Source organism: Emys orbicularis, chromosome 4 (assembly GCF_028017835.1).
Source record: "Emys orbicularis isolate rEmyOrb1 chromosome 4, rEmyOrb1.hap1, whole genome shotgun sequence".
Classification (NCBI taxonomy): Eukaryota; Metazoa; Chordata; order Testudines; family Emydidae; genus Emys; species Emys orbicularis.
This window is the reverse complement of record NC_088686.1, coordinates 62,255,359-62,363,183: the sequence shown is the minus strand read 5'-3', so window position 1 is coordinate 62,363,183 and position 107,825 is coordinate 62,255,359. Positions and strand designations below refer to the sequence as shown.

General features: G+C 45.3%; 5 protein-coding genes across 5 annotated transcripts; 2 read left to right on the top strand and 3 right to left on the bottom strand.

Moving 5' to 3' along the window:
* Window positions 1–20,650: 20,650 nt before the first annotated feature.
* On the top strand, window positions 20,651–30,116 carry PPP1R14D (protein phosphatase 1 regulatory inhibitor subunit 14D). The gene is made up of 4 exons (XM_065404427.1): window positions 20,651–20,839; window positions 24,852–24,947; window positions 27,526–27,558; window positions 30,054–30,116. Exons 1-4 carry the CDS (start codon window positions 20,651–20,653, stop codon window positions 30,114–30,116), a joined length of 381 nt encoding a protein of 126 aa, XP_065260499.1.
* A 5,098-nt stretch (window positions 30,117–35,214) lies between these two features.
* On the bottom strand, window positions 35,215–52,549 carry ZFYVE19 (zinc finger FYVE-type containing 19). The gene is made up of 11 exons (XM_065403686.1): window positions 52,379–52,549; window positions 51,413–51,534; window positions 49,627–49,680; window positions 48,941–49,101; window positions 47,508–47,653; window positions 44,940–45,054; window positions 42,069–42,278; window positions 41,348–41,427; window positions 40,603–40,713; window positions 37,970–38,133; window positions 35,215–36,175 (listed from the first exon to the last, which is right to left on the bottom strand). Exons 1-11 carry the CDS (start codon window positions 52,430–52,432, stop codon window positions 36,103–36,105), a joined length of 1,290 nt encoding a protein of 429 aa, XP_065259758.1. The 5' UTR covers window positions 52,433–52,549; the 3' UTR covers window positions 35,215–36,102.
* A 1,129-nt stretch (window positions 52,550–53,678) lies between these two features.
* On the top strand, window positions 53,679–78,997 carry DNAJC17 (DnaJ heat shock protein family (Hsp40) member C17). Its single transcript, XM_065402972.1, has 11 exons — window positions 53,679–53,798; window positions 58,203–58,272; window positions 59,759–59,817; window positions 61,722–61,809; window positions 62,195–62,277; window positions 63,552–63,648; window positions 67,209–67,258; window positions 67,832–67,909; window positions 68,656–68,736; window positions 69,323–69,451; window positions 78,797–78,997. The coding sequence occupies exons 1-11, from the start codon at window positions 53,721–53,723 to the stop codon at window positions 78,917–78,919; spliced, it is 936 nt and encodes a 311-aa protein (XP_065259044.1). The 5' UTR covers window positions 53,679–53,720; the 3' UTR covers window positions 78,920–78,997.
* Window positions 74,936–75,445, bottom strand: C4H15orf62 (chromosome 4 C15orf62 homolog). The gene has a single exon (XM_065402974.1). It carries the CDS (start codon window positions 75,443–75,445, stop codon window positions 74,936–74,938), a length of 510 nt encoding a protein of 169 aa, XP_065259046.1.
* A 330-nt stretch (window positions 78,998–79,327) lies between the features above and the next one.
* GCHFR (GTP cyclohydrolase I feedback regulator) lies at window positions 79,328–99,238 on the bottom strand. Its single transcript, XM_065402975.1, has 3 exons — window positions 99,118–99,238; window positions 86,783–86,877; window positions 79,328–80,248 (listed from the first exon to the last, which is right to left on the bottom strand). The coding sequence occupies exons 1-3, from the start codon at window positions 99,151–99,153 to the stop codon at window positions 80,125–80,127; spliced, it is 255 nt and encodes an 84-aa protein (XP_065259047.1). The 5' UTR covers window positions 99,154–99,238; the 3' UTR covers window positions 79,328–80,124.
* Window positions 99,239–107,825: the final 8,587 nt, after the last annotated feature.

Sequence of the window (107,825 nt, the reverse complement as noted above, 5' to 3'; positions counted from 1 at the left end):
ATGTTGTACAGCAGTGGTTCTCAACCTTTCCAGACTACTGTGCCCCTTTCAAGAGTCTGATTTGTCTTGTGTACCCCCAAGTTTCACCTCAATTAAAAACTACTTGCTTACAAAATCAGACATAAAAATACAAGTGTCACAGCACATTACTAAAAAATTGCTTACTCCCTCAATTTTACCATATAACTATAAAATAAATCAATTGAAATATAAATATTGTACTTACATTTCAGTTTATAGTATATAGACAAGTCATTGTCGGTATAAAATTTTATTTTGTACTGACTTTGCTAGTGCTTTTTATGTAGCCTGTTGTAAAACTAGGCAAATATCTAGATGAGTTGAGGTATCCCCTGGAAGACCTCTGTATATTCCCAGGGGTAAGTGTACTCCTGGTTGAGAACCACTGTTGTACAGTGTCAGCAATTAGCCATTAGAATATTATTAATAATAATTATTATTATTTTGGTCAGTTCCTATTTTATAAGCAAAATATTGACCAGTTTCTCTCTGTTCCTCCCACCAGGTGTATTTCAATGGAGTTAAAAGGTGTGCATCAGTTCTTTTCCCCAAATGTCTCTAATAGCTTTCAGGTGTTGTCAGGTATGTATTCACTGCTATCCTTTAAAATACAGTATAGCTCAATCTCAGATACATCTGTAGTGTCTGTTTCCTCTTTGTGCTGGAACCGTAGGGGTGTGAGAACTGCATACTGCAGCTTGACAGATATTATTTGATATATTTCCTGTACTTCTGCTTGTGTTTGTGGATCCAGGCTTAATTCTTCCTCTTCCTACAGGCTGGTAACTGGAGTCTCTGTACAGTGTATTACAGGCTGGGCACCATTGCGTCCTGTAGAACATGCCTAAAACCCCTCACCTGCTGTTAGTCCTCTGACCTTATCCCTGTGTTGTTCATAAGAGCATAAGTATGGCCATACTGGGTCAGACCAATGGGCCATCGAGCTCAGTATCCTATCTTCTGACAGTGGCTAAATCCAGATGGTTCAGAGGGAATGAACAGAACAGGGCAGCTATCAAGTGATCCATCCCCTGTCATCTAGTCCCTGCTTCTGGCAGCTGGAGGTTTAGGGACACCCAGAGCTTGGGGTTGCGTCCCTGACCATCTTGGCTAACAGCCACTGATGGACCTATCCTCCATGAACTTATCTAGTTCTTTTTTGAACCCAGTTATACTTTTGGCCTTCACAACATTCCCTGGCAACGAGTTACACAGGTTGACTGTGTGTTGTGTGAAGAAGTACTTCCTTCTATTTGTTTTAATCCTGTTGCCTATTAATTTCATTGGGTGACCCCTAGTTCTTGTGTTATGTGAAGGGTAAATAACACTTCCCTATTCACTTTTTCCTCACCATTCATGGTTTTATAGACATCTATCATATTCCCCCTTAGTCATCTCTTTTCTAAGCTAAACAGTCCCAGTCTTTTTAATCTCCCCTCAAGCTGTTCCATACCCCTAATTATTTTTCCACAAACTATACTTTTTCCAATTCTAATACATCTTTTTTTGAGATGGAGTGACCAAAACTGTACACAGTATACAAAGTATGTGGGTGTACCATGGATTTATATAATGTCATGATGTTATTTTCTGTCTTATTGTCTATCCTTTTCCTAATCGTTCCTAATATTCTGTTAGCTTTTTTGGCTGCTGCCTTAAATTGAGCAGATGTTTTCAGGGAACTATCCCCGTGATGACTCCAAGATCTTTCTTAACTGATAACAGCTAATTTAGACCCCATCATTTAGTATCTATAGTTGGGATTATGTTTTCCAATACGCATTACTTTGCCTCTATCAATATTGAATTTCATCTGCCATTTTGTTGCCCACTCATCCACTATAGTGAGATCCCTTTGTAACTCTCTGCAGTCAGCTTTGGACTTAACTATCTTGAGTAATTTTGTATCATATGCAAATTTTGCCACCTCATTGTTCACCCCCTTTTCTAGATCATTTATGAATATATTGAACAGCACAGGCCCCAGTACAGCTCCTTGGGGAACCCTGCTATATGCCTCTCCATTGTGAAAACTGACCATTTATTCCTACCCTTTGTTTCTTATCAGTTACTGATCCATGAGAGGACCTTCCCTCTTATCCCATGACTGCTTAGTTTGCTTAAGAGCTGTTGGTGTGGGACCTTGTCAAAGGACACTGTATCCACTGGAGCACCCTTGTCCACATGTTGACTCCTTCCAAGAATTCTAATAGATTGGTGAGGCATGATTTCCCTTTATTAAAGCCATGTTGTCTCTTCCCCAACATATCATGTTCATCTATGTGTCTGATAATTCTATTCTTTACTATAGTTTCAACCAATTTGCCTGGTACTGAAGTTAGGCTTACTGGCCTGTAATGGCCAGGATCGCCTCCAGAGCCTTTATTAAATATCAGCGTTCTCTTTATGAAAACACAGAGCACTTGTAATTAACACATGTTATATTTATGGAAATATTATATAACTCTAAACACAGCCTAGTGCTGACTGCCCCTCCTTCCAAAATGGAGGATGATCTTTGGCCTCTGCTGCTGTACCCACAACCTTACACACTGCAGTTACTCCACACAATCCCTGGGATCTTTTTGTGCTTCAGCTCCCAATGATTGTCACTGTGGAGAGGGCAGATACTGTACCTGTGATCTGCTATTACCAACTTGTGCCATCTTACTGTGAGTCTTGTGCGACTTGTGTTTGTTTGTTTTTCTTATCAGGCTTCCGGTTCCTGGAAGCAAGTGATCATTTGAGAATCTCAGCTTTCATTTATAAAAGAGAGAGGAGAGTAAGTTTATAGTCCTTATGATTGCAGATAAAAGCTTGAATATGTGAACTGAGTGAGCCCTAAAGGCTCAAAACCAGAAGGCAAATAATAACCCAATTTAAAAAAAACTCATGATTTGTAAGCCAAGCTCATGATTTGGAATGCTCACAGTTGACGATAGTGCTGAATTGTGTCTACAAAAGAAAAGTCCTTTAACCGAACTCCTTTGCCATGCACGGCGGAGATCTGAGCAGCAAGTACAGTCTGTAGCCAAGAATGAATCCACGCTGGGTCAGCAGAAGAGGGAGGGAGGGAGAGAGAGAAAATTGAAATGTACACATCTCCAGACCTGAGAGAAATAATTATGTTTCCACCCCTAGGTAGAAAGAATCTTCCCTAGAAACAGCATGAATCTCTTCTATTGAAAGTTCAGATCCTGTTCTGATGTAACTCTCTCTTTTTGATCTCGGAATATTTTTCTTTGGCACTGGATTGAAGAATTTAAAGGAGTTGAAGAGAGCTGATCTTATAATTCAGGAATTATAACTTGGGATCTTTCAAATAAAACCAATGATGCACTAAGAGTGAAAAGTGCTTCTTTGCTGAATATTTTCCAGGCTTTCAAGAATTCTTCCAAATTTCAGTGAGAGTTAAAGCTTTTAGCAGTTAGTCTACAAATGGGGATAACCTCTTCCTTTTTCTGCCCCACCCAGCTCAGCTACCATACAATAAGGAAAGAATTTGTATTTCATTATTATTTGAATAATAATGAGCAACAACCTGATCTACTAGGTAGGTTTTAAGACAATAGCTCTCCCAGGCAGGCAGCAGCAGAATCCATTCTGGATGAGTACAGTTTGGGATTTACCTTTGGCTGTCCCAGGATAACAAACTCCACCCAGTATCACATAGGCTGCAGGCAGAGGATTCCCTTAGTCTGTTGATTCCTTAGAAATAACATAGCTCTGACAAAACCAACATTTGGACCTGAAAACCAGCCAGTGGGTTCCAGGTACTTAAAGGCAAGGCAAGGCCAGTCCAGACAAAGTTACTGTCACAGTTCAGGGCAACTGCACCTGTATTTCCCCTCAGCAGTCCAGCAAGGGCACCGGCTCTCAGGCTGCTGGCTCCCCTGACCCTCACCTCTCTTAGGATATGTCTACACTACGGGATTATTCCGATTTTACAGAAACCAGTTTTTGGCAACCGATTATATAAAGTCGAATGTATGCGGCCACACTAAGCACATTAATTCGGCAGTGTGCGTCCATGTACCGGGGCTAGTGTCGATTTCCGGAGCGTTGCACTGTGGGTAGCTATCCCATAGCTATCCCATAGTTCCTGCAGTCTCCTCTGCCCATTGGAATTCTGGGTTGAGATCCCAATGCCTGATGGGGCCAAAAACATTGTCGCGGGTGGTTCTGAGTCCATCCTCCCCCTCCCTCCGGGAAAGCAATGGCAGACAACCGTTTCGCGCCTTTTTCCTGGGTGAACAGTGCAGACGCCATACCGCGGCAAGCATGGAGCCCGCTCAGCTCAAGACAGCAGTCATGAACATTGTAAACACCTCGCGCGTTATCGTGCAGTTTATGTTGAAACAGAATCTGCAAAACCAGGCGACGAGGAGTAGGCTACGGCAGCACGGCGACGAGAGTGATGAGGACATGGACATGGAATTCTATCAAACCACGGGCCCCGGCGCTTTGGAGATCATGCTGTTAATGGGGCAGGTTCATGCCGTGGAACGCCGATTCTGGGCCCGGGAAACAAGCACAGACTGGTGGGACCGCATAGTGTTGCAGGTGTGGCACGATTCCCAGTGGCTGCGAAACTTTCGCTTGCGTAAGGGCACTTTCATGGAACTTTGTGACTTGCTTTCCCCTGCCCTGAAGCGCCAGAATACCAAGATGAGAGCAGCCCTCACAGTTCACAAGCGAGTGGCGATAGCCCTGTGGAAGCTTGCAACGCCAGACTGCTACTGGTCAGTCGGGAATCAATTTGGAGTGGGCAATTCTACTGTGGGGGCTGCTGTGATGCAAGTAGCCAAAGCAATCACTGAGCTGCTGCTACCAAAGGTAGTGACTCTGGGAAACGTGCAGGTCATAGTGGATGGCTTTGCTGCAATGGGATTCCCTAACTGTGGTGGGGCGATAGACGGAACCCATATCCCAATCTTGGCACCGGAGCACCAGGGCAGCCAGTACATAAACCGCAAGGGGTACTTTTCAATGGTGCTGCAAGCACTGGTGGATCACAAGGGACGTTTCATCAACATCAACGTGGGATGGCCAGGAAGGGTTCATGACGCTCGCGTCTTCAGGAACACTACTCTGTTTAAACGGCTGCAGCAAGGGACTTACTTCCCAGACCAGAAAATAACCGTTGGGGATGTTGAAATGCCTATAGTTATCCTTGGGGACCCAGCCTACCGCTTAATGCCATGGCTCATGAAGCCATACACAGGCAGCCTGGACAGTAGTCAGGACCTGTTCAACTACAGGCTGAGCAAGTGCAGAATGGTGGTAGAATGTGATTTGGACGTTTAAAAGGTCGCTGGCGCACTTTACTGACTTGCTCAGACCTCAGCCAAACCAATATTCCCATTGTTATTGCTGCTTGCTGTGTGCTCCACAATCTCTGTGAGAGTAAGGGGGAGACCTTTATGGCGGGGTGGGAGTCTGAGGCAAATCACCTGGCCCCTGATTACGCACAGCCAGACACCAGGGCAATTAGAAGAGCACACCAGGAAGCGCTGCGCATCAGAGAAGCTTTGAAAACCAGTTTCATGACTGGCCAGGCTACCATGTGAACGTTCTGTTTGTTTCTCCTTGATGAAAACCCACCCCCTTGATTGACTCGTTCTCTGTAAGCAACCCACCCTCCCCCTTTGATCCCAGCTTGCTTTCAAAGGAAATAAAGTCACTATCATTTAAAAATCATGCATTCTTTATTAATTAATTATAAAAAGAGGGAGAGAACTGACAAGGTAGCCCGGGTGGGGTTTGGGAGGAGGATAGGAGGGAAGGAAAAGGCCACTAAAAAAGTTCAAAGTAATGACAGCCTTTTGGTTGGGCTATCCACTGGGGTGGAGTGGGAGGGTGCACGGAGCCTCCCGCCCCCCCCCCCCCCGCGTTCTTACATGTCTGGGTGAGGAGGCTATGGAACATGGTGAGGGGGGAGGGAGGTTATACAGTGGCTGCAGCGACACTCTCTGCTCCTGCTGCCGTTCCTGAAGCTCCACCAGACGCCGGAGCATGTCCGTTTGATCCCGCAGCAGCCCCAGCATTGCAGCCTGCCACCTCTCATCTTGAGCGTCCCTCATGGCCTCACGTTCTCTGGCATCTTTCCTGTACTTTGATACCGTGTCCTTCCACTCATTCAGATGAGCTCTTTCATTGCGGGTGGATTCCATGATTTCCGAGAACATTTCATCTCGCGTCCTCTTTTTTCGACGCCTTATCTGAGATAGCCTTCGGGACGGAGGAGGGAGGCTTGAAAAATTTGCAGCTGCGGAAGGGAGGGAAAAAAGGGAGAGAAGTATTTTAAAAGATACATTTTACAGAACAATGCTTATACTCTTTCACGGTGAACAACACTATTCACATTACATAGCACATGTGATTTCGGTACAAGGTCGCATTTTGCATCTTAATATTGAGTGCCTGCGGCTTTGGTGTTAGAGAGCACAGACGCAGGTCCGGGCAACAGAATTCAGCTTGCATGCGGCCATGGTAAGCCATTGTCTTTCGGCTTCTTCAGCTTTCCTACAAGCAGCGCCCTCCTTTCCCACATACCAAGCAAAGCCCGTTGAGTGCTGCGGTTTTCCTGTTAACGTGCAGCAGCAGAAACCAAACTAACCCCCCCCCCCCATTCAATTCTCTGGGATGATCGCTTTATCCCTCCCCCCACCACGTGGCTGGTATCAGGGAAGATTCCCCCCCCCCCCCCCCCCCCCCGCTTGGCTAACTGCAGGGAAGGATTTCTTTTCAGCCACAGGCAAACAGCCCAGTAGGAACGGCCACCTCTGTCCCCTTAATTAAATTCCCGTATTTCAACCAGGTTACCATGAACGATATCACTCTCCTGAGGATAACACAGTGAGATAAAGAACGGATGTTGCTTGAATGCCAGCAAACACCGGGACCATACGCTGCCAGGCTTTGTCATGCAATGATACCAGATTACTTGCTACTAGCATGGCGTGGTCAAGTGTCCTACCATGGAGGACGGAATAAGGCTGCACTGCCAAGAAACCTTGTGGAAAGGCTTTTGGAATACCTCCAGGAGAGCTTCATGGAGATGTCCCTGGAGGATTTCCGCTCCATCCCCAGACACGTTAACAGACTTTTCCAGTAGCTGTACTGGCCGCGACTGCATCCCAAGTCCTCAGGGCAAATTAATCATTAAAAAACGCTTGCTTTTAAACCATGTTTTATATTTACAAAGGTACACTCACCGGAGGTCCCTTCCATGGCCTCATTGTCTGGGGGTTGGGAGGGTGCTTCAGTCAGTCTGAGAAAAAGATCCTGGCTGTTGGGGAGAATGGAGTGCTGTGTGCTCTCCGCAAGCTTGTCGTCATCCTCCTCCTCCTCCTCTTCCCCATCCGCAGAATCCTCAGGCATGGCTGAGATTACCCCCGCCTCGGAATCCACGGTCAGAGGTGGGGTAGTGGTGGCGGCCCCCCCCTACAATTGCATGCAGCTCAGCGTAGAAGCGGCATGTCTGCGGCTCTGACCCGGAGCGACCGTTTGCCTCCTTTGTTTTTTGATAGGCTTGTCTGAGCTCCTTAACTTTCACGTGGCACTGTAGTGAGTCCCTATTGTGGCCTCTCTCCATCATGCCCTTGGAGATTTTTTCAAATGTTTTGGCATTTCGTCTTTTGGAACGTAGTTCTGCTAGCACTGAATCCTCTCCCCATATAGCGATCAGATCCAGTACCTCCCGTATGGTCCATGCTGGTGCTCTTTTTCGATTCTCGGACTGCATAGTTACCTGTGCTCATGAGCTCTGCATGGTCACCTGTGCTCTGCACACTGGGCAAACAGGAAATGTAATTCAAAAGTTCGCGGGGCTTTTCCTGTCTACCTGCCCAGTGCATCCGAGTTCACCATTGTGACCTCTCTGGACAGCAATCTGCACTGTGGGATAGCTCCCGGAGGCCAATACCGTCGAATTGCGGCCACACTAACCCTAATCCAAAATGGCAATACCGATTTCAGCACTACTCCCCTCGTCGGGGAGGAGTACAGATATCGATATTAAGAGCCCTTTATATCGAAGTAAAGGGCTTCGTTGTGTGGACGGGTGCAGGGTTAATTCGGTTTAATGCTGCTAAATTCGAGATAAACTCCTAGTGTAGACCAGGCCTTAGGTGGAGACACAAGTCTCTCTCCCTTCTAAGATCAGTTATCTCCAGGTTGAACAGTTCCCTCCCTTCACTGTGTTATTCCCAGCAGAGACAGATTGCCCAAGCACTCCTGCTTGCTTTCTCTTCAGAGACAATTAACAGAGTCAAAAACAACAAGGAGTCTGGTGGCACCTTAAAGACTAACAGATTTATTTGGGCATAAGCTTTCGTGGGTAAAAACCTCACTTCTTCGGATGCATCCGAAGAAGTGAGGTTTTTACCCACGAAAGCTTATGCCCAAATAAATCTGTTAGTCTTTAAGGTGCCCCAGACTCCTTGTTGTTTTTGTAGATACAGACTAACATGGCTACCCCCTGATAATTAACAGAGTGACTCCCCAGAGTAGCAAGTTACCACACAGGTCTTTTAAAGCAGCCTATTTTATTCTTAAAGGTAAAAAGCACTTTGGAGCAAGCAGATGAAAAACAAAAACCAACACGCAGGCTAATAAGCTTACCAGAGATAACCCAACCCTAACATGGGCTTCTCTGGCAGGAGCAGTCCTTCAATAAACCATCCAAGGGGTTTCCTTGTGATTTCAAGTACCTCACAGCTTCAGCTCAGAACAAGCACACAGTCTTGTGGAGACTCAACAAGCCCAGTCCTTCCAACCCTTTCTTCAGAGCTGCAGCCCTCTGTGTGGACCAGGATCCTGTCTGTTTGCTGGATCCGGAAGAAGACCCTGAGCCTGATTTAAACCAGGCTATTTATCCAAAAATCCTTTCTTGTCTGTTGGTCCCCGGAGCATCCAGTTTGAATAAATATAGGCGTACCTCTCCAGAGGGGTAGCTTCAAAGGGCTAAGTAGAGGAATTACATTAGCATCCCCCCCTCCCCATTAGAGAACGTACATACAATGCCACAATAACAAATACACAATTGGATTTTAAATACAATGGACCCCAAAGATATTAACCCTAATAGAGTACGGTTTAATTTAATTCAATAAAGTTTATCTTAATTCTATAAGATGTGTCCAGGATATTGCAAGATAGTGTCAGTCTGACACAGCTACCAAACTCACAGCTGCAAGAGTCCTCAACCATGCTGCTTTCTGCTCATGTTTCCATACCACATGGTGAAAGCTCAGTGGTAACAATAGTCCCTGGAGATTAGGATGTCTCCTCTTTTTCACAGCACTGGCTGAGACACAGCTTGTCCCCTCTTCCTGTTTAACTAAATCCACTATTCCCTGACCTCGCACCACAAACACATGAAGCATTTCTGGACATATGGTTATCTTCTTCCTTCTTAGCCCAGTGAGACTCAATCTTCTGCAGTTTGCCTGGAACGGAAGTTTATGACCCACTGTGACATTTGGCATCTCTCTCCTTGGAAAACTGTTGGCTATATTTGGGCTCCCCATGTGGCAAGCTAAAATAAAGTTGATACAAAGCTGTATGTGGACTCTCTAAACAGTCAAGACTGTTTGCATAGCTGGCTGGTGAATTGTGGGTTTTAATATATCAGGCTTATCAGACTGCCCATTGTGCTTACTTATCTAAAGCAAACTGATTTGTGTATTCCCACACTCTCTCCTTGTTTGCTCCACAGAGCGAGACAAAATTGTGCCCATAGGCACACACATAGGTCATATCCTGGCCTTCTATCGAGCTGTGGGATGAAGGCACTGCATCTTTCACCCAACTCTGCATCCACTCATCAAGGATAGTGTAGTCTAATGGCTGTTAGGGATGGGGCCTAAGAGATCCAACTCTACCACTGACTTGCTCTGTGAGTTTGGATAACTGGCTTAACCCCTTGCTGCCTCAGTTTTCCCATCTGTGAAATGAGAATATGAGTTGTCTACAGTACCAGGATGGTCATAAGGCTTAGTTAACCAATGCATGCAAAGTGCTATGAGATCATCAGATGAACGGTAGTATATAAATGCAACATATAAGGCATCTGCACTGGTTTTGGAGGAAGATCTGGCTGTAGCTTTGGAATTATAGGCCCTGATCTTGCAGATAGGTCTGCACAGGAGGATGCTTGCTTCTGGGAACTTCTGGTGCTCAGCCTTTTGAAAAACAGGCCACATCCTGCAAGTGATCCTATCTAATTTTGCAATGACAATGCTCTATATGGTGTGGAGGGGAGTTAGTTCCTGACCCCTACAGACTAGTGATCATCTTATGCCCTGAAGGCTGACGTTTGATTGTTCTCAATGTAAGACACATAATGACAAATGTTATTAATGGTGATAACTTTATACCGCCCTTTTGAAAGCCATCAGGCACAGTGCTTGATGAGATGTAATTGATTATCTTATCTCAGCTTGCATAACGAGAGATGTTATAAGTGATCGTAGCATTACTGAAGTGTCAGAATGTTTTAGCTCAGCTGGGCTATATTTTCCAAATGTGTCTGACTATTTCTCACATGGAATGATAACAATTTTAGTGCTCCCTCACATGCTAGCTCTGCTAGACTTTCCTTACTTCCTACCCCATGTACAAATTATCCCATCATTTTAAAAAAATGTATATATCAGTTTAAATTTATAAAGTGCTTTGGGATCCTTTGAGATGAAAGGTGTTATATAATCGTTAAATCCTCATTTAATATCGAACCTAATTTATTTGGTTTACTGAGAGACAGTGTGGTCTAAAGGAGGAGGCATGGGTGTGGGAGTCAGATGATATGGGTTTTAGTCCCAGCTCTGGCACTTCATATAGTGTATTGCATTAGGCAAGTTACTTAATTTCTCTGTGCCTCAGTTTCCCACTCTGTATAATGAGAACAACAACACCTAACTGAGTACTAGTATTCTCTTTCCATCACTCATTGAGTGGATCCATATGAATTCAAAGGTCCTGATTTTTCTCTCACTTGTACCAGTTTTACGCTGGTGTATCTCAATTGTCTTTAACTGAGTGACACATGATTTATACTGCTGTGAGATGAGAATAAGGCTTATAGTTTTATATCTTGATAGTTTCCGGAGGAGCCCAAGTCTATGAATCAAGAGCCACCATTGACTCCCAGACTTATAAACTTTAAGGCCAGAAGGGATAATCATGATCATCTAGTCTAACTTCCTGGGCATCACAGGCCACAGAATCTCGCCCACCCACTCTGGCAACAGGCCCATAACCTTTGGCTGAGTTACTGAAGTCCTCAAATCTTGATTTAAAGACTCCAAGTTACAGAGAATCCACCATTTACACTAGTTCAAACCAGCAAGTGACTCATGCCTCATGCTGCAGAGGAAGATGAAAAAACCTCAGGGTCTCTGCTAATCTGAGCTGGGAGGAAATTCCTTCCCAACCCCAAATATGACAATCAGTTAGACCATGAGCATGTGGGCAAGACCTGCCTGGGAAAGAATTCTCTGTAGTAATTCACATCCTCTCCATATAGTGTCCCATATCTGGCTGGTGGAGATATTTGCCAATAGCAGATGTGACTGGGCCACCTGCCATTGTAAGCAAACTCCTCTTATCATCCCTTCCATAAACTCATCAAGTTCAGTCTTGAAGCCAGTTAGCATTTTTGTCCCCACTGGTCCCCTTGGAACACTGTTTCAGAATTTCACTCCTTGGATGGTTAGAAATCCTCATCTAATTTCAAGCCTAAACTTGTTGATGGCCAGTTTATATCCATGTGTTCTTGTGCCAACATTGTTCGTTAATTTAAATAACTCCTTTCCCTCCCTGGTCTTTATCCTTCTGATGAATTTGTAGAGATCGATCATATCTCCTGTCAACCTTTGTCCACAATGGGATGAGGAGTATCAGTATTCCAGTGCTAACTGCATTCAGCAGCTTACACGGATGTATGGTAGTTTAATATTTATCTAACAAAATAGCTCTTAAAGATATATTGCCTGTAACAAACAGAACCCAGGTGTTGCTGGCCAATCTGGCTGACTCACTTATCTTGTTATTGTGGTTGTTATAGGAACAGTAGTACCTTGATCAGCAGGTTGATGCAGTTTCCAGAAGGAAGTGACCTAGTGGCCCTGTTGCAAAGAATGAGACAGAAAGAAGGTTTGGCATGCTTCTTCTCTTTAAACTGTCCTATAACACAGCCAAGTGGCACCTTCCCCCTTCATCTGCTTTGACTGCTTCCTGTCACCTACTTGTCACGCCACCACCCACTGTGGCTGAATCCATCCAGCCTTGTTTTATCCCAACACTGCTTGTGTTTAAGTGATAGCTGGGTTGGGGAGATTGATTTGCTTCCCGTCCCCCCCCCCCCCATCCCCATCCAGATTAGTTCTGCTGAGATGGTCAGTGTTGAAAGGTAAGGGGAGGGACCTGGAGATACCTGAAGACACAAAGAGGTGGCAAAGGAAGGAGACAGGGCGGGATCTTAACTGATAGTGTCTAAAGCTGTATTGTGAAATGGGGCAAGGGAAAGGATGACAGGGTGCTGAGTCCTCAGCAAAGCATGTGGCTGAGGGGCATTCCCTCAGCATGAAGTGTCCTTAGACTGTTTTTTCACTGCCCACAAGAGGTGTGTGGTTATAGCGAGTTAGCCTTCTTAGCATAAAATCCTAGTGGAGACAAGGCACTTTGATTTGTACCTCAGGGTAGCTAGATGAGGTTACCCCAGATATATGTGTATGGGAGGGGTATAGTGTTGACCTCAACTAGCTAAACTGAGGTAAAGCCACCTGTGCGTTGTCTCTGCTAGGATCTTACAGTGAGATCACTAACGATGTAAAAAACACACCAGAGGTGCCAACATCCTGAGTTCCTGGGGAGTGCTCGACTCCTGCTCCATCCCAGGCCTCGCCCCCACTCTACCCCTTCCCCCAAGTGCCCGTCCCCGCCCCGTTCCGCCTCTTCCCATCCCATTTCGCCCGCTCCCCCGTCTCTTCCTGCCCCTGCCCCTGCCCCTGCTCCTGCCCCTCCCCTCCAGCGCCTCCTGCATGCTGCTGAGCAGCTGACCACGGTGGGCGGGAGGTGCTGGGAGGGAGAGGGAGGAGCTGATCGGCAGGGCCTGCCAGCGGGCAGGAGGGCGGGGGGAGGGGGAGGAGCTGATCAGTGGGGCTGCCAGTGGGTGCTGAGCACACACTATTTTTTTTTCTGTGGGTGCTCCAGCCCCAGAGCACCCACGGAGTCAGTGCCTATGCAACACACTGTTTTTGACAGTGAGGACAGCCTTTGATTTGATTTGCCTTTAGCAGCCCTCCTGCATTATTCCTTATAGTAGCTCCTGCTAAGAGAGACTGGGACTAGAATGGCTGAGTGCTCTCATATTGCCAGCTTTCCTTTGCCATTCCTCATATTGCCGCCTGCTAGGAGAGGCTAGGATGAGAGTAGCTGAGAGTTCCCACATCACCCATGCTCCTACATCATTCCCTACATACTGAGCTCCCCACAGGCAGAACTCCCATGCCGTTCCCTACAGCAGTGGTTCTCAACCTTTTTGGGCTCAGGACCCATTTATAAATGTTTATGACCTGTCACAACCCAGTAAATAATCTGGGGGTGGAGGCCCTGGCTGGTTTCCATTGTATCCTGCCCCCGCAGGGGAGTGGAGTCCTGCCCACCACTCACCCCACAGTGGTAGCTCCTGCAGCTTCTGTGCTGCGGGGCTGGCTGGGCTTGGCTCTCCACTCCGGGCATTGCAACCTCCGGGGTTGCAGCGCCACTCAGGTTTGCCCCCCCTCCCTCCCTGACTGAACAAAATTTGTGTGAGTGGAGTTGTGACCTGGCTCATGGGATTGCAGTGCCACTCACTCAGATTTGGCCTACCTGGACTCCTGTCATCATGACGGCTGGGCCAAAGCTGAGTGGTGCTGGGACCCCAGAGGTTGCAGTGCCTGGAATAGGGAGGTGAGCCCAGCTAGTCCTGTGGGACAGGAGCCATTGAAGCTGCCATGGGACCCTTTGAAACATTGTGGCAATCCAGTTTTGGGTCCCGACCCACAGCTTGAGAAACCGTGCCCTAGAATGACTCCTTCCTACTCGGACAAAAGTAGCTCTGGGCATTCCACAGCCTGCACTCCTTCATCTTTCCCTCCAGGGAACCTTGTTGGGAAAGGCTGGGAGTATATAAAAGCCTTCCCGCATGCATTATTCTGTGCCATTCCTCATAGTGACTCCTATTGAGGACTGGTCTGCACACAGGGTTTTGTAAATGACATCTTCTCATAATTCTAGGGGAATCAGCTAGATCAATACTGGTACCAAGGTGCTTATATAACCACATCCACCCTGACTGAAAACAAACAAAATCTGCAAAAACACTAGAGTTTTCAGTTGCCTAAGTAGTCCCTGGAATCACGGTTAAAGTTGTGCCCCCTCCCCAAAACGGAAATGGCGCCCCTGTGAGCAGGCACAGAATTTGTCCCCCCCACTCCAAGCATGGCCCTGTTGGCCTGACTGGAACCACCCCCCAAACCTAGAAGTCAAACTACACCTATGATTTGCCACTGCTTCAATTGTTCCCAGCCACACCAGCCAAGACGCTGTTAAATTTTAAAAGGAAAAATGTAAGACTCTTTTCCAAATGAAATGAGCAGGTAAGAATTTAGACCCAGGTCCTTAAAGGTATCCAGGGTCCTAACTTCCATTGAAATCAATAGGAATTAGGAGCCTAATACCTTTGAGGATCTGGTCTTGAGTGCTAAAAATTTTTGGTTGCTATGCTTCTCCCTCTCCCTGCCCTACCCCCTTCATGCTCTTTACGGGAATAGGAGAAGTAACAGGAATATTTTATAATCTGGCATCAAATTCATGTAATCAGCCTCTCTGGGAGATGGGGGTGGAGGGAAAGGAATCATCTGCAGGGTAACACTTGTGCCTCCTTATAAAAATATTATTGCAACAGACAGTCCTGGTACCGTGTAGTTACCAGTAGATGGAGGCTGGCTCCTCTCTTCTGCCAGTAATTACTAGAGTCTGTTTATTTTATGAGCTGTATTTTGAAGAGGACATCCAGGGCACTCAGAGCTGGGGGTAGGCGTTCTTTTGCACAGAGCAGTATAAATTTGAATAGATAAATACAAGGAGGTGGAAAGTTCCCCCTTCCCTCTCTCTACTGGGGTTGGAGGAGTTTATCTCCCCCGAACTCCCCTTCCTGCCTTTTCACTGCCTGATGAATTCAGGACTTACCAGATGGGAGAATCTGAAGTGGGAGCAACAGGAGAAGCTCGTGCTTGACTGGGGAATTTATAGGGTTCCCAGCTCTTCCCACCAGTAGGTGCATCAGCACTGGCACCTCCTGAGAGGTGACTTGTACAAGCTGGGAATCCCCTGGCTGCTCCCTTTCTTCTACAGAATCATCTGGACCCCTGCTGGGAAAGAGCAGACCATGTCACCACCTCTCCCCTCCCCAGAGTCCAGGGGAAATGGAACATCTCGCTCCTCCTGACACTCTATAGGGGGGTGGGGGTGGGACAGGAAGGGCAGCTGGGAGTACTATGATGTTCCCCCAAAACAGTTCCACATTCTTGGCATGCACACGTGCTCACAGACATATGCACTCTCACCCCTTTGACTGTGGGCTTTCACACTCTTTTGCCCATGCCACATCCTACCCCACAAGATGATAGGGTGCCACAGACATGACCATCTCAATGAGTAAACTCCTATCTTGCTCTACATGAATCTCCATGTCTCTGGCCGTGATGGTTTCTAAAGTGCATGGAGGTGTGGGGTGTGCGTCCATCTCTCTCACAAAAAGTCATTCCTCTCCCTTCTGGGATTTGAGGAGAAGAGACTGACCTGTTCTCTAGAAAGATGAGCTGGGGCCTTTTTGAATTATTCAGTGTGTATATAACAGTTGTTATGCTGACAGAAAGATACTGTAGCTTAGATCACAGATGCAGGCTGTAGCTTCTGAGTTTCAAGAAAAGAATGATGTAACTGTATCCTCCTCCTCACAAAACTGACTGCTTCAGGGCCTGGATGTCACAACATCTTGGCGCTGTGACACAAATGTTGCACTTGGAGGTCCTTTTGGAATGTGAGGCCTGGCTCTGAGTTGACTGAACTTTCTACGCACATGCCTAATATCCCAATATGAAATTATATGTTAATTTTAATAATTAGCGCTTTTTGTCTGCAGAGACAAATACTAACTCCTCACAACACTTTAATGAGGGAGGTCAGTAGTATTGTTCCTATTTTACAAATGGGGAAATGAGGCACAGTGGTTAAATCTAACATTTTCAAACTTAAATGCCTTAAGTTGGGCACCTAAATCCACATTTAGGCATCTAAATAAAAGCATTTGCTAAGCATATACACGTTCCAGAGGAGTCAATTAACACTACGGTTGCTCAACACCTCTGAAAAAATCAGACCAGGTGACTAACTTTTCAGCAACCAATCATGAAAATTTTGCCCCAAACAACTTTCCCAAAGCCATGAAGGGAGTAAGCTGGGATGAAATTCATGATCTTCTGGCTTCCAGTTTTGTTCTCAGACCATTCGATCACCAAGCTCTCCCTCACATCAGCACGTTAAATAGACCACTGAATGTTCTTCTGTCTCTCGAGTTCTCAGCTTCCTATGTCATGAGAATAATACAGTACGGGAGGTGAGGTGACAAACTTTACAAGTGGAAGTATGTCTATGGATATATTGTTATCATCTTCTGAAAAAGGGGCTAATGATAAAAGAGGCATAGTCCATTGCACTGTAGTAAACTTCCAGTAATAATATATCACAGTTGGGCTTGCAATCCTTTTACCTGGAAGGGGGATTAAAGGTCTGTGATATTTACAGCACTGTTCAATTTTACAAGGCCACGTCAGCTGCACAGACACACACAAAACGGAGTAACTTTGATTACAGGTACCAATCCACTGTGACGCTTGTGTCCCTTTCAGACACTGTAACATGTCCTTTTATTCATGTATGGCCCAGGAGCATTCTAATGTCCTTCCTCACCCGCCCAGAAATCTCAGCCTCTTCAATAGGGGCAGATTAAAGTCTTGTCAACTGGACGACCTGACTGGGGCCCTATGTTACAAAGAGGGATCCAACAGTTGCTGTTTGGTAGTCTATGCAGATGAAGTCAGGTGGGTCTTTGCCCTGATCCTAATGGACTGTGTCAACAGAAAAATCCACTACAGAAATTGGCACCAACTGGCACTCTCGGTTCAGGAACCAAGCACTGGATAGACCATTGGAACTAGAACTAGTTCTTCAGCCATGGAAGTGGTCTTTCTAGTCTTTCTGCAGGAAATTCCCCCATTTCAAAATTGATTTTCATTCCACATTGGAACGAAATGTCAGCATTGGAAATGGGGAAGTTCCATAAAATGTTAATTTAGAAGCCTCAAAACATTTCATGTGGCTAATGTCACATTGTTTCAACATTATCAAAATGAAACTATTTGACATTATCAACATGAAACGTTTTGATCCTTCCAAGTGGAAATTTCTCATTCCAACATTATGTGCAACTGACAACATGTGCCTGTAAAATGGAACAGGGCTGCAAATAGCTCAGATCTTTAACCCCCTTCCTGTAAAAGAAGGATTCCAAGCCAAACTTGAATATACTATAACTGGATGTTTACTACACTCTAGTGGACTATCCCCCTTTTATCATTTGCTCTGAACTGGGGTATACTGGTCTTTTAAGGCCAGAGGGGGAAATCTGGGAGCCACGGTTACCATGTTCCAGGAGTTCTGGAGCAGAGGATGGCCTAGGAAATGGCAGACGCAGATACTGGGAGAGAGGAAATGATCTTGGTGTAATAGTGTTGCAGGGTGGGGTGCGGAGAAAGAAATCTAGGTTAGTGTCTCTTTAAGGGACAAGGAGCCTTGTAGTAGAGGGTGGGACAAGGCTCCTCCTCCCTCTCAACCAACCAGGACAAGTTCCGGGAAGGAGGGTAGCATATAATTTGCCTCTTCCCAGGGGGAGACATTAGCAGGGGAAGGACTGCTTGCCTGCTGACCTCTCCTGGCCCAAGGAGAAAGGCCTGAGGTAATTTGACCATGCCTCCAAGTGGTGAGATGCACCTGGGAGGACTTTGTTAGGAAGGTGTTGTTTGGAGTTTTGTTTGTTTGAAAGACTTTTGCTGCCAGTCCAGCTGAAGCTGGGCAAGAGTAATTTAAAGGGCCCAGCTAAGAGAAGACACCTAGGGGTGCAGCCTGCTACAAGCTCCTTTTCATAAGGTGATGATACTATCTCCCTAGACATACGTCTGCTTGTACACTATATCACCTCCAGCATTGTCCTGTTTGAGTGGCATAGGAGGCTCAGCAAACAAGAGAGAGAAGAACATTTCCTGGGTTATTTAACATGGATTGGTGAGCTAATAGTCTGAGAATAAGAGTGAAAACCAGAAGCTACTGAGTTTCATCCCAGCCGACTTTCTCCGTGGCTTTTGAGCAATTTCTTGGGCCAAAATTTTCATAGGTGGTTGCCTAGTGGTAGGCACCTAAATAAAGGGCCTTAATTTTCAGAGATGCTAAGCAACCACATCTCCAGCTGACTTTTGTACCAGTGGTGGGTGCTCAGCACCTCAGCAAATCAGGCCGTTTATTTAGGCATCCAAGTTTTAAAATGCTAGACTTAACCATAGTGCCTCAGTTTCTCCACTTGCATGCTAGGAGTAACACTACTGACCTCCCTCACAAAGGTGTTGTAAGGAGGAGTTAATACTTCTTTTTAAAGAGAAGTGCTAAGTGAATGTATAATTCCAAACTGGGCTATTAGGCATGAGTAAAGAGTCCGTTCAGGTCAGATCCAGGTCCCACTTTCCAAAGGGACCCCAGGGCACAACATTAGTGTCATGGAACCAAGAGGTTGTCACATTGATGCTGGTCCTAAAGCAGCCAGGTTTGAAAAACTGCTTATTACGTGAGCACTGCCTGTCCCGTGCACTCAGTGAGGCAGGGGTTCTTGATAACAATAGCATGTGATCATGTAGTTAAAAACTGTGTCCTACTACATATGCACCAGGGGACTGAATTAAGGTGGCACGGTCAACCTTAATTCTGGCCCCTCCCAACTTCTGAGTGCTTGACTTTGCAACCTTATTAATGTTTGGGGGGTTTTCTCCACCAACTATTTATTATTTAGGAAGTCTTAACATGTTTACATAATGTTCTTTTAATGTAGTTTTTGTATATGTATACACAATTCATTTTATATAATAGAATGAAATTAATTGAAGTGAAAAAGTTGAAACAAAATGTTTTTACTTTATCAAAACATTTCAACATTATAAAAACAAAAACAACAAAGTCAAAACAATTCACTTGGGCTTTCTCCCATCAAAATGTTTATCATAATCAACATGTTCCCTTGAAGTGTTTTGTTTCAGCTACATTTTCTGATTGAAAATTTTTTGAGGAAACTTTCCCCATCAACTCTATTCAGACCCTTTTAGAATATTGGGTGCACCTACAGTTAAACCTGTGGAAAGAGAGTAGAGTACAGATCCATGCAAATGTACAAATGAGTTTTTTCTGGCTCATCACGGCAATTTAAACCACATTGTACAGCTAACGTTTACCCTAAAGAAGTTTTTCCAATATTGCTTTTCCAAAGGGGCAACAGCTGCTGGACAACAGTTGAGATTAGTCCCAAGCAGGTCCTGTTAGTTTGGGAAGTGACAGGAACTGAGTTTGAGCCCCAGGGATACTATAACTTTTTTTAAAAAATATCATAAAATGTTGATGGCAAATGATTTTTAAGGGTCTCGTGGGAACCCCTGGCTTAAATGCCTTCAAATTTGGACTAGTAACTCTAGCCTAGACCTCTATGAGGCCCCGTAATTTTCAAGACAATCTGAATAAACATATGGACTTTAGAGCACTTAGAAAAATGGGCTAGACAGTAAAGTAGTCTCAGCCTTACAGTGGTGTTACATCGTGCTATAATCCAGGACTTCTGTCTCCAGCAGAAGCTAATTCATCACTGCTGAATTCACTTTTAAAAAAGAAAAACATAAGATAGTCTTTCAGCATTAGCTATCCATATAGGAACTGGGGTAGGCTAAAGAGATCAATGCACTTTAAACACTATAGGAGTCAATGTATTATGTAGGGACAAGTCCTGTGGAACTGTACATGAACGATGGGCTCATGTACATACATATGTAGAGAAACTGTCATTTAAAACCTGCTTCTCCCACCCTCCCACCTGCTGGAACGGGCTTGTATTAAATATTAACAAACTTTGTCCATCAGTTCCCTGGGCCTCTTTTAACAACAGATTTATTACAACAGCTTTTCTCCCTCCCCAATTGCTTTTGTCAGCATTGCCAATTCTGAAACCTAAGATTCTTTTTCCTGTAACTCTGTCTGCACTGCCTTATTGCTTCTCTTGCTGTGCAGTTGCTCTCTACCTTTCTCACTCTCTCACTGGGACCACTGATGCTACCTATCTGCCTTTGGCCATTGTAGGCAGCTTGTACTGCTACTCACAATTGCCCAATGAAAATATATTAAAGGGGAGGGAGAAGAGAGTGAAACAAAAATACAAAGCTAGAGAGAGCCCCTGCAGTAGGAGTGGAAGACAGAAGAGCAGGTGGAAGGGGTGATGAGCATGGCCAGTAAGTCCAGAGATTTGCCTCGAGTTACCTTCCAGGCTCCAGAGAAGCCTGGGGAGGAATCATCCCACAAGAAACTGGGCAAGCTAACAGTTAAGTACAACCGCAGAGACCTTCAACGCTGGCTAGACCTGGAGGAATGGATTGATGCCCAGTTGCAGGAGCTGTACCAATACCAGGTAAATAATCGGGGTGGATCAAACTTTCCTTCATTCGGTGTAGGGGAGCCTAGACCCTGTGGGCTATGAAATGTTATCTTTAATTTATTGGGGACAAGTCGGGCAACAACCCAGGTTGTGACGATTGGGGACTCTGTTCTCTATCAAACTTCTTCTTATCGCCTCTCTCTAAGTGACGCTGCTGTGTTAGCACTCAAACTATGGGTAATGGCATGTCTGTCAAGGGAAATAATGGGCACTACAGACAGAGAGGAAAGAAAGGGGAAGTGGGGATTCAGGCATTGTTGGTAAAGATTTTGTTTCCACCCCCCAGGCCTCCAAAGTTCTCTCCCCAACATTTTCCATAGCAGCAATGTTACTTGGTGGGAGTGTATGTGAGCACATACCTATATAGATGGCAGTGTTTATCCTGAACTGTCTTGGAGCCATGGTACTTAATTCTGGCTGCGTCATTTGGGGTTTAAACCAGGGATTTTTCATTGCCTTTGTACAAAAGTTTCCGGTACAGATTGAACACTGAAACATTAACCTGATGTCACTGAGTCTATTCATATTTTGTACTTACGTGGCACGTTTGTTGGTAAATCTCAAAGTACTTTGACAAAATGGGTGAATATGTTTTAGTTTCCATAAATGGGGATAACACTAGAGAAGTTACAGGATTTGCCCTGATCCAAAGCCCATTGAAATGACTGGATCAGGCCCCAAGTCACTAGCAGACACAGGAACAGAACCCAGCTCTCATAAGTCCCCTATCCAGTAGACCACTGTTGCCTTCAACAGAAAGTGTGGATGGGTTTAACAATTTGTACAAAATAAGACACACATCTTCACCCCCACACATCTTGATTTAGTTGGGGATTGGTCCTGCTTTGAGCAGGGGGTTGGACTAGATGACCTCCTGAGGTCCCTTCCAACCCTGATATTCTATGATTCTAAAGAATTTGGTTAACTCTTGGATTTGACAGTATTCCATTTTTGAGCATCATTGCAATTTCAGATAGGATTGGAAATGGACATGCCAAAATATCCCTCTGGTAATTTCTAGGATCACTTGCTTTTCTATGTGCACTGGAATGTATTAGGTAAACTATTCACTATTTGAAATGAGAAGACAGCTCCCCTTGTATTCACACCATTCACAAAAGACAACTGAAAGAAAAGAGTATATATAGGCACTCTGTTTTGCAGTACGTGTGGCACCTCTAAGAAGGAATGTCTGGTTTCCTGCATTATTATTTCTGTCTTTTTATTAAGAAAGGTTTTAATCTTCTTGAAGTTAGTAAAATGACTATTAGACTAGTAAAACTATCACTAGCTAGGCTAGATGATCATAATTGTCCCTTCAGCCCTTAACTTCTATGAATTTCCATTTGAAATTCAGTCATTTATTTTTGTTTATAAAATATTAATGGGAGCTCATCCCATGCTCTGGGTCCCTTATAATACATTAAAATGCACAACAGCACATTCAGTGTAAGTACATTCAAATACACTGCCTAAACCCACCCATCAGTAAAATCCGAGTCACAGTATCCTGAATGGAGTCATTAATGTGATGTTTATGAAAGGTACCAGATCGATGGCCCTGGTGAACAAAGTCTGTTTATCCATGGAATAGGTACAGCAGCAGTGCCAGCTTCCCTGCCAATGTTTCTGTCCTGGCTTTAGGGGACGGGACCATCTCTAGAGGTGATAGGTTAGTTCAGTATCCAGACCCTTTCTGTCCTGCGCCTCTCTGCTGAGATTGCCAACAAGAATGGTGATTCTTTTTGATAATTTTTGTGATATGGGAACTGGACCAGGACCAATAGACATCAAATGGTAACCATTTTTGGTCATGACTCTCTACCAACCAGAGCTGGATCTAACCCAGCAACCTAGAGATAAAAGGCTCTGTAATCCATTAGCCATCTAATTCCCCAGTACTGAACTTCCTAGCAAGTCTATCCCTAGAACTTACTCTTTTCTGTTTCCATTTGCCAGAGATGTGCTGATTGGTTCCTTCTTGATCATGTGGCTTGAAGAGATATTGAAGCTGGACACTTTTTGGCTTCATCATATCATCTAAAATAATAATGAAACACCCCTATGTATGTGATTTTACTTTCTTTGGCTTTAGTCAAGTCTTTGTTCAATGCCTCTTTGGCATTCAAGACCAGCAGTTCCAGGCTCGTGTGACAATCCCATCATGAGAAACATGTACAGCATGTCTATGCACGTGCCCCGTAGGAACAGCAATGTAGAACAGGGAGTGGCATCAAGATGTCACTGTGCTCATGTAACAAGATCAATGACATTTGATATCATTGGGCTCCTGAGAGCCAACGCCTACGGTGGAGAAAGATGAAAGGAACCCACTTCCAGCCTAGAATATATAGACCCTTTCTGTACCTGGTATTTGTGGAACTGGCAAAAGTGGAGTTATGGATGGGACTGACAGAGTATTTTTATCAGGGAGTTTGAGGTAATGGGGCACTACTGTAAGGAAGCTCACACCCTGGAGGATTAAGTGGAGGTGACAGGAGACAACTCTAAGAAAGACAGAACAATTGTTGCTTCTTTAAAGAGTAAGGTTTTTTTGCTACTCAGAGGAGCTAGTAACATTTAAAGCACCTGTTTCAAAAAAATTCACAAGTGGCCTACTGGCAGTTCTTGGTGGTACCATGTGCGAGACCAAGGTGTAATTCCCTCTCAACTCTCACTATGCCGGGCCCACAAATGAGCATTTTTAAAGGAGCCATAAAGGCAATACTAAAGTCCCTTTTTCACCTATGATCTCTTGAGAGTTTGCATTATGTAATCAGAGTCTGAAATCATTAACATTGCTGCTGGGTCACCACGTCCAAAGGTACAGATTCAGAGACTTGTTTTCCTTTCATTACTGCAAAGTCTTAGCAGGAAGAAGGCATTTCTGGAAGGTGTTGCCAACTGACTGGGGCCTGTGCTACTGGCTCCTCTCCTGCACAGGAAATTCCCCAGAATTCAGACATGCATTTCAGGATCCATAATCTCAGGCTAAGCAACCAAACTTCCATCCCTAGTTCTAACAAATCTTGATACCTGGTCCAAACACACTTGGAAGTACCACATTACAGTATGTGCAAGTTTAGAGATTGTTGGCACCGGTACAGCAGTTTCTTGTAAATGTTTTATGAAGGATTAAAAAAACAACAACCTACCAGACAAATCCTAGAATCACTCAGGTCTGAAGGAGTCTCTAGTGGGCCATCCCATTCCGCTCCCAGCATCAAGGCAGTACTATCTTTGTTAGCCCTGATAGTCTAGTCTTCAATAGCTCATTCCACAACCTCGTTGGCAGCTTGTTCCATTGCTCTGAATGTCCTTAGTATTATTCAGTTTCCTAATATATCTTAGATGTCTAAGCATCAGGGTTGAAACAACCAGGCTCCCTAGAATCACAGGTTCAGATTTTAACAGGATCAAGTCAAACAGTCATATTTCTGCTATGGGCAAATGGAGTGCTGCAGACTTTGTGCTTAGAGCTTTCAAAGGAGAACTTAGAGTGCCATGTTGATGTGGCCCTTTGGGACCCAACTCCCCTGACCTTTTGGGGGGGCCTGATTGTTACTCATTCCATTTTGTAAAAGATGGTTTACCCCAACTGGGGTTCATCATATTTCAGCTGCATTAGGTCCTTCCATAGGGTCTTCTCATGATAGCATCATGCTCCTTGGGTAGGTATTCGGTGTTGTGGTGGGACTGTTTGACACCTCTGGGAGCTAAATCTGGAGGAGCTGAGAGATGTTGCTTGTGTCAAGGCACAGTCTGTGTGTTGGGATGTGGTGCTGCTAGAGATGAGCCTGAATCAGAACCCTTGTTCTAAATACCCTCACATTTCAGGAAGATTCATATCTTAATCTAGTCTTTGCCGCGTGGGCCTCTCTAACTAGAAATGAATCCTTCCCCCACCCCAGTTCTCCACACAAAGTCCTCTTGAATGCTTATCAGTTGACAGGACAGGTTTATTTACTATGTATTTCTGGTCTAGCTGCAGGAGGAAGCAGACGCAGCAACCCCTGAACCAGAAATTGACATTGAAGATCTTCTAGAGGTCTCCAACGAGGAACAGAAATCAAAACTACAGGTCAGACAGACTGTCCGTTCTTATTTATATTAAATATGGGAGCTAAGACCCTGTCTTCACTCGAAAATTGACCTATTACTGAACAGGTCAACAGTAGGTTGCTCTGGATTGGTGTAAATGCTTATGTGGATAATACAAAACCATCAACTCCATTCCAGAAGCCAGGATTAAGGGCTGCTTTATACTCCGCTTTTGCACTGATTTAATCAAACTGGTAGAGAAAATGATTTAGTTCAATCCTAATGTGGTTGCCGTAATACTGATATAAATCACTTATACCCATATAGCCACATCCGCACTAAGGGGTTGCACTGATTGAACTAACTTGGTTTTTTTTTTCTACCAAGTTAGTTAAATTGGTGCACAAACTGGGTGTGCTAAGACTCAAGTTTGACTGCACAGAAACTTATCAGTTCATTCCACCAGGTGTCAATCTGTAATAGTTTGGAAAACAATTTTGTTCCTGTAAGGTAGAGAACTCATCACCATAGCACCCCCTTGTGTCAGGGTGCAATGCTGCAAGGGTCATTATCTCCTGTGCCATCTGCCACTAGTCAGGTTTTCCACAGCTCAGGCCTCTGGCCCAGTCACATGAAGTTCAGTCCCCTTCCGGGTTAAAAAACAACAACAACCAAATAGTCTTACAACAACAGAGCCTTCAGCCACCTCTTGAGCTATTCCTCAGCCTGTCCATTGGGCTGAGTCTTTGGCCCCACCTGGGCTCAATATTCCTTCTGTTTGGCTTGTATACCCCTTCCTCAGGGGCTGCTAGGGGAAGAGAGGCCCCCTCTGTTCTGGGTTCTGGTCCAAGGACCCTGTATTAAGAAGCTAGGTCTACTCCATCAGACATGCTGCAATTTCCCTGGGCGGCTTCCTATCTCCAAGCCATATGTGCTGCTTCTCCACAACTTGTATTTAACCCAGCCTCCCTTTGGTTCCCAGGCCTCTCACTTCTCCCTAGATCCTCCCAACTCCTCCTTTGCTGATTCATTAGCTTTTCTGCCCCTCTTGGGCTCCGCTAAAGTGTTTTTACTGACCCTACCACTAGGCCTCCCCTACAGGAGTCTGACCTGCTCCTGCAGAGTTCTTCCTCTGTTCCTTCTGGTTTTAACAGGTTTCCCTCACTGCTGCCCTTCCTCAGGGACGCTGGCAATTTCCCCAAGGCTCTTCCTGCTCCTTTTAGGCCTTTGCTCAGGGTTTCCCCCCAAAGTAACCTGTGCTTCCTCCTCCCTGACTTCTTGCCTGTTTAAGTCATCTCTCAGGGCTCCTAACCTTGAGAGCCAAAGAATGACCCCTCCTCCTACCTACAGGGTAGTCCTGCCTTTTCTGCAGTCTCTCCCCTCAACTGAGTTCTTTGACTCTGTTGGCTTTTCCTAACCCTTTCACAGTTGGGATCACTAACTAGCCTCAAACTGCCTTATAACCATCAGGTGTGGGATAGCTGGTCGGTCACAAGCAAGGCTGAGCCTGGCTTATCTTAAAGGGCCAGCCAGCCTGTGAGTCCCATTCACACCCATTCAGGGGATCAATTGCTGACAACCATTGTCAGCAACAAGTCCCTATCCCATTGTACACAGGGCCAAAGTGTCCTATTTTTACAGCTTATACACTTCTCCCATTTAATATGTGAACTGAAAAATTCCTTATTCACACTAACTGTCCCCAGTGATTTATTAGGGATGAGTGAGCTACTTCAGAAGTAACTCAAACTTTCACCCAAAGTTTGAACTAAACCTATTCTGAATTAGAAAAATGTTGGTTACCTTTTAATGCAGTGGTTCTCATTCTCTCAGAAGGCTCTGTACTTCTGTGTTCCTGGCAGCAGCCAATGCAGAAAGGCCAAAAAAAACCCAAACGGAATAGCTGTTCTTGAGGTATTTCTTGCCCAGACAGAAGCCTGAAGTAGCTTAAATCACATAAGATTATGAGGCCTGTTCTTATGGGGTTTTGCAGCCCAGTTTTGCAGATACTCGAGGCTGGGTTAAGCCTCCAAATGCTTACGAGTTGATCCAAAATAACTCCTGAGAGTTTTGCAGTAATACTTAGCTCCTATAGGGTTTGATACAAAGCCCATGGAAGTTAATGGAAAGAGTCACGCTGACTTCAGTGGGCTTTGGATCAGGGCCACACAGTGTTCTTCAGATGTAGGTCTCAGAATGGAAGTATCATTACTAAAAACCATACTGGCAGCAGACTCTCTACACATCAGACAACGTACACACTGTGAAAGCTTCTGGAGCCCTCTGGGGTGACGCGATTGAAATACAGAACTGCTAACACGATCCAGTACTGTGGAACAGGAACAAAGTACAGAGCTCTACGTTGTACGTAACAGTGTTTTGGTGACTGCGGGTCCTGGGATCTCCTGCGGCATTCAGTACAGAACAGCGGTGATGAGTATGGATTGGAGTCCCTGAATGGTGTGGCATGATGCAGGTGATGGTGCTCTCAGGCTCTGGAACATCATTGGATCATGTATCACGCTAGATATGGCAGCCTTAAATACTCTTCTTGTAGCTTAAAAAGGAAAAACAAATAGACAAACTCCTAAGGAACTAACATGAGTTTTGCCTTGCAGGAAATTCTTCATGAGTGTTCCAGACCTACAGAGGTGAGTGAAGCACCGTCAATGAGTATTCAGTCTCAATCTCATACTGTGCTGTTGCAATGTGGCTTGGCTCCATCTGGTTAAATAGCCGGTATGCATTGCAGATAGTTGAAGCTTGAGTTACCAAGCTTGTTTACTCTCAGGAGGTTTTTTTTTATACTTTATTCCACACCGCTGTAAAAACTAATATAAATATATAGGAGTGAATGTAGAGCAGTGACCAATGAGGTTAATTTCAGATGTGTGTTTCCTACTCAATCTATTTGCTAGTTATGGGTCAAAGGAAATATCAGAAGCAATAATGATCTCTGAAAGAATAGACCAAGAAGGCAATGTGGTACTGTTAGTACATAATTGTAACTTGCCTCTGTAGTGTATCTCCAGTGTACCTTGTCCAGTCCTTGTAAATGGCTGCATGAAGTTTAATGTACAGAAAATAGGGCTGGCGAATGATTCACATGGAAATTAAACTTAAGCAAACTAGTCTGCAGAAACCTGCTAACTCAGGTTGGCAGGCAGCCCCACCATCAAGGCTGTCTGTGGGACTCTGAGAGTCCATCTCCAAATCACAGGAAAGAGCACAAGGCTAATTGTGCCCACATGGATAACCAGCAGGAGTTTGTGTAGTTCACCGGCTTAATGAATGTAATCACATTGCTGTTTAGTGGCTGACCCTAGCAAGTAGGACAACCACCTAACAAGTAACTGAATTAGTGTTTTCTTAGCCCAAGAGTCTGTGTTAAAGATCTTGTTCAATCCTCTCTGCTGACCCCGGTGTCTGTAATCTGTGCAGCCATGTGTCCATTACACTCACATTTCAGGAGTCCATATACCTAGCAAGCAGATAGAGAAAAGCACCAGATACATGGGAAGGGGGCTGACTACGTTCTAGCTTCAGATGCCTGTCACTTTAAGCACTACTGGCATTCACAAAACCATCTTTCAGCTGCTGCCTAACTTTGTAGGCACCTACATTTCTGCTCGTGGGGATGCCCAAAGCTACCCAACCCAAGCTGCTCATTGCCTAATTCGTGCCTAACCCCTGAAGGCTTTGCAAACTAGACCTTCCCCTCCCTATTTTGCCTGTGGGGCCTGATCCTGTAGGCATGCTCAGAGCACAGGTATGTCCCACAAAAGACAGCAAGGAGGAAGATATGGTGCTAGTGCCACCTCCCAATAGCCCAGTGGTTAGTACACTCATCCCTAATCTAGGAGGCCAGGGTTCAAATCCACCTCTGCAGGATTCAGCGCAGCAATTTGGACCCAAGTTGCTTACCTTCCAGGAGCGTTCCCTGTGTGTTAGATGGGCATGAGAATGGCTCTATTGGTTGGTTAGGCATCTCAGGGTGCTGGCCTCTGTGAATCCCTTTTTTTAGGCACCTCATTCTCCTCAGACAATGCCTGGGGAGCCTGGGCACCTAACTCAGGGTTGTGAATTCCACTAGGCAGCAGGTCACCTGAAAGGCTGAGCAACGCCTAAGACCCCCCTGGTGAATCTAACCTTACGATATAGTTCTGCAAATTCACTGGGAACATGCAGCGGTAGATTAAGCTCAGCTCTGTGAAGTCAGGCCTCCAATACACCGGCCTGATTTAAGCAGGAGACTTATCATTCCACTGTGTGCACAGTGGTTTCTGCAGAATGCAAAGACCTTAGAGTGACCTGTTAGATAGGGGAGGGGTTTAGGTTACCTGATCTATTTTGGTCATGTTGGTTGTTATGAAGAGGGTGGAATTTGTGCTACTTACAGTGGCAGCCATGCAGAATGACCAGATGCCTCAGTTTTGAGGGATAGTCCTTGACAGTTTGGGTGAAACCTGGGTTTTCTCTCAGTTTCACTAGAACTGGTCAGGTAACTGCCCTTCCACCTGGTCAGCCCATCCTCACCCCCTGCTAATGTTTGTCCTCAAACACACACATGTGTTATCCCCCTCCCCCCCACTTCCTCACTGAAGCAAGCCAGCTATTATGGGTCACAATGTGGGATGCCCTGTAATCCACTACATAGTAGTATGGACATTTCAGCGAGGAAGCAGCAAGCATATTATGGCCTAGATATTGAGAGCAGCAGGACGTGGATGGGAGGTTACAGTGGAAGTAGGGGATTCCGTGCAAAAACAATAGAGGCAGCTGTACCCTGAAGTCATCTAATGGTGGGAACAAACAGGCTCCATGGAGAGGAAGGGGTGGGCTGCCTGGGAAAGAGAGACAAAGCGTGTGTGACTTCCCTGAAGAGAGTTGGAAGAGGGGGGAGGCTGGGGGATGAGAAAAAGGATTGGGCATCTTCTCCACTCTACCTGCCCCCTCCCTCACTGACAAAAATCTCGCCCTCCCCTCTCCAAACAAAACAGGACCTGTTCTGCATTCCAACATTCTGGTCACTGGACCTCTGCTAAATATGAAGGGCAATAAGGGGGAATGCAGCAGGCATGTGACTCAGAGCTGTGGCTGAGCACAATAAGCATTAAAGCCTTCTTCTGACTGACTCTCATTCCAGGACTTCATTACGGAACTGCTCAGTCGACTGCAAGGTCTCAGGAAAATCCCTCAAAGGAAATGATCCTATCCATCATGAGAGACACCCCCCCTTCCATCCTGTATCGCTCACGTGGAAGCGGGCGTCTCCCCAGGACAGAGAATCAGATTCACATGGGAAGATCATTTTACAGTTTTTCTAGGACTTGGTGTTCTGAGAAGCATCTTAGATACTTTTAGCATCACATCCCAGCTTCATGTTCACAGGGAGGGGCTTGTGTGTATCTTGCTGATATTTAAAGAGCTGTTACGTTAAGGGAGAGGGCAGATCCCCTTTTCTTTTTCATTCATTTTCTTTTTGAAGGAAACTCTCCTTTGGCTGAGGCTTGGACACAACTCCCTTTGGAGCCATTCAGGGCTGCTCCTGCTGCCCAGTGACAGAAGGGAGAAAGAAGGCATTGGCTGTTATCCACCCTTCACCAGGGACAGGGAGTTGCTAGTCCACTGCTCCCAGCCCCTGCCTGTGAACAGACCTCCTGGCTCTAGGCCAGCACATGGACAAAGGGTCACTTCTTATATTTTTCTAGTCACTGTTTTTATTAATCATCCCTCCCTGGTGGAAAGCTGGGCAGAAAATACACTCCCTGGAGCTTTTCCTTCCATCCTACTGTATGTCCCACAGGTTGATTAATATTTGTGGGGCATGGGACTTTTTAATGCGCTAGCAGCACCTCAAACAAATACAAGGACCTGCAAGGGATTTTTAAGGGACTGCCCAGCTGCCTGTGTAAGGGCATTTTGAAAGACGCTCAATTTGTATATTAAAATGCATAGAAATCCAGACCTGCTTGTGATGTGAGGGTTTTTGTTCTGCTTTCAAAGAGGAAATGCAGAGAGGGAAGAAAAATCTAATTAAAAGCCCATCAATCCAGGGCTGACTAAGTGCTCTTTTCGTGGGGGGTATTCAGGAAGAGAGAGGCTCAGCAACCCAAAGGGCATATAGGAGCTGGAGCCTTGTGCCTCTGTACCACCTCTTCTAGGTGTAGCAGGAGTGGGACTCATAAACCACATCCAGAGAGACAGTAACTTGGCAAGAGTGGGATGGAAATAAGATGGTAAATGAAGGAGGATCACTTAGACAACTCCCATAGGGTAGAAGAGACTCTTGGTCTCCCCCCCCCCCACCGCACATACACTCTCCTAAACAGAGGTGAAGCTAAGTCTCTGTGGGAGAGAAAGTCCCATGTCCCATTATGCTAGTGATCAGACTACTGGGTTTGTCCTTGTGTGCTGATTTTTTCTTTAATGGAGATATCCTATCTCCTAGAACTGGAAGGGACCTTGAAAGGTCATTGAGTCCAGCCCCCTGCCTTCACTAGCAGGACCAAGTACTGATTTTTGTCCCAGGTACCTAAGTGGCCCCCTCAAGGTGTGAACTCACAACCCTGGGTTTAGCAGGCCAATGCTCAAACCACTGAGCTATCCCTCATACAGTGTTGCAAAAAGAGGGACCAGTACAAAGGAGACCTGCAGCGTTAAGGCCAGCGCTTCTGACAGCTAACAACAGAAACAGCTAACAATAGAAACCAACTGACACACTTGGGCTGGACCAGAAATCTCTACACGTTTTAAGTCTTAAATGACATCAGTCCCTAGTCCTGGTTAATGACAGGGTGTGGACTGGTACATCTGTCCCCCACCCTAGAGTTCAGAGCACACCACCAGGAGGGCCAGAGAAAATGGCTGTTTCCTGGCTGAGAGAAGCATGGGTCCCTGGGTTGGTTGGCTGGTTCTTGCATTCACACCCTTTTTGAAGCTGATGTGCCATATAGCCAGTCTTGGGAGACTTATCCCACCAAGTTCATCCCTAGCCCTATAGGTACTTCAAGCCTCATCTGCAGTGTGATGAAAGCATGGCTGTGCCACATTCGCTATGTACCAGCTGTATGCCAATCAGTATGCCCATGTGGGAGTGTTGGGTCATGGGTATGTCCTTCCTGTGCCAGTGTTGGGACCTTGGCACATGCTTGGCAGGCCATCATCTGGCCTTGGCACATTGAATAATCTTGAAAACTTCCCTTCAAAGTTCAACTCTCGAAATTAAATAAGTTAAAATGCTGAAAAGATCAGAGGTGATGCTGGGCCAGAGCCTTAGCTGGTGTAAATTGGCATAGCTGCCTTGACGCCAATAGATCTACACTGATTTACACCTGCTGAGGTTCTGACCTTTATCATTTCACTGCCACTCAGAGAGCAGGGCAGAGGCTAGCCCAGCCAAAGAGTTCATTAATCCACTGAGAGCTGATAAAAATGTTGGAAGTTTTCCTGACAAAGCCAATTATGATCTTTCTTGCCCAACACCTGTTTTACAAGCTAGTCTGGTCTCTGCCAGGCCAGGAGCTTAGTCAAATGTAGCAAAGGATCAAACTGAGGTGAAGGTGGAAGATCCAGTTTTGACAAGGGATAGGCAATGAGCTGGGTGGACTGAACTAGAGTTACGACAATCCTCAGAGGTTCACGTAGCTGCCATGGGAACAGAGATGTGCACTTGTGCAAGCCTTCGCTTGTATTCTACTGGCCCAATGGGTTCTGCTTGTTGAACCATATTTGACTAGGGAGAGCACGAAGGAGCTGAAATGCCTCTCCCCTTGCACCATCCTGGATGTTATCCTTATGGCTGGACGCACCACGCACCACCCACCCCCTGCCTTTACTCTGGGTGCCATGAAGGGACTTGGGCCATGCGCTGGGTCAGGGATTGTTAAAAACAGGTTCTGGAAGGTATTTTTAAAAATAACCCGTGTGTCCTGTTTACTTTGCCTTCATGTGCTCTCCTCAGCAGCCACAGTCCAAGTGGGGAGAAGCAGTCAAGCCCTCCGTGCTGGTGTACCAGCCCCAAACAGGGTAATTCTTGAGACCTAAACTCTAAATGAAACCCCACACAACACAGCAACAATTCAGGGCAAGCCCTAGCATGAATATGGGTTTTGAAAAACCTCAGGGACTTGGGTAAGTAATGTTAAAATTTTGTCTCAAAATATATTTGCCTAACAGCCAGGAACTGCTCCAAAAATCCATTCTGATTTCCCAGATCAATACAAGAGAGAGGGGAAATTAAGAGGATCTGTCAAGTTCAAAAATCATATTAAAAAGAAAAAAAAACATACAAAATTGCAAGTCTTTTTTTCAATGGAAAGAATTCTTAAAATCTAAATATAGTATGTTGTTGTTTATTGTTTGGATTTATTTTGGCCTGGACCATGAAAATAGACTAGCCAATTTTGCTGTTGTTTACAATCAGTTTCTAGTTACTTTTATTATCCTGGTTCTCAGGCACTAGCACAAGCCTGCCAGGGGTGAGTTGCAAGCATTGCATGGGAATGTTTGTTTAAAAACACACCCTCTTTTGATTATAATAAAACACAGCTGGAAACATTCTATTGATCTAGGTTTTACAATTGAGTATCTTGGCCCATGTGCATGAAACAAAGATTTCCCCCTAAATCATACTCCTAATAACACCTCTGAGCTCCCCTCTCAAATATTCAGGTTTTAAACTCTTCTGATGTCATAATCACTCTCAATTCTCCAGCCAAAAAAGGCAAGATCTGATATTTCAAAATGCAGAAAAATCAACGTTCTGGGGGGAGAAAACCCTTTCAGGCCCTTTCTATCCCTCATAAAGAAGCGAAAAAGGGCACAAGCCCAATTTTGTTTCTTTTGCAGATACAGTTCTCTCCCCTTCATTTGCACAGCTGTAACTCAGGATTTCATAGGTTTTGCTGAGTATTTTCAAAGCACTGGACAAGGCTATAACCACACCAGTCCATTGAAGATGATGGGAAGCTGTTCAGGGCTTTAGCCATACGACTCTTTAAAAGCATGCTTCTTAAATAAGAGTCACATTATTTGTCTTTTCCAAAGAGAAAACCAAAAGGTTAGTCTGTCTACCCTGCTACAAACAGCCCTCTTTCCCCACACTATAGAAGTTGATAAGCTAGTGATGGAGTCTAATGCATTTCAAGGGGAGGGTCACAGAAAAGGCCCATTATCACATGCAGAGGGTTCAGCATCCACAAAAGTTCATTTTCTGGGGAGAGGGGAGGGTCAGTCTGTGTGACCGAAGCAAGTAAAGAGAAGCTCCCACATGTGCCTAGGTATTAAACGTCAGTTCCAGGACATTCCTTTCTGGGTTCAATGAGATGAGCCCACAGAAACCAGTTTGGAACCCTGGGCAAGCCAGCAGGCTGGCTCAAGCTGTAACCTACCAATTGTTTTCCTCATGAGATGCACTTGTTAGGGCTCACAGGGCCACCCTGGCTGACTATATAAATAGCTACAAGTTCAACTGTGGCTGAGGAAACCAGGAAGTTCAATAGGATGGTGCTGAGATTCACCTAGGCGTAATTAACCCACAGGTCAGGGTGAGGTGTTTAAGAGAAGTAGCTATAAAACAAAGAATTGAATGCACATAGTCTGAATGTCTGGAGGGGAGTCAGGATTAAGACCTACTGCTGGAGCAGTTTGGACAAATACTACACAGAGACGCCTCTTAAAAATCAATCAGACAGCAGACATTTGAACAGCAGTTACTCCCCTCTCCCCCTGAAAATACTGAGCCACAAAGGGAACAAGGCAGATCCTTTCTGTAAGTGTGGGTGGTTAGCTATCTGAGTAATCATTCCAGTCCAATAATTATGAAATGGCTCCCACTCCTACACAGTAAAACCCAGAAATGAATCTTGGTTTTCATCTTTTAGACTAACCTCCTCAGACCAGGAACTGTTTATCATCATCTTGCGAGTGCTGGGCTTTTTGTCAGCATTACATCATAATAATCCAATACCTTTCCTACTCAGCTATCCCAAAGCGCTGTACGAAAGAGTTAGGCACTGCCACTGTTAATATAAACAGAACCTCAGCCACTTATGGCTTACTCAGAACTGTATTAGAGAGAGTGAATTTTGCCAGGTCAGTGGATAACCCCAATGACTTTGGTCTTAGGGATCTGTGACGTGCACCAGGACAGGCACCAGAGATGGGCAAGAATAGAGCTGCGTTTAATGTATTCATTCATAGGAACAGAAATATGTGGGGGCAGTGGAGAGAGCAGGGGGTGGTATCTTTAGTCTACCAGTGATTCTAATAATTGTATCAGGCCAAATTCTGCTCTCAGACAAATGTGTACAACTCTCATTGACTTCCACAGAATTCTCACATACCTATTCGACAACAGAATTCAGCTCATTATTAGCATTTTACATTTACAAAGCATCTTTCATCCTGACAGACTCCAGAATGCTTTTCAGCTACAGGAATGACATCATCCACTAATAAAATGCAGCCACTACTGGGGTAGAACACAGCTGCTGTTTAGCAAGCCCCCAACAACGCTATACTACAGTTTTAGGTCACCTCACGTCCTCTCACATCCAGCCAGAGTATGTCAAAAAACAGTAAGGCCTTTCATTTCATTTTTTGATCCATCTGGCATTAGAACTGAGGTCACAGGGCATGACTGCAGGATGACACGCTGTAAAACAATTTCAGAGCTTTCCCTACTCACATTCCTTTATTACACTTCGGAGATTCTTATCACATATCTGATCAAGCCATGAAGAATTTTATCTTTTCTTAATTTAACTTGCCTTGTCATCTTTTTTGAACAAAATGTGTAAATTATTAGCAAAAGCAGGAAATTATTCATCATGCAGCCTCACAATGGCTTAAATTCATGCTCTTTCCCTAGCTTTACCATCATCCAAATGCCCCCTGTTTTAAACTCATGCTATTTACATTTATAGCAACTCATCCATTTTCTAATGTTCCACTGGCTTAAACTATCATGTATGCAGAGCGTGCACTTCATTCCCAGCCATGTTTCCCTGGCTATGTTTGGGGAGGAGAGTCACATTTTCGCCAAGCTTCTCTGGAATTACAGAGGTTCCTCAAATTGTTCAAAAGATCCTCTGTTTTGGTAGCAAGCACATGCCCTCGTGGACTCTTCCCATCTTGACAACTCCCTCTGTATCTCTGTTTTCCATCTTCTTCCCTTTTCACAGCTCATGAACTCATTTCTGCTTACAAGGAGGACGATAGCTAGATGTGCGGTGCTCCTTCCGGTCAAACTCATCATGGCCTTCCCTGAAAGGCAAACAAGAATTGAAGATGGCATTTAGTGATGGTAGGTTGTGCAGACCAGCCTACCCAGCAGTAGCAGCTGCACAGAGCCTCATCCAGCTAATGCAAGCAAGAGACAACCCCCACTGATACATTTGACTAACCGAGGAGTTCTCCCTTGGGCCACCATTGGCTTTATCAAGACTGACAGCTGAGATTTTTTTTTTAACGTCGCCCTGGAAAGTTCTTTATGAAGAGGAAGACTGCCTGCTAATTCAGAAAACTTCATTCTGTCCTCTGACTTCTGGAGAGAGAAATGACAAAGGGTCTCTCTGAAATATTCATGTTCATGTAATTAGTGATACATTCTCAGGACAGTGGGTAAGAGGCATGTAATAAGAGTTGTGATTATAATCTGTTGCATATGGCACTGCAAATGAATTGCAGAGGGCAAAATCCCTGCTCAATTAATTTCTGCTCAATTTCAGGCAGGGAGGGTTATTTATTGACTGAAAACACAAACCCTGATCTTGATCGTACAGCTGACTTAATTTAATACCCTGCCACTCTGCTGCTTTTCTCATCTCTGCCTCTTACCGCTCCGTTATCTGGCTGATGTGTTTCTCCTTAAACTTATTTAGCATTACCAGTTAGGCATGTCCTTATTATTTTAATATATTCACTCGCACCACCCCCCCCCCATTGGATTGGTTTCTGCAGAACCATCAACAGGCCATGAAATGACAGAATGAACATCAGAGATCATCTCAATCTACCATCTGGTTTCTGTTTCACAGAACAGTCTTGCACTGAAGGGAAATAGCTTCTTAAACCAGAGATTTATAACATGCTGCCAGAATGCAAAAGCTTTAGGTGTTTAAAAGTTAAAATTGCAACTATTGCATTGCTCGACTGAGAGTTAGAAGCTTTTGGTACATAAAATGTAAAGGCTCTCCAATTTCAAGTGCTTCAGGAATCACCAGATTAAAAAAAAAAAAATTTCACATGGTTTAAGGCCACGGTTCTATCCTTGTAGATCCCACACTTTCCTCCTAGCTGATCTCTCTGCCAGTGAGTCTGTTCTGACCCATCCTTCAAGGTCATTAACAAACCACAGTAATTGCCAAACCTGAACAATGGTCTTGCACATCTTGTCTTCAGCAGTGGCTAGTGTAACTTGCTTCAGAAAAAGGCATAACATCCTCACCATGCAATACTATAATACGAAAGGAACATTTTTTCCTGATCCCAGTTTATGCCCTGAAGCATGATGATAGTGCTTGTACTTCCATGCTAGCTAGTGTTAACTCATGGTGCTATAAAACTATTTCCTGAAAGGGCGAGGTAACAATCTGACTCTTGAGCATCTCAAATTTCTCCTTCTCTTAGGGGTTCTTCCGTTTAGAAGAAGAAACACCCACTAAACCATGCAACATAAAAGATTGTTACAAGGAGGAAGGAGAAAAATTGTTCTCCTTAATCTCTGAGGATACGACAAGAAGCAATGGGCTTAAATTGCAGCAAGGGCAGTTTAGGTTGGACATGAGGTAAAATTAACTGTCAGGGTGGTTAAGCACTGGAAAAAATTGCCTAGGGAGGTCGTGGAATCTCAGTCATTGGAGTTTTAAGAACAGGTTAGACAAACACCTGTCAGAAATGGTCTAGATAATACTTAATCCTGCCATGAGTGCAGGGGACTGGACTAGATGACCTCTTGAGGTCCCTTCTAGTCCTACTCTTCTGTTATTCTAACTTGGCATGGAGAACTAGGTTTCATCTTGATGGGTATCTCTAGCCAAAAGGCGTTATCAGTGTTACCGGAAGCATCGCTGGCAGTAGAGATCATCATCGCAGTCATGGCAGCGCAATGTGGCATTTTCGTTGCAGATACAGCACCATGGTAACTCCTCCTCATCACTGTCTTCTGCCTTAGCAATTGGGATGGGTTTCTTAGCACTAGCTGTGGCAGTTGGAGCTTGGCTCTAATACAGGAATAAATCAGATAAATAAAAATCAGGGGTCAGATTGGGATAATTTAGGATAATTAGACTGAACTATGCTGGGTGAGGATCGTCTCACCTGGGACAGCAACTGGGGAGGGTTTTTACAGTGTGATTCTGTCCAGAACAGAGACATACAGCACTTACATTCTAATATATGCCAGGGCCGCCCAGAGGATTCAGGGGGCCTGGGGCAATGCAATTTCGGGGGCCCCTTCCATAAAAAAAAGTTGCAATTCTATAGAATACTATATTCTCATGGGGGCCCCTGTGGGGCCCGGGGCAAATTGCCTCACTTGCCCCCCCCCCGGGTGGCCCTGATATATGCTGGTCACAATTACACATATACTACTTCAGTGTCTTTACATCAAGGGTGTCCAACCTTTGCAGACACCACACTCTGCACAGCAAGCTTGCCTGGAGTCCAAGCACTTGTTTGCACATGCATTTACCTAATTCTCTAACTAAAAAATAATTGCTCCCACCCAGATTGCATGTGCTTTTATCTTCCTGATAGGCAGATAGCTTCTCCTGCTTGTTTGATGTCACCAACATCCACCTACAATTATTATCTGTGTTGTGGCAAATGGCAATGCTTAGAGGCCCCAATCAGGATCTCACTGGGCAAGGCACTGTACAGGCAAGAAGAGACAATCCCTGCTGCAAAGAGCTTACACTCTAAACAGCCCAGACAGACAAGGGGTGGGGGAAAGGAAGTATTTCTCTCTCTCTCCACTTTGTAGATGGGGAATCGAGACAGAGAGAGGCTCTGTGACTTACCCAGGGTCACACAGGAATTCTGTGGTAGCGCTCGGAATGGAACTCAAAATCTCCCAAGTGCGATGCCTTAACTACAAGACCATCAGTCTCCTTAGATTTATACTGCCCTTGCGGCGATAACAGTGTTGTTGTAACCATGTTGTTCCCAGGATATGAGAGAGACAAGGTGGATGAGGTAATATCTTTTATTGGACCAACTTCTGTTCATGAGAAACACCTGAAGAAGAGCTCTGCGGAGCTTGAAAGCTTCTCTCTTTCACCAACGGAAGTTGGTTCGATAAAAGATATTACCTCACTTGCCTTGTCTCTTTTATGGTGATAAAAGAGTCACAGGTAGAAGCTTAGCACTCCAAAAGCCACATACCTATTTGGAGAAACTGTCAGAACATTCTTCAAAGATTGCAAAAACTGTTTCCCAGCAAAACAATAAATAGAGCTGGGTGAATAACTTATTTTTCCATTCGGTGGCAGTTCTGAATTTATATTTTTAAATTGTATCAGGTTGATCCAAAGCGAAGTTCTTTTGAACATTTTAGCAAAACCAAAAAGTTGAAAACAATCTTGTTTCAGGTTGAATTAAATGTTTCATTTTACCTGAAACAAAAACTTTGGTTTAGATTTAGAGGTTTAATGTTTTTATTTTTCTTAATAAAATTGAAGGAAATTTCTAATGAAAAAATTGTTTTGAATAAAAAAAAAAAATCAAACCGTTTCATTTTGAAAGTGTCAGAAAACTAAACTTTTCAATTTTCTGAGAGTTTTTCTTTTTTCCCCCCAACCAAAACCATTTGGCACATGCGACAAATCTGCAAAATCTTTTGGTCAAAAAAATTTGGCCCAGCTCTAATGATAAGTTTGTTTTTAATAATAATATAATTACATTCACACTAATGATCGTGAAAGGTCAGGGTAAGAAAGCTTTAACACTGACACATTGATAACATCTGTAATTAAAGATGTTTTCTCACTGAGGACAGACACTTCAATTACATGGAGATCACAGATTCATTTAATTCTTCTGACACATAACAGAGAGCGAGTGCATGCTGCTATGTTACGGGCTGGAATAGCCATCAATATATGGCATCCTTTTACTAATTCCCTGCACTGACATTATAAAAGAACACAGGCACTTGATTACTACTGCTCTTTACAGACCTGATCCTACACCTATTGGAGCCAGTGGAAAAGCTCCCATTGACCTCAGCAGTGCAGGATCAGGCTCTCTAGTAGTAGACTGTAGCTTATGTTCTGTATAATTACACTGATGGGTTAGGAATCCCTTCTTTTGTATCTTCCTCGCTGACTATATACTGACCAGGTCCTCTGATTGCAGAGGATGCCATCCAGTCCTGCAGATGGCTGGTTTTCAAGGAGCCATGCTCCAGATAGAGAGCCCTGTTAAAGCTGGCCAGCAGGGGGGAGACGCAAAGTACAGTCAGTGTCGGCTGGCCTTGGAAAAGCCAGTTGAGACATTCACCTCCTCAGCCTGCCAACTTAGGGAAAGCAGGTTGGTAGCTCTTTGCCGTGCTCTGGTTTTGGCAACTTACAGTACAGTAAATACCATTGTAAGGCAGCCTCAGAGCAGGACTGAGATTTGAGTTACACGGAGCTGTGTTGTATCAGGAACTGGAACAGGTCATTTCAAGAGGGCTTGACTGGCTCACAGACCTTTAGCTTTGCTTTCTTGGCTGTGTTCTGCTGTGAGGTTGCTGGGTGGGTGGCCTGATCAGCAGGGATGTTGAAGCCACTTGCTTCATCCAGAGCTGCTTCCTCAGTGAGCTGGGAACAAAAGAAAGCATGAAGTCTTTTGTTTCAAACTCCTACGTGAGCCTCTCTCCTGGAGCAAAACTTCTTTCCCCTCCCTTAATCACCAAATTCTCTAGAGAAGCCCAAATGTTATAGCTGAGAGGTCTGCAGGGAGGGAGAACTGCCTTTATAAAGCGAGCTGCACTACATCATCTCCTGCCTAGGGGCAGGGACATCAGATGAGTAGCAATCAAGAGAGAGAGAGAGAGAGAGAGAGAATGAATGTGTGCATGAAAGGGAAAAAACACAAGAGACTGGCAAGGGCCTGCATACTCCATGGCTATCAGGACCTATGTTCTGTGGCAAACTCCAGAGATACATGGGGCTCTCGAGACAGGGAAGTCGCATATCCACACAGGAAGGAACCAAGAAAGGGCAAGTCAGATGCACACAACGACAGAACATAGTCTGCAACCTTAGCCAGCTGGGCTACAGAACTGCTCTGCTAATCACTTTGAGGTGGAGTTAGCTTTAGATGTGAAAGATCTGAGAGAGCAAGACCCTGGCCCAGGGACAGACGACAGGGTCATTGCACACTGAATAAGTAACAAAAATGCTAAGATTATTTAAGAGGAAAGCGAGCGGAGTCCCAACAGCTGTTCCTGACCTGTTTTAGGACTCGCTGAATGGCTTCTTCCTCCGTCAGCTCCTCATCACTGTCAGGGAGCTTATAGTCTTCCAGAGTAACTGCAAGAGGAGTGGAAGGTTATGAGGCTACAGTGAGCTACACTTGAATAGCACCTGTTGCCATTTCACATCTCAAGGGACGCTGTCTGTGCTCGGCATGGGGAGTTGAATTTGATCTTGCATCACAACCCTCGACCCAGTACTGGTTTTTGCAAAGCAGATGGTACACTGAAGGGAACACACACCGGCATCTCCTTTTGGGATGGGTCTGTTTGGAAGGGAGATAACATTTTTTTTGTCAAATTTTTAAAAGTTGGGGTTGAAGGAAGGAAAATAATGCATTTAAAGGGGCATAATTAAACAAATCTTGGCACACTGGAATTAGCTGTTGGGTTGGGTATGGGGCAAAGGGAGTTCATCCACACAGCTTCACCCCTAGTGGGCCTCAACCCCTAGTTTTCATAATCCTGGACTACTCCATACAGCTTAACAACTGGACCCCAAATCCTGTCATCAAGGGACCGTCCATTTCTAGTAGAGATGTGATTCCCTCCAGCTGTAATTTCTTCCCATTGCTAAATGGAGGTTAATCTTCATGTAAAAGCTTCAGCTTCTCCCAGCATGACAAAGAGACGCTAACACCAAGCTAACACCGCCCTGTTCTTCTTCAGCACAACCTAGTGTTTCTTCCTATTACTCACCTTTCTCGGGGTCCTGGCCTCTGAGTGCTGCCAGTTTCTTTGCAACTTCTAGGATTTTCTCCTCCCTAGTGTTCTCCTCCCTCAGCTCAGCAGCAGCCTCTGCCAGAAGTTTATTCTTCTCCTCTTCCAGCTGTTTTGGGTCCAGATCAGCAGTGCTGATGCCACCCTCACTTCTCCGATTGAGATCATTCAGGGTCTGGGTATTAACAGCTGGAACACAGCCAGACAGAGCATGTAGGTGTTACAATGGCAACCCTCTCCAGACATAGCCCATGCCATTAAAAGAATGGACTAAGAGTAACAGAACTCTCGACTCAGACTGTGGAGATGTCTGCTGTTCTGCTGCACAGCTCTCTCTTTTCCATAGCTAAAAGTACTGATGAGTTTCAAGGTAAATGAGTCACACAGTAGCAGGACCCTTGTATGTAGGCATAGTAACTGAGTCACAGTGCAGTTTTTATTGGGGTCCCATGGAAGAGACACCCTTTTCAGAAGAACACACTCCAGCAATCAAGAGAGTTTTAAGCAAACCACAGGGGATGTTGGGCATGGCTCTGGCCAGACTAGTGTCCCAAGATCTTACTACTACCATGTGAACCATCTAATAGAACACGGAAGGACTGGAAATTCTAAAAATTGTTCCTCCCCAGACTGGGCTACCATAAAAAAATAGAGAAAAATAATCCAACAATATTACCACTGAAAGGGGAAACGTAACCATACGGGGTGAGACAATGGCAAATCAACATAGGTCTCGGCTGCTGCTCTTGGTCAACATTGTGTGTTGGTAAGGGGGAGGTAGGGATAAGGCAGGATACTTGGCACACTTTTAATCCTGGTGGTTTGGGAGATACCTGCTTCCTTCTCATTATAACACACATAAGAATGGCCCTACTGGGTCAGACCAAAGGTCCATCTAGCCCAGTATCCTGTCTTCCGACAGTGGCCAGTACCAGGTGCCCCAGAGGGAATGAACAGAACAGGTAATCATCAAGTGATCCATCCCCTGTCGCTCATTCCCAGCTTCTGGCAAAGAGAGGCTAGGGAAACCATTCCTGCCCATCCTGGCTAATAGCCATTGATGGACCTATCCTCCATGAATTTATCTAGTTCTTTTTTGAACCCTGTTATGGTCTTGGCCTTCACAACATCCTCTGGCAAGGAGTTCCATAGGTTGACTGGATGTTGTGTGAAGAAATACTTCCTTTTATTTGTTTTAAACCTGCTGCTTATTCATTTCACTTGGTGATCTCTAGTTCTTGTGTTATGAGAAGTAGTAAGCAACACTTCCTTATCTACTTTCTCTACACTAGTCATGATTTTATAGACCTCAATCAGATCTCCCCTTAGCCATCTCTTTTCCAAGCTGAAAAGCCCCAGTCTGATTAATCTCTCCTCATACGTAAGCCATTCCATACCCCTACTCATTTTTGTTCCCTTTTCTGAACCTTTTCCAATTCCAATATATCTTCATTGAGATGGGGCAACCACATCTGCACACAGTATTCAAGATGCGGGCATACCATGGATTTATATAGAGGCAACATGATATTTTCTGTCCTATTATCTATCCCTTTTTTAATTATTCCCAGCACTCTGTTTGCTTTTTTGACTGCCGCTGCGCATTGAGTGGATGTTTTCAGAGAACTATCCACAATGACTCCAAGATCTCTTTCTTGAGTGGTAACAGCTAATTTAGACCCCATCATTTTATATGTATAGTTGGGATTATGCTTTCCAATGTGCATTACTTTGCTTTTATCAACATTAAATTTAATCTGCCACTTTGTTGCCCAGTCACCCAGTTTTGAAAGATCCTTTTGTAGCTCTTCCCAGTCTGCCTGGGTCTTAACTATCTTTAGTAATTTTGTATCATCTGCAAATTTTGCCACCTCACTGTTTACCCCTTTTTCCAGATCATTTATGAATATGTTGAATAGGACTGGTCCCAGAACAGACCCCTGCAGGACACCACTATTTACCTCTCTCCATTCTGAAAACTGACCATTTATACCTACCCTTTGTTTCCTATCTTTTAACCAGTTACCAATCCATGAGAGCACCTTCCCTCTTATCCCGTGGCAGCTTACTTTGCATAAGAGCCTTTGGTGAGGGACCTTCTCAAAGGCTTTCTGAAAATCTAAGTACACTATATCCACTGGATCCCCTTGGTCTACATGCTTCTTGAGCCCCCTCAAATAATTCTAGTAGATTGGTGAGGCATGATTTCCCTTTACTAAAACCATGTTGACTCTTCCTCAACAAATTATGTTCATCTAGATGTCTGACAATATTGTTCTTTATTATAGTTTCAATCAGTTTGCCCGGTACTGAAGTCAGGCTTACAGGCCTGTAATTGCCGGGATCACCTCTGGAGCCCTTTTTAAAAATTGGTGTCACATTAGCTATTCTCCAGTCATCTGATACAGAAGCTGATTTAAATGATAGGTTACAGACTACAGTTACTAGTTCTGCAATTTCACATTTGAATTCCTTCAGAACTCTTGGGTGAATACCATCTGGTCCTGGTGACTTATTGCTGTTTAATTTATCAATTTGTTCCAAAACCTCCTCTGATGATACCTCAATCTGGGACAGTTCCTCAGATCTGTCACCTAAAAAGAATGGCTCAGGTTTGGGAATCTCCCTAACATCCTCAGCCATGAAGACCGATGCAAAGAATTCATTTAGTTTCTCTGCAATGGCCTTATCGTCCTTGAGTGCTCCTTTAGCACCTTGATCGTCCAGTGGCCCCACTGGTTGTTTAGCAGGCTTCCTGCTTCTGATGTACTTAAAAAAAAATTTGCTATTACATCGTGGTGTATGTAGTGTCCTTAAGAAAAACTGTTTGAGGCCAATGATAACAAATACCTTGAGGCTGGGCTCCTGGACTATAACTCTCATCAATGGCAACTTCCTCAGCCAGCTGGGTCAACAGGTCATCAGACTGCTGGACTTGGGTTCTGGTATCAGGGGGCTGGTGCGCCTGGAAAAACAGAGAGGGTGCATGGGAGAAAGCTGTAGGAGAGTGTTAAACAGGTGATGGAAGGAGACAAATTGAAAAATCTGAAAAATTGTGTAACCAATTATGAGACTATCCTAATTGGGACCAACATTTCCAAAAGTGTCCACTAATGCTAGGTGCCTACATTTTTGGGTGCCCAACTTGAGGTGCTTTGGGCCTGATTTTCAGAGATGTTGAGCATGCACAGCTTCTACTGAAGTCAACCGGCTAATCCAAGCACAGAACTGGGAGCCAGGAACTGATACGATCTAATCCAAGCTCTGATACTGATTCTTACTGTGACACTGGGCCCGACATTTAGGCACCAGAATAAGTGGTCCAGTTTTCACAACTGTTTGGCAACCATGCAGCAGCTCCCATATAAGTCAGTGGAAATTGTTTTGAAAAAGGAGAGTGTGTGGCTAGGACCTAAACTGAGATTTAGAAAGATGGGTTCAATTCCCCTGCTCCACCACAGACTTCCTGTGTGACCATGAGCAAGTCACTTATGCCTGGTCTACCCTAAAAAATTAGCTCAGCATAACTATATCGCTCAAGGGTGTGAAAAAAACCACACCCCTGGGAGGGACAGTGAAGCCAATCTAAGTCCCAGTATAGACAGCACTAGGCTGACAGAAGAATTCTTCCATCAACCTAGCTGCCACTTCTCAAGAGCCGGATTACCTATGTCAAAAGGAGAACCCCTCTTGTCAGTGTAGGTAGTGTCTACATTGAAGAGTTGCAGCGGCAAAGCTGTACTGCCTTTGTGTTTTACATGTAGACAAGCCTTTAATATCTCTGAGCCTTTGTTTCCCCTGTAAAATGGGGATAATCACACTTTCCTTCCTCCCAGGGGTGCTGTGAGGATAAATACATTAAAGAAACTGCAGTGATAGAGGACATATAAGTGCCTAAGATAAATAGATAGCTTTGAAAATCAGGCCACTTACAGCTAGATATGGATTTAGGAGCCTAAATTTAGTACCAATTTTTAGAAAATCTTGGCCGTAAAATGTAAATACACTATAGATATAGTGAAACAGTCCAGTACATTTTATATGGATCATTAAGGGGAACCTGTCCAGTTAAAAATGTTTGTTTTTAAAAATGCCCACATTTATGTTTTAAAGAACACTTGACATTGTTAATAATCTATTTTGCATTTCTCTCAGTATGCAATGAACGTTGCAATGAATGCTAACCAGTTTCACTTTAATTCCTGCTCAGTTTCACTTTCAAGTGTATGTGTCCTATCACTAGGCTACAACATTTGAGCTGTCAATATTGTAGAGGAGCGTTTATTTTTATTTTTTTTAAGTTATGGAAACTTTTGCAAATGTCCTACTTCAGCTTTAGAATTTTTTTTTTTTTTAAACATACAAACAACCACCACCTAAATTTGGGGTTAAACGTGAACCAGCTGTGTCCCAATGTAAATATTGTTTTAAACATTTGGCGCTCTGTTCACTGTTTGGGATGTTGTGCCACACTCTTGGAAGGCATTTCTGACATCTCTCTACAGAAGAAGCCATGTTTTATCTTCATTGATGAGTTCATAAAAGTTTGTTTTCTTTTGACAAGTGAACTTCTAGCATAGTCTCGTATTTACCACAGTTCAAGAGGAAATATTTTCCTGTCTCACTCCAAATTAGTTATTATTAATCTGTTTTTTTAAGTTGCCATTCATTTGATCGCTTAATTATTTAATAAGAATCCCTTGAGCTGATATGTCATCTTTCAAGCAAGAATCTAAAAGCACTAGTGAACATCACATCAACCTTCAGAAGTAGGCAAGTATTATCACTTTTTTTCATAGATGGAAAAACTACAGCAGAGAGAGGTTAATAGCTCGATATTCAGAGGTGGGGAGCACTCCCAGATCCCACTGACTTCAATGGGAGTTGTGTGTTCTCAGCACTTCTGAAAAATCAGGCCACAGATTTCTTCTCAAAGTTACAAAGCAAGTTGATGGCAGAGCTGGGACTAGAATCCTGGACTCTTGACTCCCAGCGCCAGGTTCTAACCTCCAGACAATGCTCCCCCTCAAGCCAGGTCCACCCACATAAAACAGCTAACAGCCTAACTGTTAAAGACTCACCTGAATCTCAGGGAGGGAGGCTCCTTTCTCAACAGCTTCTAGCACTAAACAAACAATCATTTGTGAGGCAGGGCCACAAATGGCCCACCATCTCTGAGTCCTCATCAAGCTGAAGAACACGTGCCCTTAGTTCAATTCTGGGGCGTGACAATGCACTCTTAGACCACAAGCTGGCAGCTAATGAGTATATTTCTGGAGCAGCCAGATGGACATGAATCGATGAAGCAGGAGGAAGGGCCTGATATGCCTCTGAAATCTCTTGGGACACTACAACTACTGGGAGAGCTCAGATAGAGAAACTGGCAAGAACTGACACAAGGGGACCAGGGGATCTTACCGGTCTGGGAGTTTTGGATGGAAGGGCTCTTCCCTGCAGGGCAGCCAGACGGTCTTCCATTTCCTGTGTGGATGCAATGGGTTTGCTGGGGTCATCCTTCAGTGCTGCAAGCCTAGATTCTATCTCAGCTTGAGACGGGATGGACTCTGCAATTCAGACCAACTCTGTTTGTTTACAGCAAGCAAATGGCTTTTATAGTTTTAGTGTCTTGGAATATATTTTTCTTTCGAGAATGGGGCCCTGGACAGCTAAGCAAAGCCTCCCTCACTTCACTGATCACAGCCAGGAATAATTAGCCAGAGCCATGCTCAACATTCCCTGTGGTTTGCATAAAACTCTCTTGATTGCTGGAATGTGTTCTTCCAAAAGGGTGTCTCTTCCAATAAAAACTGCACTGCGACTCAGTTACTATGTCCACATACAAGGGTCCTGCTACTGTGTGACTCATGTACCTTGAAATGATTAGGGCATTGGTCTAATGCAGGGGTTCTCAAACTGGGGGTCGTGAGGTTATTACATGGGGAGGGTCGTGAGCTGTCAGCCTCCACTCCAAACCCCACTTTGCCTCCTGCATTTATAATGGTGTTAAATATATTTAAAAGTGTTTTTAATTTATAAGGGGGGTCACATTCAGAGGCTTGCTATGTGAAAGGGGTCACCAGTAAAAAAGTTTGAGAACCACTGGTCTAATGCTATCATCCACCACTTAATTCTAGCCACTGCCTCCTCCCCTGTACATCTCCCAACCATGAAGTTTGCAGCACCAACCTAACTAGAGGAATGAAAGCGAAATGCATGTTCCACCTCCCACTTTGGAGCCAGACAGTCCATTGCTGCCGTTTCCCACTCAAGCATCCTAGAACTGTCTGCCGAAGTCAGCTTTCCTTTGTTTGTTCCTGGAAGCAGGAATGGGCAAAGTGTAGTCCCATGGAGCCCTGCATTGCTCTTGGCAGGACCCAGTACTTCAGTCAAAGCGTTTCCATGTGTGACCTCTGCACACCAGTTTGGCCACACAGTAACAGCACCGTGCGCAGTCCCCTGCTTCACTTTGTTCCTATCATTACCATGTTATCCTGCACAGGGACATGCCCAGGACAGATGTAAACAAGCAGCTTATTTCACTGTGTCAAGAGATGCAAGATAAGGACTGCACCAGGCAAACCAGTGAGAAAGCAGAGGTCCAGGCAGCAAAATGTGTGCGCTGGAGAGCAGCAGCCCAGAGAATGGGGCCCAGGTATCCACTGCTCTGATAGCATGGGCAGGACCTGGCTCCCACGGGCAGCTTTCTCCCACCAGCTTCCATGACTGGAGGCTAGTCTATAATGCACCGACTGTTGCGACTATGCAGTCCACCCTTGATATTTGTACAGCTCATAAGCACAACGGAACCTCTGCTCAGATGCAGGAAGCGTCCACCGTACTATGAAACTCACTGGGCTTCGTTTCCTCCTTGAGCCTCTCCAGCCTCTCTGCAATAGCTCGATCCTCCTTTGACAGCCCCTGATATTTGGAGCCTGCCCGGCCTTGGGGTTTCACTGGGCCTTTCTGCGGACCCGTCGGCTGGTTCTGCTTGGCCTCAAGAGCTGCTACACGCCTGTGACAAGGGAAAAAACAAGCATAACTTGGAGCAGGCGCTTAGAACAAGAATTATGAAGGCATCTTCCGCAAGCTCCTCTACAAACATGCTATTTAGGGAAAGATGATATAGGACAGAATATGGAAAACTCCTTTATTCCTGCTCCTGACTTTGCTAGGATGGATTCGGGACTGGGGAAGCAGAGATCCCCCCAAGGACTAAGGAAAACCATTCCTCTCACAGCAGTACCAATATAAAATGGTCAAAAAGTAGACTGGATAACTAGTAATGAAACATGGAACCTTTCAGTTCTAGATCACAGGTTTGAATTCAGTCATGGTCTATAGCAGCCAAAAGTCATTACCATGAGGTGGCTGTTTGGTGACCTAACTGAAAGAGCTGCTGTTCTCAGTCCAGTTCCAAGCAGAGAAGTGTCCATGTCACAAGCCCACCTTCTTGTTGGCAGTCTCAACAGAGAGGCCAAGAACCAAAAGAATATCCACCTAAAGATTCAAATGGGCTGGACTAACTAGCAAAACTTACTTTTTGTAGTTCTCTGGTGGAGACCATTTAGCTGTACTAGTATGAGACACTCCTCTGGAAAGCAAAAACATAAACATCTCAACTGTAAAACACAGACCTGAGACAGATGTCCAGATAATGCTACAACTGCACATCCTCTCTCTTTCAAACCTAGAGAAATTACGATGCACATTACTATGGCACTCATCACTGTAGTACCTGGGCAAAATGTACTTGGTTTAAAATGTGTCGTCAGTATTCCACAATAAGAGGAACACAGACACCACTCTCTGCAGCAGCTTGCAGTTAGAAAGAGGCAACGAATGGAAAGAGACTTGGGGACAAAGGCTCTGGGTTCTCCTGGCTTACAATCAGTGGGAAGCCTTGGGAAAGAGATGTGCCTTACATCGCTTTCAAAATACAAAATTATATAACGTAAATGTTTTAAAATGTATTATACAATGTTTATACATTATAGTATATTACAGAAATGGTTATAGAATACAAAATATTATAATTATATATGACAACATATTGAGTTACAGATCTATGATACCTGATTATATACTAATCTTAACTCTGCATGTCCTGATTTGTGTGCTTAACTATGCAACCTGCACCTATGCATCTGAGGCTTTCAAAGCTGGAAGACTGTGAATATTTTTTCTGTTACAACCAAATCAATCCCACAAACCTTAAATCTTCAGATTATACATGGCATCTAGGCCTCTGAAACAGTGAAGGTGGATTATTTTTGTTTGTTTTTTGATTTAGTGGCATCACTTCCAATCACCAAGCTACTCAGCTACTATACCAGGGGTGGGCAAACTATGGCCGCGGGTGGCATCCAGCCCACCAGCCATTTTAATCGGGCCCTTGAGCTCCCTCTGTGGAGTGGGGTCTGGGGCTTACCCCGCTCCGGTGCTCCAGCCAGGGAGCAGGGTCAGGGCTGCTCCACGCGGCTCCTGGAAGCAGCAGCATGTCCCCCTTCCAGCTCCTTCGCTGAGGCACGACCAAGGGGCTCCGCTCCGCACACTGCCCCCACCCCAAGCACTGCCCCTGCAGCTCCCATTGGCTGGGAACCGTGGCCAATGGGAGCTGCAGGGGTGGCACCTGCGGACAGGGCAGCGCGCAGCAGAGCTTCCTGGCCGCGCCTCCTTGTAGGAGGCGGAGGGGGGACATGCCACTGCTTCCAGGAGCCACTTGAGGTAAGTGCCGCCCGAAGCCTGCACCCCTGAGCCACCCCCCTGTGCCCCAACCTCCTGCCCCAGCCTTGATCCCCCTCCTGTCCTCCAAACCCCTCGGTCCCAGCCCGGAGCACACTCCTACACCCCAAACCCCTCATCCCCAGCCCCACCCCAGAGCCTGCATCCCTAGCCAGAGCCCTCACCGCCACCCTGTGCCTCAGCCCGGAGCCCCCTCCTGCACCCTGAATGCCTCATTTCTGGCCCCCCTCTGGAGCCCGCATGCCCAGCCAGAGCTCTCACCCCCTCCCGCACCCCAACCTCAATTTCAGGAGCATTCATGGCCCGCCATACAATTTCCAGATGTGGCCCTCGGGCCAAAAAGTTTGCCCACCCCTGTACTATACAGTTGCATGGATACTTGGAACTGAAACCCACATGGTAAACAGCTCAGTAAAGGACTGGTTTGGCATGTCAATTTATGGACGGTATACGAGTGGCTGTGTAAAGTGGAGTTATAAAAAGGGAAGTGGATCAAAATCTGCATCGTGACACCAGAGGCTGAAACAAAAAAACAACAGAGTATATAAACACACAGACTGTGCCCAAGTCTCCCACCTTACCTGGTTAGCGCCCCATGACACTGCTTGCACACCTTCTGCTGAGTATTCCCGTAACGGGGAACAATGGCGCTGAACCCAAGGCAGCCTGAGCAGAATGCCCGCCCACAGTTCTTGCACCCACACTGAGAAGAAACAAGGAAGTGCAAGGGTTTCACTGGCTGGCTGCAACAACGCTGTAAAATATACACTGAATCTCTCTGGATATGCACCAGGCAGAAGCAACTTCCACATCAAAAGTACTTCAGAGCTATGATATGTGCTTGTTTGTAAGTTTAAAAAGAGAATTAAATATTTGTATGAATAAGAATAGTAGTTGCAGCTACACTAGCTAGAATAAACAGCATAAAAGTATCAGCCTTTAGGACACAAGCTGATCACCTGCTGGAGTCAGGAATACCATCTCCTCCCATAGTATAGTAAGGGGGGGCAAAGCCCAAGGGCTTCAGCCCTGGACAGGGGGCCTGTAGCCTGAGCCCCACCACCCAGGGCTGAAGCCAAAGCCCAACCCCCGTCGCCCGGGACGATGAGGCTCAGGCTTTGGCTTTGGCTCCGGGCGGTGGGGCTCGGGCTTTGGCTTTGGCCCCAGCAAGTCTAATGCAAGCCCTGGCGATCCCATTAAAATGGGGTCACAACCCACAGTTTCAGAACCGCTGTGTTATAGCAATTCCTACATGTTTTAAACACAGAGAGGTTAATGTGTCTGTTAATTATATATAATTAAGGAAAACAATGACACTGACACACACAAAAACATGTGCTTAGAGCCAAGGAAGCGCAGCAGGTTTGAACTGTGAACGTAAAGCAGAGAGTGGGAGGTGGGGTTACTATTTCTGATATAAGGAGCCTCAAACTGTTGGAGTTTCAGATGGCATTGATCAAACACTGCCATGAGGAAACTCACTCAGCTGCCTGCCTAACTGACTTTTTAGGGCCAGATCTTGTATCCAGTGTTCAAGAGAGACTTGCCTCTTTTCTGAAGAGAGTAAATTTGGATGCACAGCCATAACACCTTCTATCCATAGTGCTAATGGAGAACGCACACTCACTCTCTCACAGATATACAAAAAGAAATAGTTTATCTCCTGAAGCTGTCTATTTGTCCAGATAGAGCTGTCCTGGAATATTCTTCTCCTTCAGAGGCAGGAGCGTGTTGGGGGAGATGATGAATTACGGCATTTCAGAGTTTACTTGCTGCACGTCTGGTTGTAGAAATGATGGTCTCAGATTCTTTCAGCAGAGAGAGGAGAAGAAAGGATCTGATCCTTATTTAACTTTTACAGACAACCTTTTAATGAAAGCATTATTGTTAACAATAAATAACATTATAATTTATTGTTCTCTTACATGACTATGTTCTGACAGCTTAAAGCTAGGATAAGACACACCAAGTGTTCCCCCTCTCCTCCAAATCACCACCAGTCTCACTTGCCTTGTTCTGCAAAGCCTATCAGCAATAACAACATCTACTGTCTTTGTATTGTACAAATTTGCGTACTTAGGATGGCACCTCTCCAAAGCCGAGATTTAATTCCTGCTTTAACATATTTTGCCATAAAACTATTATGTATTTGGCAGCACAGACTGCTCCGCACCGTACAAACGCACAAAATGACAAAAATCCCAGAAGCTCCCAATTCAAATCAGGTGCCACGGAAAGCTACAATACTACACACATACTGTACCAACAGTAATCACTGCGAGAGTCTGGACTCAGAGGCTAGTCAGTGCGAGACCCCACACAACCCAGTGCACGGCTCCCAAACCACAAGGCTTTGCACCTATAGAGCCACCTTTGCCCCAGCACCTGCCGAGACCCTCGCATCACCGACTCTAGCGGAAGGGGTTAATACTCCCGCTGGAGCTTACGGCTCGGAAACTTTGCTGCCCACATCCCACCAGCATCCGAGATAGCCAAGAACACGGCAATGGCAGCGCAGGGCCCGATGGAAGTTGTAGTCCTTACACCCCATCCGATCCCCTGCCGCAGAGCGATATGGTTTAATAAAAAAAAACTACACTTCCCATGACAATGCGCACACCCCTGCTGCGCAGAGCCTGCCGGGAGCGGTGATTTGCCGGTTGGCCAGAGAGAGACCTTCCGGGTGGGCTGTGGGCCGCGCGAGGCATTGTGGTAGTTGTAGTTCCGCTTCCCCGAAGGGCTCTAAGAACCATAGGTCAGTCGGAGGCTGGAGAGACTACATGTCCCAGCAGCCAGTGGTGCGGGGCCGAGGGGGCGGGGATAACCAGGCCCAGCGGCGCAGGGGGAACCGGGCGGCCAGAGGCCCCGGGCTGTGGGGGTGTAGCGGAGATGGCGGTCGATAAGGAGCTGTTGCAGCTGGACCTCTACGCCCTGCTGGGGGTCGGGGAGAAGGCTTCGGACAAGGAGGTCAGGGCCTGACCGGGGGGGGTCATAGGGCGCCGGGCTCCCCCGCCCAGCTGGCGGACGCTCCCTGCAGCGCGTGGCGGCCCCGGGGTCTGACACCACGGTGATGGCGGCTGTGTGCTGCCAGCCCTGGGCGCTCTCCCTGCCCCCAGTATGTGAAAGCATGTGTGGGGGACAGCGGTAGAAAAGTGGCAACCTCTGCAGCGACTCGTGTTCATTGCCACCATAAACACTGACCAGAGATGTTAGTCACATGTTGTGTGTGGGAAGCTAAACCCTAGAGCACCTTAACGGGTTAAATAACATGGGTAGGAAACAAATTTTTCTCTGCCTCTGCTGATGTTGAAGAGGTCACAGTATGGGACTGGGGAAGGTGTTTTGAGATGAGATCTTGAGGCAGAGAGGTACCGTGGTGTGCCATATGGCAACAGCTACTGATGAGAAAGCTCTTGTGCAGATGGTGACAAGGTGATCGGAAGGGCAAAGAGAAGGCAGATGTGATGCATGTAACTTGTTTCAAAAACCTTATTAAAACATCTAGCTTGTCATAATTCTCTTTACGATGTCCACTAAAATCTCATGGATGTTTGTAAGCTTCTGTTCACAATACCTGCTGTTACTCATCATGGGCCACTGGCTTTCCATGTGTCTGTTCCAATCACAGCTGTATCTGGATAGCACTCATTCAGCAAAGCCACATCACTTGGTTCTAATGTCATGACATTCATCCCAGTGCTCCAAGATAGATGCCATTTTCTCCCTCTCACAAGATGTCAGTGGGCTGACTTAGTTACTGGATCACATCCTTAACATTTGTTTCAACCGTCTATGACTAAAATGTTCTAAAACAAAGATTAAGAATAGAGAAAGAAATAGGATTAAAACAAAAGAAACCTACTGTATCTAGTCAGACTCACAAGAGTTAAACTCAGTAGATACATTTGGGCCCAATTTGGCATTCCACATAAGCTGCTCAGTTCAGAGAAGGGACAAGGACTGCTTTCTGGTACCTTTGCATTCTGGGGCTGTCTGGGGGCCTGCCCGGCACCTGGCGTAGATTAGAGCTGCCTTAAATCCTTGCTGATGATTGTGTAACTTCTTTATTTCCCAGTTTAGCCCAGTATTCCTTCTTGTGTCCTCACTGCTCAATGAAAATAACAGGAACCTGTCATACAACATTTCTTTACCTATTTGTAGGCAGTTGCTATGCCTTTCTTTGCTCCTTTCTCTAGAGTGAACATTATTCTGTTATATTCCAGATTTTTTATAATCTTCATTATTCACCTGTGAACTCTTCATTTGCCTCTCTTGAAACATGGTGCCACATGATGATTGCATTTCCCCCGATGAAGCCTAGTTAGTACCGTGGTTTATTATTTATGTAGAAAGGGGCCCAAATTTGCTAGGTACTTTACAGATAGACTAAAACAGATCACTGCCCTGAAGAACTTGCAGTCTAAATGGACAACACACACACAGGGAATGGGGGAAGGAAACCTTGAATTTTTTGGGGGGTGGGGTGGAGTGAGGAAAGGGTGAGAGAAAAGAATATACAGACTAGGCCTGGTGTAGAGCTCTAATTTGGAACACTATGTAATGCATTGATTCCTTGAGTTTTAAAGTTACATTTTTAAGAATTGTTTATGGGGTAGTTAGCAGATTGTTAATTATGTGGAGTAATCTTGCTTGTTTTGCATGGGATACTACTATTAATACCTAGTATGGCAATTGTTTATTATACTGTTGCATTGTGATTCTTAGTCATGTTGCTGGTATTTGATAGGACGACAATATTTGCTAGTTCACTGATCACCATCTCTGCTATAGTCACTGTACTATATTTTCTGGCTTCTTATCTTAAATATGTGGGGTGAAATCCTGGCCCCATTGAAGTTAATGGCAGAATTCCTATTGACTTCAGTGGAGCTGGGATACATCCATTATATTTATTTGCAGTGCTTTAAATGGATACTGTCAACTTGAAATTTAGTCTGTTTAAAAAAAGAGTTAAAAGTAGTTTCTGGTACTAAATCTGCATGGTTTAAACCTCTGTTTAAACCTTAAACCTCTGTGGTTTTGCAGTTACATTTCCCCCTTTTTTTCCCCCCGCCCTGTTTTTTCCCCTTTATTGTTTTACAGACCCACACAAACAATGGGGGAAACTGACAGTTTATAGAAGAGGAACAATGAAATTGACTAAATACCAAGTGTTGTCAATTGAACAAAATTAAACTTAACAAGAAATAACTTTTTTCCTCTAATTTTCAGTTACACTAACATCAGTAGGTAAAGTTTTAGATAAAGTATGATGTTTAGTTGAAAGGGTCCTTTTAATTAGATAGAAGCAAAATTTAGCACCAAGATAAGGAGGCAGAGCTCCATTTTCTTCAGTGGAGTTGCACCCAACTTCTCCAGGGCTGACTATGGTCATGAATTTCAATTTTATTGAAAGGAAGGATATGAACACCTTTGAAATAGTTTTGAATTATATTTATTTAACTTAATGGTGAGGTCCTGTTTTTATATCATGTGATTTCCTTGTGCAGTCAGTAGATTATTTATGAGGAATGTGTAAAGGAAACTTAATGGATATCATTGATGCTTTCATATTTATTAAGTGGGGGAGGTAAAATCTTTAAGAAGGAAATCTATTAAGATGTTCCTAGAAATAATATTCTGCAAAGGTTTGTGGAATACTCTGCTTTATTTTTTTCATATATGCTTATCTTATCTAACCTATATCATTAACAGCTCAGGATTTCCACAGGGAATTCATTCCCAATCTATTATTTGAAACTGATAATGTATTTGTGATTTCTCCCAAATTCACTGTAATTCTCAGTTCCCTGCAATGGGGAAACAGAGATCTTAAGGATTTGTGTGAAGGGCAGATGTTAATACCCTGAAAACTTCCATCATATTCTTTTGATGGAAGCTGTTTTCTGAGACTCTGGGCTTGCCATTGGATCCATGCAGGTAGCATTATTGGATCATCTGTGCTATCATGCAGGCACAAGAGACAACCTGCATGGATCAAGGCTTATATTTACCAGTTTGGCATAAACTAACCATTTGACTTGCCAGTTTGTATTACCAGTTGAAAATGTGATAGTATTGAAGGTGCAGCACAGAAATGTGGCAAATCTGCAGGTGACACGAGCCACCTGGAGAGCAATGTCTTTATGTAAAGTATTTGAAGCATCCCAGAGAACTGGGCAATCTTTGTACAGTGGAGCCAGCCAGGCATCACCATAAACTGTGACTGAGGGGGGAATTATTTTTCCCTGGGTCAGTTGTTCGGAAGCCCTAACTGATGTCATCACATTGGAGAGTTCCTCTGACAGTTATCTATGTTGTGGATGATGTGTGCCTTGAGAAGACTTCACTTTATTTTTAGTGGAGTCTCATTTACGGAGGTGCATGATTTAGGTTTGTTATGTTTTAGCTCTGGTTGCCTTTACTGTTACTTATATACGTCCACCAGGTGGTGTCTGAATACCACAGGTTCCCTCCAGCCAATTTATAAAGTGATTCCTTGGCAGTTGGATGGAAGTCACTCTTCTTGATTTTATACTTGCATATGGAGATTTCCTGTGATAGAGAGAACTCAGATGTTAAAATCCTATTCAGTGGCTTGTAAAATTTTTGTTGACTTCTCTTTGAAGGGTAAGAAATACTGTATGTACATGATCTCTGTAGCAGCATATCCATAGCTGGAAAAAAAACCAAACCCTAAAACTAACATGGATCTCTGAGACTGTTACTAAAATTATATGGTCTTTGGTCAAAATTTCCTCTCCCTGCCAATACCACTTGTGCAGTGTGCTGTACAACCTCCATTCCAAGTAATTACATCTGCAGAGAACACCCCTTCTACTTCTGACTTGCTGAAGATTGTGCCTCCTTATATTAAAGTTGGCCTTGGCTGTAGTGATCTACTCATTTGTGACTTTAAGAGTTTATTACTGCAACATGCTGTATCTAGGAGTGAAACCTCTGGCTTTAAAAAAAAGTCAAATTGAGTGAATGTGGTTGCTGATCTACTTGGCTGGAATGTTTTCTTGTTGCAGTGCAATTTGATTATAAGGCGCGACCACTGTAGAAAAGTTGGGAGTTGAGCTTTAAACAGCCTCCTGCAGTTACAGCAGGATAGTTTAATTTATCTAGCCAGCTGCCAGTGGTGCCATCAGTGTCCTAGTCTTTCTTTATTTGCTAGGTTGCCTGTGGCACTTCCAGTCTTGCCAGTGTGTACTGGTGCCTAACTTTAAGTCATTTTTTACAAACACTCTCCTTAAATATTCAGTCGTACATTTTTTGTGTTTCCTATGTGATGTTTTTGTCCTGAAGGCCTCTCATTGTGTCTGGAGAGCTGCACTCGTTGGTGAATCTCTGTTCTGATTCTTACAGGTTAAGAAAGCATACAGGCAGAAGGCCCTGACTTGCCATCCGGATAAGAACCCAGACAATCCCAGAGCAGGTAAGATCAGTCTGTGTAGAAACAAGCACGTTTTCCCTGTCAGTTCCAGCTTCATGGACACCTGGGAGTGGCTATGTTTGTCTACTGTTGCACAGCTCTGTTTTTGCAAGTCATTATGGAAGTGCCTGTGTTACGCAGTGTGTGCACATATCTCTGTCTGAGGTCTTGTCTACACAGTGAGCTAATGAGCACTTACAGGGGGTGTGATTTCTAAAGTGCATTAACACATGCATTAATTGGTCCATGTAGACCCTGCTGGTGTGCATGAAAGGTTCCCTAGCGTGTGTTAAGGTGGTAGTAAAAGACACTTTAGTATGCACCTGCAGGCACGTTCATGCTCTTTAGAAATCACATCTCCGTAAGCACACATTACTCCACCGTGTAGACAAGCCCTGAGACACATTCATCACTACTAGGTAACTGAGTTATAAGGCTAAATGCACAGATACTGGATTATGGGGCAGATTCACCTAGGCACAAATGGCAGTTGGGTGCTTAACTCCTATTTCTGCCTTTGAAAATCTTCCCCTTAATGGTAACTCTCAGAGTGAATCCTCCACCTTTGGCCATTATATCCCACTGGCTGCCAGATCACACTTCTAATCTACAGTTCTAAGAGTCTCTAGCCTTTAATATAAAACTTGTATATCATTATTTATTTATATATTGGTAGTGCCCATTGTGAGAAAATAATATCTCTGCTATAAGCAAGTCTCCATACACTGTGAAGTGAAATGGACCTAAATTATGGACAAGGTCCTTCAATTCTGCAGCTGGTTAATGTACATGTTAATGAATTAAATATGAAAATGAATAATACCATCGATATGGTGGAGCCACTGATGTTCATTTTGATATTAAGTTCAGTTTATTGTATGGTGTCCTCATGTTTGTCAGTTTGATATGCCATAGATTTGTATACTGATCACATATAAATGCACTGTAGCAGCTTTCAGAGGGAAGCTGGTCCTTATGGCACTTCAGGAGGCATGGAAGACAGTTGGGGATTGTGGGATAAGCATCTGAGGTGAATCCTAAAATGATTAGCAGTGAAACAGTTAACGTTATTGACATTTCAATTGTCATCTGAAGGTTTCAGAATTAATAGCCCACTGAGATGAAAGGGAGAGTTCATGCTTAGCCTGAAAAAACAGTCCTGTTATCTGCAGGCTCAGGAACGCTTTACTGCATTGGTTACATTTGATTCACATTTTCAAGATTTCCTTCAGAACCCGAAGGTCCAGAAACCATTTTTTTTTTTCTATTTAAATGAAAGCTTAGATAATATAGCATAGTTTTGTGAGTGACTTCCAGAGCCGTGGGCTATAGGCTGGCTTACAAATACTGTAGAAATGTTATTCTTCTCTCTAGAATTCTATAGGTATCTTCCATAAGGGAATTACTTCCTCTGATATGTATCCAGAGACTCTGTGAGCAGCTTGCTTGGTTTTTTGTGTTTTACCCCTCTTTCCTTTCTAATCCCCAGAGGAACTCTTCCACCAGCTGTCGCAGGCCTTAGCAGTGCTAACAGATGCAGCGGCAAGGGTAAGGATGACCATCCCTTGGACATGGTGGCAGTGTGTGTTACCTGTATCTGCCAATACACTTATATAAGTGGAGAAGGAAGTATGCTAAAGTAGTGAAAGCTGCCTTCCTTTCTTTCCCATTCCCCACCCTCCACTCCCATTGAGCCTGGGGGCATCAGTATGGTTACATTTTATGGATCTTTTCTGTAAGAGATTTACATGTTCTAATGTGTATCTCTAGGCTTTGTGAACTCAGATGGAGATAGGCACTGTATAAGAACCTAGAAAGACATTCTCGGTCCCACCTGATACACTGTGGGAATGGCTGAGTTAGAGACCTTGGCTGAGACTGTGTTTACCAGCATATTGAATTGGGACATGTTCCAAGTTAAAAAAAAAAAAAAAAAAGTTAGGGCCTGGTTTGGAGAGAGACTGAGTACTGCAACTCCTCTTGAGCACCAACAATACGCTCTGAAATCAGATCAGGCCTGTAAAAAATAAATAAGCATGTGGACCCCTTAATTTTATGTGATGTCATGTTTAAAAAAACAGCAAGTATCTTGCTCAATTTATAAAGACAAGAATGTCTGACAGAAGTAAGATCAGGTTGCTTTTATTCTGAGTAATATTTACTAATACAAAGTAAAACTTTCAATACATGTGAGATCTCTTGTTCAAAGTTTGTGCCACAGGTAGCATATCTGAAATGGGTGGGGGAGATAAACTTATAAACAGGGACCCCAATTAATGCAACTGATGTCTGTTCTTTTATTAAAACAACTCCACAGGCTACCAACTGAAGCCCTGTAAATAATCCAGAAATGTAAAGTGAGAATTAAAACAAAAAGTTGACCACAAGCCAATAACTGTGTCTAGTTAAGATAACCAGAAAAGGCTTATCAAAATACCAGAAGATAAGGTTTTAAAACAATAAATAAATCTCTATGAACGACTGGCCAAAATTTTAATTTATTCTCCCTTGAATGGTGGTATTCTTGATTCCAAGAACTTATCTTCCATTTTTAAAGTGTGTGTGTGGAAGTAAGAGCAAGAGGAATTCCACGTAGAAAACCCAAATATTCATGAAGTAAAACACCATCAGCTTTTCCGCCAGTATTTAAAATAAAGATAATACTGTACTTACCTACATACCTAACTCTATGCACTGTGAATGGTCCCACTACTCTCAATGCGTCAAGTTAAGCATGTACATAAATCTGTGCAGGATCAGGGCCTTGCCTATCACACAGCAGTGTTGTGAAGATCAATGGGCCAGATACTCAACTAGTGTAAAGCAGCAATAGCTCCATTGGCCTCAGTGAACCTGTGCTAGTTTACACCAGCTGAGGATCTGGCCCTAAAGCGCTATAGAAATGCTGAATTACTATTATTTATTACAATGAGTATAGAATTCTGCCTCGAATAGGAAGACAATGTCTGATCAGTTAAAGTCAAGCTACACGTTCTGCATCTAAAGAGTTTCCTAGAAAATATTTTTTTATTTTAAACTTCACTTTAAGGCAAACCTGATCTCTCTCACCAACAGATTATTATTCTGCACCATTCAGAAAATGACCTTCCTCACCAGTAGTATCAGTGGCCACTCATGGCTGGCCCATGAATCCAAAACACACTTCCTACCACTGAAGATGGGTCAAACTTTGTCTCAAAAACCCTTTGCAGTAGCTCCTGGACTGCATGCCTCCAGACCCTTCCGGGCTGCATCTTGAGGCTCTTGTGTTGTCATAATTTCAAAATGGTTTGTAACCATCTTGTGTTTTTATGAATGCCACCAGCAATGGCTAGAAAACTCTTCACCTCCAATTTCAATATGTATCGATAACTAATCTCTGCTCTGTTCATAAACCCCGTATTTTCCCTCTTTATTTTGTATTGGTTCATATTGTGTTGTTTCTTTCATAGGCGGCATATGACAAAGTGAGAAAAGCCAAGAAGCAGGCAGCAGAAAGGACTCAAAAACTTGATGAGAGAAGAAAGAAAGTAAAGCTTGGTATGGCAATCAAGTTCATTCCCTTTTGCCCTGAGGGAAACATTTGAGGTGCTGTGGTGCTTATTTCTTCCACCTGTATAATTCTCTGAGTTAAACTTCTGTCCATCCATAATGGCTGAACTTTCTTACATCATTCTTTATGAAACAGTGGTTGTGTGAACCCCACCATGCTGTTAGCAGAGGCTGATCCTGCTGAGGAAAGCATTACAGCTGGCTCAGCGCTCCACCCAAATATAAGGGAGGCAGGAGAGGCCATCAGGCAGAGAACTGAGGGAAGGAACCATAGGAGCAGCCAGGTCTGGGGAAGAGATCTCTAGTTTCTGGTGTCATGCAGCCTGGCTTTGTAGACAGTAATGGCAATAAGTGGGGTTTTGGGTTTTTGCAGACCTTGAAGCCCGAGAACGAGAAGCCCAAGCTCATGTGAGCGAAGAGGAAGAGATCCGAATAACTAGGACACTAGAACAAGAGGTAATAAAGATTTGCATGTCATGTTATTTTCAGGCAGGAAAGTGGTTGAAAACCTTTTAACATGTAGCCATGGTGGTGAGCTGAGACCCAACAAATTCCTGTGAACCATAGCAGTTCATCAGCCTTTTGGAATAAATGGTTCCTGTGGAATAATCCCAGCCTCATGGTTCAGTCACTACCAAATTCATGATCCATTTTGGTCAATTTCACAGCCAGAGGATTTTAAAATTGGTCAGTTTCATGATTTCAGATGTTTATATCTGAAATTTCATGAGGTTGTAACCCTGGGGGGTCCTGACCCAAAAGGGAATCGTGGGGGAAGCTGGGCTCTGAAGGCAGCAGCCACAGAGCTTCCTGCAGCCGGAGGAGGCTCTTGGAGGTGAGTCTGATCTCCCTTTGCTGCTGGGATCGCCCCAGCCAGGAGCTCCTAGCTGCTAGTCCTGGCCAGCTAGCGGGGAACAAGACTTGTTCTTCCCCTGCACGGCCCCTCTAGAGGGGAGATCAGACCCACCTCCGAGTACCTCCCCTGGCTGCAGGAAACTCTGCGGTTGGGCAGCAGTCCCGGAGCTTCCTGCAGCTGGAGGAGGTTCCCAAAGGTGGTGGGTCCAATCTCTCCAGTGCTGCTGGGAGCGTCCCAGCCAGGGGCTCTTAGCTGCTAGTCCCAGCCAATGCCCAGGGCTCCAGCCAATTTGCCCCCCACCCCTGGAAAAATGGGCACCCTGAGCCTTGGCAGAAGCTGCAGGGGTGGAAGCTCTGGCAGGAGCCACAGGGGGTGGATGCCATGATCCATGGCAGGACTCGCGGGGGGCAGGCTCCCCAGCCCAGCTCCAGGGCTGCTGTACCACCCTCACTTCTGCGCTGCCTCTGGAGGTGGGTCTGATCTCGCCACTGAGAGCAGCCATACAGGGGAAGGACAAGTCCTGTCCCTCCAGCCTAGCCAGGACTAGGAGCTCCGGGCTGGGGACTCCCAACAGCACAGGAGAGATTGGATTTCACAGGAAGGGCTTATTTCATGATCTGTGCCACGTTTTTCGTGGCCGTGAAATTTGTAGAGCCCTACTCGTGGTGTTTTTTTGGGGGGGGAGGGGGGAGGAGGTGGCAGAGAGTTCTTTTTAAACTTTCCTCCTTTCTTTCTGTCCCTTTCCATCTTCTACTTAATGGTGAGAGGGTTAAATGGATGCAAATATGATGGGATTGCTGTTGATTACATACCAATTAGCAGACTTTCTTGGTAACATAATTCTGGTATTTGTTCTCTCCTGCCTCCATTGTAGATAATACGCCTGCGGGAAGAGGGCTCCCGGCAGCTAGAAGAGCAGCAGAAACTCATGCAGGACCAGATCCGACTTGAGAGAGAGCAACGAGTCCAAGGTAAGGGCAGATGAGATTGGAGCCTTCATCGAAACTACAAGTTTACAGAGTCCCAAATCTTTCATGAGCTAACTTACGTGGGTACCACACTGAATAGGGAGATGGCCAGTGTGACAGGTTCCTCCCCGGGGTGCCACCTGGAACTGGGGTACCACTGAGTCCTCTGACCCACCAGCCAGGGTTTCCTCTCGCACTGTGCTGTTGCAAAGTCCTCCAAGCTTGCACTTTCACCACCATTCACACAGGTAGGGACACACCCAGCTGCAGTCACATGCAGGCTATCTAACCACCAGCCTCCCAGCCTAGGACCTAATTTCCTCTAAGCTGCACGGCCGCCCAGCAGGCTATCATCTTCCCTCTGCCTTGGAGTCCCTGGCCAGCTGCTCCTGGGAGCCTCCTGCTTGCTGTGCAGAGCCGAGGGGAGTAGGGAGGGCGCTGATGTCAGGGTGTCCCTCTCTCCCCACCCCATACCCCATCTTCACAGACCAAGTGGGGGGACACGACAGGGCTCAGGATGGAGGGAGCTTGCTGGCAGTTGTTGCTGTGTCTGAACAAGCAGGCTTCAGACTGCTGAGTGCCGACCTACTTAAAAGGGCAGCGTACTTAAAGGGGCCAGTGCATGTCTCCGTCTCTCACTCTCACACAGACACACAGTCTCTCTGTCTCTGTCTCTCTCTCTGTCTGTCTGTCTCTCTCTCTCTCTCTCTCTCTCTCAGAGGCGCACGCATGCACACACACAAACTCTCTCTCTCTCTCTCCCCTGACACACACACACACACACACTCTCTCTCTCTCTGACACACTCACCTCCCAACACATACTTTTGTTGTTGTTACTTGACACTTCTTTTGAAGTGTGTTGTTTTAGTTTTTTGACTGGTCTACGCATTTCATAATTTTTATTTCTCTCTTATGGTTAAATTTAATTCTTTGAGTCGTGAGTTCTAAAATGCTTAACCTCTCCTGGCTGGAGTAATCCCTATGGTAACTTTTTAAAAATACATATTATATCTAGGTTTTTTGTTTCTACTGGTGGTGCACATCCGCACATTACCTCACTATGGTGCATATAACAAAATTCATTCCGCACATGGATGGAAAAAATTAGAGGGAACACTGCCTAGGACCCCAGAGCAGTACCATCCTGCCCTAATCAAATCTGGCCATTATATGGGTTTAACACCCGGTCCGCCTCTCCCTCAATGTGAAGAGGACCATGCACACTTGTGGTAACCAAGCTGAGATTTTCCCCAGACACCTTAGTCAAATGCACACTGGTTTGGATTAAAACATAAAATAAGTTTAACTACAAAAGGATAGATTTTAAGTGATTGTAAGTGATATCAAACAGATCACCTAGTAAATAAACAAAACCACAAACTGAGTTTAACATGCTAGATAGGTAGGATATGAATTAGCAATTTCTCACCCTGAATGATCAACAGGCTGGCAGATTCTTAAGGCACAAGGTGCCTTGGCTTTGCAGCTTGGGTTTCCCAGCTTTTCATACACAGGCTAGAAATCCCTCTAGCCTGGGACCATCGCTTCCCCCCGTTCAATCTTTATTCCTCAGGTGTTTCCAGGGGTGGTGTTGTAGGGAGAGTGAGGTCCCCCCATAATGTCATTTTCCCCCTTTTATATCTTCTTCCCACTTGCTGGAAAGCTCTTGTGCTGTGACCTGGGTTAAACAGTTCCCATTGTGTAGTGCTATCTCTGAGATGTTTCTATTGTACACAGTTCCTGAGGTAATCCTTGCGCTTCTGTGCATTGCCTCAATAAACCATTAACATTGTTTGAGCTTTTTACTGTTGTACCTGAAAGGCTGCTTGTGGGTGCTTTCAACCTCACAACATGTTTCAGTAACACATGCATAGCCTAACTTCACATACGACGGTAGCACATACAATCCAACGAGCTATTACTGTCTAGCAGATCAAGACTTTTAGAATGATACCTCACAAGGCATATTTTGTACAAAACATATCCTAATACATGACAGTGGTGAATATTGGGGTGCCAGGGTGCCACAGTCAGTATGGCTGTACTCCGTCATCTTGGCCTCTTCCTACACACCCATGTCCGTGGCTTGCTGCTGGAGGCAGGCAGTGCTTATATTCCTGCTGAAATCCTTCCCACAGGAAGGAGGGTGGTGAATCAGTGCACTGGATGATGGAAACAAGATCATTCAAACCTTTCCTGCACTCATCCCACTCCTTCCCTTTTCTGGGAATATGGATAATCTCCTTCTGAAGCTTAGAGCCTGGACATCCCCAAAGGGACTCTCCACAGTAGAGCTAGAAGGATATGAATGACTGTCACAGTCAGATGTATTCAGTTTATGCTTGCTGGCCCCACATGATTTAAATGCTGATAGAGAGCAATTCTGGCTTTCCCGAGGGTCACTAATTCTGCATTTCCTCCCCCATGCCCCACTGAAAGTGATTTGGTATCTATCACTTACGAAGGCTCAACATGTGGAAGTTCTGTCTCTGCATAGTCTGGAGCTCTGTGACACACAACTCCTAAACTCCTTTCCCTCTTCCTGTGTTGCTATCTGAGAAAAGAAAGTTAACATATTTAGGGTTGTCAGCCCCTAAATTCTCACGGCACCTCAGGTCCTATAGCCAGTTCCCCTCAGACACTTGTAACTGAGCTTTGTCCCAGACTCTTTCACTTGCACTCCCAACCTTCCACCCCACACACATCTCTGCATGCAGATTCTTCCCTTGGTTCTTTAATACTCTGTTACCTACCTGGACTCAAAATATATTCCCATTCTTGAGATAATACTGCTCTGCTTCTGGAAAAAAGTTAAAGCATTCCTTGTTTAAAATTGCTCTGTCCCTTGCTTCGTATCTCTTCCACTCTGGCAGAGGCAACAGTGGCTAAATCAATATCTCTTCTTAACTTCTTAAGAAAGGGGAATCTTGTGGATAAAGAATAGAACTGTAAGTCAGGAGATCTGATGTCTCATCTGGGGTCTGCCACTGACTTCAAGTGTGACCATAGGCAAGTCATTTAATCTCCTTGTACTTTGCTATTCCCATTTTACAGATGATGAATTGAGGATGTTGAGGATTAATTTAAGGAATGCTTGTGGAGCTCTATGAGATCCGTGGATAGAAGATGCAATGGAAGGGCAAAGTATAATAATCCCTTGACAGCACAGACTGGCATACAGGATTAATTTTGCAGTCTACACTAGCCTTATTTTGTTTTCCTTGACATTTCTCACTGTTGTTACTACCAGTGCAGCTCTGCTGCTAGGAGCAAGAGTGGACAGGTTTCTCACGCCACCTTCAGTTTTACTATGTTGTTGTCTCACTTTGATCAGGGCAAGCCTAGACAACAGGGTAGCAAAAACACTGGCAGCCACCGGCATCTTGTCTATGCTAAGGTACTGAACCATAGTCAGCAACAGTGGGAAACTTTAGTGGGGAAGAAATCCAGAAGGCAGAATTGCCATTGCCTTGTACGTATGCACTAACAAACTGTGTGGTGTTACTGTTTATCCTTGCTTTTTCCCCTTGGGCTTTCACTTTCTCTTCTTTCTCCTCCTAGGCAAACAAGATGGGAATGGAGTAGAAGGCAAAGGAACTCCCAAACTCAAAGTAAGACATCCCTAAAAATCAGACTCTATGAGAAGACTGGCTTCTTTTCAGCACTGGTAACTGGTTGGCACTCACTTCCAGAAGGCGCATCTCTCCTTGCACCCAGTCTCAGAGCACGTCCAGTCTAGGAGAAAGCTGAAACTCCTCTGTCCATCACGCTCAATGCTTATTGAAGCTCTCCACCCCCGCCTTAAAATACCCCTTCCCCTCTTTTTTCTCCCCTGTAGTCTGATCTGAAAACCAGTTGCCCTAATCTTGGAATTCAGATGTGTGTGCCTAAAACACTGGGAACATCTGGTTATTACCTTGATACATTCATTCATTTATTTACTTTCAGGTGCTTTACAATGTTTTTTTCATTCCACTGAGGACTGTTTATCCCTGTGCCTCTGTATAACTTGTTCTCGTTAGTCTGTCTGCCCATGGTGCTATTAAAATCACTGTCTTGGCAGTGTTGCAGATGTAACTGTAAATGTCAGACTTGTGTTATTTTGTAGCTGGCAAGAGCCATCTTCAGCACAGCTATGTGAGTTGAAGTGGACAAAACTAACTTGCAGCTTTTTTTTTTTCTAGCTAAGATGGAAATGCAAGAAGGATGATGAAACAAAAGGGGGATACTCAAAAGAAGTTCTCCTGCAAATCCTGCAGAAGGTCCTGTTCTGAGATGCTCTTTCCTACCACTTGATATCCCCCAACCTTGATGCTGTAAGAAAGGGCGGAGAATTGTGGTGGAGCTACATATAAACCAAAGTGGCTCTTATTCTTCATTGTATAGCTTTCTCACTCCCTCATGCCAATTTTAAAGGTGGCCATCATGGATTCATCAACCATGAACTGTCCCATTCCCTACAATGACTCTTGTTGGAAGTAGAGTAGCTGTGAACTCTTCCCTCAGAATAGAAGCTCGTTTAATAACCCCTATAAAGATTAGGCAGGCTGTGTGCATTATGGTGGACTTTCCCCTTCACTTAAAGCGTTAAATACCACCTGCTGTTGGGATGGTATGCTGGACTAGATGGACCTGTGATCTGATTTATTAAGGCATATATTTTCCCCTGAGTCTTCATGGGAGAGGCAGTTTTGTAAGTAGCTGTTAGTTCTCAGGCAGACAGTGTTCCTATAGTGACTCCTGCTGGGAGCAGTGACAGTAACTATTAGCTACTGCAGAGCTGACACTCCTATATCATTCCTTGGAGGGACTTTTGATGAGAGAGGAGCAGCTGTGATCTCATCCTGCCCCCTTTCCCCTCACAGCTAGAGCTCCTCCATCATTCTGTGCTGGCACTGGATCAGCTGTCGCTTTCTCCCATGGCCAACATTTCCATGTTTCACTGGGATATATTTTGCTTCTTGTCTGGTTCTATATTTGACTTGTCTCTTCTCATTGATTCTGACAGTATGGTGAAGTGCTGAACTTGGTGATCTCAAGTAAGAAGACTGGGAGTGCAGTTGTGGAGTTTGCTACAGTTAAAGCTGCTGTAAGTTTAGCAGAAGACCTCAGGGTTTACTTTGTTGGGAAGTCTGGAGGTGGACGAGGGAATGTTGACTGATGTTGCAGAGGAAGACTGCAACCGACTGGTAATGAATGATACTGGTGATAGTGAGGATGGTGACACTTGTGTATTTACTTGTAATCAAGGCAGTGAAGAGAAATGTAACCAGAGACTGGTCTGTATGGGAACAGAATTCTAGGGCCAGATCCTCAGCTAGCGTAAATTGCCATAGCTCCATTAACTTTAACTGAGCTCTGACACGTTAACGCAAGTTGAGGATCTTGCTCCAACTCTTTTACTCCTTATACCAAACCAAGTTATTCATGCTCCTTATAGCAAATGCACTGAGAGGGGTAAGTCCTTTCTTTGTTTGATACCAGTGTGGGCTTCATAAAACGGTATTCTTCACCTGCAATGGCTGGAAGTGAATCCTGAAGTTTTGTGCCCTATTTGGCCTGGATTTTGGATTAAGAGTGGGAAATCTTACATGCCAGTTTAAAGAGTGAGCTGGAGGGGGGGGGGGGGGGGATTTGAAATGAAGATGATGATGGGAGAATGTTCTCATTGATAGGAGATGGCAGTGAAGAATGAAGTTGGTTTGATAAATAATCCTCTAAAGATCTCCTGGTTAGAAGGCCAGCCACAGAACAATCCCAGCACGAAGTTCCCTGATAGCACTAGCCAGCCTAGAGCTGCTCAGGTAAGGAGAACACAGGCCCTTTGTTATTAAAAAATCACTTGTATAGCAACCCAAACTGATACTATGCCTAATACACATGGTAAGATATGTTCCTTCCCAGGAGAGTTTACTGAGAGGCTCCTCGCTAGACGCCTGCCTTCCTGTTCAGCTTTTGATATTTTACACTGATCCAGTGGCCTTTTCAGAAGCAGCTCTACCATCCGGAAAAGCAAAATGAGACACAGGCTACTTGGATCATTTAAACCTCCTCTCAGTCTTTCTCCTTCAACTGAGAAACAGAGAAATTCTCTGCTCAGCTCTAAGGCTCTGTAAACTCCTCCCATGGATTTATTCTAATTGATATTAATATACATTTTCCCTGATGCTGGAGATCCTTTGGTGGATTGCTGGTGACAGGGTGTGAACTGGAATTCCTTCAAAGCTCACTTAAGGGGAAGTTGGGTCAGTCAGGGGAAATGCTTGGGTTGTGTGCTGGTGAAACTATGAGCAGGAGCAGATGTATATTAAGGATGAGGAAGGGAAAGGAGAGCAGCACCTCCATGTCTGATACTGATAAACAGGGTTCAAAGTAGGGGTGATGCCTTTCCCTACTACTCCTTTGGAAGTAGCCTCTTCCCCCCGCCCCCCATATTGTTAATGCAAATCAGTTGCTTAGCAGGCACATTGGAGAACTGTCATAATACAGCAAAATGTCTGATATAAAATGAGACACACAGAAGATCATCGTTAAATCTTAGCTACATCCTGGTTTCTTCACCAAATAATCCCCCAGGCTTGTTGTCACACTCTGATAGCAATATTCCAAACTTGATACAATAGGAAGACTTGACTCTGTCACCGATTTGTTGTGTGACCTCGATGAGTCGCTTAACCTCTCTGAGTTATATTTCTGCCTCTGAAAAATAGGGATTATATCCACCTTTGTGAAGCACTCTCAGATCTTAAGATGAACAGTGCTATATGAGGGCGAAGTACTCTGCTCTTTCAATTCACAGCATAGTCCTTAAACTTCCCGGACCCACCTCCTCACTCAAAGGTCAAAGCCAAACCTTGAAGAGCAGTCATTGCCAAAAGAATGATCCTGCCTCACGCTCTGCGTGTGCTCTCGATCCTGTTTCAGTGGGTGTTTAGAAACTAGGTGCTGTGCATATGGAATAGCTGGATATTTTTAGCTGCTTCAAAGGCTGTGTGATGTTCCTACTTTTATTTTCCTGACTCTTCACTCAGTGGCATGTTGCAAGAGGAGTTGCCTGGCCACCATCCCAGGTTTTGGGGCTGGGTGTTTCCATTCAGTGCATACACCTGTGAAGAGTGGCTCTCCAATCTGACTGCAGGCTCAAATGATTATGGTTGCAAACGCTCTCACCCTAGAAGCAGCAGGGAGCAGAGCTAATTGGATCTACACGTGCAGTATAGAGCTGACTTGAGTTCCACAGACACTGCAGAGTCTTTAGGGTGGTCAGGGGATGGACAAATCCGAATTCAGCCTAGTGAACTTCAGTGTCCCTTTTTAAGGGCAGAAGAGGAGCCCATTCAGACCTAGAGCCCTGTATTTTTCGCAAATGTGAATTAACATGAAATAAACAAACAAAACCCCCCATAAAATGAAAACCTTACCACGCAGCGGTGGCTCCTGTCCCACAGGGCCAGGCCCATCTCCCCACTCCAGGCATTGCAACACGGTGCATGGAGTTGCAGTGCTGCTCTGGTTTGGCCCAGCCACCCCTCCATCATGATGGGGGTGGCCAGATCAAATATGAGTGAGTGGCATTATAACCTGGGCCAAACCTGAGCGGCACTGCAATGCCATGCACCAGGTTGCAACACCCAGGACAGGGAGGTGGGCCCAGCCGCATGGGACAGGAACTGCTGCTGCATAGAGTGCATAAGGTGGGTTATGCAACTCCCCCCACCCCTGGGGCATGACCCGACCTCCCCCCAGATCTTCTGATCACCTCAGGGCCTCCAGAGCCACCCCCTGGGGGCAGGACCTGACACCCCCACCCTTGGGCCTCCAAACCCACCCCCCCAGGGTCAGGACCCAACCTCTCCCCAGGGTCTCTCACCCCTGGGCCTCCAAAGCTGCCCCCCAGGAGTAGGACCCAATCTCTCCCCAGGGCCTCTGACTCCCTAGGCTAGGAACTGACCCACCCACCTCCAGGGCCTCCCACAACACAATGAAATAAAATGAAATTCCCCCAAAATAAAGCAAAATGATAAAAAAACTAAAAAGCATTTCCCTGGGCTCTGTTCATACCTAAGGGGTCACTAATGCAATTGGAACTTGGTGATGGATTTGTGCAGTTTGCGTGTGAGAGCCCTGGCTTGTGTCTGGGTTTGTCTTGGCTCGTTTCCATGGTAAAAGATTGTTAGCTTCTGCCTGCTATGAGTCATTAGTGTGGCTGAGCAGAGAGGGAGGGCAGGCCAAAGCAGTCAATGGTATTCCTGCTGGACGGAGGTGGGAGAGTCATTGCTATTGAACAGAGGCCCTCTGATCTGGTGGGGCTGCCAGTCACGTGTTAGAATGGTGAGGATTTATGACCTACAACTGAAAGGAACATCATCAGCTGGAAAGTTACACTCTGCCTGACAGTAGTAATTACCACTGCTGTTACAAGTAACATCTACCATTCCGATGATAGTAACCTCCCAATCCTCCTGTTCCCCAGGCTCAGAATTGTGGGATCCTCTTTTATTCTTTTCTTTCCTTCTCCCCTCTTACCCAGGATTTCCCCAAATCCTGCTGCTACTTTCCATACATGTCCAAAATTCATCCCTGCTGCCAAAATATGAATCCCTGCTCTCGTAACTTTTTGTCTTGGCTGCATTCCTCTGTGCCATCAACTCTCCTCTCCTCTCCAGTCCATCCAAAATGCGCTGCTAAGAGACTTTCCCTTTCCACTATTCTGACCACCTCTGCCTCATGCATTAGTATCCTCTCTAGCTTCCCTTCTATATTAAGTTCAAGGTTCTTACTTTTAAGCTATCCTTCAGCTCAGCCCTCATCCCATCCCTTTGGTCTGCACTCATTTCTCTTCTGCTCCCTTTGGATACCTCATGCTTTTTTTCATGCCATCCCACATGCCTAGATTAGCCTCCCACTTCATGTAAATTGAGCTCCCTCCCTGCTCTACTTCTGCAAATTGCTACAGAGCCACAATGTTCTGACTACAATGCACTAACTATTGTACCTGCTTTTTTTCCTGTAGACTATAATTAGAGCCCTACCAAATTCACAGTCCATTTTGGTCAATTTCACAGTCATAGGATTTTTAAAAATTGTAAATTTCATGATTTCAGCTATTTAAATTTCATGATGGTGTAAATGTTGGGGTCCTGACCCAAAAAAGAGTTGTGGAGGGGTCACAAGGGTTGTGTGTCTGGGGGTGGGGTTGTGGTACTGGTACCTTTACTTCTGCGCTGCTGCTGGCAGCAGCGCTGCCTTCAGAGCTGGGCAGCTGGAGAGCGGCGGCTGCTGGCTGGGAGCCCAGCTGTGAAGGCAGAGCCACCGCCAGCAGCAGCACAGAGTAAGGATGGCATGGTATGGTATTGCCACCCTTACTTCTGCGCTGCTGCCTGCAGAGCTGTGCCCTCGGTCAGAAGCCACCACTCTCTGGCTGCTCAGCTCTGAAGGCAGCAGCGCAGAAGTAAGGGTGGCATGGTTTGGTATTGCCACCCTTACTTCTGTGCTGCTGCTGGCAGGGTGCTGCCTTCAGTGCTGGGTGCCTGGCTAACAGCCACCAGTCTCCGGCCACCCAGCTCCGAAAGCAGCACAGAAGTAAGGGTGGCAATACTGCAACCCCCTTAAAATAACCTTGTGACACCCCCCCACACACACACACACCTCTCTTTTGGGTCAGGACCCCCAATTTGAGAAACACTGGTCTCCCCCATGAAATCTGTATAATATAGGGTAAAAGCACATAAAGACCAAATTTCACAGGGGCAGACCAGATTTCACAGTCCGTGACGTGTTTTTCATGGCTGTGAATTTCGTAGGGCCCTAATTATAGCCTCCTAGGGGCAGCGAGCTTTTGTCTGACATACTGCAGCTGTTGTACAGTGTTGAGTACACCAGCACCATGCAAATTATTCACAACACTCTCTTATCAGTACTAGTAAGGTCTTCTCTGGGAGCTTCTTACCAGCACTGCCCCTTTAGTGTTAGCCAGGGATCCAGCAATGTTGTCCTACAGTTGCTGAAAGCAGCTCTCTCTCTGGCACTGTCCTGGGCATTTTCTAAGCTTCTTTAAGATTGCAGTAAGACTTAATATTGCTTTCTTTGTCTGATGTGAAGCTAGTGGGATAGGAGCCATCTGCACCTTCTTTGACATGGTTCACCCAAATGCTAAATGCACCAGATGCCTCTGGTTAGCAACCCCTAGAGAAAAAATGACACCATTTTCTAACCCAGAACTAGTAATTGCTAAGAATTGCTGCCACAGTACTAGTGCAGAATCACTTTAGTAAAGCCAGCGACTGACCCCAAGTGTTCTTAGCCTTAACGTTAGTGGTGGTAGTGCCCGGTGTCTTAGATGATCAGTATCTGCTTGTGGAAGCATGTCCCAGCGGCTGCAGTTCTAGCCTTTCCCACTAGGAGGAGCAGAAGGGATTGGAGCCAAGCAGTAACCTCACTGCCCACAACACCGTTGTTGTAAAAAGATGAGGGACCAAGGAGGACAGGACCCCAGTGAATGTTTACCTTACAAATCAAGGGAGCTGTGATCTTGGCATCTTTATTGTTGTGGCTTGGTACAAGTGAAATGAGGCAAGGACAGACTTGTAATGACAGATACATTTATTCTCACCTATATTTATTTACAGCAGATTATTCAGAGCATGCTCTAAGAAGCAATATCTACAGAAGCTGTTCCACTTGCTAATAGGCTGGAGAATTCGCTGTTGCTATATTGTGAGCCTTTTCGGCTGCTTACCTTTTTCCAGTTAGAAGGTAGATGGGACTGCCCATCTAACAGAGTTAGGGGGAAAGAAACCCACTGGAAAAGGAACATCCTGAATCATCATATCCATTGTCTCTGCTCCACCTGGCTTGGAGATATTGGAGCTGCCATCTCATCCAAACTGTCCAGTTACCCAGGAATCCTGTTTCTGTGCCCCCCTTTTTCCACATGCCTTTTATAGTCACAGCGGTGTTCCAAAAGTAACAGGTCTCTGTTACCAAACGTGGCCTTTTTTTTTTCATCAGGATGAGGTACAGTGTCAGCAGTGGAGAGGAATTCCCTGTCCAGTGTAGAGAATGGAAATGCATCAAACTAGATTCCAGCATGTGGCTCTCTCACATACTGGTGTACTGACAGCTCAATAGGAAGGGAGCCTGGACAAGAACAGCTTATGGTGGGCAAGGCAGGACGATGAGACAGGCACTCCAGGGTAGGGACACTCCAGTGTTTCCTCTTCTCCTGTGAGGGCTAAGGAAACTACTAATGCTGATAATTAACTTAATAACTTAAATGATAAACACTTTCAAGCTGCGTAATCTCTTGGATTCTGTTTCCTGAGAGTCTGCAGAACATCCTCAAGGAGTGATAGCCCCAAGTCCACTTTGAAGGAAAGGAAGGGATCAGAGCCTGTTTCAGAGGTCCCACAGTCTGTAGCCTGGACCGTGTGGGAGTTAGTCCCGTGTGTTTGTGTCCCCTTATGGTACTGAGGGGTGACACTGGAAAAGGAGATGGCTGTAGAGTGAGACTCTGTGTGGTCAATTATGTTGGGGCAGCTGGAACTGTCCAGATACAGCCGGGGTGGCTTAGGAGGTGCCTGTGCCTGAGCTAGATTTTGCTCACTCTTACATAACAGGTACTCTGATTTATCCTTCAGGTCTCTTAGTGGTTCCCTCTTGTACTGTCCATTGTTCTCAAGTGTCTGGCTGTTCTGATTCAAAATAATGACTTGATTACCCAGCTTTTTATGCCTCCTGAACGAAAGACGCTTGAAGAACGTTGTGGATTTAATGGATCCTCTCCGCCAAGTATCCATGCTAGGCAGCACAAGGAAGGGAGTTGTTCACTGCGCTGTGTAGGAGGCCACTGGACTCCAGTCTCGAGTTCAACAAAGAGCCACAGCTCCTGTAAGGGAGAAAACAGGCTGGTATCATAGGAAGTGCAAACTCATTCCTACCACCTCCCTGAGTTAATGGAGCTACCAGATCTTTCGCCCATTTTGTACAGGAGGGAATCTCCCTCTTCAGTATAGAAAAGGTTGAGGTATCTGCCTCTTTATGCTGCAGAAAGGAATTGGTGAACAGCAGCAATGGCATGTAGACACAATGAGAACAGATTAACCCAGCATCTAGAACAGAAGAGCATGTCGGTACCATGGTAACCAGGCACCTTCATGGTGAAGGGCACAGCACAAAAGCCTCACTGAGTAGGTAGAAGGGGAGCCATTATCTCTGTCAAACTGAGGCACACAAAAGAAATACAGTCCTAGAGGAATTTTAAATGAGGCAAGTAGTAGAGACTGCATAGGAAATGAGCAAACATTAGGAAAATTGATTTTAGAATAAAGACTTACTCTGTGGTGGAGCAGCAGCTCAGTTCTGCAGGCAGAGGGGAGACAGCAGAATTCAGTAATGAGAACCACGACCACCACCGTAGACAATGTACTTGTGTGTCGCGATCAGCAGCTCAAGGCAAGATTCTGCTGGTTTGGAAACAGCCCGTAAATCCTACAGTGCCTCTTTCTCTTCTGCTCTCTTCCACCTCTCGTCATCTGTCTCTTGTCACTGCTTCCCAGGCTCTGATTCCTTGTGCATATGTGTTTGTTTTGCCAAGCCCTTGCTGAGTCAGCCACGTCAGAAACTGGGTTTTGCACTATTGGTAATTGCCAAGATTTCAGGAAGTAGGTGTGTGGAGAGTAGCGAAGCATCAGCCCACGCTCTGCCTGAGGAGAAGGCAAGATTCCTGAGGGGCACTTAAACTGATTTCAGGAGATTCATCAACATGACTTCTTGTTTTGTGACACAGCTTGGGAAAACTTGGATTCTCCCTGGAGAGCTCTAACTACAGTGATTTCTGACTGGCTCACTGTATTGGTGAGATCCACAGATGGAAGGAGGGGGCGGTTCTTTTCTCCTTTGGATTTTAAAGCTTGAAGTGTCAGGTGGTGATGCATACATTCTGCTGTTGGTGACTCACGTGCAAGAGCCTCGTGCTGGCTAATTAACCAACCCAGGCAGATGGCAGTGGGGATCTGTTCATTGGGTAGGAGCTCCAGGTTAGCAATGAAGGGACCTAGTTCATCCGTGAAGACTGAGATTTGATTTGGCACGAGTGCTGACTTTCTCTGCTATTACCTGTATCCATGCTGGTGTCTCATGGTATCAAAAGCTTGTTAATATAGATGCTAAAATATCAGTTACAGCATAAGATTCTTCCATCTTCCCACTTTGAGAGTTCAGTTAATCATGTGCTTCTGTATCCCTCTGAGCTATTCCATCTCTCCACTAGAGGAAGCTCTTTCCTGGGGTCTGATGGAGAATTCACGCCTGCCCCACTTTCCTGCAGGAACCCCCTTTTGCTCTAAGAGATGGCTTTTCTTGCTCTTTCATATTCACAGAGTTCTGTTTCAATCAGCATGGAACATGACTAGTTCCCAGAAATGTGGAACACTTTTATTGATTTTCAGTGTTATTTTGTTAAGGTGGCTTTTTTTTACCTGTAGGTCTCAAGAAAACAAGACAAATGTCTAAAAGTATTGCTATACTTTGGGGAAATCTTGAAGTTATGGGACCATGTACTATAACTGCCACTTTTCAAATACCATTGCCACAAAAAGCAGCTGGGCTCTGACAAGGTAGCTGTTTTCTGCTACTTGCCTCATGGCAAGGCAGCATAGCTACATTGGCTCCTCGGTGCTAACACTAATTTGTATTACCATAGTGCCTACGAGCTGACCACGTTGTGCTAGGGTACCGCACAAACACAGACCAGAAAGACAGTCCCTGCCACAGAGAGCTTACAATCTAAGTATAAGACAAGAGACAACAGGTGGATACAGACGGACAGATAGTACAAGGAAACCATGAGACAATATGGGTCAGCATGGAAAGCAGTGGTCTCAGTATGACCTAACCATTGATTTGGTCGGTAAAGCAAATGGTTCCTAAACAAGTGGGAGCAGATCTGAGTCAGAAGGTGCTATTTTTGTACAATCACTTGAGTACACTTTAGAGAGGTTTAATTTTACAGCAAGTGTGGTTTTGTACCTGACAATATATACATTTGACTGTTTACTGTTGCAGTGTTTTAATTACACGGTACAACTGATATCAGATATAACAGTACTGAGTGAGTTTATTGCTTATGTAGTTTGCGTATATTGTTATGCTATTTGAAACATCAGTAGTTTTTCATTCTTGAGAGGAAGGCTGTTTTAGAAAGAAAGCAAGGGAGGGTCATCTTTAGTTATTGCAGATCACTCTTGTGATGTTGATTTGAGAAAGAACATTAAATCAACTTTAATGGTAAAAACTTGAGTGAAGAACAGAAAACAACAAATACCAGAAAACACCAGTAATTTAAATCAGTTATTGCTGAATTATTTTTCTCTAGCCTCATTAAAACACTGGAGTTTCTAGAACTGAATGCTCAGAACAACTTCTATTTTGTGCATTTGACAATACGTTGTGGATGGTCACTTTCCCCTGTTGTTCATATGGATTGTACACAGAGAGAGAGAGAGGAACACACAAAAAGGGATTGTAAAATCACAGAAACTGACACAAGGGGACTGAGGGGGACAGTGTAAACACTGACTAGATTAAGTTGACAGTGCCTCTGTAATAACGTAGGATAATCTGCCAGTGTGAGAACAAAGTTATATTTACTCAAGCAAAGCACATTATTTAATTTTACTGTTTGCTTATGGAAATGAGTTTTAGTGGAAATGGAGTTTTAGTGTATTTGAGAATTCCCTTCTTAGCTGTAGCAGGATTAGGGGTAGTGCAAGCTTCGAGGGGCGACCCCACCAACCCTTCACATAGCCTTTTGGGACCAGCTGGAGGAGCTAGAGGGTAAGTCAGTCTTCTGATCCCATTCTGTCTCTGTCCTCTCTGCTGAGACAGCCAATGAGGGTGTTTCATTCTGATACAGACACTTGTCTATTGGCTACTTTATGTAGGCCAAACAGCCATCACATAGTAACAAATGTCATTGCTAACCTGACCAGCTGGGTATCTCTAACCTGCCGCCATGCCAGGTGCAGCACCCATCCTTACTGCCACTGTGGTGTGTTTGTACAGTTCATAACAAGTGGAGATTTCTGGGAGTTTGGAAACTGTGGTGTAGGGTGTTCTTTACAAGTCCAGTTCTGTCATTTGTTCCCTAGGATTCTGTGGTCTCGGAGCGGGATTATGAAAGCTTGGTTATGATGCGGATGCGCCAAGCAGCTGAGCGACAGCAGCTGATTGAGCAGCTCAAACGGGAAGATGAGGAAGAGTCACATACATAGCATGATGGAATACATATTCTCTCCCCTATCTTTCAGCTAAAATCTTGTTTTCTTAAATTAAGTCAATAAACCTCCTTTTTTTAAAAACCTTGCAAGAATATTTTCTTGGAAAGTGGACAGAGCTAACACTCAGCATCCACGCAGTCCTTTGATGGAAGGGAGAGATGGCTGTCACCTAATCTAGACTTCAAAACAGTAGCTGCCATGTAACTGAGGATCTTTTTCTGAGAGGTGCTAACAAAATGCAGCTCCCACAGATTTAAGAGTGGTAGCTGCTCAACATCTGTCAGGATTAGGTCTTGAATTTTTTACACAGGAGCAGAAGTTTTTCATATAGCTTCTCCAGTCACACACATCTGACTGCTGAAAGTAGCCCATGGAAGGAAATCACACAGTTTCTTTATATTAATTCTTTATTACTTATCAACTACAGTAGGAATTGATCAGTACAAATCAATCCAGGAATTATATGCAGTTGGTGAGATTACACAGCCAATACCTGAAATATTCACAGGACCTTTCTCCAGTGATATACTTCTCTAAAGATATTTCAAAGACCATGTGTTACACTGGAATGGCAGTCTCAGGGCTGACCAGGACAATGTCTGCTCACGCCAACCATAATCCCACTTGAGAGTCAACGTTCAAACTGTTCTCAGTGCTAAGGGGAGCTTGTTCAAATAGCAAGGACCGGGTCAGTGTCTGGCAGCCTATTTTTACTGTTCCAAGGAGACTGCAACAAGTAGTCTATGCTTGACCTACTCTGAGGACTGAGCAGGGGCTGCATTTAAATGGTAGCCTCATGAGCGAGAAGATCAGTGCTTAACTTCTCCAGGGGCAAAACCAGGCTAGTGCTTGACTTCACTCAAATACTTACTGAATGGGCAAGATTAACACTTAAAGTGCTGGCATTTCCCAGACTGCCATTCAGACAAATACTTAGGAGGAGCCATCCAATCTCCAAAGGATTCATGCATGATTTACCCTTAGAATTGAGTGGGCACATCTGCCTCCCCTTAGAGCTCATCTAATGGCATTGATGGTAGTTTTCCATTATGTGAAGTTTTGACTATACAGCACTTCCCTTGAGTGTGCCTGGAAACTGGGACAAAAATGAATTAATTAATGGGGAAGCTCAATGCCAGTCCTGTGCTAGATGATCCACAGCAATGTCTTGTCCAGGTGGAACACTACAGTCTTCCATGCTACTCCTTGTGGAGGCACCAAACCAGGGTCTGGCCCACCCCTGTCATGCTGACCACTCGGTAGCCATATTTCTCCAGCTTGTCCAACACAATACGGGGTGCATCATTCACGTAGTACTCCCAGCTGCAGCCAAAAAAAAGAAGAAAGGAAACACGATGGAAAGGTTGCAATGGATAGAAGAGGCACAGCTTCCCTTGCTAAAGAGACCTTGTGTCTCCAGCAAAATCAAGTTAATCCTGTGCAAGACACTGCTGTCACCACTCTGGGATAGAGCCCACCAAATGTGCAGTGTCCTATTATACTACATTGAGACTAACAACCACAATTTTCAAACTCCGTGAAACAAATTTGCCCAGAATTAAAGAGCCACCTAAAATTGGAGTGTAATTGTCCAAAACCACAGTCTGATTGGGTGCCTCAGCCTTTTAGAAGATTGAGCTGTTGAACCAACTCCCACCTGTGCACTGTTGGGGCCTCATCAAAATGAGGAGAATCCCTTTGCTTCCTCTTTCAGATCAGTAGCATTTTGTCTCTTTGAAGGTCTGCTGCAGGGGACTGAAGTAGGTATTGGTTGAAGGCTCCAAAATTGAGTTTCTTAGGCAGCCAGAGTGCAGAAACACTCATAGCCGCACCGCCAAAAGGAGAGACGAGCCCTGTTTGAAGATGAATGCATTCTAGGCAGAACTGGAAGTTAAGGTTGCCTGCCCTTTCCCATTCTAAGAGCCTATTTTCAGTTGTTCATAACTTTGACCATTCAGGCTGAAGCTTTCTATGCTGGGTGTCTGCCTCCGGCTGAATTGCATTGGCAAGTTTTAGCAAAAAGTATTCAGAGATTGCTAAGAAGGAGATGAGAAATATACACTGTTTGCTCATGTTAAAAAAATTCTTAGTTTATGTGAGAAGCTCTGGTGCCCCTATGGATTGCAACCAGGGCTTGAAATTTGTCAGAGGGGAGCCTTTTTCTGTTCTCATGAAGATTCCCAACTTTGGCCAAGTTGAGCCTATGAAAAATCTGAGTTCACACTGGCTCAGTAGACATACTAGAGTTTTGCAGCTAAATTCTCTGAAGATTGTCTGCACTGAGCATGCTCCAACCCAGAGCAGAGCAGGACTATCCTTGCAATTGATTTTCCGGGTTGGTCATGGTAACAGAAGCAAGGAGACTGTGCTCTCAAATGCAGAGGGGACAAGGGCCAGAATGGGGTGGGCGGCGACAGGAGTAGGTTGGGATAAGGAGCCTGTGGCGTGGAGACTGGGAATGAGAAGGGTTGTGTGGGGAGACAGACTGGACAAGGGGCCCAGGGACTGGCTTGTTCATCCAAACTGTGCACTGAATGAGGTAGGTATTCTTGGGGGGGGGGGGGGGGGGAGAGTATGCTGTATCATAATGTATATGCACAAGGGGCTTAATAAAGGTTGGACAGACAACCCTAATTCTGGCATTTCCTAACATAAGTACTGGACTTTGCACCCTTAATAATGTTCTTTTACTATAGTTTTTTGGATGTGATACATATATAAACTGATTGGAAAAGCTACCTAGTTATCTGCCAGGCTATGACCATACCAACCCATATGCTGATAATGATTGGAGCTATGAGGTCAGAGTTAAAGCTGTTTGTGGAATCTTAATTATAAATTTCCTGACTTCCAGACACTAAAAAACCCCAAAGTTGCTAAAGTTGAGGTTGCAAAATATTACTGGAGTGGGGGGAGGGTATTTTTAAAATATAATAATGGTGAGATGTGAGAGCTTGCTGAAGACTTCTATTTTATTTCTTCTGACACACTACACTTTGTTATAATTATAGGTGTGGTGTAAAGATATGTATTACAACTGCTTTTGAACTTAATGCTTCCCATAAGAGGCTTTCAACATGCTTTTTAAGTGTCAGTTTAGGCTCACATGTTGAGGTAAGTAAATATTATTCCCATTATGCAAGTGAAGGAACTGAGGCAGGGAAGTTTTGTACTTGAGCAAGTTGGTGGTGAGCCAGGATCAGAACCCCGGTTGGACTCCTTGTCCTGTGCCTTAGTCACAAGACCCTTAGTTGTTCAGACAAAAGACATGTCGTATTTGACTTAAGGATTTGGTCATCAGTATTTGTAACCTGTCTGAAACAGTGTGGATTGGCTGTCAGAATTTACAAATTCCTCCTTTCCAGTTAAAAGCCAGCAGAGAGAAATATAACTTCAGCAGACATCATGAAGAGCTTAAACCTTGAGCTTACCAAATTCTGGTAACCTCTGATGCATCCTGAAGAATTCCCTTCCAAAACAATAGTGACAGGCACTGCAATATGGCATGAATGCGCCAAATTGGGAGATTCTAACCTAAACGATCCAAAGGCTCGAGCTGGAAAAAAATAGTTGCGGTGCTCTCCCAAGCTCAGCTTGCTGGGGACACCAAAATGAAACTCTCAGGCGCCTGTGCAGATGTTCAAAATAGGATCACATGTGGTTGGTTGGGCTCCTCTGGTTTGGGATTTGGATAAAACCTGGAGCAGGGCTAGATTAAGAAATAGACACAATAGACACATGCTTTGGACTCAGCCTCCCAGCCCTGTGGTGAAGGCAGAATCTAAGCTCTCATTTATTTATTTAAAAAAAAAAAAAAAAGTGCTATCCTTCATAGTTACAAGAAAAGCCTAGAACTGTGACCCACCTGTAACTGATGCAGTGACATCTGCTTGAGTCTGCAGGCCACCTCCAGCAGCACAGCAGTCACAAGAAGGAAAGCTGTCTGGCCCTACACCTACCACCAAAGATGACCAGACCCCCACTGTCTGGGGACGTGGCTTAGATGCCCTGCTGGCAGTGTAGTGTTGGCTCTTCCCTTACTGGGGCTCAGATCTCCTCTCAGCTCCACTCCACACAACAGACTGGGGGTGGGAAAAGGTGGTGGTTCTAAAATGAAATGCCACTCACAGTAGATTGTGCAGCTCTGTACAATGTGATCATCCCTCTTTCTTACAGGCAGTGAAATAGTTAATTTTAGTGTTATAATTAGGCACGAATTCAGGCACAATTCACCTCCCTTAGAGCTTTTATTTCAGGCTCTCTGCAAACTCAGACCTACATGCATTGGTTTGTGAGTGAGTTTCGGGCTTATAATAAAATGCTGGTTATACAACTTAATTATGGAATCACTACTGTGGACCCAGAACACAATGAAATCCAACCATTGTGAAGCTTCATTTACAATGAGGTAGACAGAAACTCCCTGAGTTGCTTGGAGATAAGCTTTGCTCTTCCTATAGTAAAGTTTCATGTCATTCTAAACAGGTTCTGCTGGGCTAATGCCCTTGGAATGCAGCAACTGTCCTCAGCGGGAGTGAGCTGCTGCATTCCAAGGGGGTTATTTTCTTCACACTCCCTGTCTCCTCTTGCTCTACCCCAGCAGTGGGAGGAGGCAGCAGGGAGCTGCTGCTCTTCGCTGTGGCCATCAAGGACTATCCTGTACACAAGCCATCCTAGCAAATGGGTGGGGTGAGAATTAGCTTGCACTATTTACAAAACACCTACTAGCCTGAAGCAGATACAAAATATGAGAGGCAGGAGGTGGGTCCTGGGACCAACTCTCTGGTGGGAAGCCCAGCCCTGCACTGCGGGACAGGAATAGATTCTGGGATTGCTATCAGATGCTGTACCTCAGTCATTATTTGCTTTTGCAACTGGTTCTGACTAGTAGGTGTCTTACAAATTTGAAGCTCCTCCCCAGCTACTGGGAGTGACAAGGATATTTCTGGTGTTATTCCTTCTTTAAAAACAAACAAACAAAAAACCTGGTGGTGATTGCAGCAGTGAGGTAGGGATGCATCCACTGCTTTACCGTAAGCCTCCTTTTTTCTGGGGTCCTCTTCCCCCATGCATTACTCGACTGTGTGCCCCTGTTCATAGCCCTGTGGCAGCAGCACAAAAAACTGAATTTCTTGACAATGTCATTGCCACCTAGTGGTTTTGAATAGCAGCATGAAACTGATTAGAGACTTGTAAATTCCACTCTGTTGCCACTAATTAGGCTATGGGGCAGAAGAGGCACTAGAACTGTGTCTTCAAATGCAGGAAGACAGCACTCGATTGATTTATGTTTGGAAGGCTCTCTTCAACCACAAGGACTAGAACTTTTTCTTCACCAACTGAGAATTTAAGTTCTGTAGGGGTAGATAACTTAGGCCTCCATTTGCCAGGGTGATGATAACTAAAGTTTCAGGATACAGGGGGAATGAGTAGGGCTCCTTCTGTGTAATTAATGCTGGGTTTTTTTTCTCCACCACCACTCAAAGATGGAGGTGGACTCCAGTCAGCAGAGAGATCTAATAGCTTCTCCTCCACTGTTTTAATGATTTTTTTTCAAAGAGAAATAAGCAGATCAAGTAAGAATGGATTTTAGATGCAAACAACATGTCAGAAACACAAGTTATACTAAAGTGGAAGGTGGTGTCAAAATCAATGCAAGCAGCAAAATAATACACCGGGGCCTAGAGAAACTAGAACTATGGACAGAAAACAGCATTAAAAACTCCAATTGGAAAAATACAAACTAATATGTCATGGGGGGGGGGGGGGGATTGGAAATTCACTGCCCACTGAAGTCAATGGAAAGGCTCCTATTGATTTCAATGGTCACTGGTTCAGGCACTCAAAAGGGACACCTGGACAACAGCAATGCGGAGAGTGGCTAAACAGTGTCAGCTTGCAATGGACTCTAGCAGCGAAAGAGGCCAGGAACCAAATCAGGGAGCCAGGAAGTGAGTCATTCTCGATGCAGCTCTGGTGAAACTGCACTTGGATTATTGTATTCAGTTCTGGGGACCTGAGTACCAGAAATATTAATGACTGGCAGGAGTTCAGATAACAGCAACAAAATGATTAGGGGTCTGGATAAGGGATTGAATCATGAGGAAAGATTAAAAAGCGAACTATGTCTAGCTTGGTTGAGTTAGGAGAAGGAAGGTGTGCACCATGATAAGCACCTAAAGATATTTGGAGACTAAACAGCAAGGACATTAGGGTGGTAAAATGGGAACATCCCTACAGAAAAAGGAAAGCTGTAAGCTTAGCATCAAGAAATGCTTCCTGGCAATGAGATATAATAGTACTGTAGACAGTGACTTGCTGCTGCACCATCCTAGGCAAGTCACTTTGCTCCTCTGTGCCTCAATTTCTACCACTTACATCCTGGGGATAGAGACACTATGGCTATGTCTACACTGCAATAAAATACCTATGGCTGACCTGTGTCAGCTGACTCGGGATTGCAGGGCACAGGCAGCAGAGTTGTAAAACTGCAGTTTAGATATTTAGGCTCAGGGTAGAGCCAAGCTCTGAGACCCTCCCCCATTGTGGGGTCCCAGAGCCCAGTCTCCAGCCCAAGCCCAAATTTCTGCACTGCAGTTTTATAGCCCAGCAGCCCGAGTCAGCTGATACGGGCCAGCTGCAGGTGTTTTATTGTAGTGTAGACATAGCCTTGCTGATCTTTGAGACTGACAGAAGAAAAATGCAATATAAATATTATTTGCAGTGTAGCTGTAGCCATGTTGGTCCCAGGATATTAGGTTTCAGAGTAGCAGCCGTGTTAGTCTGTATCCGCAAAAAGAACAGGAGTACTTGTGGCACCTTAGAGACTAACAAATTTATTAGAGCATATTAGAGAGACAAAGTGGGTGAGGTAATATCTTTTATTGGACCAACTTCTGTTGGTGGAAGGGACAAGCTTTTGAGCTTCACAGAGCTCTTCTTCAGGTGTGGGCCCTTTCCACCAATAAAAGATCACTACTTTGCCTCTCTCATATAAATATTGTTTTTGTTGTTGTTTTGTTTTAAACAGGAAACTAAGAGGCAGTGCAAACTTTATACAGGGCTAACAGCTAAGAAGAGTTCCCAAGTTCTAATCCTAACTCTGCTGCTAGTTTGCTAGGTGGCCTTTGGTAAGTCACTTTGGTGCCTAAACACCTTCAAAAATCTGACCCTAAATCCCAATGATTTAAGTGGGAGTCAGGCACCTAAATACATTAAAAATACCTGACACTTAACCCTATGTGCCTCAGTTTCTCCATCTGCAAAGAGCAGGTCAAATTAACTGGAAAGTTTTGCAAAGCAGGCCCATTATGGATAAAGTCTATTAACTGAGAGTCATGCTGATGACCCTGTTCTTTTGAGGAAAGAAACTGGACATAAAGGGATGTTCTCTGGATCCACTGCAATGTTTGTTGAGAGACAGGCTTCAGGGTAGCAGCCTCATTGACAGAAACACCAGTTTCATTACAGTACACTACTACATCTGTCTTAATGAGACAGACGGGAGGGGTGTTAATGGGCTATTTCACCTCGGGCCACTTCACCTTGAATGGTCCCTTGAAATATGTGTTTACTTATGCTAAACAATCTGTGCCACCTTGCATTTAGCAGTGACACTCTGAGTACCTTTCCCAGACCCGAAGAGGAGCCCTGTGGAAGCTCGAAAACTTGTCTCTCTCACCAAAAGAAGATGGTCCAATAAAAAATATTACCTCACCCACCTTGTCTCTTCAATGAGAAACTTCAGGAGTGAGAAAAGAAAACTGCCCATGCTAGATAGAGAGAGGGGTAACTGACAAAGGATTTGAGATGGTGAGGAGGGGGAAGCGGAGAGAGAAGTAGCACAGAAATACTTACAAATGGTTCCCCAGCATGTTCCTCTTAATGGCACCCAGGTAGTCCATCAGATGTTGATCAGAATGTTCATCTCCAACCATTGTGGGTCCAACTTCCTGCAGAAGGAAATTTAAAATTCAGCAGATGAGAAAAAATACCATAGTCCGTGCATTTCTTCATCCCAACTTTCAAGGGACAGGTTAAACAGAGAAGAAATAAAAAGCCCAAAGAGCAAACCCTTGCAATTTGAGGGAGGGTATGTTCCCCACCCACATCCACGAGAAATGTGAGACTTTGGGGGAAGCTTATTTCTTGCACTTGTTTGTCAAGTTACACTCCTGCTACCAGGATCACAAGCAGCACATCTAGGAAGGAGAACTACTGTGAAGGAGATGGAGAGGAGAATCTATTGTAGGTGAGCCGGAGAGATCATGTTTACTGGAAACCTCTTTGTTCGCTAAAGCCTGGTCTACACTACAAAGTTTGGTCAACGTAAGCTACGTTGTGTCGACCTAATAATGCATGTGTCTACGCTTAAATTTGTCTCCCACCAATGTAAGTGCCCCATTATAGCAACACAGTAACATCACCACCACAAGTGGCATTGAGCCATGGTTGATGTACTGAGATCAATGCACTGCCAGTGAAGACATTGCATTACTATGTCGACCTTAACAGTCCTCCAGCAGCTGTCGCAGAATGCCCGACACTGACTGCTGTGGCCATAACTGTGAAATCCACTGCCCAGGGGTCACAGAGACCAGAAGGCCCCCGCCCCCTTTTAAAGCCCTGCAAATTTTTGAAATGCCTTTTCCTGATTGTCCTGCTTGGCGAGCACACCTCTAGTTGCTCTCCTTTGTTGTGTGCAACCACCTAGCTGATCATGCCAGCTACGCGCTCCAGCTTGGAGTAAACAGGAGATATTGGACCTTCGAGGCCTGTGGGAAGAAGAGCTTGTGTGTACAAGCACAGCTATGGATCAGCTGTAGAAATGTGGACATCTACGAGCAGATTGCACGGGAGATGACGAAGGGTACAGCCGGGATCAGCAGCAGTGCTGTGTGAAAGCGAAGGAACTGTGGCAGGCGTATCGGAAGGCATGGGAGGCCAGCAGTCGATCCAGAGGAGAGCCTCAGACCTGCTGCTTTTACAAAAGCTGCATGACATGCTTGGCAGAGACCCCACCACCACCCTACAAACCACCATGGAAACCTCTGAGGAGCCCAAGTTACAGTCCCTGGCATGAACCGCAAGGATGAGTAGAAGGTGGAGGAGGATGGGGGACATGCGACCAGAGGGTCCAGCTATGCCGTGATCCAGCACCTGTTTGAGACTCCATTGCAGCCCAGTCAATCTTGGCGGTTGAACATGGGCGAGCCCAATGCAGGGGAAGGAACCTCGGGTAAGTGTAATTGTATTTCCCATCACAATGATGTACTGATGGCACCCCAAACTTAACAGGACACAACTATCAACTGTTCATTAATTTACTCATACTAGAAGAGGTATAGGTACAACAGAGGTAGAGTTATCTGCTTGTCATTCCCCTGTAGTGTCCCTTGCTTATGTCCCTTGAATCCTCCTGAGAGAGCTCAATGAAACTTCCATGGAGGTACTCTGCAATCCTCTGCCAAAGGTTTCCAGAGATGGCAACCTTATTGCTCCCTCTGCGGTAGGACACTTTCCCACGCCAGTCAGTGCTAATTTTGGCAGGCACCATTACAGCATGCAGGCTAACGGCATGTGGGCCTGGACAGCTTCGGGACATCATCAGCAGCTGTGCTCTCTGTGACTTTGTTACCCTCAGGAGTGAGATCTCAGCTAAAATCATCACCGCCTGTGGGAAATGGTGCCAGTATTCAGTGCTCTTGGCCTACACTCAGTTTCATGCAACCAAGCAATTGCCTCCTCATTTCCCGCACTTCTAGCAGGCCATAGTCAATATCGCTGGCGCTGTGAGTGGCACCGTGCACAAGCATTCCAAAGCAGAAATGTCAGCAAGCACGTCTTGTGTAATACTTTAGGGGAGCAAAAGAAGGGAGTTCTGAACCTTAACTTTTACCTTCCATTGTGACTATACTGACAACAGTGCCTTTTGTGTTTTAGCTGCAGCTGCGCATATTGCAGACTGTATGGACAAAAAAGGGCCAGGAGTCCCAGCAGGAAAAGGAGAGGGAGATGCACCAGGACATAATGGGGCTTCTCCAGCAGCAAGCCCAAATGCTGCAAACTCCTGTGGACCTACAGGTTCACCAATCCCGAGCTCCCCTCCTTTTTCAGTCCCTGGAGATCTCCATTGCAGCACCTCCCCTACTCACCCCCTCGACACATGGCATCAGGGGGGCCACATCCCTATTCTACCTGGGGGAACATTAAGGACAAGCACAGCTTCACACCTACTGACTTGAGAGAGCCACAGCTGCTGTATGTATAGGTAAAATGGACATTACAGTTCTTTCCCCTTGTTAAGTTCTGTTCCATTAATTTATTAAGTTTTCAATGTATTTGCTTTTAAATTGCACAGGTTTTTCTTTGCACTGATTTTGTTACCGAATAAAATTTATTATTTGGAAAACAATTAATCTTTATTGGTTCACAATATATGCTGCAGAGTGCCTAGCACCCACTTACTTGATACTCATAGGCTCAGTAACAAACAGTGTAATAATCATAAACACCACAAAATTACTCAATGCATTGTCAGTGTTATATTCACACATGCACACCAAGCACCACACAATTCCTAACAGGCCCCAAAACAGCAGACCAGGTAGAGCACAGTACACCACAGCACATTACTATGTCTCACTGTTAAAGTGCTCTTTCAAAGCCTCCCTGAGCCATAAAGCTCCATATTCAGCTCTTCTAATAGCCCTTGTGTCTGGCTGTTCAAACTCAGCAAATGGACGCTCCATCTCCATCTCCAACCCAGCAACTTTTCCGCTTTACTTCACAAATATTATGCAGGACGCAGAAGGCAGCTATAGTCATTGGGATGCCTTTTTCACTGAGATCTAATCTTGTCAGTAAAAAGCGCCAGCATCCCTTCAATCTACCAAAAGTTTATTCAACTGTCATTCTGCATCTGCTGAGCCAGTAGCTGAATCTTTTCCTGCTGCGGTCGAGGTGGCTGGTGTACAGCTTCATGAGCCAGAGGTAGGCCGGGTCCCCCAGGACCACTGTTGGAATTGTCAATAATAATCCACCAGTCAAGAAAGAAAGTCCCTGCTTGTAGCTTTCTGAACAATCCTGTCTTCTTAAAGATGGGAGCGTCGTGCACGTTCCCTGACCAGCCAACACTGATGTTGGTGAGGCATCCCTGGTGATTCACCTACACTTGCATAACCATAGAAAAGTAGCTCTTTCTCTTTTTTTATGTATTCTGTGGCACGGTGGTCTGGTGCCAAAATAGGGAATGGTGCGCCGTCTATTGCTCTACCGCAGTTTGGGAACCCCATAGCTGCAAATCCATCCACTATGTCCTGCACATTGCCAAGAGTCACAGTCCTGCGTAGCAGGAGATGATTAATGGCCCTGCACACTCACATGACAATGGCCCCCACAGTGAATTTTCTAATTCCAAAATGATTTCCCACTGACTGGTAGCAATTGAGCATCGCAAGCTTCCACAGTGTAATTGCCACTCATTTCTCCAGTGCAGCTCCCACTTCGATGTCCCTGAGCTGGAGGGCTGGGGCGAGCTCAACACACAGATCTAGGAATGTGGAATTGCGCAATCGAAAATTCTGCAGTCACTGCTTGTCATCCCAAGCCTACATTACAATGTAATCTCACCAGTCAGTGCTCATTTCTCAGGCCAAGAACGGGCACTCCCCCATCTGCAGCTGCTCTGTGAATGCCACCAACAACCTTGAATTGGTTCTCGCTATGTCCCACAGCAATCTGACCTCCAGGCAATCGTCATGTTCCCTGCTGATTCGGTTATTCTTGCAGCTCTGCTAATACCAGAGGATCGTGCATCCTGTGCTTGCAACATGTATGACAATAGTGCAGAGCTGTGCAGACTCCATGCTTCTGTCCAAGATGGCGGACGGCAAGGAGCATGGTGCAGGTTCGTGGAATTTTTTAAAAAGCATGAAAATTTTGGGATATAGATGACATTATGGGATGGAGACAGTTGCATGCTGGGAAGTTGACCTCTGGTTCCCAGTCACCCCTTTGTGACTTGTTTCTGCCCCACCACACATTGCCAAAACTCCCCAAAAAACAGTGCACTGGATGGTGGCAGGATGCATATTGGGATACTATCCATGGTGCAGTGCACTGTGTATTGACAAAAGCCCTCCTGGTGAGTACGTGCACCGCCGACACAAGGAGCCAAGCATGCATGCGCACAAGCGATATACTAACTGTGGAGGCTTTATGCCAATGTAACTTATGTTGACCAAAGTTTGTACTGTAGACACTCAGAGTATGCCTACACCGCAATTAAAAACCCGCGGCTCGCCCGTGCCAGCTGACTCGGGCTCGCAGGGCTCAGGCAATTTAATTGCAGTGTAGATGTTTGGGCTCAGGCTGGTGCCCGGACTCTAGGACCCTGCGAAGTGGGAGGGTCCCAGAGCTCAGGCTGCAGCCCTAGCCCAAACATCTACACTGCAATTAAATAGCCCCTTAGCACGAGCTCCGAGAGGCAAGGGTCAGCCAGCGTTTGGCTACTGATGTTGTTTGCCCACGTAAGCACTTCCTACAGGACACAGGAGCTGCCTCCTCTCACAATGGGAGTGTGAGCCTTAGGCACATTGCTCTAGCAGAGCCCTCTGCTGGCTGAACAGGGAGAGGTGCTGATGGGGTTCCAAAAAGATCCTTCTTCCGAGGAATTCTCTAGCAGATACATGTGGTTTCATGAAATGAGAGGAAGATGCTGGTGACCATCTCTGGGAATAACCAGGTACAGAGAAATGCCAATGAAATGTAAAGTGATTGTTGGCATGTACCCTTTAAAGCGAAGAAAAGCAAATGGGATGGAGGTAGGAAGACAGAGGTGTAAGTCATCTGAGTGTTTACATTGTGCCATGTATATCCCAACTGCTTGTATTAAAAAGCATTTACACAGTGCTACAAATGTGTCATTTTACAGAACATTCTCTGCCCCCAAAGAACTTCCAAAACCAAGGTCCTAATTATACTGTAATGTATAAGGTTGGGGGGCTAGATTAAAACATGGTAGCCTTGGATACAATCAGAACACGGGTCAGTCTTACAACATGGATGAGACCAAACCATGTTTTACCTTGTTCCTGAATTATACTATGGCTCTGGGCTTTTGCATGGCCGTTACCAGACTATACTGATTACGGTTAAAACAGTTAGTTCCCATTTACACTGTAAGAATGAACTGTGTTTTAACTATGTCTGGGGACAACAGTCTTGTATCAGAGTCCTCCAACATAATAGAAATTACAGGGCTAACAGGAACTAAAGGACAAACACACAGGACAACAGTACAGGTATGGGGGAGAGGAGAGTGCATTTGATGAGGAAAGGACGACTCAAGAACAAGGCCCCTCAAACACCTAATACTCTGCCTGTCTATAGCACTTCCAGACACAGAATTCAGAATGCTTTACGGCCATTAATTTTTTAATCTTCACAACACGTGTGAGGTAGTCAATTATCACCCCTACTCAGGGTGGATTGATTTAAATCAAGGCAATTTAAATCAGCGATTTAAATCATCAAGTGGAAAGCCTTGATTTAAATAACTGATTTTAATAAACTCTTCCATTTGTGCTTCAGTTATTTTCTAAAGAAAGGTGCATTCTCATTCATTGATATAACCATTAAAACATAAAATCATAAGACTGGAAGGAACCTTGAGAGGTCATCTAGTCCAGCCCCCTGCACTCATGGCAGGACAAGTATTATCTAGACCATCCCTGACAGGTGTTTGTCTAACCTGCTCTGAAAAATCTCCAAATCTCACATGTTGATTTATAACTAAATAGAGCCTTTACACTGGATTTGTTACATCTTTTTGCTACCTTGGAGGGTACACTATAACTACAGACATTTATACAAGCAATTATATAGCTTCATATTTTCAGATTCTTATTTATTAATTGTACATTTTTAGTATGTTTGAAAATGGTGAATGACATTTCTTTTATTTACTAGATAATTCATTTTTTGCTCATGATTTGTGTCACGCTGCATTAGCGTGGTAACTGGAATTTAATTAAACACACAAAACAGCAGATGCCATTTATTTTTATTAAGCAAAATAAGCCCTTAATACAGTATACGAACTATTGTGCCATACTTATGAAGCTTGATCTCAAAAGTTGGATGTTTTCCCCTGATTCTTTATATTAAAAAAGTCTTTAACTGAAGGTTTCTGATATAAGCTCATGGATTCAGCATATTTAACTTTTATGTAAATATTGAGACATTCTCCTAAGTTTTGTATTTTGTATTAAATTCAGATTTCATTTTAAACTGGTTTATTTTTAAAAAGAAAAAAATTATTATTTAAATAAAGTTAAAAAATCCAATTTAAGTTAAAAAAAATCTATTTTTTTATTTTTTCAACAACAACAAAAAATATTTTTATCCACCTTGGCCCTATTTTTATAGAAACAGAGGTACAGTGTCTAAGTGACTTGTATGAAGCCACAGAGTGAGAATCCAGTAATCCTGGCTCCTTGTCCCCTATTTGACAGAGCATTATCAACTGCTACAACTGGGCATGGAGGTCGGGTGCTGTATCCAAAAGGGGTCTCCCCCACATGTTCTGGAACCTAGTACAGCCATCACCAGACCATAGGCACCAAAATGCAATAGTTAAAAACTCATTTTAACTACTTAGACTTAGTTAAGAAGAGCATGAGGGTAAAATTGACATTGAGTCAAAGGATTTTACTGCCCCAGGCAAACGGGAAATTACATTTCTGGCCGGCTGTATGGTAGAGCTGGCAGTGGATAGAAAGTAGCAGCAGCAAGTAGTCTTCTCTGGAGCCAGCAAGGTTGAAGGAGCAAGAAAATATGATGATTTTGTTTTTACAAGAGAGATGAATGTTGGAGCCCAGAAGTTCCATGGAATTTCAGAAGGGGAGAACCAGGGGTGGCTCAGAGGGGATGAAACAACCCCAAACAGGCTAGAAGTACAGACTCAGGGCCTGATCTTGCTCCTACTGAAGTCAATGGCAGTTTTTCCATTTTCCCCTTGACTTCATAGACGGCAAGTTATATGGGCCTGTGGTGCCCGTGCGCCACCAATATTCAGGAAGGTGGGCCCGGCTCCACCAATGTTTAGGCTTATACACCTCTAGCCCAATATAATACGACCCGATATAACACGAATTCAGATGTAACGCAGTACAGCAGCGCTCCGGGGGGGGGGGGGGGGAACTGTGCAATCCGGCAGATCAAAGCAAGTTCGATATAACGCAGTTTCACCTATAACGCGGTAAGATTTTTTGGCTCCCGAGGACAGCGTTATATTGGGGTAGAGGTGTATTTTCAGAGCCGTCCCGTCCATAGGAGGGACCGGGGCAACCGCCCCAGGCCCCACTTTGGGGGGCCCTGCGCTTCAGGGGGATGCGGGGTCCAGGGCAGCCTGAGGAGTTAGCAGTGGGCCTGGCGCCAGCAGCAGCAAGTGACCCAGACAGCTCCACTCCACCTCGCCTCTTCCCGTCCCTGCTCCGCCCAGCCCTCACTCCACCCCTTCCCCCAAAGCCCCGCCCCCTCTTCCTGCCCCTGCTCCACCCCCTCCCCGCCCCCATCCTATCCCTTCCCCCAAGGCCCCGCCCCACCTCTTTCTGGCTTCCGCCCCCTCCCCCGAGCAATGCCAGGAGCCGGCTGGGCGGAGCAGGCTGGGGCCGGGTCACTTGCTGCTGCCAGCGCCAGGTCCCCTGCTAACCACCCAGGCCACTCTGGACCAGGGCCGGCTCCAGGCACGAGCCGAGCAATCCTAGGGTGGCACGGCCGCCTTTTTTTTTGCCTTTTTTTTTTTTGGTTTGCCACTCTGGCCGCCCTGTAGGGGGCGGCGACGCGGAAGAGGGGAGCGCCCTGCTGGGAGCGGGCTACGCACTCCGTCTGCCCCAGCTGGTGCCAGGTCTGCAGCAAGCCCGGCAGCCCACGTCCTTCCCTCCCCACCGACCTTCAATTCACCTGCAGGCGGGAGCAACGTGGAGCCCTCCCGGCAGGCGGCGCAGCGGGAGGGACCGAGTGGCGAGCGCCCCGGCTGAAGGAAGCCCTGGCCGCCCCCCTTCTCTCTCTCCCCCCCACTCGCCGGGGCGCGCACTCCGCTGCCCGGGGCACATCTGCAGCGCAGGGAGTCCTGCTAGCCAGCGCGGCCAGGGGAGGCAGCCGCGAGCCACCAAGTAAGTGGCACCGAAAGTTTGCACCCTGGCTCTGGCCGCTCTGCACGTTTTTGTTTGTTTTTTGTTTTGCTTGGGGCGGCAAAAAAGCCAGAGCCGGCCCTGCCCTGGACCCCGCATCCCCCTGAAGCATGGGGCCCCCAAAGCGCAGGGCCCAGGGCGATTGCCCTGGTCTGTCCTATGTATGGGACGGCTATGCTTGGACCAGTTCTGAGCGCCACCAAAAATTATACAAACCTGGCGCCCTTGGGAGGAGCTGTCTCTCAGGTCTAGTCTACACTTGAAAAGGTTTGCTGATATAGCTATACTGGTATACCCTCCTAGTGTAGATGCAGCTTGTAGCTGGCAAAAGAGTGCTTTGGCTGCTATAGCTTATACCTCTGCTCTGAATGGAATAAGCTATTGTGCCAAAAGCACTTGTTTGCCAGTATAACTGCATCTACACTAGGATATAAAAGTATTGTAAAAAAAAAAAAAAAATCACACACACCTCTCTAATAGACATTACTATACTGGCAAGTTTTAAGTGTAGACCTGGCCTTAGTGCCAGAGAAGAGAGGGGTTATGCCAAGGAAATAGCAAGGCCTGTGAACAGGAAAGGAACGGAGCCTGGAGACCTTGTATTGATTTCCATGAACTAACCTTAGGGACACATCACGTACATGCTGTTCCTGGAACGTGTTCTCAGGGTGATGGTGGGCAAGGGCACGATTATGCGAGCCTATGTTACAGAAGCAAACAAACTAGCAGCCCGAAGCAGTGCACCTTGACCCACTACTGGCTTAGCAATGAAATTACCGGACAGTAGAGGCAGCTAAGTCCAGCGCAGTGGCAGCATGACTTACATACAGGACTATGGGAACACAGCACAGCAACGATAGCAGAGGACTTGTGCATAGCCAGCCACCCCAATGTAACCTCTGACAGGGAGGGGTTATTAATATGAGGTCAGTCCTCTGCCCCATAGTTCTCATCCATTAACACAGCAACTGTGACAATGCATGTTTCTTAAATCAACAACGCCTCTATAATAAGAGCAGAGCTCTAGCACTTTTACAGATTCAGACTAACACGGCTACCCCTCTGATACTAGCACTAGATAGTACTTAAAGCAATTTACTAACAGTTCTGTTCACTAATATTTAAAAAGCAAATCAAACACACATTTTAGACAGTTGTGTGACACACAGAGTCATTCTATCCATGGCAGGGAATCCTTAGTTCTGCAACCACGGGATAAATTGCATTTTTAAAATATACATTATTTTGAGCACCTCACCTACATCCTGGCCAGTAATCTCAGCTGGACCTATTTTCCAACATTCCAAACCACGGAGCAGCTTCCAAAAAGCTACTGTACAAAGAACAAAAATCTGGCACAGCAAAGGCAGCCATGCCACCCTCCTTCTGGCCATTGCCAATGTGGACCAGGTGAAAGCAGGATTTTTTTTTTTGAAACGTACATTAGCCCACTACTGATTTCAGTTGTTGTTTCACTTGTGGACCAATGACAATTTTAAGCTCTATAACATTTGCTATATCCCACTGAAGCGCTGAGATCCCAAACTCTCCAATGACACATCAGAGGACCCAATCCTGCAATTGGATCCACTGGAGTGGACTTCTGTGCCATGCAGAGACCCATTGATTCCAAGGGAACTCTAAGACGGGACAGGAGTTTGCCCACAGCGATCCAACTGCAGGACTGAGGCCTGTATTTGTAACTAGCTCTGAGGATTTATGAACTGTAGACATGAACACTGTGACTATGTGACACGCACACATTTATTTTCCTACCATCCAAAGCTTATCTGTGGTAACTAAGGTAACCTGGCCATGCAGACACAGAGATATGAAAATCCGTACCAATAAAACTTTTAAAAGCACTGGAAATAGCAAGTATTATATTGAATTATAAACAAGATGAGATGGTGTGTTGCTATTTGGGATCATTTACATAACCTGTGAAGGGTTAAAGCATCTACCCCAAACCCATTACAGTAAACAGGAAAGTCTTTATTCCACTACACACCATCATGTTTTCTCGCTGTATATAACATACACGCACAGTTTCAAGAAGGTGAGTAATAGGAGCAGTTCTTCCACTACCTGAGTTTGTATTTTTTTTACAGAACTCCTGACCACGGGTTAATTTGTTTCACAGTCAAGTTCTTCCTATTGCAAAAATCACATCCTCATATTCTGGACTTCAGTCAAAATTTACAAGTCTCCCCTTTAAAAAATAAAGAAAACAAAACAACTCTTTTGCCTGCTATTTAGACTTTATGCAGACAGCACCTGAAACTCTGTTAGCAATCACTGTGTTTCCTGACCTGTGTGAACCAATGTTTTTGTCCTGTACATGACTAGATTAGACAAGCAGGCTATAGACTAGTTGGGAGTGCCCAGAGCACAATTGTCAGAAAAACATCCCGTTCCACAGTAACTATGCTGTAACTATGCTAGCAACCATATTTAAACATGGTTTCAACTGTATTGTTGCATGTTCAACATGCGTAACCTGGTCAGACTTCCTATTTCCCTTGACAGGGCCATCAGGGAGAGGAGTGGAGGCAGGACTATTTGCAGGGAATGGTGAAAATCGATGGTGAAGGCGGCCACACGTGCTGGTTTGTTGGATGGCAGGACAATTCCTTCTCAGACACACTCAGGCTCTTACAGCTAGTTTCCTTTTGCCCCCATAAATTACCTCTGAGCTATGGACTATGTTTCTTCCTATTCAGTCAGAGCCCTCTAAGCGCTTGCCAACACTAGACTTTTGTAACTGATTGCCAGTTAACTCACGGTACAGAAGTCTAGCATAGACATACCCTGAATGATGCCCATATGAGACACCCAGGAAAGGGAGAGGGCAGTCCGTTGGGGTTTTTCCTCTCCAAGTTCCAATCAGTGCCCCAGAGATAGTTATCTGGCTAAGTGCAAGACTCTTTAAGTGTAAACCATGTATCCTGGGAAAGGGGAGGGAATTTATCAAGCCCGGAACAAGTGTCAAAACACAACCAGGTAACAGATGCCAGGATCTACCTGACAGCAAAGAGAACAGTCAAGGACTATATTAGCTGCACAAGTAATCAACAGTATAGCACACCCCTATTGGAGGGTGGAAAGTCAGCTGTCACCCAGCTGTTTGCAGAAGGTACCTACACAGCTGGACAACAGTACTATGCATTGCACTCCTGGAATGGAGGGTGAGAAGGGAATCAGCCGCCATCCAGCTGTTTGCAAAAACACTATTTACCTCCAAAGCTGGGCAGCAGTATCTCAATACTACAGGAGCAATTCAGGTGTCATCCAGCTGTTTTTAAAATACACTAAAATCTCTGTACAGCTAGGCAACGGTACTATACATGGCACTTTGGAATTAAATTTGGGAGGAAGGAATCAGCTGTCACCCAGATGTTTGCAAAGGTACTAAGTTACCTGCACAGCTGGACAGTAGTACATCGCACCCCTAGAGAGGGGAACTCAAGTGTCATCCAGCTGTTTGTAAATTCAAACACAAACAAATCGTCAAACCCACCGCCAGCACCAGACATAAATAAAACCATGAGCTGGAAATAAACCAGGCAGCGTGTCAGAAACATCAGTGCACGTTAATGAGAAGCAGCTGCCACCAGGGACAAGAGTAGGATCAGGAGAGAGCGAGAGCGCGCGATCCCCTCCGGAGTGCACTTGGTGCTGCCACAAACCCCGAGTGAAGCCAGAACTCGCCCTGCTGCCATGATTCAAACCACGGAAGTCGTTCCCGGCCCTGCCCCTCTACGCCTGTATTTCTCAATAATCTCCAGCTCCCTCCCTTCCTGGGGACGGGAGAACTGCTACAGGCTGGGCTTCTCTGGAGGGGGAAGGAAGGGCTCGGTCCGGATCCCGTTAAGCCAGGCACTGGCATGCCCGCTAGGAAGGCGGAACACCGGCCCCAGTGGGAGAGGGGTGCAGGCAGGGAGAGGGTCCTGCCACATCCCCTCCTTCCCCCATGCACCCGCAGCGCACACTCACCATGCGGATCTGCGTGCTGATGAGAACGTAGGGCATGATCCCGGCTACCCCCGGCACCAAGGTGGAGTCTATTGCCCACCGCTCCTGCTCGGAGTCTGGCTCTGCCTCCAGCCCCAGTTTAGCCTCCCACACGTGACATCCTGCCCAGCCGCGGCCACACCCCCGCCTGGGGCAGCCTATAGCCCGAGGGGACGTCTGGGTGCACCGTAGCGGTGGGAGCAGCGTAGGGCCATTACCTTTCCCTCGTGCTGCCGGGGATTCTCCCAGGGGTTGCTGCGCTCAGTGCCTGGCTGCAAAGACAGCAGGCGGTTCCTGCAGCGTACCTGAGCGAGCCTCGCAGGGGCGTTGGCGAGGAGGGCTGCGTAGTGTGTTGCTGCCAAGCTGGGGCACGGAGCTCTCCAAAGGGCATGGGGGAGCCTGGTCGCGTCTGCGGACAAGGCCTAAAAGCAGAGGGCTGGGTGGACGGCAGGCCAGAAAGGTCATGGGGAGTCAGTCCATGGAAAGTTTTGAAACCCAGGAGGGCTGTCTTGCATTGGATACAGAGATAGTTAGGGAGCTGGTGTAGCTAGAGAAGGCGAGGGTCCTGCTTTGCCAGGCTTGATTTATTGTACTTTCCCCTTTCTATTTGCATCCACCAAAGGGAACCAGAAAAAAACAACACTCATCCAACAATGCACTGTACTTGGTGTAAACGTCAACCTGCCCAGGCTGCCTCCCTAGGGATATCCTCCCATCAACCTCTAGGCTCACTATTAACAGGACTGTAACAGGACCCTTCCCTCTCTTTGCTCCAAACTAGGCCGTAATACTACTTCTAAAGGAGGAATTAAATCTTGACTCAAAAGCACTTATAGACCTGAACACCAGACAGTCTCAGGAATTGTTCAAGTGCCTCCTGCTAACAGCCCCAATGGACTTCGCAGAACTTAACTGTAAGGGTCCTCTGGAAAATAAAAGGAAGGGAAGCAGAAGGTGGAGCTCAAATATTCACCTCTGTATAAATCAGAATATCATGATTTCCCTAACAAAGAAGCTGGGAGTGGGGTGATATTGCATCCAGTGCAACCTTAGGAGTGTGTAATGCTGGTTAAGGAGTGAGTATAAGCAGGACCCCCTGGAGATGCAATAATAGTAGAACCTAACTTTTGCCTTCTCCTGGGGCTGAATGACCCCAGTGATGCAGGGGATTGCAAATTCCATCCCCTTGTGCCAATGGGGTGAATATAGCCCTTGGGCTGTAGTATTTCCCAGAGGTATGATGAGCAGTTATGTTAACAGAATATAGATATTCTGTGGGTACAACAGAGTGATTGAATATCACAGTAGCATTTTATATGGTCAGAGTCTTGTATAAACAGTAATGAATCCTTACCACACCCCAGGGAGGGAGGGAAATAGTAATATCCCCATTTTACAGAGGGAGAGACTGAGACATAGAGGATTGATGTGACTGCCTAAGATTGTGTAACAAGGCAAAGTCAGAGACAAGTGGAGAGCTCAGGAGTTCCTAGTCTCCACTCTAACTCCTGCAAGGTCGTTGATGTTGGATCAAGAGGAGGATGGTGGCTTAAGTGTGGACAATGAAGAGGGATTGAAGAGATCAAAATCCAGTAAGCAAAATCCCTAAAAGCGAACTTGTGCTTGCTGTTGCATTAGCCCCAGATGCCATTGAGTAAGGATGTCATAAAAAAGCCAATTTGATGCGCAGACCCAGGAGTTATCATACTGGATAAGACCAATGATTCAGCTAGTGCAGACATTTGTCTCCAACATTTGTCAGTCTCAGCTGCTACAAAGGAAAGGGGAAGAATCCTGAAAGTGGGCAATTATGGAATAACCTGCCCATAGAGGAAATTTCTCCCTAATCCTTTCAGACAGGGTATGTCTACACTTGGAGCTGGGAGTGTGATTCCCAGTTCATCAAGCTAGCACACTAAAAATAGAGTATAGCTGCGGCAGCATGAGCGATGGGATGGGCTAGCGGCCCAGAGTACGTACCTACAGTCTTGGATGGTACATATATAGGGCAGCTAGCCCATCTCACCGCTCATGCTGCCATGGCTGAGACTATGCCTAGGGTCTTGTATGGGTATGTACTTGGGGCGGCTAACCCCTCCTGGCATTCATGCTGCTGCAGCCACATTTTTGGCATGGAGCTAGTGCCAATATGTCTCCTTGAGCTGGGAATCACACCGAGCTCCAAATGTAGACATGCCTTAGAGGCTGGCTTTTGGCCTAAAGCATGGGGGTTTATAGTCCTTCCGGACTTGGGGGATTCTCTTTTTAATAACAATCCACAAAAACATTTGCTCCTTTAAAAAAACAAATAAAGGAGATGATTTATAAGAGGCTCCAAGTAAATGGCTACTGGAGACAGAAAACAGCTCTTTGAGATCCTTCCAGGTAAAAACCTCACAGAGTGAAAAACAGGAAATGGCAAGAGCCAATGGTTCCGCACAGATTTTTCTTGGGATTCTTTATCCAAATGCTCTGACTACAGATTGATTTTCTTTGCTCACTATTTATTATTGTTTCCCCTGCCTTGAGACAGGGAACTGTAAGAGATTTGAGAGAAAAACAGTTTCCGCCTAGCTTCCCTGTAGCTTCTGCAAGTACTTTTGTGTCCTTGGCTGAGATGTTACTTTGTAATGTCCTATGGCAATGGGATTAAATCAAATCAGAACCATTTAAGGGGTGAACTGTGCACTACTACAATAGAATACAAGAGGGAGGGGGGTATGTTATTTTTCATCTGGCAGTGAATGAAGAGCTACAAAGCTGTGTTAATTCAAGGCACTGACAGTTTCTCCACTGAAACCAGCATATTCTGCAGAGCTCAATCACTGGTTGTTCTAAAGCTTTGTCAGGTCCATCCTAACCCAACACTGACAATTTAAATGGAAATATTTACAGTGCAAAGAAAAAAAAGATACATCTTTTATTTCTGGAAGTAATTCTATGTTAAAAAGAAACAACAACACTTTTGGATCTAAGCCCATTTTCCAAGAGAGCTAGTGTAGGTTTAAAATATATATTATTAATTATTATTAATAATAATTTATTGGTTTGAGAAGATGATTAGAATGCAGGCTCAGAGCCAGGATACCTGGGTTCTATTTCTAACTCTGCCACTGCCTCATCATGTTGTTTTAGATAAGTCACTCCATCTCTCTGTGTCTCTCTTTGCCCAGCTGTTTAAAAAAAATTGAGCTAATATTTACCCACCTCAGAGGGTTTTCATTTACTTCAGTTTTGTAAACTTCTTTGGAATCTCCAGCTGAAACTAACTAAGCAAATGTCAGTTAAACACCTACAAAGTCAGTGGTTTGGACTTTCTGGTGTTTAAACACAAACTGTTTTGCTAAGTAATAGGTCCTGAGTGTGTTAAATCAATAGTCCAAATTCACTCTGGATGTACACCAGAGTTTAATTTGATCCAGTAGGTTTCTCCCCCACTCCAAAAATTAATTGTAAAATTCCATTGGGGGTGGGGGTATGAAAGGAGACTCAGGAAACAAACGGAATTAGTGGGAGAGGCTGGGCATAGTATAGGCTTATATCCCATGGTGCAGGTGAAGTCATTAACCTTCAACACCCAGCCTAACACTTTAAAAGCTTGGGACAGTAATACACAGAACTACTGAACTCAGCAGAAAAGTATCCTGGGGAATGGATGAATTGGTTATGGAAGAGGGCACAGAGGTAACTAGGTATGTAAATATATGGCTTTATTTTAAGCATACCTGTCTCCCACTTGAGGCCTTGATTCAGAACAGTACTTAAGTACAAGACACTGGGACTTAAGCATATGCTTGAGTGCTTTCCTGAATCAGGGTTGAAATATGCTCAACTAATACTTCAGCATAAGGTGATCAGACAGCAAATGTGAAAAATCGTGATGGGGGTGAGGGGTAATAGGAGCCTATATAAGAAAAAGACCCCAAAATTGGGACATCTGGTCACCCTACTTCAGCATGAGGCTAGGGAAAGGGATGCTGCTGAAAGTAGCGTGTTTGGATGAAATTTTAAATAGAATCCTTGATCACTTGCAGTTATGAACAACCTCATGACCCTGTTTGCAAGAACAGGGATGTAAGCCTTGGCCACTTTCTAACTTGGTCAGTAGTACTTTGAAATATACAATCTGAAGAAAAACCAGAGGAAGGATGGTCCAGTGACTGAGGCACTAGCCTGGGACTCTGGAGAACAGGGTTCCATTTGCTGTTCTGCCACAGCCTTATTGCTGTGTGACCTTGGGCAAGTCACCTAACCTCTCTGTGCCCCAGTTCCCCATCTGTAAAATGGGGATAGTGGCACTTCCCTACCTGCTAAGGCTGCTCCCAGCAAGCATATATTATCTTCTTTGTGAATGTAACTGCCTATTCATGTATTTTAAGTAGTGTGTTGCTTGTTTTGGGGCTTTTCTGGGGGGGAGAGGGGTTCTGCTTTTCAGGGGGGGTGTTGAATTTCCCGCTGCAAAGTGTGATTGGCTCCCAGTTGCGCAATCTGCACGGAAAAAAAAGCATGAAAAGGCTGCTTGCTGCATCATTTTTTTTTTTCCTTTGGCTTTTGGGTTCCTCCTGGCTCACCTAAGATTAGATAGACATTATTTTGTCCTCCCAACATTCCCACTGCAATTCCAACTAGGGTAGTTATTTTCTGGTGCACTTTCTGAAGTTTTTGTGTAGTGTCACCGGTTAAGAATGGCTACTGCATTCTCCTTCAGAGGTGACTGCATTTCTGTGCTGGGTGAGTGATCCCGATCTCCACAATCTGTAAAGTATTTTAGGAGATCACTCTGTTTGAAAGGTGCCCTATACCTTGCACTAACCTTCTTTGGTTTCTGCAGGAGCTTCAACACACACGTTTCCGTTGATTTTGATAAGGCCATGTGTCTATGATTGCATTGTCTCCTGGTGACCTCTCTCCAATATTAGCTCACAGCTGCAGAATGTAATAGAAATTTGAAATCCATGTCCAGCTTCCAAACCCAGATCTTTAACAAACATTAATAAAAATCTAGGCAAGGATTCTTATTATGTGGCAGGATGCCAAGTTCTAACTAGTCATCTTGGCTCATGTAATTCCCTTTAAAAAATAGATATATATATATATATATATATATATATATATATATATATATATATATATATTTATTTATTTATTTTAAAGAGAATTACACGCTGGATTTTCATATTTAGTTTCCTGTTCAGATCCTGAACCTGTAAGGGAGTCCAAGTTCTCCACACATTGGTAGCGTGAGAGTCAGCTGTAAACCTCAGTGTGCTATATCTCAGGGGTACCGTTCATCACCAGAAAGCAACTCATTGGTATTACCATTTGACACTACCTCCAAGTGCACTTAGTCATTGTCAAACATAGAACTGCTTGCCTAGGATAGAAACAGGGCCCACTGGGGGCTGTTTGCTTTGGGTCCTCCCATGTAATTCATGTAAAAGACGGATAAAGGTTATTTGGCTCTGTTATAGATCACAGCTTTGTTGCTCACAATACAACAGGCAAGGGGCATATGAATAGGTTCATTTTTCTATTCTAGCTGCAGCAGCTTTCTCTAAATAATGCTTTCTTCTCTCTATAGCACCCACTTAAATTCCTTGCCTGCAATATTATTAATTGGATGTAGGGTAACACCTTACAGTAAGTGCCCCATGAATCTGGCTTTTGTGCTTAAAGGCAAATTGCACTGTAAAATATTATCAGCTATTCTGCTTACAGCAGCTGATTGAAAAGAGTAAATCACAAAATGTTTCTGTTAAAAAGTATCAAATATTTTTTAATAGCTTGCTTAACAAACAAGAAGCTAGCATCTAGAGTCTGAGGATGGAGAGCAGAACATGGGAAATGTAGCTCTGTTAGTTTGCATGGAAAGCAGGGGATTTTTGAAGCTGTTGTAAGAAATACTAATTTAACAATATTAGAATTTCTTACATCATCTATCTAATTTTAAAAAATACAGTCCTTATCTTACAACTTTGAACATTTCCTGATTTCCTCATACTGTCAGATAGGAGCTATATTCTTTGTGCGCTACTCTGTACAGTGCCAGCTTTAGGGAAAATGGCACCCTGGGTGAACTTGCATTTTGGTGCCCCTGGCCCCCCCCAATGCCTGCACTGCACCACCTTCACCCCTAATCCCTACACCTCCCTCAAGAGCCCCTAACCCCTGCACTGTGCATGCCCCCTTCACCCCAACCCCTGCACTCCCCTCCTGAGCCCCCAACCCCAGCACTGTTCCCCCTGCACCTCTTTCCTGTGCTCCTAACCCCTTCACTGTGCCCCTTCACTCCTACCTCCTGCACCTCCCTCCTGCACCCCTAACCCCTGCATCCCCCTCCTGCACCCACGTGGGGAAACTGACCCACCTGGGTGCACAAAGCAGCTGGCATTGTTGCTTGCTCCCCCACTGGACTGCTGCTCCTCTGCCCCATGCACTCCTTGGGCTGCGTAAGGAGAGGGCATGAGAGCAGCAGCTGTTGATGCCTCAGCACAGCCCAGGTGGGGAAGTGACCTGAATGCAGGGAACCCTGGTTTTGGGGGGGAGGGGGGGCGGGGTTGAGTGTGTGTGACAGTGTGTGTTGTGTTAAGGGGAATTTGTGTGTGCCTGAGTGTATGAGTGCACTGGCTCTTTAAGAAAGCACTCTGGGTCCGGAGCCTGAAGGCTTCGGACCCAGAGAGGCAGCCACACACACACATTCCCCCTGTCCCATCACACCAGCTCAGTAGAAATCAGGTGCACAGGTGAGGGGGACACCCCGACATCAGCCCTCGCCCCCCCAGCAGACAGGAGGACGCTCCCAGTCTGGATTGGCCAGGGGTGGCTCCGGAGAGGAGGTTGGAAACAGCAGCAGCTGCACATGTGGAACAGGGGGCAGGGCCGGCTCCAGGGTTTTTGCCACCCCAAGCAGCCCCCCCTCCCCCCCAAAAAGCCGCAATCGCATCTGCGGCGGCAATTCAGCGGGAGGTCCTTCGCTCCGAGCGGGAGTGAGGGACCCTCCGCCGAATAGCTGGATGTGCCGCCCCTCTCCGGAGTGGCCGCCCCAAGCACCTGCTTGCCACGCTGGTGCCTGGAGCCGGCCCTGGCAGGGGGGAGGAGGGGAACCCCTGCTCTGGAGGAGTCACCTGGCTCCCACGGCTGGTCGTCCAACTGCCCCCTGCAGCTTGGGTCACTCCCCCCTGCCCCCTCTCCAGCGCTGCTGCTCACCTGCCTGCCTGTGCCTCCCTCCACCCAGCTGGCCCTCAGCAGGTCAGGTGGGAATCTAAACCCTGCGCACGACGCCCTCTTTGGCGGGTCACCCTGGGTGGGGGCCCGGACGGCCCACCCCAAAGGCTGGCCCTGACTCTATATCATCAAATTGGGCAGATTGGGGCCTCTTACTGAGAGACAATTTATAGATAATGAAAAGGTACATGTATTTACAAAAATGTTTGCAAAATTCTTTGTTCAAGATCTCTTTATTCAGTCGTATATTAATTATCTAAGATATGAAATGAATCACTGTAGTTTCCTTTAGTTATTCTGGGATAATGCAATTTTCTAAGAATTTTTCAGTCTGAAAAATGCTGGCTTAAACCAGACCTCAAAGTTCGGGTTGCGACCCAGTACTGGGTCACATTGGTCAGCACCACCAACAGGGAAGCTAAAAGTCCCGTTGGCAGTACTGTCCAGTTATGGCAGGCTAGTGCCCACCTGCTCTGACACCGTGCTGCACCCTGGAAGCATCCAGCAGTGGGTCCAGCTTCTAGGCAGGGGGGGCCTTGGGGCTCCGCATGCTGTCCCTGTCCTGATTTCCCCTTCCCAGCACTTCAACCCATTCCCCCAATCCCCACCCCGCCTCTTCCTGCATCCACCCCCGAGCGCGCCCGGCCCTTGCTCCTCCCCTTCCCTCTTCCCCCCCCCCCCCCCAGCACCTCCTGCACGCTGTGGAACAGCTGATCGTGGTGGGTGGGAGGCACTGGGAGGGAGGGGGAGGAGTTGATCAGCGGGGTGGCCAGTGGGCAGAAGACCTGGGCGGGGCTGGCTGCCGGTGGGTTCTCAGCACCCACCATCTTATTTATTTATTTTTCCCCATGGGTGCTCCAGTCCTGGAGTACCCACAGAGTCGGCACCTATGATAGCAGTAGCTATGTCAGCAGGAGAAACTCTCCTGCTGACCTAGCGCTGTCTACACCAGTGCTTAAATCGGCATAATTTATGCTGCTCCTGGGGGTGGCTAATTTACACCCCTGAGCGACATAATTTATGTCGACTTAAGCTGTAGTGTAGCCATAGCATCTGTCTCTGCTGCACAGGTTGAGACATTCCATCTGCTTTAGAACTGTTGCAGATGATAGTGTCGTGTTCTCTGAATGCTGAGCCATATAACAAGGCACGTTTCCAGCCACAACAGTTTAAACAGAGCTGAAGCAGGTAACTTTCTTGGGCCACAAGACCAGAGATGGATAGAAACTTCAGTAACAAGCAATCTGCAAGCACATTCACTTGAGAATAACTAGCCCCCATGGCATTAAAGGGATAGTTAGTTCAAAAACATCCTACTTAATGAAAACTTGCTGCATATTAAAAGTAATTACATTTCCTTTTAAATATTCCTAATTGCTCAAGATGCCTTTAGTCTGGAACATTAGTTCTTTGCAGCCTCGCTTCTTTGATCCTGCTCCATTTAATGAAGTCATAGAGTTGTTTTT

Coding starts and splice junctions, on each gene's coding strand:
- PPP1R14D (XM_065404427.1), top strand. CDS start 20,651: ATGAGCATGGCCAGTAAGTCCAGAGATTTGCCTCGAGTTACCTTCCAG. Junction 24,948..27,525: donor AACAGAAATCAAAACTACAG/GTCAGACAGACT, acceptor TTTGCCTTGCAG/GAAATTCTTCATGAGTGTTC. Junction 27,559..30,053: donor AGTGTTCCAGACCTACAGAG/GTGAGTGAAGCA, acceptor CTCTCATTCCAG/GACTTCATTACGGAACTGCT.
- ZFYVE19 (XM_065403686.1), bottom strand. CDS start 52,432: ATGGATAGAAGGTGTTATGGCTGTGCATCCAAATTTACTCTCTTCAGA. Junction 47,654..48,940: donor CAAGGAGGAAACGAAGCCCA/GTGAGTTTCATA, acceptor TCTGAATTGCAG/AGTCCATCCCGTCTCAAGCT. Junction 42,279..44,939: donor TCCAGGAGCCCAGCCTCAAG/GTATTTGTTATC, acceptor GCTGTGTTCCAG/CTGTTAATACCCAGACCCTG.
- DNAJC17 (XM_065402972.1), top strand. CDS start 53,721: ATGGCGGTCGATAAGGAGCTGTTGCAGCTGGACCTCTACGCCCTGCTG. Junction 53,799..58,202: donor AGAAGGCTTCGGACAAGGAG/GTCAGGGCCTGA, acceptor TGATTCTTACAG/GTTAAGAAAGCATACAGGCA. Junction 67,910..68,655: donor TCCTGCAAATCCTGCAGAAG/GTCCTGTTCTGA, acceptor TGATTCTGACAG/TATGGTGAAGTGCTGAACTT.
- C4H15orf62 (XM_065402974.1), bottom strand. CDS start 75,445: ATGGATACTTGGCGGAGAGGATCCATTAAATCCACAACGTTCTTCAAG.
- GCHFR (XM_065402975.1), bottom strand. CDS start 99,153: ATGCCCTACGTTCTCATCAGCACGCAGATCCGCATG. Junction 86,878..99,117: donor TCAGCACGCAGATCCGCATG/GTGAGTGTGCGC, acceptor TTCCTTCTGCAG/GAAGTTGGACCCACAATGGT. Junction 80,249..86,782: donor AACATGCTGGGGAACCATTT/GTAAGTATTTCT, acceptor TTTTGGCTGCAG/CTGGGAGTACTACGTGAATG.